This window comes from Euphorbia lathyris, chromosome 9, assembly GCF_963576675.1.
Source record: "Euphorbia lathyris chromosome 9, ddEupLath1.1, whole genome shotgun sequence".
In the NCBI taxonomy this organism is placed as follows: Eukaryota; Viridiplantae; Streptophyta; class Magnoliopsida; order Malpighiales; family Euphorbiaceae; genus Euphorbia; species Euphorbia lathyris.
In genome coordinates, this window is record NC_088918.1 from 80725585 (window position 1) to 80852423 (window position 126839).

General features: G+C 40.7%; 1 long non-coding RNA gene across 3 annotated transcripts; it reads left to right on the plus strand.

The window, feature by feature from the left end:
• Positions 1 to 29852: 29852 nt before the first annotated feature.
• On the plus strand, positions 29853 to 64388 carry LOC136206337 (uncharacterized). Of its 3 annotated transcripts, none has more exons than XR_010676251.1 (5): positions 29853 to 30086; positions 30298 to 30430; positions 30594 to 30641; positions 32715 to 32818; positions 64112 to 64388. It is a non-coding gene; the product is annotated as an uncharacterized lncRNA (long non-coding RNA). The 3 variants fall into 3 exon arrangements; XR_010676253.1 differs by lacking the exon at positions 64112 to 64388 and adding an exon at positions 54843 to 56038; XR_010676252.1 differs by lacking the exon at positions 32715 to 32818 and having other exon boundaries at positions 64112 to 64387.
• Positions 64389 to 126839: the final 62451 nt, after the last annotated feature.

Consider the following 126839-nt stretch of genomic DNA (forward strand, 5'->3'; position numbering starts at 1 on the left):
TGTAGAGTTCGACGAAACTAACCCTGCAGGTAGATACCAGCCGTTGACCGAAGATGATCCACACTCAGTAACCACCGCTGACCTAGAACCAGCTACTGAGTCATTCACGAAAAGGCTGACCAAGAGTAAGAGTGAACCTAAGATTACTTTTACTGATCCATCTACTTCTGCAGAGATTGTTGAAACGCAGACAGCACAAGACATAAATCTACCTAAAAAGATAAGGATTCCAAGAGGGCACTCAGAAAGTGCAATCCTTGATTCTGCTGGGAATACCCTGATGACGAGGAATCAACTCAGGAAGTACCTCAGCAATGTTGCTTTCGTCTCAGTTCAAGAACCGAAGAATTTCACTGAAGCTGAGTACGATGAATTCTGGATGAACGCAATGCAAGAGGAGCTCGATCAATTCAGAAGAAATGATGTATGGGAGCTAGTGCCTCATCCAAAGAGTCAAAAGCCCATCGGAACAAGATGGGTCTTCAGGAACAAGATGGATGAACAAGGGAATGTAGTCAGGAACAAAGCAAGGCTTGTAGCTCAGGGCTATAGTCAGCAAGAAGGTATTGACTATGGTGAGACCTTTGCCCCAGTGGCAAGGCTAGAGGCAATTAGAATTCTATGTGCATATGCATCTTACATGAACTTTAAATTATTCCAAATGGATGTCAAAAGTGCATTTCTTAATGGAGTTATAAACGAGGAGGTTTATGTTAATCAACCTCCAGGTTTTGAGGACCATAAGTTCCCTAACCACGTTTATAAACTCAAAAAGGCTCTATACGGCCTCAAACAAGCACCACGTGCTTGGTATGAGAGGCTGACCAGTTTCCTGCTGACTAGAAATTACGTCAGGGGCAAAGCTGATACAACCTTATTCATTAAGAGAAAGGGTAAAGATACCCTGTTGGCCCAAATTTATGTTGATGATATAATATTTGGTGCAACTAACGAATCAATGTGCAAGGAGTTTAGCAAACAAATGCAGACTGAGTTTGAAATGTCCATGATGGGAGAACTCAACTTCTTCTTCAGTCTTCAAATTAAACAAGGAACGAATGGCATCTTCATCAGTCAAGCCAAATATGCCAAGGAGATATTAAAGAAATATGACTTGGAGAATTGCAAGCCAATATCCACTCCTATGGGTACTGACACTGTCCTCTGCGCTGACGAGAATGGTAAGTCAGTAGACAGCAAATTGTATCGAGGTATGATAGGCTCTCTACTTTACTTAACAGCCAGTAGACCGGACATTCAGTTTTCAGTATGCTACTGTGCTAGATATCAATCTAACCCTAAGGAATCTCATTACATTGCTGTAAAAAGAATCCTTAGATATTTGCAAAGCTCAGTGAATGCAGGTTTATGGTATCCAAATACTCATGATTTTACACTCATCGGATACACTGACGCTGACTATGGACAGGATAAGCTAGAACGTAAAAGCACCTCTGGAGGATGTCATTTCCTAGGAAGCTGTCTTGTATCCTGGTTCAGCAAAAAGCAGGCGTCAGTAGCCTTGTCCACCACTGAAGCTGAGTACATTGATGCGGGTCATTGTGTTGCTCAAGTCATGTGGATTAAGCAACAGTTTGAAGACTATGGTGTTCAAACGAAGACAATTAAAGTCAAATGTGACAACAAGAGTGCAATTGATCTTTCTAAGAACCCAATTCAATGCAGCATAATGAAGCATGTCAGCATCAGACATCACTTCATTAGAGACCATGTACTCAAGGGTGAGATCAAGCTGACTTTTGTCCCAACGGATGAACAGCTTGCGGATATCTTCACGAAGCCACTGGCTCGTGAGCAGTTCAGCATACTGAGAGAAGCTATTGGTATGTTTAATCCTCTTCAGTAAATTCCTGAACTAAATGAATATGCATGCTGAGTGAATTACTATGCTGAATGATTGTTTTGCTGTGTACTCATTGAAATTAATTAAACAGCAAATACTGAGTAAACTTGCATACTGAATAAGTTAGTTTTTTAAACTTAGAAATCATCCGTTTAATGCAATACTGACCACTCAGAATATTAAACGCTTAGTATTCTAAACGTTGAGTGTTAGATCCGTTAGAATAAATGCAATAGCACGCGTATATCCCTAGGATGACGTATACGCCGTATGTGTCATAAATGCCAGGATCTTTGTCGGTTCAAAATCCCAAGGCAAAACTGACACATGGATTCGATTAAATCCACACCACACATCACCTCTATAAATAATGGGTATTTCTCCATTTTTATTCTTTACGCTTACTGAAATCTCAAGCAAAGAAATTCTTTCTCTCTAAAAATCCATCTAAGCTTTCCCATCCTAAAACTATGACTAAGGTTTCCTACAACATCTCCGGTGCTGGCCACTCTAAGCCCAGCTCCGATGACACTTCCAGGCAAACCTCTGTGCCGGAACCCACCAAAGTCACCTCGCCGAGCAAAGGAAAAGCTGGCCAAACCTCTGGTCAGGAAAAGCCTGTAAAAGTCAGGACCTACTCCAAGGTTTTTGAAAACGTCCGCGAATGGAAAGTTGAGCCCTCAAGATGGGTATCAGAAAACTTCGTACAAAACGAACAACCTTTCTGCGAATGGATTTCACAAAACGGCTGGACGGAGCTGTTTTCGGTTAGGGATGACACCTACCCTGACCTGGTAAGGGAATTTTACCACAACCTCCGAGTTGCAAATGACAATACTGACTACCTATGCACAGTGGTGAAAAAGAAAACCATCTTCATCAACCCTCTGTACTTAGGAAATCTGCTCAAGTTGAAAAATGAGGGAGCAAGGCTGAGAAGATCTGGAGATCAGGATGGCACTGGGTATGCACATAACTTTTGCAAACCTGAGGGTCACTCAGGAGAAGTCTCAGCTTCCTCTATGGGTCAGCACCAGAAGATGGCTCATTACTTGCTGACCTACTTCATCTACCCAAAGATCAACTGCACCACATCAACAACAAATTTCGAGCAGTGCTTTATATGGCATATGCTGACGTACACTCCAATCAACATGCCAGTTTTTTTCGTCACTGGCTTCCTACGCAGCTCTGGTACGCTGAGGCTAGGATCGCTCATCACTAGAATCCTACTTGACCACAAGATTGATCTCGAAGGTGAGGAGAAGACTCGAGGATCTGAGATCACAGCGGCCTCGCTGAGAGCTCTAAAATTCGAACAACCTTTGAAGAAAGGTAAAGTTGTTGCTACTGCTGAACAAGCTGAGGGAACTGCTGAGCCAAAGAAAGGGAGAAGGACTAAGGCCCCAGCTTCCCGCAAAAGAAAAACTGCTGAGACTCCTTCCAAAAATGTTGAGTCTCCAGCAAAAAGACAGAAGTCAGCTGGTAAGTCAGCTGAGAAACGAAGCAGGCAAGGTGAGCCGGGAACTGAGGAAACTGCTGAGCAACCTCAGAAAAAGTAGAAGACTTCTACGCTGACTCCCCTCAACGCCATACCAACTGATTTCGTTGTACCGGTGACTCTCACTTCACCCAGTGTTAAGGTACAGAAGCTGAGCATGACGAACATGAGGTACAACTGGATGATCATTTCATCTCACAAGTTGAGGAAGAACTTGATGGGGACAGTACAGAGGAAGAAGAAGAAGAGGCCAGCGGTCAGGATGACGCTGAGGACTCTGAGGAGACAGCTAGTGAGCATGAAACTGAGCAGGCCAATACTGGGTTGGATGCTGAAGAAGAGCAAGCACTTGACCAACACAATGTTGATCAAGTCCAAGTGCAAACTGACCAACATGCTGATGAGCAACACGAATCTTTTCCTTCTCACTCAGGAGATCCTACTCAGACTGTCACTCCACCTCCTAGAAGAAGAAAGTTAGTTAAGGCCAGTGAGAAGCTAGTCCGTGAAGATTTTGTGCCACCACCAACAATTCCTGATTTTGTTGTTTTAAAGACAACCAAGGAACCCTCATCAGTAAAGCTCAAAGTTTTCAAACGCCAATCAACTTCCACTACATCGGCGCAATTAGAAAAGCAAGCCTTTGTTTCTTCTCAACAGGAACATGCCAAACAAAATGCTTCTGCCACCTCAACCAGTCAGGTTGAGCTGCTTACTATTCATGCTACTTCTTCAAGCATGGTGCTGACTCCACACACTTCTGCCGTCAGCACAGACAGCATTCGGATTACCACTTCTCCAACTAAACCCTATGCCGATCAATCAACTATCCCAGAACCTCAAGTGCAGATTGGTACAACACTTCCAGTCACTGACCAAGTCACTCCTTTCACTCCTCTTCCTTCCGGTCACACTGATGTCCCTAAAGGCTCACAAAGCTATCTGAATGCCACTGAGTCCGGGAAAAAGATCATTGACTCAGTGCAAGCATTGATTAGAGACCTTCAACAGTCCACTCCTTCTGCTGCTGGGTCTTCATTGATTGAGACCACTCAGCTTTCCCAAGTCACTCAGCTTCTCAACGAAGTTAAGGGACTCAAGGACTTGCTGAATGTACTCATCACCTTTCAAGCACAACAGGCAAAGCAGGATTCGATTGCTAAGCTGGATGAGATCCAGCTGACAACTGTGCAACATTTGAACTCTTTACAACAACAGGTTCAGAAATTGTCAGCTGTGAACACTGATTACGCCACCTCTTCTGAAATCAAGATGCTCTTTGCTCAGCTTCACACCGAGCAACTCAAGACCAACGAGCAAATGGTTTCTTACAATCAGTGCTCAGTAGAGCAAATTGGTGAGGCTATTCGCTTACTTAATCTAAATAAGCAAGAGATGGATGTTGGTCCCTTGTAAGGTTGCAAATATAGTTCCAAGGGGGGGTTAGGAACTATTTTACCCTTTTTAAAAGATTAGGGCAGATTTCTTTTTCTTAAGAAAAGATTATATGACAGCGGCGCTGATCAATCGACAAGACTCTGGCTTAGTCAACTAGTGACTAGGTCAGTTTCTTTGCTTAGGTCAGGAAATAGCACTTAGAGTCTATTCCTGAACTAATTCGTTGGCAGCGGACAAATCAGCTTGACCACTTTTACTTGATCAGTTTTAGTTTGTTTCAAGCAAGCAATATAAATAAGGAGTTAAGGTTTAGAAATACTTCACTCAGCAGATTTATCCAGGTTCGGCTTCTTCTAAGCCTACGTCTTGTCCCCGGAACACTTCCGAGATTTCAAATCCTCTACTGAGCTCTTTAAAGGTAGAGCCTCAAACCTTTTACAATATCAGCAATTGAGTATGACAAGAGTACCTTCCTCTATACTTCTACTCAATCCTAATCTCTCCGCTGAGTACTTAAAACCGAGTACTCAGCCTCTCCTTTCTATCTCTAGAAATGATAAGTGTTTTTGTCCTAATACAAAGATGTGCTAAGACACTTTAGACGATTTACAATCACTCTAGACTTTTACACAGATATGAAAATGTAGTGTAAGAATTTTGCTTTGCTTCTTGCTTGCAGAACTTGTAGAGATTTGGACAGCGTAATAACTTGATCAAGTTCTGTGTTTTGTGAAGCTTGTGATGGCACTATTTATAGAGACGTCTGGTCATTCGGTCATTTCGAATTTCGAAATAACCGTTGGAGGAAAACGGCTATGTGTCGTTGTCATCCTGACTTGCACAGAGCTCTCGGCCAATCACAATCGTGTATCTTCTGTCCTCGGTCAGCACAGCAGATGGTCTCTCCTTTTATGGTAAAGTCAACTGGACAACATACTGTGTCGTCTGAACTTTGCCAAAAGAGGAAACACTTTGTCTGGAAGTTTTCCTTTGCCAGTCTGCTGTCTTGTACGCTTTGTCGAGACTACTCAGCAGCTTCATTGTGAAGTTGTTCCCGAAGGTCTTCTAGATCCTTCCGTTTGCTGAGTTGAGTTTTTGTCCAAAACGACAACGTCTTGACATACGCGGGCCGAGTGTACTGAGTTGTTTGACTTGGGCCTTGGCTTCCGTATTGGGCTTGGGCCTTCCAATCCTTATGACTTATAACATTTATACTCAACATTGAACAAACACATTAGTAGAATAAATCAAATCATTTAAACTTAGTGTGTTTAGAATATGTATTGTAATTTATACTTAAACAATTTTGTCAAATCAAAATTATGTGGAAAGGTGTTTCAACAAACTCCCCCATTTTGATGTTGGGAAAACTATTCAGCAAGGAACTCAGTATGAGCTCCCCCATGATAGTTGACCTTATATCATTTAGCAAACTCCCCCGTAAGGGTTGCACTACTGACTTAGTTTTAATTGCAACATTTAAGAATTTAAATGAGTGAGTCTAAGGTCAGTTTTTAGGTGAAGGTCAGCTATATTACATATTCTATTTACTCAGTGTTAAGCGGAAGTTTTAGATATACAGAGCGCGCTGAGCAAATTATTGTTCAATGAGTTCTTTATCAGAATGTTTCATAAGATCATAGTATGATGTCAAACATGTTATCAGCATATCATTTAGTCAATAAATATTATAAGTGTTAAGCATAGCTGATATAAACGAAGATACATAATAACTCAGTACTTAATAGCATATATCATAACTCAGTATTTGAATAAGAAAAAGAAGTATGATATATTGATAGAAGTCAGCAGTTACACAGCAAAAGAAATAAAATAGCACATATAGCACATATTACAAAAGTTAAGACCTAGCCTAACTATTTCTTTTTCTTGCCCTGTGACTGACTTCTCTCGTACTGACGTTGCTCATGCTGAGCTCTAGCAGCTTGCGCTTTCTCCCCCGTTTTGTCAACTTCAGGGAGCTTAAACGCATCGGTTAAGACAGCGCGAGTCAGTTCTTGTGAAAGCTCTTTGAGTTTGTCAGCACTTTCATTGACCCCATCAAAAATGGCAACGCCATCAGCTGATACTTTGACTGGTATATGAAGATCAGCAGCACTGAGCATATTTACACTGAAGGCTTGTGCTTTGGCTTGCCAAATGAGAGCTTCAGTGAGACCAGCAAAGACTTGGTGGAAGGTTTTCAAGAGTGCTGATTCATAATGATGACGCTGGATATTGTTATGACGGATGTGATTGAAGGATTGCTGTGCAAGAGATAGCAACTCATTTTGCTTCATCGCGTCAGTATCCATCTCTTGCTTGTTGAGATTAAGGAGCTGGATGGACTCACCAATTTGCTCGACTGAGCACTGACTATAGGATACCATTTGCTCATTTGTCTTAAGTTGCTCAGTATGAAGCTGAGCAAAGAGCATCTTGAGTTCTGAGGAAGTGGCGTAGTCAGTGTTCACAGCAGACAACTTCTGAACTTGCTGATGGAGTGAGTTCAGATGTTGAATTGTTGACAGCTGTATCTCTGCCAACTTGGCAATTGAATCCTGCTTAGCTTGCTGGGCTTGTAATGACAGGACGACAGTCAGCAGATCCTTGAGTCCCTTGACTTCGTTGAGAAGTAGAGTGACTTGAGAGAGTTGAGTTGCGTCAGGAATTGAAGATCCAGCAGCAGGCGAAATGGAATGTTGAAGATCGTGGATGAGTGCTTGCACTGAGTCAAGGAGCTTTTTACCGGACTTAGTGGTATCCCGATGTACGTCAGTATGACCAGAAGAAAGTGGGGTGAAAGGAGTACCCTGGTCAGTGACTGGATGACTTGGCTCAATCTGCACTTGAGTTGGAGGTAAGTTTGATTGATCAGCAGAGAGGTTGTTGATGATGGAAGTCATAACCCGAACACTTTCTGTGCTGACGGCAGAGGGATGAGGAGTCAGCATTATGCTTGAGGAAACAGCATAGGCAGTGCTTGGTTCAACCTGACTTGTAGAAGTGGTTGAAGTGTTATGCTCGGCATGTTCCTGTTGAGAAGAAACAGAGGCTTGTTTTTCCAACGACGTTGTAGTAGAGGAAGTTGAGGGCCGTTTGAAAAATTTTAATTGGACGGTAGAAGGATCCTTTGTTGTCTTGGAGAGGACAAGTTCAGGAATGGATGGTGGTTGCACAGGAGGGTCACTGACTATTACCTCACTGGCCTTAACCAGTTTTCGCCTTCTACGTGGTGGAGTGGTATGATGAGCAGGTTCTTTTGAGTGAGTAGGAGAAGGTTCCTTTTGCTCAGTCTGAATCTGGTCAGCTTGCTCTTCAACTTGTTCAACTCCCGCAGCCAACTCAGTGTCAGTCTGCACAGCTCCACCTGCTAACCCAGGGTCAGCGTCCTCAGCTTCAATTTCGCTGGCATATTCTTCAAACTCCTCAGCGTCATTCTGACCGCTAGTTTCATCATCTTCTTCTTCTTCCTCAGTATTATCTCCATCAAGTTCTTCCTCAACTTGGGAGATGAAGTGGCCATCTAACTGGACCTCAGTTCCCTCAGCATCAGTACCTTGGCATTGAGTGAAGTGAGAATCACCCGGTACAATAAAATCCGTCGGCATGACGTCGAGAGGGGCCAGTGTTGAAGACTTCTGCTTCTTCTGAGGGAGCTCAGCAGCTTCCTCAGTGTTAGGCTCATCTTGCCTGCTTCTCTTCTCAGCTAACTTTCCAGCTGACCTCTGCCTCTTTGCTGGAGACACAACATTAGGTGTCTCAGCAGATTTTCTCTTGTGAGAAGCTGGGGCCTTAGTTCTTTGCCCTTTCTTAGGCTCATCTATAGTCTCCTCAGTCTGATCAGCTTGGCCAGCAGCAGCAGCTTTTCCTTTCTTCAAAGGCTGCCCATATTTCAATGCCCTCAGCGAGGTAGCTATGATTTCGGTTCCTCTGAAAGATTCCTCACCTTCGAGGTCAATCTTGTGGTCGATGAGGATCCTGGTAATGATTGATCCCAACCTCATTGTACCCGTGCTGCGTAGGAACCCAGCAACTAAGAAGACCGGCATATTGATGGGGGTGTACGTTAGCATGTGCCATATGAAGCACTGTTCAAAGTTCGTTGCTGAGGTCGTGCAGTTTATCTTAGGGTAAATGAAGTAGCTCAGTAGGTAGTGAGCCATCTTTTGGTGCTGTCCCATTGAAGATGCTGAGATCTCACCTGAGTGACCCTCAGGTTTGCAGAAAGTATGGACGTAGTCGGTCTTATCCTGATCTCCAGACTTCCTCAGCCTTACTCCCTTAGTTTTAAGTTGGAGGAGATTTCCTATGTACAGAGGGTTGATGAAGATCATCTTTCCTCTTACTTTAGTGCTTAGATAGTCAGGGGAGTCACTTGCAACCATGAGATTGTGGTAAAACTCCCTTACCAGGTCAGGATACGTCTCATCTCTGACAAAGAACAACCCAGTCCATTCGTTCTTTGCAATCCATTCGGCAAACGGTTGTTCATGTTGGACGAAGTGCTCAGAAACCCATCTGGAGGGCTCAACTTTCCATTCGAGACGACCCTTCTCCGGTCTCTTCGGCACTATCCTCGTCATATGGTGCTCCACCATCCGATCCTTCTTCCATCGGTTCATCCTCATGTTCCTCACCCAGGAAGGACACATACAGACCATTTCCCACATTGCTTTTTTCGACGGAGTCCAACAACTCCTCTACATTCTCCTCGAAAGATTCCATCACCACAGTTTCTGTCAAACCAGCTCCAATCACGCTCACCCTATGATTAGGCAATGGATTACGCCTAACGGAAGGGTTTGCTGACGAAGGATCAGCTATCTTCTTCTCCTCAATCAAATCTTGGATTTCGTGTTTCAGTCTCTTGCAATTCTCAATCGTATGTCCATAACTGCTGTGGAACTCACAGTACCCTCTAGCCTGAATCTGCAGAGTAGTTTGAGCTTTGTTATACGGGGTAAGGGCTTTCAACAATCCTTTTTTCTGCAGACGCTCAAAAACTTTAGCATAGGTCTGATCGAACTTGGCGAACTGCCTCTTTTCAATAGCATTAAGATCAACCACTTTCACTGCTGCGGATTCCGTACTCGCGCTAGGCCCTCCGGCACTATATCCAGACTTCGTCCACTTAGTATAAGTTTTCTTCGGCTCTCCATCCCCTTCAATAGTCAAGGCACAACTATACATCTGATTGAAATCCGTGAACGGCATATACTGCAACTCATTCTTAATATACGGCAACGTGTTGCCAACCACCATTCGGATCTGATCCTGCTCGAGCGGCTTTTGTTTCATCACTGCGGCCTTAGCCCTCCATCTTTTCACAAAATCGAAAAAGGATTCCCCAGCCTGTTGCTTAGTGCTCTCTAACTCTTTCAAAGTGACCTCCAGCATGGTGTTAAAGCTATACTGAGCGATGAACGACTTTGCTAATTCCTTCCAATCCCTCTTTGTTACCATTGGCAATGCATGAAACCATGTGAGGGCAGCCCCCTCTAGGTAGGTGTTAAACAGCCCCAGTACTTGATCCTCAGTCAGGATCATGTGCTTCATCACGGCCACATACTGATTCATGTGAGCGGTGGGATCTCCAGTTCCATCGAACTTTTTCATGTCGGGGAGACGAAATTTCAGAGGCAAAGCTGTTGCCGACAAACAGTTCTTTAGGTTATAGAAATCCTGACTTCCGGAGCTTCCTCCGTGCAAGTCCTGCACTTCCTGTGTGATGTGTTGCTTCCACTCCTCTTCCTTAGCTTTCTCCTTCTCTAACTGTTTTCGGATATAATCCTGATAATCCTCCTCATTCCCAAAGCGAGGACCATCGTTCACCTCATTCTCAGCACGCTTACTACCACTCTTGTTGTCCTTCAGTGCTAACTCAGCTAGCTGGGCCAAGATTGCGGCCAGCTGATCGTTGATATTGTTCACAGAATTCTCCAATTCAGCTACTTTCTCGTCGGTCGCAGACATACTGACGGAAGACTTAGTATACCCAGACGAAGATGATTCAGAAGCCACAACTACTGATTCGGAACTGTCTACCCGTAGCTGATCAAACTGTCTGACAAGCCGATTACTCTCGCGAACCCACAACCGCTTAATGATGACGTCTGCGCGAACGGTATCCATTAGTATGTATTCATGATTCGTGGTGTGTGCGTTTATTTATTTACGATTATAAGATAAGAAGAACAAACATTAGTTCTATTTACATGTATCACAACATCTCTCTTCCACCCTTATTCCTCCACACACTCGTTGGTCCAGGTCTCTTTCCTAGGATTTTGGTTTTTGGCTCACATTGCGGTCCAGGGGACGCGTGATGCCGTCGATTATTACGGGAAATTAAATCATCCATCAGACAATACAGTTCGTTTTGACGTATCCACGTTCGGTGACTAAGAAATCGACCAAGTTGGATTGTCCTTTCGGGATAACTCATCTTTTGTCATATTGCGAGACGCATTAGTTTGGGTTTTAACTCCCTTTGAGTGCATCTCGGTTTTTCAGATGTGGTACGAGTTATCCTTTTAGTCCAATCGTTCGTTATTGACAATGACTCGTTCCCTTTTGTTCGCGCGGGTTCGTGTCTCGATTTTTGGATTACAACGGGATTTTTTGGATCCATCGAGAGGCGTAACCACATGTTTAATTAGTGATGGAATCACTTTTGGATTTTGTTTTAGGGAACGGACTCATCGCGTAACGCGTTTGTTCTTAGCGTCGAGGATCCGTTTGCTCATTTTAGCTACATGGAAAGACGGCGAGTCTTATTCGTGAGCGCACGATAATCTTTCGGCTAACAACAATCCTTTATTCTTCCCAATCCAAGGGATATATCATCTTAGTGTGGTTATAGAAAATCAACGTTTCGTTGAATCGCATGCTTATTCGAAGCGAGGATATCACCGTTCTCTTTCCTTTAGGCCCGAATTTAAGCAAAATACGTATATCGGGCCATATTTCTTGCAGTTTTGGTAACGGTCGAAATGATCGATTCGTTAGTCAAAACCCGCAGTCTCGTCCATATGGCGCAATTATATGGTTTGGCTTAATTCGGCTTCGAGATTTTAAACGGGGTATACTCTCGTTCGAGGCACGTATTCAACGGCATTGGTTTATTTTCTTTAACTACCCTTGGGATTGATATATATCGTAGACTCGGGATGATTTTTGGTCGTTTAGTTTATTTTTCTTTTCTTTTGTTTTCTTAGTCACCTTTGCGGACACATCCATTTCTCTTAAGAACAACTCGAGGCGTAATGCAAAAGCTCGTCTTTTATTTGGAAGGGACGGGCTACTTGTGCGAAACTTTTTACGTTACGACAAGGTCATTCAAGACAGAAATGTTATTTGTTTTCGTTTCGTCATGATTTCGTTTTATCCCAATTTATTTAAAGAATGTGAATAACGGCTACTGTTAATATAGTCTTTTGTATCGAAATGTAATTATCCTTAACACCGAACCGATTCATACTAATACGTGCTTACGTCATAACGCATTTCCTGAACACGTGCCTTCGTCGGGACACCGAACGGGACAAGGCGGGTCGCACATGTTCATTCATATGAGATGACTAAGTCGTCTTTAGTTCAAATCGTTTCGATGTTTTAGGGTAATTAGTATGTCGATTCATGAGTATATATTAACGCATCGTCTCATTTTCTTTACATAATTTAGTATTAGACACGTATCATGGCGGTTTGAAAACACGAACTGATTCATTTATCACATCAAAAATAGTAACGGGTAATCCTATGGAAACTTCTAAGGCTACTATATGCTGACACGGCTGACCGCGGGACCTCACAGGACCGCACAGATTCGCCCCTAACGAATGGATGGGGACCCTCTGGCGCCTTACTGTAAGGGGGAACTTACGCTAGCCTCTTTCGAGCGACGAATGGACTCTCGCTAGAGGTTTCGCGGAAATTACCCAAAGGGTTTGCAATAATGCACATGTATGCATACAAAAAGAAGTAAAACGATCCGTCCCCGTTAAGGGCTTAATACACGCCTTCCGGAATCAAATTTCTCGCTTCCCCAGCAGAGTCGCCACTTGTTAGACGAGGTGCCGCGGCCTAATCTCCCGGGCGGACCGGGGGGTGGACAACCTCATGGCGACGTAAGCGGTGATTGGCGCCGAAAGCAACCAATCGTGGAATCAAGCTGCTCGGCAGGACCAGAGCTCGGAGATATGGAAGAGTCGCCACCCACGAATGGGAAAATGAACACCGATCCCTTGCGGGAGACCGGTGTGGGTTCGGGAAACTTAAGTATGAGCCGAGAAGGCTAGCTCATTTCCGGAGAAAGGCTACTAGGCACCCCGACATCGCCCGGTTATGAACCACCGGCCTCCTACTCAGCATGTTAGGCGATAACAGACTAATCATATACTTCTTTAAGTTTAAAATTCATTTGAAACCCTTTTCTTTCTCTTTTTAGAAACCATTTTGAGCATATATTATTGAAAAGCCATATCAGTAAAGAATCACTCATTTATGTTTATACATACACAGAGAGGGGGAAGAAAGAAGTGATTTATTTACAACCGTATTAAATGTGATGTTGTGTGTTTATTCTACACTAGCTTATTTCCCCAAAAACGAGTTCATTTACATGGTTCGCACCTTAATCGCCGTTGGAACGATTTAGGTGCATTTTAAAATCCCGTTTGATGAAATTTACCCGAATCGCCATTGGAACGACTCGAGTATTCGAAAACGTTTTGAGATAAAAATCTTTTAACGAGAAAACGTGGTTAAACATACAAGTCAATTTCATTTTGTACAAATCCTTTAAGAAACTGATTCAAAAATTCTATTATTCGCAAAGAAAATGATTTTATTTACAATGTTCGCTTAATCCGTCGTTGGAGCAGACTAAGGTTTTAAAACGTGATATTTTGACAAACGATTTGAAATGTTAATAAAAATGACTCTATTTATTTACATTAGAAACCTCTTAAAAACTCAATAGTTTAAATAATTCAATTGAAAACTCTCTTTTTGTGATTTATTTTCCCCACTTATTTCAATGGACTCTTTACTAATTATAATTACCATAATCACCCATTTAAACCACCATCTATACTCAAATAAAGTTCACTTGAAGCATGGACCCATGACTAAGCCCAAAAGAATAAAAAAAAGTAATTCTAATATATATATATACATTTAAATCGAAAGTAGAATATAAAAATAAGAGTTAATGCAAAAAGCTATATGTATATATAATAGGTACAATATATCTATACTTTGAAAATGTGAAAATAATAAGTAAATCCTATAACTAAGAAAATAATTCTTATCCAAAAATAATTTCATTCAATAATCACTAAAATAATCCAAATGTTCCCAAAAAAATCATACATATATATAACTACTATAGTTTTAAATACCAAAAATACTATATGCTAATATATATTAATTATTTCTCAAAATACCAAATAACTAACATTTAAAACATAATCCAAATTAACAAGAAGGAATACATATATATACTTATACTTATATTGTAAAATGGAATAAATAATAATATACAAATATTCTAAAATAATCATATATGCTAAAATTCTAAAATAATTTGAAAAACATATGTTACATAATTATATATATATATACTAAGGATCAAAAGCTTAAAAGTTAAGAAAAATGGACTGAAATAGCATTTTTTACATTTTGGCAGATTTACAGACGGAAAATCCGTCGGTAAACAGCATTTAGTGACAGAAATGGCAAATTACAGCAGCACTCCAATATTTTCCAGATTTATTCAAAAGCTTTAAATTAAATCTAATTCAATCGTTTTGGATTTCCGAACTACCAAAAATGGATCATAGTCGAAAACGGAAGTTCCTAAGACGATGTTTTTGTTTTAAAACATTATTTGAAAATTTCTTTTTAAATTAAAAAAAACTTATAATTACAACGTTTTCGATGCCCGAACTACCTTTTTATCGGATCACGGTTCGTATTGGGATATCAAAACGAGGCTTTTTTATTTTAAAACAAAACCGATTTTTATTTAACACGAAACGAAAATTAAATAAATATGCTAATTAAATAGAATGTGACAAAATAAATAACTAGATGAATAAAAAACTATAGCATAAAAAAATAAATAGAAGAAGAGAATAAATTAAATAAAATAAAGAGTCTAGTCCTCGGATAATACCTTTAAATTCGGTATCTGACAGTCGAAGTCGATTGATTCCACGAACCGCGAGCTCCCGTTTTTAATGAAAATTTAGTAAAAATTGAACTTTAGGAAATTTGGAATTTTCGAGAAAAAAAATATTTTTCTCAAAAAAAATCACTCTCTCTCTCTAAAAATGTTTAGAGTGAGAAAGCTATCCAAAAATCCCCCCCTCCCTTTGCATGGGGATCCGTACCTTTTATAGGCAAACGGGTCCCCGGACCAATGGGCGACGCCCAAAGGAAATTGGGCGTCGCCCATTGGGGTTGGGCGGCCGCCCAACCTAGTGTTGGGCTACCGCCCAACCTTGTTGGGCGAGCGCCCAACGCTAGGTTGGGCGCCCGCACCCAATCTCCATCGGGCGTTCGCCCAACGTTCGTTGGGCGTTCGTCCGACGTGGTTGGGCGCCCGTCCGACGACCCTCGGGGCGTGCCTCGAGCCATCGAGCGTGCGCACCCCGCGGCCGCCGAGCGCGCGTTCCGCACCGTCGGACGCTCACACGTCGCGGCCGCCGAACGCGCGCTTCGCGCTACCGGGCACGTGCGCTCAGCGGCCCACGAGAGCGCGCCCCGTGCCGCCGGCCCGGGCATTGCTCGGACGTCGAGAGCGTGCCACTCGTGGTGCGTCCGACGGACGCCGAGCGCACGTCCCGCGCCGCTGAGCGGGCGTTCGACCATTGTCGCCCGCGCGCAGGATGCCGCGAGGTACCCGCGCCATGCCGCTAATTTTCCTTTGCTTATTATTCTTTATATATTTTTTAAAATTTCCGGAATCAATCGCTTCAACTGTCTTGTTTTCAGGTTTTCGTCACAGGTCCTCCGACTCGGTGTCTACACCTATGCTCATCCAGCATTGTCCTTGCTATTTCAACAAGAGTTCTGTTCTTCCTTTCAACAACCCCATTTTGCTGAGGCGTTCTAGGAGCAGAGAAATTGTGGTCAATGCCGCTGGCTTCACATAATTCAACAAACTTTTGGTTTTTGAATTCTCCACCGTTATCACTACGGATATGAGCTAATTTTAGGTCTTTCTCATTTTCAATTTTTCTAACCAAGTTTGAAAATGTCTCAAAGGTCTCATCCTTACTGGTCAGCAGGATAACCCATGTGTACCGTGAGAAATCATCTACAATCAGTATTCTAAAAGTCAGCCAAGTCGGCGACTAATCGGCCGACTAGTCGGTGAAATTCAGAACACTTGACCGATTTTTTATAACTGGGCGGGTTAAGTCGGGGGTCCGATATATTTCCGCCTAGGCGGTTCAAGTCGGGGTAAATCGGGCAAGTCGGGCTAGTCGGGCAAGTCGGGTTAGGCGGGCAAATCGGGTTAGGCGGCTAAAAATCGGGCCAGTCGGCTAAAAATCGGGTTAGGCGGCCAAAAATCGGGTCAAATCATAAAATTATAAAATTTTTGCTACAAAATAATTAATACAAATAATTAATGATCACAACAACAACTAAAAATAATAGAACTAATTTACATAGCACTAAATAAAATTAATTTTAATATATTAAATTACAAATATTAAATATTTTGAGGAAGAAAATAAAGAATTATTTGATGAATATGGAGAAGGTAGTAGACATATTTTTTATGAATATTTATGGATATTTTATTATTTATTTAAAGCAAATATTTATATATTATTAATATTATTTTTAGATGTGATAATTTATATTTTAAATGTGTTTATATAATATTTATTTAATTATAAATATAAAAAATAGAAAAATACATATCCGATTAATCCTCGATTAGTCCCCGATTAATCCCCGATTAATCTTTTGAGGTCTTGTCCGCCCGACTAGCGCCTTACGACTTTTATAACACTGTCTACAATAACCAAGGAAAACCTTCTTCCACCCAGACTCAGCGGATGGACTGGACCAAAGAGATCCAAGTGTAGCATTTCTAACGGACGCTTAGTTGAGACAATGTTTTTACTTTGAAAAGATTGCTTGGTTTGTTTTCTAGCTTGGCAGGCATGGCATAATTGATCTTTTTGAAATTTGAGTTTAGGCAGTCCCTCAACCAATTGCTTTCTTGCTAATTTGGCCAGGAGGTCCATGCTTACATGACCAAGTCTCATGTGCCATAGCCAGGAATTTTCTTCCTTTGTGACTAAGCATACAGTTTTTGAAAACTTCTTTTCTAGGTTTAGCATGAAGACATTGTCTATCCGAGGGGCAGTTAAGATTAACTCATTTGTTTTTCCCTCATATATTTTACATCCAGTATCGTCAAATATAACTTTTCTCCCATTATCACATAGCTGAGCTACGCTGAGTAAGTTATATTTGAGTCCGCTGACTAGAGAGACAGATTCAATAGTGGGATTACCTCCAACGGTGCCTGATCCTACTATTTTACCCTTTTTGTTGTCTCCAAAACTTACGCTTCCTCCTCGTTTACGTTCAAACGTGATGAATTGAGTTTCATCACCCATCATATGCCTTGAGCATGCGCTGTCAATATACCACATTTTTTACTTCTCGGCACATCTCAGGCTTACCTGCATTGTGATCAGTTTCCTTTAGGTACCCAATTCTTTTTGGGTCCTGACTTGTTAGGTTCAACAGGTAAAGCATCATATTTTATTTTGTGGCGGCATACATTGATAATATGGCCACTTTTTCCACAGAAGTCACAACTGACTTTCTGTTTAGGACTCTTTACTGACTTGTCAGCACCCCAGTGCTGAGCGTGCCAGCACACCTTAGTGGTGTGTCCTAACTTCCCACAAAAGTCACATTGGACTTTTCGCTGGGGATTTCGTCTCTGCTGAGTACCTTGATACTGAGTTCTCAGCGGAAAATTGTTTTTGTTTGGAACCTTTAATTGGTTCTGAATGGTTGTGACATCCTTCCTCAGTTTCTTTGAAACTGGCTGGACTTTAGAGACAGACTCATGAATGATTTTCATATTTTCATGCAAAACTGAGTTGTCTTGAAGAAGGTATCTGAGGTCACTCAGTTTGACCTCTTCCACCTCATCACAGTGCCGGCTGAGTGCTTTAATTTTCTTGTTACACTTTTTTACAAGTGTATACAGATCACTCAGGGCGTTACCCATTTCATTTCTGAGTTGAGAGAGAGAGATTACCTCATTAGATTGCTCTTCATTATCTGACTCATCAGATTGGTCAGCATGCTCAGAAATGCATGGCTCAGCAAGTTCGTCATCCATAAAGCATATCTTCGCTGACTCGGTGGTCTCAGTTTCTGTTGATGAAGATTCATCACTGTCACTCCAAGTAGCCACCATTGCCTTCTTCCCACTTTTCTTTTCTTTCCTCAGCGTGGGGCAGTTTGACTTAATATGGCCATCTTGGTGGCACTCAAAGCATGTAATGGGCTTTGAGCTGTCCTTTCTGTATTTGCTGTCGCTTGAGTCAGCCTTATACTTATCAAACTTTTTGTAAGGCTTTTTAGAATATTTGTCGTTCTTCCTGAACAGCCTCTTCATCTTTCTTGTGAACATAGCCATCTCCTCATCATCAGTTGAACTCCCGTCAGTGGAGTCAGCCTTCATGACAAGTGACTTCTGCTTCTTGTCATCAGATTTTTCTTTCACCTCAAAGTTTTTCATGGATATCTCATGGGTCAGCAATGAACCGATGAGTTCGTCATATTTGTAGGTGGTTAAATCCTGAGCTTCCTCAACTGCTGTCTTCTTTGCTTGCCAGTCTTTTGGAAGACTCTTGAGTATCTTTTTGACTTGTTCTTCCTCAGTGAAGATTTTCCCAAGTCTCTTGAGCTCATTAATGATGTTGGTGAACCTTGCGTTCATGTCTGAAATGTCCTCATCATTGTTCATCTCGAACAGCTCGTACAGTCTCATCTGCTGATTCACCTTGGATTCTTTTACTTTGTTTGTTCCCTCGTAGGTGACTTCCAGCTTCTTCCAGATCTCTTGTGCCGACTCACAACCTGAGATTTTGTTATATTCTGCAGCATCGAGCGCACAGTGAAGCATATTGATAGCCGAAGCATGGTTTTGAAGCTTCTTAAGATCATCCTCTGTCCATTCAACCTCAGCTTTAACAACTGACTGGCCAGCAACAACTTTCACAGGTACAAACGGGCCTTGGACTATAGATAGCCAGGCACTCATGTTTGTAGCTTGAATGAAGTTCTTCATCCTATTCTTCCAAAAGGTATAGTTTGACCCGAAGAATAGGGGAGGCCTGGTAATGGACAGCCCCTTAGGTAATATCTGAGTTGTCTGGTTTCCAGGGAGAAACCGAGTGCTGTTTTCGCCCATGGTATGGATCAACTCAAGGTTGTTAGACCTTTAGTAATGAGCATTTAAGCTCTGATACCACTTGTTGGTCCCTTGTAAGGTTGCAAATATAGTTCCAAGGGGGGGTTAGGAACTATTTTACCCTTTTTAAAAGATTAGGGCAGATTTCTTTTTCTTAAGAAAAGATTATATGACAGCGGCGCTGATCAATCGACAAGACTCTGGCTTAGTCAACTAGTGACTAGGTCAGTTTCGTTGCTTAGGTCAGGAAATAGCACTTAGAGTCTATTCCTGAACTAATTCGTTGGCAGCGGACAACTCAGCTTGACCACTTTTACTTGATCAGTTTTAGTTTGTTTTAAGCAAGCAATATAAATAAGGAGTTAAGGTTTAGAAATACTTCACTCAGCAGATTTATCCAGGTTCGGCTTCTTCTAAGCCTACGTCCTGTCCCCGAAACACTTCCGAGATTTCAAATCCTTTACTGAGCTCTTTAAAGGTAGAGCCTCAAACCTTTTACAATATCAGCAATTGAGTATGACAAGAGTACCTTCCTCTATACTTCTACTCAATCCTAATCTCTCCGCTGAGTACTTAAAACCGAGTACTCAGCCTCTCCTTTCTATCTCTAGAAATGATAAGTGTTTTTGTCCTAATACAAAGATGTGCTAAGACACTTTAGACGATTGACAATCACTCTAGACTTTTAAACAGATATGAAAATGTAGTGTAAGAATTTTGCTTTGCTTCTTGCTTGCAGAACTTGTAGAGATTTGGACAGCGTAATGACTTGATCAAGTTCTGTGTTTTGTGAAGCTTGTGATGGCACTATTTATAGAGACGTCTGGTCATTCGGTCATTTCGAATTTCGAAATAACCGTTGGAGGGAAACAGCTATGTGTCGTTGTCATCCTGACTTGCACAGAGCTCTCGGCCAATCACAATCGTGTATCTTCTGTCCTCGGTCAGCACAGCAGATGGTCTCTCCTTTTATGGTAAAGTCAACTGGACAGCATACTGTGTCGTCTGAACTTTGCCAAAAGAGGAAACACTTTGTCTGGAAGTTTTCCTTTGCCAGTCTGCTGTCTTGTACGCTTTGTCGAGACTACTCAGCAGCTTCATTATGAAGTTGTTCCCGAAGGTCTTCTAGATCCTTCCGTTTGCTGAGTTGCGTTTTTGTCCAAAACGACAACGTCTTGACATACGCGGGCCGAGTGTACTGAGTTGTTTGACTTGGGCATTGGCTTTCGTATTGGGCTTGGGCCTTCCAATCCTTATGACTTATAACATTTATACTCAACATTGAACAAACATATTAGTAGAATAAATCAAAGCATTTAAACTTAGTGTGTTTAGAATATGTATTCTAATTTATACTTAAACAATTTTGTCAAATCAAAATTATGTGGAAAGGTGTTTCAATAATGGATACTGACGCAATGAAGCAGAATGAGATGCAGTCTATCATACAACAAACCTTCAACCACATTCGTCATAACAATATTCAACGTCAGTATTACGACACAGCTGTTTTAAAGACCTTTCACCAAGTCTTTGCTGGCCTTACTGAAGCACTCATCTGGCAAGGCAAAGCTCAGGCGTTTAGCGTCAACATGCTCAGTGCTGCTGAACTCAACGTACCCGAAGAGGTATCAGCTGATGGAGTTGCAATCTTTGACGGCGTCAATGAAAGCGCTGAGAAACTTAAGGAGCTGTCCCAAGAACTGACTCGAGCTGCCTGATGGGTGTCGAATCCACCAAAAATAAATATAACTTTACTTGACCGAATTATGGATTTGTAACAAGGGTAAGCAAAGGTCGAACCCAAGGGAATATTACTGACTCAAAATAATAATGACTTGATAAATAAACAAAGTAAATAAACATGGGGTTTTGATTTGTGAGATTTAACCAATTGAGAATTTCAAATAAAATAAAATTAACAAGAGTAAATACGATTTGTAAACAACGTTTTGGAGAAATCCGATCAAGGGGGTTCACAGGTAGGTAATTCACTCAGTATCGATCACAGACAGATAAAATAGACTCTTATACACATACCGGATCGGTTTGGAGTATTCTTCCTTAATATTAAACTGGTCAAGCACGCGCGTATAACCAGTTCCTAATCAATAAATAATCATGCCTTAGCGGTCAAGATTTAATCTATTGACAGCCTGATGAATTAGAAAAACCCGACCTTAGCCAACCGACACTCAGCGTAGACGATTCAGAAACTAAATTACTTGTTCATTCGACTCAAATAAACCTAATTAATTTTGTATTAATGTCACATGAAAGACAATCTCAGGTTGTCAAATCTGAATCTATTCTTTCAAATACAAAACTAACTCAATTTATATTATCGATTGCTACTATGATTGGTTCATTTAGGTAAAACTCTAACTTTACCAATTCAGCCGTATGACAATCCAATTCAAAGAACGACCTGCAGTTATCATTCGAAGATTGAATAATCAATCGAGAATAAATCCCTAAATGCAATGAACAAATAAACGGTAGATTAATAAGAATAATTAAAGCACAACAATCTCATGATAATGAAGAAAAACCTCCTTTGGAAATTTGAGCAGCAGTAAATTTTCAAAACAGCCAGCCAGAAGCCCTTCAACAAATTAATCAGCCAATTAACCATGAAATCCAGCACTTCTATAGCAAAGATCCCTCCCCCACTTTTCTCCTTGCATTGTCCTCAATGCGGAATTCAAACAATCAGGGGAGAAGGGCAGCAGATAAGAGAAAAATGAAATTACAAAGAAAAGTGTGCTTACTGCCCTGTTTTGAGGAGGATTTCAGAGGAGGAGGCTGTCGACGTCAATGGTGGTGCTGCCTTGGTGAGATGTGTCTGAAACGGTTGAGAACTCACCAATAGTAGGTCTGACCATCGATTCCTAGGAATTTCAGCATCAAACAGGTTCCGCCTATGTCTGTGGTGGTTTTGACGGCAAAGCAATGAAGGTGGGAGTCGAAGTGTGAAAGAGATGGAGTTAGGGCTTCAGTTTTTTCCCCCTGTTTTTATTTCTCAGCACATCAGGCTTCCCTTAGGGTCCATTTGACCCCCTTATTTCACCATTTAAACCTAGTTTTCATTTCTTCAACACCTGAAAATTAGATTCATGACTCCATTGTAGAAGATGATGGTAGTTAATTTAGTTACTGGAAAAAAAATAAATAAATAAATAAACAAAATAAAAACAATACAAAAAATGAAGGATAACTTGGGTCTTGAGCAAGACCAACTGGGGCTGCCTCCCAATAGCGCCGCTAGTTAACGTCTTTGGCTAGACACTCTTGAACTCTAAAGCTAGTCTCCTGGGTCAAGATATTCAACTTCTCCAGAGACTCCAATTGGGATATTTTTGTAAAACGGCTTGAGTCTGTGGCCATTTACTTTTTGCACTTTCCCATTCTCCATGCTCTTAATTTCCACAGCACCTTGAGGGTAAATCTTCATGACCATGAAAGGTCCTATCCACTTGGACTTTAATTTTCTGGAAAACAATCTCAATCGATAATGGTGTAAAAATACCTTCTGTCCTATTCAAAATTGTTTCTGGATAATCATATCATCATGAAATTTCTTGGTTTTCAACTTATTGGTTCTCGGGCTTTCGCAAGCTTCATTCTTCAACTCTTCAAGCTCCTGTACTTGCAGCTTCCTAACACTTTCAATTTTGATGCTCTTTTCAACAACCACCTGTAATTCATATTCCCTATAAAACTCAGAATCATGTTGTGTTATTGGTTCGACAACATCTATACCACAAACGGAATGCACTTCGTTAGGAAATTTCATGGCATCATAAACATTAAATTGAACTATTTTACCATCGAATTCCATAATCAGTGTTCCTTTGTGAACATCTATCTTTGTCTGAGCAGTTGTTAGGAATGGTCTCCCTAACAAGATTTCTGATGCCTTTGAGGAATGATCATCATCTTCCATTTCGATAACAAAGAAGTCTGCTGGAAAAATTAATCCATCAACCTGCACCAAAACATCTTCCAACAACCCTTCAGGGTAAATAATAGATCGGTTAGCAAGTTGGATTACTACTCCTGTTTCCTCTAAAGGACCAGCATTTAAAGATGAATAAATTGATTTAGGCATGACATTTATGGACGCTCCTAAATCACACATTGCCCTCTTAATGCTAGTATTTCCAATTTGACAAGAAATAGCAAACATACCTCTGTCCTTGCACTTTTGGGGCATTTTTCCTTGTAGGACAGCAGATACATTCTCACACATTGTTATCTTTTCATATCCAACTTTCTTGGTTTTATTAGCACACAATTCTTTGAGAAATTTTGCATATCGGGGTATCTGTTTTATAGCATTAAGCAAAGGAATATTTACCTCCACCTTGCGGAATGTCTCAAAGATGTCTTTCTCCTCCTTTTCTTTCTTTGATTTGGCCAAACGACTAGGGAAAGGTGGTCTAATTACCAAAGGTGTGTCTTGATTTGTGGCTTTTTCTCCAGATGACTTACCAACTGAACCTTCTGTCTCATTTTCATATACCTGATCTTTACTTGCAGATTTCTCTGACACATGCTGTTCTGATTCGGAAATAGACTTAGTCTTGGGCAAGACTAATGCTTTTCCGCTGCAAAGCAAAATTGCACTCACATTCTGTCTCAGATCAGTTTGTGAAGGTAACTTCCCCTGGGACTGTATTGCACTCAGAGTGGTAGCTATCTGACTCATTTGCTTCTCTAAATTTTATAAGGTGGCTTGAAAATTGGCATTGACCTTGCCTTGTTCTTCCTGAAATTTCAGCAGATTAGACATTACAAACTGATCATTAGAATTTGACAACATACCTGAATTTGGATCTGTTTGAACATGTCTATATTGTTGAGGTCTTTGCTGATATTGTTGGGTTGCATTTGGTTGAAGCACATTATTTTGCTGCTTATAGCTGAGGTTCGGATGATCACGTAATCCGGGATTATATGAATTTGAGTATGGGTCATACTTATGTGGAGGTTGCCCCTGATATCCGAGGACGGCATTAATCTGTTCCGGTGTTCCTTCATGCAATGTGGGACATTCATTTGTGGCATGTCCAGTAACTGTACAAATCCCACATGCCTTAACTTGAACTACCTTTCCTACAACCAAATTTTGCACAAGAGATGTCAAAACATTTATTTTTTCTTCAATGGAAGAAGTACTTACCTCATAAGCTTTCCTTGAGCCATCTTGCTGCTTCCCAAATTGTTGGGAAGTTTCTGCCATACTTTTGATCAAATCTTTAGCCGCATTTGGTGTTTTATCAATAAGGCTTCCCCCACTAGCAGCATCTATCATCTTTCTTTCCATGCCTAACATTCCCTCATAAAAATATTGAATAAGAGAATGTTCAGTTATCCCATGTTGGGGACAGCTTGCACATAACCTTTTGAACCTCTCCCAATAGTCATGGAGTGTCTCAATATCTTTTTGCCTTATTCCACTAATCTCCCTTCGAATCATTACTGCTCGAGAAGCTGGAAAATAATTTTCCAGGAATGCTTGTGCCGTACCCATCCATGTTGTGATGGATCCAGATGGCAGGTTGAGAAACCAATCTTTAGCCGCATCCTGCAAAGAAAAGGGAAAAGCTCTTAATTTCACTTGTTCCTCAGTTATTCCTTGTGGACTCATACCTGAGCAGACCGCGTGAAATTCTTTGAGATGATTATGTGGATTTTCACTTTCCACTCCATGAAACTTAGACAAATAATGAATCAGTCCCGATTTAAGTTCAAAAGCCGCATTTAGGACTGGGTATGTGACGCATAAGGGCTGTTGATCAGCCTGGGGCGCATGAAGCTGTCTTAAGGTTCTGTCTGCCATCGTTTCTGCTTCAGATGACTCGCTTTCCTCGCTGGAAATTTCTTCTTCTTCAGATTGTTTTTCAGACCTGGTCATAAATTGCTTTAAATCAAGTTAGAATACTCCCCGGCAACGGCGCCAAAATTTGATGGGTGTCGAATCCACCAAAAATAAATATAACTTTACTTGACCGAATTATGGATTTGTAACAAGGGTAAGCAAAGGTCGAACCCAAGGGAATATTACTGACTCAAAATAATAATGACTTGATAAATAAACAAAGTAAATAAACAGAGGGTTTTGATTTGTGAGATTTAACCAATTGAGAATTTCAAATAAAATAAAATTAATAAGAGTAAATACGATTTGTAAATAACGTTTTGGAGAAATCCGATCAAGGGGGTTCACAGGTAGGTAATTCACTCAGTATCGATCACAGACAGATAAAATAGACTCTTATACACATACCGGATCGGTTTGGAGTATTCTTCCTTAATATTAAACTAGTCAAGCACGCGCGTATAACCAGTTCCTAATCAATAAATAATCCTGCCTTAGCGGTCAAGATTTAATCTATTGACAGCCTGATGAATTAGAAAAACCCGACCTTAGCCAACCGACACTCAGCGTAGACGATTCAGAAACTAAATTACTTGTTCATTCGACTCAAATAAACCTAATTAATTTTGTATTAATGTCACATGAAAGACAATCTCAGGTTGTCAAATCTGAATCTATTCTTTCAAATACAAAACTAACTCAATTTATATTATCGATTGCTACTATGATTGGTTCATTTAGGTAAAACTCTAACTTTACCAATTCAGCCGTATGACAATCCAATTCAAAGAACGACCTGCAGTTATCATTCGAAGATTGAATAATCAATCGAGAATAAATCCCTAAATGCAATGAACAAATAAACGGTAGATTAATAAGAATAATTAAAGCACAACAATCTCACGATAATGAAGAAAAACCTCCTTTGGATTAACCCTTAACCGAATATAGAAGTTTAGCTACGAATAGCCATGGAAGAACACATGTTTCTGTTTCAAAAAGAGAACAAAAATGATACTGAAAAAATAAAGCCTAAAAAGAACTTATTCTAAGAACGTAAATGAGGCTTTTTGTAGAGAAAAGCCTCTCCTAAAAATTAGCTAACAAAATAATCTTTTTCCTAATCACAAATCTTTTCTAATCTGTGATATCTCCTAATTTCGTGCATGCTTAGTCATTCCCAACTGTCCAGGTTCATTCTTGATAGAATAAGGGAGAGTCCTGATCAATTCTGGAATCTGCAATTCCCGAAATCCTTAGTCTTGGGCAAGACTAACTCCATTTTCGTTTCAGCTCCTCTAAATCAGCTCCAAATTCCCTTTTAGTCCAAATTTGCTTTAATTAAGTCCAATTCTGCTCCTTTTAATCATTTGAGTCATGTGGAGGCAAATCAAACCAAAACAAGCAATAATACCCAAAATAACACCAAATTAATTAAATAACCTAGCATTAAAGTGGACATTTGAACGTTGAATTGGACACTTATCACTGCCTTAACTGATGCTTTCAGACTTCCTCCTCCTGATGCTGACAAAACGGGGGAGAAAGAACAAGCAGCCAGAGCTCAGCATGAGCAAAGTCAGTCGCAACACAAGAAAAAGAAATAGATAGGCTAGCTCAGTATAGACTAAGTCAGATGTAATCTATGTGCCTTATCTATTAGTTTTGTTGTGTAAACACTGACTACTATCTATATATCATATCTGCATCTTTTATTCCTATTCTTGAGTTATGATATATGTTAATATATGTTACTGTGTACATATATAAGCTATGTTTAAAACTTATAAAACTTATTGACTAAATCAAATGCTGATAACATGTTTGACATTGACCTATGTGTTTATAAAACATTAACTGTTATATAAGCTATGTTTAAAACTTATATCAGCTATGTTTAAAACTTATAAAACTTATTGACTAAATCAAATGCTGATAACATGTTTGACATTGACCTATGTGTTTATAAAACATTAACTGTTAAGAACTTATTGAACAACAACTTACTTAGTGCACTCTATATGATTAAACCTTCCGCTTAATACTGAGTAAATAGAATATGCTGAATTAGCTGACCTATCTGAAAACTGACCTTAGACTTACTCGATTAAACCTTAAATGTTTAGAGTAAAACTAAGTCAGTAGCTCAACCCTTACGGGGGAGTTTGCCAAGTTATAAAAGGTCAACTATCATGGGGGAGCTCATATTGAGTTCCTCGCTGAATAGTTTTGCCAACATCAAAATGGGGGAGTTTGTTGAAACACCTTTCCACATAAATTTTGATTTGACAAAATTGTTTAAGTATAATTAAAATACATATTCTAAACACACTAAGTTTAAATGCTTTGATTTATTCTACTAATGTGTTTGTTCAATGTTGAGTTAAAATTATTTATAAGACACAAGAATTAAAAGGCCCAAGCCCAATACAGAAGTCAAGGCCCAAGTCAAACAACTCAGTACAACTCGGCCCACGTTTGTCAAGACGTTGCCGTTTTGAACAAAACGCAACTCAGCAAAAGAAGGATCTAGAATACCTTCGGGAATAACTTCAAGATGAAGATGCTGAATAGATTCGACAAACGTACAAGACAACAGCTGCCCAAGGAAAACTTCCAGACAAAGTATTTCCCCTTCGGGTAAAGTTCAGACGACACAGTATGTTGTCCAGTTGACTTTACCATAAAAGGAGAGACAGTCTGCTGAGCTGACCGAGGACAGAAGATACACAAATCTGATTGGTCGAGAGCTCTGAGCAAATCAGGATGACAATGACAGAAAGCCGTTTCCCTCCAACAGTTATTTCGAAATTCGAAATGACCGATGCCTCAAGACGTCTCTATAAATAGTGCCATCAGAAGCTTCACTCAACACAGAACTTGATCAAGCCATTACGCTGACCAAATTTCTATACAAGTTCTGCAAGCAAAGAAGCAAAGCAAATCTTACACTACAATTCATACATTTGTGTAAAAGTCTAGAGTGATTATTTCAATCGTCTAAAGTGTCTTAGCAAATCTTTGTATAGGACAAACACTTATCATTTCTAGAGATTAGAAAGGAGAGGCTGAGTACTCGGTTATAGTACTCAGCGTGAGATTAGGATTGAGTAGAGGTATAGAGGAAGGTACTCTTGTTATACTCAGTTGCTAAGATTGTAAAAGGTTTGAGGCTCTACCTTTAAAGAGCTCAGTAGAGGATTCGAAATCTCGGAACGTGTTCCGGGGACAGGACGTAGGCTTAGAAGAAGCCGAACCTGGATAAATCTGCTGAGTAAAGTATTTCTTACCTTTAACTCCTTATATATATTGCTTGCTTAAAATAACCAAAAACTGACCAAGTAAAGAGGTCAAGTTGAGTTGTGCGCGTTGAACATCTGAGCTCAGGAATAGACTCTAAGTACTATCTCCTGACTCAAGCTAAGAAACTGACCTAGTCACCAGTTGACTAAGCCAGTATCTTGCTGTTTACTCAGCACCGCTGTTAAAACCTTTTTCCTTAGAAAAAGAAGTCTGCCCTAATTGCGAAAAAGTTTAAATAGTTCCTAACCCCCCCTTGGAACTATACTTGCAACCTTACAAGGGACCAACACTCTCTCTCTTTGTATGTTTTTTCTTTTTCATTTTTAATAAAGCAGGTCCGAGGTTTCAGTGCTGCAGGGGGTGCTAACCTAGTTGGGATTCACTGTCCTGGTACCTTCACTCTTAATTCCAATTAAAAAAGATACAATTTTATTCGTAATGTTGATAATCAAAAGCAATTTAATTTATAACGTAGACATGTTAGATCAATTTCACACATCATTATAAAATACATATATTTTATATTTTATTCTACATCAGTTGCATATAAGTTGGTTCTAGAAAAAATATTTTACATTTTCTATGAATTAATAATAGGATTGGAGAAGCTTGTTTAATTTTTTTGTTTAATTTTAATTTTTTTCACTTCTATTTATATGTTTGTGACATGTTACTAATGAGCGATAGAATGACGCACACATGAAGTATAAATGATGAGAAGATAATTTGATGAATTATTTCTCAAATTGACTCTACTTGTCAATGTTAGGGATAAATTAGTATCTTGCTGCCGATGTTAGGGGTGAAATTGTATCAGTTTAAACGTTAAGGATAAAACTGCTCTTAATTATCAGTTCAAATCGACTACTAATATTAAGGGTAAAATTGCACCATTTTAGATGTTAGAAGTAAAAATACTCATGACCCAAAACGTTATGGGTATTTTTACACCTTAATCCGAGTTAGTATTATGATTTTGTATTTAGTTGTTACGAAATAAGCAAGTTTAGGGACCTGGTAAGACACTTGTAAAGTTCAAGGAGCTAATCAATTCTTATGGACACGTTTAGGGAGCTGGTGATACGAAATAAGCAAGTTTAGGAAGCTGGTGACATACTTGCAAAGTTCAGAGAACCAATCTACTATTATGGACAAGTTTAGGGAGTTGTTAATGTATTAAGCTAATATAATATCTTCTTATATTTTTAAAACTTATCATTAATATATATGTATAACCCAAAAACACGACATAGAATCGACACTGACCCAAATATGTTAACACGATTATGACACAAAAGTTTTTGAGTTGAGTTTAGGTTTACTCTTTTCAACAGGAACACGATTTGAACACGAAATTGTGAGATCTAATTTTACATGTTAATGATATATTTATACCTGTATGGATTAAAAAGGAGTTTAGTCCCCACTCATTCAAATAGCTCACTGCTTCTTCGTCTTTTCTTTTTGATCAGAGAGCCCATTGCTTCTTTGCTACACCCCATAATCAATGTCAGGTACCTAAAACCCCATTATCAGTAACAGCTCTCATTAATGGAGAAAAAGGCCTCCGATGGAACACCAGACTCCAATACAGTCTTCATAGACACCAGCATCGGAACTCACTTCATCAGCACCGTCTCCCCCTCTGAAACCGTTTCCGATCTTAACAGTAATTGTCTGTCTATCCTTATCTTAATCGGATTTTAGCTTTTTAAATTCAAATAGCATCATTGCCATTGATTATCTCATGAAAGCTTAATCAATTTTAATCGTTTATGGATTGAATGAACTGGATTCAATTTTTGTGGTTTTGTGTTGCAAGAACATTGGGGAAATTAAAATTCATGGTTTCAAGGTATGGGATTTGATTATTCGTGCAGTAACAGCTCTCGTTAATGGGGAAAAAGGCTTCCGATGGAACACCAGAGTCCAATACAGTCTTAATAGACACCAGCATCGGAACTCACTTCACCACCACGGTCTCCACCTCGGAAACCGTTTCCGATCTCAAGAGTAATCGTCTTTCCTTTTATCTTAATCGGATTTTAGCTTTTTAAACTGAAATTGCATCATTGCCATTGATTATCTCATGAAAGCTTCACTTCAATTACAATGCGCTAATCAATCTTAATCGATTGATTGAATCGGTTTCAATTTTTGTGGTTCTGTAATGCAGAGAAAGTGCTGCAAGAACATTGGGGAAATTAAAGTTCATTGTTTAAAGGTATGGTATTTGATTATTCCTGCACTAACAATTTGTTAAATGTGGTCGTGTGGGTTTATGAAAGGTTATTATAAATTTTGGTAGAGGAAAGTATTATTATACATCGGAATCCATGTTCTTATAAACTTGGTTTATTGCTGTTGATGCCTCTATTTTGGAACATGAACTTTTTTGATCGTTGTTCTGATAACTTTTTAGCTCCCGTGGGTATGATGAATGTTTCTTTGGATGAATGTTGCTTTGTTTGGTTCTTGTGATTGGGTTTAGATGTTGCTTAGAGGAATATCGAGTCAGGGTTTAACTTGTTGAGAAAAAAAAGGAAGAGGCAACATTGGGGTTAAATGCAGTGTTGGTGGCTCAACTTTCATTTGTCTCGATAAAGTCATCCAATTTTGATTTTTGTTTCAATAAAGTCACGCATGTGACTTCACATGAAAAGGATTACTGGAATGACTCTTATATTAACTGGTTTTCAATGTGTTTGATTATTTGTGTTCGGATTTGACTACTATGTTTATTTTAGTGTTAACTATTGTATTTGTTTTGCAAATTTCACTCACAAATTATTCCAATCAGTAACTTTTGTTGATCGTGGATTTTTTTTTTTTTTTTTGAATAAAAGAATGAAATTTATTGACTTAAATCTGAAAGAATAACATCGCTAAGGAACGGTGGTGGACATGCCCACTCACCCCAATCAGACCTAGAACTAACAGCTTTTGCTAAAGAATGGACTGCCAGATTCGCTGATCGTTTAATAAAAGAGATTGAAATGGAATTCAAATCTCGTAAAATAGAACAACAAGCTTGAATGATATCTGATAAGTAAGAAAAATTAAACTCTTGTTGTTGAATGGCTTTGACTACGTTGAGGCAATTAGACTGAACGGAAATATTGGTGAGGTTGAGGTGCTTGATCCAGCTTAGAGCTTCCCTTATTGCCATCGCCTCTGCCAACGTTGGATCGATAGTATCTGAAAGTCCTGCATTTCTAGCCCTGATGCAGTTCCCGTTGTGATCCCGAATTAGCATTCCGACCGAGCAGAACGCTGCTTCAGGGCGGACGCCCGCATCCACGTTACAAACCAGAAAGCCTTGTACTGGTTTTTTCCATTTTCCAGCATCAGTATTAGGTTCTGGAGGGGGATGCTCTATGTCGAATACGGGCCTCTTTCCAAACCTTTTCCTCAGTTGTTGCTGTGTGTAGACCGAACCAGGGAGGCTGTACTTCTTCTCCCAGACCACCTGATTACGGTATTTCCAAATGTGCCATGTAATGACTGCTATTGAAGAGATTAAAGGATGAGAGGAATTGAGCAGCCCCGCAAACCAAGTGCCGAAATCAGTTACCTGCTCCATTCTATTATCTGCAAAAAAGAGACCCCAAGTAATTGTATGTAATTAAATTTAATCACAATTTCGGTACTCCTTTTTTTTGTTCTGAAGTCACCGGAGTGATTTTATTGAAACAAAAACCAAAATTGGATGACTTGTTGAGACGAATTGAAGTTCAGTGACCATTTTGAGACAAGCCCCATTTAGTGTTGAATGGAAACTCTTCACTCGTGTTTCCGCATTTAGTGTTCATTTCCATTTCTTTTTCGTTTTCAATATCATTTCCTGACTATATTTTTTTTAAATAACATTTCCCCTTATGTTCGTTTCCATTTAAGTGTCAGGTTCTGCTTCCATTTGGTGCAACGGTAAAACGTTGTTGTCATGTGACCGAAGGTCACGGGTTCGAGTCTTAGGAGCGGCCTCTTGCCAAAAAAATTGGCAAGGGAAGGCTTGCCCCAGTACACCCTTGTGGTGGGACCCCTCTCCGGACCCTGGCTTAGTGGGGACGCGTAATGCACCGGGCCGCCCTTTATAGGTGGATTGTATTGAAATTTTTAAGGAATGTGCCGGCTGCTAATTCTAACTGCAATCGAAACTGGTCTAGGCTCTTTAAATGTTGAGAAATTGGTCATTCCTGCTGTATCTCATGTTAAACGAACTTGAATTTCTTTCTTTGGTTTGAAACTCAATCATCAATTTCCAAACTAAATTAATTTATTCCAATGGTTGTTTCAGGAAGTCAACATGATGGTTCTTCAAATGGAGATAATAATTCAATAGATGTTCCATTGTATTCTTATGGAGAAAGCAATGCAGATTACGACTCATCACAAAAAATGGTAAATTTTAAATATTTGTTGTGGAGGTTTTGCTTTTGCATTCTCACATATGGCTATGGTGTGTAAATTATGGCCGCCATTTAATTTTACTCATTTTCACTTTCAAAATGTGATATAAACTCTGTTAGAAACGAAGGCCGCCTAGGTCTCATCTAGACGCTCGAAATCGAGAATTCGTCCCGATTTGCTACGATTAGTCCCTCTAGGCGTTTTATTGACTCCTAGGCGATTTTCATCCGCTTGGGCTCCGCTTAGGCCGCCTTGGTACCGCCTAGACCGCCTTGGCACCGCCTAGACCGCCTAAGTGACAATGAAAAAAGCATTTTTAATTGTGAATTTATTTTTTTCCTTTATTATAATTCATTTTTAAGTTTGTTCCAATGATATTGTTGTTGAAATGTTGATATTTGCACAATTTTTAAAGATATATGTTACAAATATACGTATTTTTCTATATTAAATAATTTTATATTCTTTTTCGCCACGTCGTCAGATCTCCACTCTGACCCCATTTTGCAATCCTTCGATGAAAAGGTAGTAGGACTTGTCTTGTGGATAGTTCGACAGCTCCAAAAGAATATCCGAAAACTCTTTGATATAGTCTCAGATCGAACCTCGTTGCTTTAGGTGTCCGAGCCTCACTCTCTTCTCAAGCTCCCGAGATTTTGGGTAAAACTGGGTCTGTAGCTCCTTCTGAAACTCGTCCCAAGTGTCAATGGTGCAAGTCCCCCTCTAGACCTCTTGCTCTTTTCGGCGCCACCATACCATGGCCGTCTCGTTGAGGTAGAGCGGTACAACATTTATCCTCCGAGCATCCTCCGTGATGCCAAGTGCGCGAAAATATTTTTCCAAGCACCATAAGAAATTATCTATATCCTTGGCGCTTCTGGCTCCCCTGTAAGGCTTTGGCTTCGGAACATCTATTCTCTGTGTACCCAAAAACGACGAAGATGAAACACCATTGGCGATGACAAGTTTACATACCGGCAGTTCGTTCTTTGTGTCGCCAAGAGCGGTGTGGGTTGTGACTAATTCAGTAAGAATTCTGTCTACTTCTTGACGTAGGGAAACAACTTTGGCCTCCAACGTTTGGGTTAGTTCCTCGGTGTCTGCAGCGACCTTGTCCACGGCAGCAAGCACTTCTCCTTGGAACTCATATACATCGAGTTCGTCGAGTCGTTGCTCTGTCTCCTCGAACTTCTCCAGGCCTTCGGCTAAGGACAACTCCATTTTGTCCAACCTAATATTGACATCGGCAAGGATATCTCGGGACTGAGATCATCTCTCCTGGTCTTCTTTGCTCCATTGGGTTCGGCTTGAACCATAGTCATGTTTCCTTCTTCACTGGTTCCAGACATCTTCAGTTGGCTGGATGTATTTGATTCTGTTGCTAAATCTGTCGGTTCGTTAGTAAACTGGCTTTGATACCAACTATCATGGGCACAATTCTCTCGACAATTGAACCCCGTGCGACACTAACAATTCTATCTCTGATTGCTACTCAGCCTGACTCGAACCTTTCTAAATGTTATGACAAAGCAAGATTAAACTGCACAACGTAATGATTTTGGAACAAGGACATATTATAGCAGCGAAATGATTTTGGAACAAGGATAAATTATAGCAAATAAGCAAAGACAAGTGTAGACGAAGCCTACCTCGACAGGCTTTCACCCGCGGGAGGTCCGCCATGACTACTACGGTGCTGTTTGGACTCGAGGTCCACTAGAGAAAACGACTAGCTCGGTAGGGCCGGTGTCGGAGAAAGAGTCGCCACCCGGAATTTAGGTCCGAGAATGTTACTGAGATTCCTTGCGGGAAGCAAGTGGGTTCGGGAAGTTAGGTACGCTTGGGGAAGGTTAATATCTCATCGAAAGGAAATATTAAGCACCCCCAAAATCGCCCGGTGAACCCACCGGCCTTCTACTTAGCATTTCTAAATACAATCAGACTATTAATAACTATTTTAAGCTTTTTAAATTCGTTTTGAATGTGATTTGTTTGGAAAAAATCATTTTTGTTTCATGTCATATTGCACAATTGTATACAAAAGAAAATAAACAAAATATTACAACCCTAAAAGCAATGAAATATGTACAAAATTAAATACAATTACATCCGGGCATTCCCGGGTCTTCAATCCGCACCAAAATAATGTTTCTCCATACTCATATCAACCAAAATAAAAGATTAGAAGCAAATAACATAGTTGTACAATTAGTTATGGTGTAAAAATGGACAAAGGACTAAATTGAATAAACTTAAAAAGTTTATTTAAGGGTCTAATTGAAAGAAAGTGGAAAACTTTAAATTAAGGATCAAAGTGAATAAAATATAAAGTTCCAAAATAGAGACTAGAATGAATAAAAGTAAAAGTTCTAAATTAGGGACTAGAGTGAATAAAACGAAAAGTTCTAAATTAGGGATTAGAACGAATAAAACAAGAAGTTCTAAATTAGGGACTAAAATGAATAAATAAAAAATTATTAGGTTAGAAATCAAAGAAATAGAAAAGAAAGTTTTATTATAACTATTGGTGTCTGAACGATCGTGAGATAAAATTTATCTCGAGTTGATTCGTTTATCCCAAATCATTGTTATGAACAAAAAGAATTAATTAGATCAATAATATTAACTTGTAATGTTATTGATATCAGATTCAAAAATAAAAGTATTAGAAGAGTAGATTGATTGGAATAAATAAAAAAAGGCTCAAAACAAATGATTTAACTGGTAAATCATTGTTTTAGGGTTAAATTAAATCGATTTTAGGGATCAAATATATACAGAAAATATATTTGACAACCTATTGACAATAAAAATCAACAAAGAAAAATCAAATAAGAAAAGGGATGAATAATCAATATTTTACAGTACCAAATATTAAATAGTAGACATGATTTGTCAATCAGAAACCTTTACCTAGGTTGTGGGATGATTGGAAAAATCACAAATAATAGAACACGAAATTAATATCCAAATGGCTGGGTTTTAGTCGGATGGTAGAGACAGAGTTGCGGCTATTTTTAGTGCAATTTTTGTCCTTATTTTCGTCCCCTAAAAGCTGTGAAAGAGCTGCTATTTATAGAGAAATATTAGGGTTTAGGGTTAAATTTGGAAAAGGAAAATGAGGCAGGGTTTAAAGAGTAATTTATCAACCTTTTTAAAAGGTTCCGCCGAAAGCAAAAGGGCAAAGGAGCATGGTGCAGGGCTGACGTCATCCCTGACGCGCGCTGCCATGTGTCAGCGTGTGGTTGGCGTGAACCTTTCACGCGCCGACACGTGGCATTCTTCCTCCAATCCCTTTCACATACGTTTTACATTAAGAAAACGTCCTTTCCGACCTCCGATTTCGACGATTTTTGTGCCATTGGACTCGTTTCGACGAGACAGACATTTTTTCATCTAATAACCCAAGGCTAAAACTGACCCGAACTAAGGTTATTTTCTATTTTATCTCGAATTTCACCTAAAAATGTCAACAGATTCTTCGTTAGATCTCTGAATTGAGCCGGGGAAAGTGCGTTATGGCACTCTCGAGGGACATGACTCACTAAGATATCCAAAAATTCTATTTGGTGCTCTAAAGAAATTTGGTTTTGAATGGAAAATGGTTGACTTTGGCTTTCTAACGAGGGATTTTTCCGTGATCCATTTCTGATCATATTTCCAATCATCTTTAAAAGATTTTCATCACAGGGCTACGACTCCAGTGTCCACAACAAGCAAAGTGAGGAAGATAATTCTTATTAATATAAAGAATCACGTTACAGCAATATAGTACAATTCTATGTGTATGATACAATAAGCCTATCCCCCTGCTTATACAAAACATGGATGGTGATGTGGTTGAACCTCCACCAAGCAATAGTCAACTCTGAAGTCTTCTCATTCAATGCCCATAAGTTCTTTGTCCATGAAGTCTTCTTCTTGTCCCCCAAGTTTTCCCCGAAGGTCAAGATCTGTGTTCTAGAGACTTTGGTGGTGTTTAGACTGAGTGGGTAGCTTCTAGGAAGCTTTTTGGCTGAGTTGGCCACTCGTGGGCCCGCTGTCCCTGCTGGCCGAATCCTGCGGGGTCGTACACTTAGCTTCTCGCCAATTCTCCTTGCCAACTGAATTTCCTCCGTGTCATAAGAGGTTCATAGGCTCATATAGTCCCCTAGAGTGTCCCTAAACCATTGGCTTGTTCGTTGGATGGTCTAGGCGCGATTGGTGGCCTAGTGGTGAATGGAACATAATGGGGACACACTATAGAGGGGAGGCACTCTCTGCCCAGAGAGCCCCAACGTGCTACCGGCTTGCCACGGGCCCGTTGCCTTTCTAATGTTGCTTTGTGTTGGAATAATTAGGCCCGGTCATTACATTCTCCCCCACTCCAACGAGCAACGATCCCGTTGCTTCTCGGTGGTAAATGTCCAATTTGCCCTTGCTGTCCCACAAGCTAAGTTCCTGTTCCCAACTCACCTCACTGTACGGAAGTCCATTCCACTTGATGAAATATTCGGTATAGCTAGGGTGGCTGCCCCCCTAGCGTTGATTTTTTGATGTCCCAATATCTCGGCAACCTCGTGATCGTGTTGAGTCGTAATTGTTGTTGGTTGCCTGTGTGACTCGTTTCTTCTCGGGTCCTCCTCATCTTTATAGTAAGACTTCAAATAGCTCACGTGGAACACTAGGTGGAGTTCCAAGTGAGATGACAATTGGATTCTATAGGCCAACTTACCTACCCGTCGTTCCACCGGAAATGGCCCCTCATAGCGCCACTCTAATCCCTTGTGCAGCTTGGTGTCACGGGGCCAACTAATTGACATCGTGTGGCGCTTGCTTCTTCCTCGAAAGCTAAGCCAGCCAAGAGTCACACCTTACAATATCTGCAATAGGCACGCATACGGATTAGGGACAAGCCATATATCGATTAGATAAAAGGGACAAGCATCACAGTAACATCACACAGACAATCCACACCGGCCACATATAACAGTAAGCAACAACATACAGAAAGGAACACAGTGTATGAATAATGCGTGGAGACTTTTATCAAAAGACAAAATATTACACCCTCGACATCCTAACACTGGCAGTAGGGCGAGACAGGGGTATCTTACGCTAATCCTAGCGTCAAGTCCCGGGGAGGATAGTCCCTCCCCCCTATAGTGTTTCTTATGCCAAGTTTGAGCCTACTAGCAGTGAACATTACAACGTCTCATTCACCACTACCCCAAATGCCTTGGCACACTCCCCCATTGCCCCATTACATAGTGTCACGGGGTCAGAGTTTTCACGCAGAGGCAACTCCCGTGCGGCACCTCAAGTTGGGCCAAAGTCCTTGAGGTAAGCCTTGTCGTCTCCGTGCTCACTGGTTTTCGCCCTCCCATGGGCTCATCAGGGGAGCGGGATCAGCTCCCGAACCAGTTTAGTGCCTAGATGTACACCCTTCTGAAGATAGGATGCAATCTATATAGCACGTACTCATCCTTAATGCTAATCCCGCACCCGACATTTCAAGTTCAACCAGCAAGCATCCGCTTTGTCCGCGTGTCACGAATCCAGGTCGTGACATCCTCCCCCACTCAATTCGTGCAACGTCCTCGTGCACGACCTTTTGTACACCAGGATCAGTGTGCAGATTCCCTGCCTGCTCGTGTTTCGCGCTTAACTGCATGGCCGATAGTTGCTTGGCCTTGCCTAAGTTTTTGCGTGCTAGCGGCACCATGCACGTGTTTCCTTCCTCTAGGATGCACATTGCATCCGCAAAAGGAATCGGCATTGTTTGCACTCGATCAAAGAACTCAATGCCAAGCACTACCGGATAGTCATCCATAGGCACAACTGAAAAATCCACAAGGCCTGTCCATGTACCTAATTGAATTTGCACTCCCTTGGCTACACCGTGGATTGACTTGGCCTCCGAATTCACTGCCTTCAGCCATCCTCGCTCTTTGGTGTACTTCACACCCAACCTCTCAGCTTCTTTGACTTCGAGGAAGTTGTTCGTTACACCGGTGTCCACTAGTGCCTTGGTCACTCAGCCTCCGATCTTAGCTTCCACGAACAGTCGCCCTTTACGCTCCGTCTTGGGTGCTTCCTTGTGGCAATCAAGGAAGAGGGAAGTGGGGACGTCACGCAGGAGATGCCTAAGGAGATTGCTAGCGTCCTTAAAGAGTTCGAGGACGTTATGCCACCAGAATTGCTTAAGCGACTTCCGCCGGAGAGGGAAGTCGATCACAGAATTGAGCTGCTGCCAGGGTCGTCGCCACCAGCGGCAGTGCCTTATAGGATGGCACCTCCGGAGCTTGCAGAATTGCGGAGGCAGCTCAAAGAGATGTTGGACGTTGAGCTGCTGCCAGGGTCGTCGCCACCAGCGGCAGTGCCTTATAGGATGGCACCTCCGGAGCTTGCAGAATTGCGGAGGCAGCTCAAAGAGATGTTGGACGCGGGGCAGGTCCAACCGTCAAAGTCACCTTATGGCGCACCAGTTCTGTTCCAGAAAAAGCATGATGGGTCGTTGCGGCTGTGCATCGACTACAGGGCGCTCAACAAAATTACGGTAAAGAATAAATATCCAATCCCTCTTATTGCCGATCTGTTTGACCAGCTCGAAGGAGCACAGTGGTTCACGAAGCTCGACTTAAGATCGGGCTACTACCAAGTGAGGGTTGCTCCAGAAGACATTCCCAAGACGGCATGTGTGACGAGGTATGGCTCTTATGAATTCTTAGTGATGCCCTTCGGACTAACCAATGCACCTGCCACATTTTGCACGTTGATGAATCAAGTGCTACGTCCGTTCTTGGACAAGTTTATCGTAGTATATCTTGACGACATTGTGGTGTGTAGCGATACCCTAAAAGATCATGTACACCACCTACGACAAGTTTTCCAAGAGCTACGGAAGCACGAATTGTATGTGAAAAAAGAGAAATGTGCCTTTGCTCAAAAGGAAATTCCATTTCTGGGGCACATTGTTGGCGGGGGAAAGATTCGCATGGACAAAGCGAAAATTCAAGCAATTGTCGATTGGGAGCCACCTAAGAAGGTCACCGAGCTACGATCCTTCCTAGGCCTTGCCAATTGCTATAGAAGATTTGTGAAGGGTTATTTCGCAATGGCAGCCCCACTCACCGATTTATTGAAGAAGAGCCAACCGTGGAGCTGGAACGAGAAGTGCCAAGAAGCTTTTGAGAAGCTCAAGAAGGCAATGACGGAAGAACCAGTCTTGGCACTCCCCGATCACACCAAGGCATATGAAGTACACACTGATGCCTCAGATTTTGCGATTGGGGGTGTACTGATGCAAGAGGGACATCCAATTGCTTATGAGAGCCGAAAGCTCAACGAGACTGAGCGCCGCTATACCGTCCAAGAGAAGGAGATGACGATGGTAGTGCACTGTTTGCGCCTATGGCGACACTATTTGTTGGGCACGAAGTTCGTGGTCAAGACGGACAATGTGGCCATTAGCTACTTCCTTAACCAAAAGAAACTCACGCCGAAGCAGATTAGATGGCAAGCATTTTTGGCGGAGTTTGACTTTATAATGGAACACAGGCCCGGTAAAGTAAACCTTGTAGGGGACGCCCTAAGTCGCAAAGGAGAGTTGGCAGCAATCACTACGACAGATTTTCCTTTAGCGGCACATATCATTGAGGGCATGGAGCATGATCCGCAAGCCGAAAGTTTGAAGAAGTTGGCGAAGGAGGGCAAGACTCGCCGATTTTGGCTTGACGACGGATTGCTCATTACGAAGGGGAACCGGGTATATGTACCAAAGTGGCAAGGGCTAAGGAAAGCCATTATGAAAGAGTGCTATGATTCGAGATGGGCGGGACATCCAGGGGTTCATCGGACACTAGCACTCATTGAACGCACCTACTATTGGCCCCAAATGCGGGATGATGTGGAGCTATATGTGAAGACTTGCCTTGTTTGCCAGCAAGACAAGATCGAGCAGGACAAGCCCGCAGGACTTTTACAGCCCCTAGTGATCCCCGAGAAGCCATGGGAAAGCATCTCCATGGATTTCATCACTTGCCTACCAAAGTCCGACGGCTGCAGCAACATCATGGTGGTCGTGGACAGATTTAGCAAATACGGGGTCTTTATACCAGCACCGACAAAGTTTAATGCTGAAGACGCCGCAAGGCTATTTTTCAGGTACGTAGTAAAATATTGGGGCATTCCAAAAGCCATCGTGAGCGACAGGGACACCAGGTTCACGGGACGTTTTTGGATGGAGCTATTCAAGCTGTTGGGGTCAGATCTGAATTTCTCGACAAGCTTCCACCCGCAAACCGACGGGCAAACTGAGCGGGTGAATCACTTGTTGGAGATTTATTTGCGGCATTATGTGGGTGCTAACCAGAAAGATTGGGCAAAGTTGCTTGATATTGCCCAATTCTCTTATAACTTGCAGAAAAGCGAGTCGTTGGGGGCAAGTCCTTTTGAGATTGCCAATGGGCAACAGCCAACAACACCCCAAGACCTCGCAGTTGGCTACAAAAGTCCGAATCCCGCCGCTTTCAGATTTGCCAAGGGGTGGCACGAGAAGGCAGAGTTGGCCAAAGCATCCTTAGCCAAGGCGGCCAAGAAAGCTAAGAAGTGGGTCGACAAGAAGAGGCGTCACAGGGAGTTCGAGGAAGGAGAGATGGTGCTGGTCAAGCTCCTTCCCCACCAAAGCTGAAGAATTGCTAAGCTACATAAGGGCTTAGTGCGGCGGTATGAAGGCCCATTTCCGATTGAGAAACGTGTGGGCAAGATGGCTTACCGAGTGCAATTGCCGACACACTTAGAGATTCATCCGGTGTTCCACGTAAGCTATTTGAAGCCCTACTACGAGGACAAGGAGGACCCTAGCAGGAACGAGTCCCAGAGGCAACCCACGGCAATCACGACTCAACATGATCGTGAAGTTGAAGAAATTCTTACTCACCGAAGGGTCAAGGCACGTGGGGTCCATCCGGGATATACGGAGTACTTCGTGAAGTGGAAGGGTCTTCTCGATAATGAGGCAAGTTGGGAACGGGACATAACCTTGTGGGACAACCGGGACGCGGTGGAGCGGTACAACCGAGAAGCAACGGGGTCATTACTTGATAGAGTGGGGCAGGATGTAACAGACCGCTTAGTTTTCCCCACTCCGGGCCAATTTGGATAGCCAACGGGCCCGTGGCAGCTAGCCGAGCTGCCGATCCCTGACACACGCAGAGACACTACCCCCTTATAGTGTCTCTTATACCAACTCGGGTCCGTCTTCCGGCAGACACTACGAAGCCCCGTACACCACAACTTTTTACTTTGGGGAGTTAGGCTTATCCAATGGCCACCAAACATTGCACACATCAATTGTATATCCAGAGGAGTCCAGAAGATTCTCGAAGGCACGGGAGAAGTCTTCCAATTTCGAGAATTGGCTAAGAGGATATCTCTGCCCGCAGCTACCCGCACATTTAGCCTCGGTTTGTGCCTACGGGCCAGAAAGCTGCCAGACTGCCCAAGCAATGCCCAGAAGGTTCCAGAAACGGCCAGCATTGTCCAAGCAGCGCCCAACAGTATCTAGAATGGTCCACACTAGTCTAATTTAGTTCTCCCTAGAACTTTCTAGATAGAAAAGCCTTGTAATCTTCTAGAACATTCTTAAGAGGCTTGGAGGCCTATAAATAGAGGCGATGGGTCATTTGTAAATCACTCTTAGAAACTCCAAGCTCTCAAGCATACTTGTAAATCATTCTTTGTGTGCAATACATACTTGTTTATTTCCTCACACTCTTGTGCATTCTACACTTGTGACTTTAATTCGCTAAAGCAACGAAAGCTTGCTAAGGTGAATCGTGGGAGAGGCTGAACTAGCAACTCGGGGGAGAAATTTGCTAGCGCCGCACGGACGACAATTGACGAAGGAATTGTGCCCGTGACAAGTTTGTCACGGGGTCAGAGTTCTCACGCAGAGGCAACTCCCGTGCGGCACCTCAAGTTGCGACACAACTCCTTGAGGTTAGCCTTGCCATCTCCGTGCTCGCTGGTTTTCGCGAAGATGTACACCCTTCCGAAGATAGGATGCAATCTATATAGCACGTACTCAACCTTATTGCTAATCCCGCGTCTCACGTTTCACGTTCAACCAGCAAGCATCCGCTCTGTCTGCGCGTCACGAATTTCGGTCGTGACATACTCCCCCACTCAACTCGTGCAACGCCCTCGTGCACGAACTTCTCGCGTGCCCGGATCAGTGTGCAGATTCCCTGCCTGCTCGTGTCTCGCGCTGTCCGGTGAAACACCCACTTCCGACACCCCCTCGAGGTCGAGATGACTCGGAGGCGCTCCTCGCCACGTCCACGTCCTCGGAGTCTCACTCGAGGTTCCAGGGTGCGGGCGACACTCAGAGTGCTTGGCGAATCGTTCGCTGCGGTTTCCTGCCTACTCGTGCTCGCTTTCGAGCACACCACTTGCGGTCCACTTTTAGACTCGCCACCGCGGCCAACGGAGCGCTCGGCAAACTGCGCAGCTAGCACACTATGGGCTTTGATACCATTTGTCACGGGCACAATTCCTTCGTCAATTGTCGTCCGTGCGGCGCTAGCAAATTTCTCCCCCATGTTGCTAGTTCAGCCTCTCCCACGATTCACCTTAGCAAGCTTTCGTTGCTTTAGCGAATTAAAGTCACAAGTGTAGAATGCACAAGAGTGTGAGGAAATAAACAAGTATGTATTGCACACAAAGAATGCTTTACAAGTATGCTTGAGAGCTTGGAGTTTCTAAGAGTGATTTACAAATGACCCATCACCCCTATTTATAGGCCTCCAAGCCTCTTAAGAATGTTCTAGAAGATTACAAGGCTTTTCTATCTAGAAAGTTCTAGGGAGAACTAAATTAGACTAGTGTGGACCATTCTAGATACTGTTGGGCGCTGCTTGGACAATGCTGGCCGTTTCTGGAACCTTCTGGGCATTGCTTGGGCAGTCTGGCAGCTTCCTGGCCTGTAGGCACAAACCGAGGCTAAATCTGCGGGCAGCTGCGGGCAGAGATATCCTCTTAGCCAATTCTCGAAATTGGAAGACTTCTCCCGTGCCTTCTAGAATCTTCTGGACTCCTCTGGATATACAATTGATGTGTGCAATGTTTGGTGGCCATTGGATAAGCCTAACTCCCCAAAGTAAAAAGTTGTGGTGTACGGGGCTTCGTAGTGTCTGCCGGAAGACGGACCCGAGTTGGTATAGGAGACACTATAGGGGGGTAGTGTCTCTGCGTGTGTCAGGGATCGGCAGCTCGGCTAGCTGCCACGGGCCCGTTGGCTATCCAAATTGGCCCGGAGTGGGGAAAACTAAGCGGTCCGTTACATCCTGCCCCACTCCATCAAGCAACGACCCCGTTGCTTCTCGGTTGTACCCCTCCACCGCGTCCCGGCTGTCCCACAAGGTTATGTCCCATTCCCAACTTGCCTCATTATCGGGAAGACCCTTCCACTTCACGAAGTACTCCGTATATCCCAGATGGAACCCACGTGCCTTGACCCTTTGGTGAGTAAGAATTTCTTCAACTTCACGATCATGTTGAGTCGTGATTGCCGTGGGTTGCCTCTGGGACTCGTTCCTGCTAGGGTCCTCCTTGTCCTCGTAGTAGGGCTTCAAGTAGCTTACGTGGAACACCGGATGAATCTCTAAGTGTGTCTGCAATTGCACTCGGTAAGCCATCTTGCCCACACGTTTCTCAATCGGAAATGGGCCTTCATACCGCCGCACTAAGCCCTTATGTAGCTTAGCAATTCTTCGGCTTTGGTGGGGAAGGAGCTTGACCAGCACCATGTCTCCTTCCTCGAACTCCCTGTGACGCCTCTTATTGTCGGCCCACTTCTTAGCTTTCTTGACCGCCTTGGCTAAGGATGCTTTGGCCAACTCTGCCTTCTCGTGCCACCCATTGGCAAATCTGAAAGCGGCGGGATTCGGACTTTTGTAGCCAACTGCGAGGTCTTGGGGTGTTGTTGGCTGTTGCCCATTAGCAATCTCGAAAGGACTTGCCCCCAACGACTCGCTTTTCTGCAAGTTATAAGAGAATTGGGCAATATCAAGCAACTTTGCCCAATCTTTCTGGTTAGCACCCACATAATGCCGCAAATAAATCTCCAACAAGTGATTCACCCGCTCAGTTTGCCCGTCGGTTTGCGGGTGGAAGCTTGTCGAGAAATTCAGATCTGACCCCAACAGCTTGAATAGCTCCATCCAAAAACGTCCCGTGAACCTGGTGTCGCTATCGCTCACGATGGTTTTTGGAATGCCCCAATATTTTACTACGTACCTGAAAAATAGCCTTGCGGCGTCTTCAGCATTAAACTTCGTCGGTGCTGGTATAAAGACCCCGTATTTGCTAAATCTGTTCACGACCACCATAATGTTGCTGCAGCCGTCGGACTTTGGTAAGCAAGTGATGAAATCCATGGAGATTCTTTCCCATGGCTTCTCGGGGATCGGTAGGGGCTATAAAAGTCCTGCGGGCTTGTCCTGCTCGATCTTGTCTTGCTGGCAAACAAGGCAAGTCTTCACATATAGCTCCACATCATCCCGCATTTGGGGCCAATAGTAGGTGCGTTCAATGAGTGCTAGTGTCCGATGAACCCCTGGATGTCCCGCCCATCTCGAATTATGACACTCTTTCATAATGGCTTTCCTTAGCCCTTGCCACTTTGGTACATATACCCAGTTCCCCTTCGTAATGAGCAATCCGTCGTCAAGCCAAAATCGGCGAGTCTTGCCCTCCATCGCCAACTTCTTCAAACTTTCGGCTTACGGATCATGCTCCATGCCCTCAATGATCTGTGCCGCCAAAGGAAAATCTGTCGTAGTGATTGCTGCCAGCTCTCCTTTGCGACTTAGGGCGTCCGCTACAAGGTTTACTTTACCGGGCTTGTGTTCCATTATAAAGTCAAACTCCGCCAAAAATGCTTCCCATCTAATCTGCTTCGGCGTGAGTTTCTTTGGTTAAGGAAGTAGCTAATGGCCACATTGTCCGTCTTGACCATGAACTTCGTCCCCAACAAATAGTGTCGCCATAGGCGCAAACAGTGCACTACGGCCGTCATCTCCTTCTCTTGGACGGTAAAGCGACGCTCAGTCTCGTTGAGCTTTCGGCTCTCATAAGCAATTGGATGTCCCTCTTGCATCAGTACACCCCCAATCGCAAAATCCGAGGCATCAGTGTGTACTTCATATGCCTTGGTGTGATCGGGGAGTGCCAAGACTGGTTCTTCCGTCATTGCCTTCTTGAGCTTCTCAAAAGCTTCTTGGCACTTCTCGTTCCAGCTCCACGGTTGGCTCTTCTTCAATAAATCGGTGAGTGGGGCTGCCATTGTGGAATAACCCTTCACAAATCTTCTATAGTAATTGGCAAGGCCTAGGAAGGATCGTAGCTCGGTGACCTTCTTAGGCGGCTCCCAATCGACAATTGTTTGAATTTTCGCTTTGTCGATGCGAATCTTTCCCCCGCCAATAATGTGCCCCAGAAATGGAATTTCCTTTTGAGCAAAGGCACATTTCTCTTTCTTCACATACAATTCGTGCTTCCGTAGCTCTTGGAAAAATTGCCGTAGGTGGTGTACATGATCTTTTAGGGTATCGCTATACACCACAATGTCGTCAAGATATACTACGACAAACTTATCGAAGAACGGACGTAGCACTTGATTCATCAACGTGCAAAATGTGGCAGGTGCATTGGTTAGTCCGAAGGGCATCACTAAGAATTCATAAGAGCCATACCTCGTCACACATGCCGTCTTGGGAATGTCTTCTGGAGCAACCCTCACTTGGTAGTAGCCCGATCTTAAGTTGAGCTTCGTGAACCACTGTGCTCCTCCGAGCTGGTCAAACAGATCAGCAATAAGAGGGATTGGATATTTATTCTTTACCGTAATTTTGTTGAGCGCCCTGTAGTCGATGCACAACCACAACGACCCATCATGCTTTTTCTGGAACAGAACTGGTGCGCCATAAGGTGACTTTGACGGTTGGACCTGCCCCGTGTCCAACATCTCTTTGAGCTGCCTCCGCAATTCTGCAAGCTCCGGAGGTGCCATCCTATAAGGCACTGCCGCTGGTGGCGACGACCCTGGCAGCAGCTCAATTCTGTGATCGACTTCCCTCTCCGGCGAAAGTCGCTTAGGCAATTCTGGTGGCATAACGTCCTCGAACTCTTCAAGGACGCTGGCAATCTCCTTAGGCATCTCCTGCATGACGTCCCCACTTCCCTCTTCCTTGATTGCCACAAGGAATGTCGGCTCGTCGCGCTTCAGCCCCTTCGATAACTGCATGGCCGATAGTTGCTTGGCCTTGCCCAAGTTTTCGCGTGCTAGCGGCCCCATGCACGTGTTTCCTTCCTCTAGGATGCACATTGCATCCGCAAAAGGAATCGACATTGCTTGCACTCGATCAAAGAACTCAATGCCAAGCACTACCGGATAGTCATCCATAGGCACAACTGAAAAATCCACAAGGCCTGTCCACGTACCTAATTGAATTTGCACTCCCTTGGCTACACCGTGGATTGACTTGGCCTCCGAATTCACTGCCTTCAGCCATCCTCGCTCTTTGGTGTACTTCACACCCAACCTCTCAGCTTCTTTGACTTCGAGGAAGTTGTTCGTTGCACCGGTGTCCACTAGTGCCTTGGTCACTCGGCCTCCGATCTTAGCTTCCACAAACAGTCGCCCCTTACGCTCCGTCTTGGGTGCTTCCACCTTAGCCTTGATTGCGTTCAGAATTTGGAGGGAACCCATACGTACCTCTTGTTCCTTCTCCATCCGTTCACGCTCCTCAATCATGGCAGACAGCTTCGACTTCTTGGGACAGTCCCTTGCCTTGTGTGGTCCTTCGCAGAAGAAACACTTGATTGGCCTGTTGTCCCGTCTCTCGTCCCTCGGCTTGAATGGTATATGAGCGTGCTTGCTCTCATCTTTAGGCTTTGCGGCAGGGGTCTTGGACGAGCCTTCTCCTACACTCTTACCCTTGAAGTTCTTGTCGTGGCTCGCCTTGCCCTTATCCGATCGGTTGTATTCAACCAACGAATCGGCAATCGAAATGGCGGTGGGAAGATCTGTGGCGTTTCTTCGTTGAATCTCCAGTCTTCCCCAAGGTTGCAACCCCTTCAAAAACAAATAGTAGGCCTCGTCTTGGGGGTAATTCGACAACTCCAACAGAATTTCGGAAAATTCTTTAATGTAGTCCCGAATGCTACCCCTTTGCTTGAGATGCCTCAACTTGGCCCTTTTCTCTAATTCTCCAGCTTCGGGATAGAATTGTACCTTGAGAGCTTTCTTAAATTCTTCCCACGTGTTGATTGAGCATGTACCTCTCCGCATCTCTTGCTCTTTCATGCGCCACCAAACCATCGCAGAGTCTTGTAAATACAACGGCACCGCATCAAGCATTTTAGTGTCTTCTACGAACCCAAGTGCCTTAAAGTACTTCTCCAAACTCCACAAGAAGTTATCTATCTCCTTTGAATTCCTTGCGCCACCATATGCCTTAGGTTTAGGAACCTCTAGTCGCTGCGGGCTAGAGATTGACGAAGTTGACGCTCCACTCGCAAGCGCCCTCCTGCATAGCGTCAACTCTTCCCTCATTGTGACCATCTCGACAAGCGCTTTCTCTAGCTCCTGCCGAAGAGAAACAACCTGGGCTTCCAGTGTCCTGTCTCGTTCTTCCCCATCAGCGGCGAACCGGTTTACGAGCGTCATCACCTCTTCCCGGAGCTCATCTCCCTCGAGCTCGCTCAGGCGCTTCTCGACCTCCTCGTATTTTTCTTGGCCATCGACAATAGCAGACTCTACCTTTGCTAGTCTGCCGTTGATATCAACGATGACATCCCTCGACCTGGATCGGCCCCTCTTGCTCTTCCGATGCTGTTCCTCCTGCACCCCGGTCACTTCAGTTTCCTCACTCCTTCCTGTGATAGTGCAATTCGACAGTAAACCCTCAGTAATCTGTAGGTAAACTTGTGGCTCAACTTGTGGCTCTGATACCATTTGTCACGGGCACAATTCCTTCGTCAATTGTCGTCCGTGCGGCGCTAGCAAATTTCTCCCCCGAGTTGCTAGTTCAGCCTCTCCCACGATTCACCTTAGCAAGCTTTCGTTGCTTTAGCGAATTAAAGTCACAAGTGTAGAATGCACAAGAGTGTGAGGAAATAAACAAGTATGTATTGCACACAAAGAATGCTTTACAAGTATGCTTGAGAGCTTGGAGTTTCTAAGAGTGATTTACAAATGACCCATCACCCCTATTTATAGGCCTCAAAGCCTCTTAAGAATGTTCTAGAAGATTACAAGGCTTTTCTATCTAGAAAGTTCTAGGGAGAACTAAATTAGACTAGTGTGGACCATTCTAGATACTGTTGGGCGCTGCTTGGACAATGCTGGCCGTTTCTGGAACCTTCTGGGCATTGCTTGGGCAGTCTGGCAGCTTCCTGGCCCGTAGGCACAAACCGAGGCTAAATCTGCGGGCAGCTGCGGGCAGAGATATCCTCTTAGCCAATTCTCGAAATTGGAAGACTTCTCCCGTGCCTTCTAGAATCTTCTGGACTCCTCTGGATATACAATTGATGTGTGCAATGTTTGGTGGCCATTGGATAAGCCTAACTCCCCAAAGTAAAAAGTTGTGGTGTACGGGGCTTCGTAGTGTCTGCCGGAAGACGGACCCGAGTTGGTATAGGAGACACTATAGGGGGGTAGTGTCTCTGCGTGTGTCAGGGATCGACAGCTCGGCTAGCTGCCACGGGCCCGTTGGCTATCCAAATTGGCCCGAAGTGGGGAAAACTAAGCGGTCCGTTACAATAGTCACTCTCACTCTCCTCATTACAAAATTTATTATTACAACAATTCCCCCCATTACGCTCGCCCAACTCACCCCCTCCTAACACTCTCCTCCACTCAGAGGTTCGACATCCCCTTCGAATGAGCCTTGACGAAGTCTTTGATCTGCTGCTTGAAGGGTTGGAGGTCTGGTTCCTTCTTCCAGCTGATTTCTTCTTCGCCTTGTGCTTTCCATTTGACGAGGTATTCTTTGTACGAACGTCGGCTTGTGGAGGCGATCCTTTCTGCTAAGATCTCTTCGACTTCTCTGCTTGCCGGTGCTTTCTTCGTGATTGGGGGTCTAGTATTCTTGTTTCTGTTCTTGTCCGTCTTATCTGGATGGTATGGCTTCAAATTGCTGACATGGAAGACCAGGTGCACCGACATCCAACTGGGCAGGTCCAGCTTATAAGATACTGAACCTACTTTCTTTATGATTGGAACCGAACCGTCATACTTCCTCACAAATCTTCTCTCTCGATTGCGTAAGAAGCGGAGTTGTTTTGGAAGCAATTTGACCATCACTTGGACTCCCATTTGAAACTCTAACGGACGACGACTTGAATCCGCCCATTTCTTCATTCTTTCGATGCCTTCTCTAAATGAGCTTTAGCAATTTCTTCATTCTGCTTCCACTCCTTTGTGAAGAGGAAGGCCTTGGGGTTCTTCCCTTTGTATTGTATATTTACAGAATGAGGTACTAAGGGTTGTTGACCTGTTACAATTTCAAAAGGAGTTTTATTAGTAGCTGAGCTTTTTTGGCTACTAAAGCAAAATTGGGCTACATCTAATAGGGAGGTCCAATTTCGTTGGCTCGCGTTGACAAAATGCCGAAGGTACTCTTCCAACATGCTGTTGAATCTTTCGGTTTGACCGTCAATTTGGGGGTGGTAGCTAGTGGACATGTTCAAACTGGAGCCGAGCAATCTGAACAATTCTGACCAAAAGCTGCCTACAAATCTTTCATCTCGATCACTAACGATATTTTTAGGAATACCCCAATATTTAACATGTTTGAAAAAGGCCCTAACAGTTGCTTCAGCAGAGGAAGACTTAGCCATCAGAATAAAAGTCCCATATTTCGAAAATCTATCCACTACCACCAAGATAGAATCAAAATCTTCAACCCGCGACAATGAAGTGATGAAATCCAGGAACACACTGTCCCAAGGCCGGCTAGGTACAGGAAGAGGTTGCAAAAGCCCTGTTACTTTCCTTCTCTCCACCTTGTCTTGTTGGCAAATTAGGCAGGTTTTGGAATACTCCTGAACATCATCCTCCATTTTTGGCCAGTAATAATTCTGTTGTAACAGAGCCAACATTGTTGTCGGTTTCTCCTTCGCTTCATGAACTCTCCCCACACCCCAACTTGTGTCTTGCCCCCGGTGCTCATCCCCCGTAATGCTCGCCTCAATCTCCGACCGACATCGAACGGAATATCTCGACGAAGTTGATCAAACCAATCCTCCACAATGTCTTGGAAGCTCCTCCACACTCCCACGACATGTTGAACCGACTAACCTCGGACCTCCTTGATCTCCACCTCACGAACATGGACATTGGTCATAACTTTCCTTCGCTCATTGCCGATATCACATGGAATATCCCGACGACACTTGTCAACCCACTTCATAGTGATCCAAGAACACTTGTATTGACTCCTTCTTCGCCTTGGGTTAACAATCTTCCGACTTCTAGAGTTGCCGCTTCACTAACTTGGCCACTATCCCGCCATTCTCGAATTCCTCCCATCTTCTCTACATCACCCGGACGACCATTCTTGAAACTCAGCCTCTTCACCATAAAATCACTCCTCATGGACTCCTCATAGGGTTGATGTCCCCTCAACCAACACAACATATATCCCAACACATACATCTCAATCAAGAGCCCAATAACAAGTTCCGAATTTACCAAGTGGAAGGCTCGGTTCATTCCTAATGTGCATGTGCTAAGAATCTCATTTCTTACTAGAGGCGTCACCAAGTACTCTTTATCCGTTTCCTTGAAGCTCAAGCGACTATGAGGAAGACATAGCATACGACCTCTGGGATCCCATGCAATGTCACGTGGTATCTTTCCCAAAGGTAGAATGCCCCGTGGTTGTCCGTTGAAGGATGCATACTTCCCATCTTCGGATGTTGGTCCCACATCACCACTTTCCTCCATTCCCTTCCGGAACTCTCGCTCATAATAGTCAAGTTCATCTTCGTTAACTAGCTCAATTTTGAAGTTTCCTTCTCCATCAATCTCCTTTCGTAGCTCATCTTCTTCTTAACCATACGCCATTTTGCGTCCCTTTTTGTCCCCAATCTGTTTTCTCCCACGACCTATCGTTCCTCTTGGCTTCCCCCTATAGCTCAAGCCGACTAACTCACGTGCCAAGCCGCTTGACTCAAAAGACATGCAACCACCCAACATGGTTGAGCCACCAACATCTCTCCCATCTCCATAGTCATCAACCTCCACACAAAATGTGATTTCCTCATTCTCCTCAACCTCAAAATCAATGCCCTCAATTCCTTTAAGCATATCAATGAAGTTATGTTCAAGGGGCATTTTATCAAACACAAAAGGAGCTTTCCTTGCTACATGGGTTTTCTCATTTTTAGCACACACAAAGTCAACCTCCCCCATGTTCTCACATACAAGCATCCCTTCCTCCTCATCCACAAATGAATCTAAATCCTCCTCCACAATTTCATCATCAATAAATTCATAAGAAGAATCTAAATCCACTTCAACATCACAAACAACATCACAAACATCCAATTTCTTCCTAGCAATAGGACTATCCATAACTTCAACCTTAGAAATTGGAAGTTTAGGATTTACCTTTACAATGTGTGATGGAGAAAAGATTGGTGATGGATCTTTAGGAGGAACCTCCATGGTTGGTTGGGCAAGCTTTCAGATCTCTAGGCGAAGATCTTCGCAAGTGGCTAGAAGTCTCCTCAAAGACTCATCACTCTTCCGGCTACTTTCTCTAAACCTCTTTTCAAGCCCTTTGCTCCAAGATGTAAAACTCTCTCCCCTCTTGATGGCGGTTTCTTCGGATCCATGAGATGAACTTGGTTGAACCATAGTCGAAAGAAGTCTCCGTTCAAGGAAAACGATCGGCTCTGATACCAACTGATACAGATCGGTTTTATCTGAATTCGTGACGTGTTAGTTTTAATCGTAAACTAACAAAGATGTTCTTATCTAGCTAAACTAGAAGGAGTGAATCCCAATTTCATGGACTAAATCCATAGGAATAATAAAATCCCCATTGTTGAAGGTAGAACCTTAACAAAGCTTCTTGAAGAAGAATTATATTTGATTGATAAAAAGTTAAACATTACAAAGAGAAAGAGATGAATTTATATCATCTCAAAAACCTAATTGCCAAATTACATAAAGGGTAAATTACATAACTACTTAAAATACAAAGCTAAAGGGTAAATTGGGTTAATGGTAAAGGGGTGGCATGGATGGTAATTAGGGAGTGACATGGGTTGTAAATAAGGAGTGGCAGGATTGTAATTAAGGAGGAAGCTGGAGTAAAGAGCAAGTTCCTTAAGCTGAAGGCACGCGGGGCGTGCCTTGGCTGTTGAGCTCCTCTCTGGATCAGTACTCACTTTACGCGGGACGTGCCCAAGTCTACACGGGGCATGCCCAAATCTACGCGGAGCGTAGATTGGCTGCTGAACTTTCTCCAGATCAAACTTTCCTTCACGCGGAGCATGCTTTAACCCACGCGGAGCGTGCTCGAGTTGCTGGTGTGTTGTGTGGCACTGTTTTGGGCCTCTTTACTCGCTTGTTGCTCGTGCTTGGTTCTTCCTCCGACTTCCCTCGTACGGACCCGATCCTAGGGAAAGATGCCCCGCATCACCAGCGAGACGGAAACCGACCAGAGAAGGACAAGTCTAAGGGCGATAGAAGCAAGGGAAAGAGTGGGGGAGACAGACAGACGTCATACTCTTCCAAGACAAATGGGAACGGACAGTCGCAAGGGAAAGACGACAATTACTCCTCTAAGCAGTACATAGGTAAAGAGGGTAAGTACGTTCCCGGACCCCAATTGAATATTTTTTTTTGTCAAGGTCCTCACAAAGCCAGGGACTGCCTGACCAAGAAGATAGCTGCCATGGACAATTGCGATGAGCAGAGACGGACAGAGGACGAGCCAGAAACCCACATGGGGTCGATACAGATCCTGGGTACCATTCAAGCAAAAGTCGAAGTAGCCAAAGTAGTACGGTCGGGATGCCTGTTCGTGGAGGTCGGAATTGGGGGCAGTATAAACAGAGCTCTTATTGACACGGGGGCAACAAACAACTTCCTAGAGGTGAAGGAAGCAGAGCGCCTGGGTGTGCAGTACACTCGCGAGAAAGGATGGCTCTAGACCGTCAATTCAGGGCCAAAAGCGATTTTTGGCGTAGCAAGAGGGGTCGTTGTAAGGGTAAATTACATACGTGGTGTACAACCTTTACCTATTTTCACACTTTGGTGTACAACCTTCAATTTTGCACACTAAAATGTATAATCTTTTGGTGACCTCCCACTAAAGTATACCGCAGGTAATTGTGACCGGTCAACCCGAAGTCAACGCGCCACCTCAGCAATTTAACTTTTCTAAAAATAAAAAATTAACCCAATAAATATAATATTACTTTTATATCCTTTATAAAATCATCTTCTTCAACCTTCATCCTTATTTTCTTTCTACTCCATTTTCAAAAATTATTTCTCTCTCTTCAAACTTCATACTTGTTTTCTTTATACTCCATTTTCAAAAATTATTTCTCTCTAACTCTCATCTCTCTCATTCTCTCTCTAACTCTCATCTCTCTCTTATTTTGTCTTTCATCACTTCTCTCTCTAATTCTCCCTTTCTCTCTCTAGAATATCTTATAAGCTAGTTAGGAAATTAAACAGACATCCATATTAGCTCTTTTACTCAACAATAATTTGACCACGTCAACGTATCCTTCACAAGTTGTAATATGCAACGCAGTCCTTCCATCCAAATCAATACTATTAACATCAATTCCTCAAGTTTGAGTACCGTTTTTTATTGGCTTCTGATCTCTCTATTTCTTTCTCTTTCCACTGACCTTTTAGCAAAGTAGGAAACTGAAACAATATTGCTAATTGTAATTACGGGTTCTTATCAGGATCTTACTCTCCTGTTTCCATTGATAACAGATTCAAGGATTATATTCCTGCGAAGTATCATTTCATGTATGAGCATTACCTTGAAGCAAATAGATGAAGAAATTAATTACCAAAGTAAACTTCTTTACTACTTATTCTCCAATTTGGACTCAGTACTACATCTGCATTATTTTTCGTTTCCATTTTTACAAAGCAAAACATAAGTGATTGGAGGGATTGATATCATCATGGGAAGCGAAGAAGGTGATTGATGCAATTGCAGTGAGTAAACAATTTTGTTATTGGAACCTGTGGAGAATTGGCGAGAAATTCCTCCCTTCAGCTGCGACGTGATTCCGTCCATCTCTGTTACTGGCTGAGCTCTCGATTTCGAGCGATGGAAAGAGAGAAGGAGGGAAAGGAAAGGGAAAGAAAAGAGAAAACAGAGATACAAAAATAGAAAGAGGAAAATAAGAAGATGATGTCTGATTAATTTCCTAACTAGCTTATAAGATTAGAGAGAGATGGAAGAGTTAGAGAGAGAAGTGATGAGAGTGATGAGAGAGAAAATAAGAGAGAGATGAGAGTTAGAGAGAGAAATAATTTTTGAAAATGGAGTACAAAGAAAACAAGTATAAAGGTTGAAGAGAGAAATAATTTTTAAAAATGGAGTAGAAAGAAAATAAGGATGGAGGTCGAAGAAGATGATTTTATAAAGGGTATAAAAGTAATGTTATATTTATTGGGTTAATTTTTTATTTTTAGAAAAGTTAAATTGCTGAGGTGGCGTGTTGACTGCAGGTTGATCGGTCACAATTACATGCTGTACACTTTAGTGGGAGGTCACCAAAAGGTTGTATATTTTAGTGTGCAAAATTGAAGGTTGTACACCAAAGTGTGAAAATAGATAAAGGTTGTACACCACGTATGTAATTTACCCGTCGTTGTAAAGATCGATACGTGGACAGGCCGACTGGACTTCTCTGTGGTTCCCATGGACGATTATAAGGTTGTCTTTGGAATAGAATTCTTCGACAAAGCCCAAGCAGCAACATTCCCGTCTGCTGATGCGAAGTGTATCCTAGAGAGAGGTAACACATGCATGGTGCCATTGGCACGAGAAAATATTTCAAACACAAAACACTTGTCTGCGATGCAGGTAACTAAGGGGCTGAAGAAAGATGAGCCCATAAGTCAAGTCTCCCCCTTGTCCCCCAAGTCTTCTCCTTATCTTCCAAGTCTTCTCTAGGGTCAATGACTGTGTTCTACAATCTTTGGGAGTCTTTAGATTAAGTGGGCAGCTTCTAGGAAGCTTCTTGGCTGAGTTGGCCACTGGCGGGCCCGCTGTCCGAATCTTGCGGGCCCGCACACTTGGCATCTTGCCAATTCTCACAATCAGTTGAATATCTTCCGTGTCAAAAAAAGGTTCATAGGCTCATACAGTCCCCTAGAGTGTCCCTAAACCATTTGTTCGTTAGTTTGATGGTCTAGCGCGAGCTTGGTGGCGTAGGGGTGCAGAACATATGAACGTCTGTTGCCAGCAGCCACCAAGTCGGTATAAGACACACTATAGGGGGGAGGCACTCTCTGTCAAGAGTGTCATGTCGTGTTGCCTACCTGCTACGGGCCTGTTGCCTTGCGGATGTTGCCTAGTGTTGGAGTGACTTGTCCTAGACGTCACATTCTCCCCCACTCCAACGAGCAACGTTCCCGTTGCTTTCCGGTGGTAATTGTCCAAAATGCCCCTACTGTCCCATAAGCTGAGTTCGTGCTCCCAGCTCGCCTCACTATCTGGAAGTCCCTTCCACTTGATGAAATACTCGGTATAACTAGGATAACTGCCCCTAACACTGATTTTTCGATGCCTTAATATTTCAGCTACCCCGTGTTCATGCTGAGTCGTGATGGCCGTCGGCTGCCTGTGCGACTCATTCTTGCTTGGATCTTCCTGATATTTGTAGTAAGGCTTTAAGTAGCTCACGTGGAACACTGGATGGAGTTCCAAATAAGGTGGCAACTGGATTATGTAGGCTAGCTTGCCTACCTGTCTTTCCACTGGAAACGGTCCCTCGTAGCGCCGCACTAACCCCTTGTGCAGCTTGGGAATTCTTCGGCTTTGATAGGAAAGTAGGTTTACCATCACCATATGTCCTTCCTCAAATTCCAGATGCCGTCTCTTAGCATCTGCCCATTTCTTCATCTTCTTCGCTGCTTTGGCTAAAGAAGATCGAGCCAGCTCCCGGCTCTCTTGCCAACTCTTGGCAAACTTGAATGCAGATGGATTCGGACTTTTGACCCCAACCTCGATGTCTTGAGGCGTAGTCGGCTACTGCCCTGTTACAATCTCAAACGGCTTGGCCCCTGTTGATTCAGTCCTCTGCAAATTATACGAAAACTGGGCAATGTCAAGCAATTTCGCCCAATTTTTCTGATTGGCACTCACATAGTGCTGCAAGTATAACTCCAACAATACATTCACCCATTCTGTCAGGCCATCTGTCTGCGGATGAAAACTCGTTGATAAGTTCAACTCGGATCCCAACAACTTGAATAGTTCGGTCCAAAAACGACATGTGAATCTGATGTCTCGGTCACTCACAATCGTCCTTGGAATGCCCCAGTACTTCACTACGTACTTGAAGAACAACCTGGCTGCGTCTTCAGCGTTGAACTTCGTCGGCACAGGGATGAAAACCTCGTACTTGCTGAACTTGTCCACCACTACCATGATGTTACTAAATGCCTCTGATTTCGGCAGGCAAGTAATAAAATCCATTGAGATGCTCTCCCACGGCCTCTCCGGAATTGGCAATGGTTGCAACAGCCCAGCGAGCTTGTTTTGTTCAGTTTTGTCCTGTTGGAAAACAAGACAAGTTTTCCCATACAGTTCAGTGTCTTCCCGCATCTGCGGCCAGTAGAATGTGCGCTCAATGAGAGCTGCAGTTAAGTGTACTCCTGGATGTCCCGCCCATTGGGAGTCGTGACACTCTCTGATCACGGTCTTCCTCAGTCCCTGCCATCTTGGAATATAGACTCTGTTACCTTTGGTGAGAAGTAGCCTGTCTTCCACCCAGAACCTGCGAGTCTTACCATTCTCGGCCAATTCTATCAAACTTTTGGCATGTGGATCCTGTTCTAGGCCTTCTCGGACTGTCGACATCCACAGAAACTCTGGCTGGGTGAGCATTGCTAGCTCTCCCTTTCTGCTTAAAGCATCGGCCACGAGATTGGCCTTCCCTGGCTTATGCTCCAAAGTGAAATTGAATTCGGCCAGAAATGCCTGCCATCTGACCTGTTTCGGAGTGAGCTTCTTTTGATTTAGGAAGTAGCTCGTTGCCATATTGTCCGTTTTAAGCACGACCATGGAGCCCAATAAGTAGTGCCTCCAAACGCGCAAACAATGGACCACTGCTGTCATTTCCTTCTCGTGAACTATGTATCTCCGTTCTGCCTCATTCAACTTTCTGCTCTCAAAGGCAATTGGGTGGCTGTCTTGCATAATGACTCCCCCAATGGCAAAATCAGAAGCGTCTGTGTGCACCTCGTACGACTTCCTGTGATCGGGCAGTGCCAGGACATGCTCTTCCGTCATGGCCTGCTTAAGTTTCTCGAAAGCTGGTTGGCATTTTTCACTCCAGTTCCACAATCTGTCCTTCTTCAGCAAGTCGGTCAGTGGGGCGGCTACGGCTGAGTACCCCCTTATGAATCTCCGGTGGTAATTGGCTAGGCCCAGAAAAGACCGGACCTCCGTCACATTCTTTGGTGGCTGCCACTCAAGGATCGCCTGAACCTTCGCATGATCCATTCGAAGCTTGCCTCCTCCAACAATGTGCCCTAAGAATGGTACTTCTGGCTGGGCAAATGCACACTTCTCCTTCTTGACATACAGCTGGTGCTCCCCGAGCACCCTGAAAACTTGCCTCAAGTGTTCGATGTGTTTCTCCAAGGAACAGTTGTAAATCACAATGTCGTCGAGATAGACGACCACGAACTTGTCCAGGAATGGCCGTAGTACCTGGTTGATCAGTGTGCAAAAAGTGGCAGGGACATTTGTTAGGCCAAACGACATAACCAGAAATTCATACGAACCGTACCTCGTGACATATGCTGTCTTCGGCACGTCCTCTTCGGCTACCCGTACCTGGTAGTAGCCTGATCTTAAATCTAGTTTGGTGAACCACCACGCATCACCAAGTTGGTCGAACAAATCCGCTATCAAGGGAATAGGGTACTTGTTCTTTACAGTCACCTTATTGAGAGCCCTATAGTCAATGCACATCCTCAATGACCCATCGTGCTTCTTCTGAAACAGCACTGGTGCTCCATAAGGTGATTTCGATGGCTGAATCTGCCCAGCCCCCAGCATCTCATCCAACTGCTTCCGCAACTCTGCAAGCTCTAGCGGTGTATTCTGTATGGTACTGCCGCAATTGGTGCGCTCCCCGGCACCAGTTCAATCTTGTGATCCAGCGTTCTCTTCGGTGGCAGCTGCTTCAGAAGCTTTGGTGGCATGATGTCGCTGAATTCATCAAGAACATCAGTTATCACTGCGGGAATCTCCTGTTCTGGGAGCCCCTCTGTCTCTTCCTTGATCCCCACAAGGAAAGTTGGCTCATCTTTCTTCAGCCCCTTAGTTACCTGCATCGCAGACAACTTTTTTGTGTTTGAAATATTTTCTCGTGCCAATGGCACCATGCATGCGTTACCTCTCTCTAGGATACACATCGCATCAGCAGACGGGAATGTTGCTGCTTGGGCTTTGTCGAAGAATTCTATTCCAAGGACAACCTTATAATCGTCCATGGGAACCACATAGAAGTCCAGTCGGTCTGTCCACGTACCGATCTTTACAATGACCCCTCTTGCTATGCCAAAAATTGCTTTTGGCCCTGAATTGATGGCCTTTACCATCCTTTCTCGCGAGTGTACTGCACACCTAGGCGCTCTTCTTCCTTCACCTCTAAGAAGTTGTTCGTTGCCCCTGTGTCATCATTAGTTTTGCCAACATCAAAATGGGGGAGTTTGTTGAAACACCTTTCCACAAGATTTTGATTTGACAAAATTAATTAAGTGAAAGTAAATATTCTACAACACACTAAGTTTAAATGCTTTGATTTAGTGTTACTAATGTGTTTGTTCAATGTTGAGTTTATAATTTATCATAAGACATAAAGATCATAAGGCTCAAGCCCTATATGGAAATCAAGGCCCAAGTCAAACAAGCCAAAGACCACTCAGCCCGCGTATCTCCAAAACGTCGCCGTTGAAGTGATGAAACGCATGCTGAGTAAAGAAGGATCGAGAAGATCCACGTAGACAACTTTGGTATGAAGCTGCTGAGCTGTCTCGACAAAACGTGCAAGACAGCTGCTGACTATAAGACAGCTTCCAGACAAAGTATTTCCCCATTTAGTAAAGATCAGAAGACACAACAAGCTGCCTGGTTGACGTTACCCAAAATGGTGGAACATACTGACACACTGACCGAAGAACAGAAGACGCTGGAATCTGATTGGCTAAAGAGAACTGCTGGCAGACTCAGTGAAAGCGACTTGTAGCCGTTTCCCTCCAACGGTTATTTCGAAATTCGAAATAACCAGAAGCTCTCACAGCTCTCTATAAATAGTCCATTCAGAATCCACATTCCACAGAGAACTTCGAGCAAAAGCCGTTACGCTGACCAAACGTATATAAAAGTTCTCCATCAAAAGCAAAGCAAAATTCTTACACTACAAAGTCTATTCATTTGTGTAAAAGTCTAGAGTGATTGTTTTTCAATCATCTAAGGTGTTCTAGCAATTGTTGTTTAGGACAAAATCTTTATCATTTCTAGAAGTAGAAAGGAGAGGCTGAGTACTCGGTTTTAAGTACTCAGCGGAGAGATTAAGATTGAGTAGAAGTATAGAGGAAGGTACTTTTGTCATACTCAATTGCTGATATTGTAAAAGGTTTGAGACTCTACCTTTAAAGAGCTCAGTAGAGGATTTGAAATCTCGGAAGTGTTCCGGGGACAGGACGTAGGCTTAGAAGAAGCCGAACCTGGATAAATCTGCTGAGTGAAGTTTTCTTAAACCTTAACTCCTTATTTATATTGCTTGCTTAAAACAAACTAAAACTGACCAAGTAAAAGAGGTCAAGCTGAGTTGTGCGCTACCAACGAGCAGGTTCAGGAATAGACTCTAAGTGCTATTTCCTGACCTAAGCAACGAAGCTGTCCTAGTCACTAGTTGACTAAGCCAGTGTCTTGCTGAGTGTTAAGTGCCGCTGTTTTATAAACTTTTCTTAAAGAAAAGAAATCTGCCCAAATTATTTTAAAAAAGGTAAAATAGTTCCTAACCCCCCCTTGGAACTATATTTGCAACCTTACAAGGGACCAACAATTGTCACGACTCCCAATGGGCAAGACATCCAGGAGTACATCGAACTGCATCTCTCATCGATCGCACATTCTACTGGCCGCAAATGCGGGAAGACATTGAACTGTAAGTGAAAACTTTTACTTGTTTGCCAACAGGACAAAATTGAACAGAACAAGCCCGATGGGCTGTTGCAACCATTGCCAATTTCGGAGAGGCCGTGGGAGAGCATCTCAATGGATTTTATTACTTGCTTGCCGAAATCAGAGGCATTTAGTAACATCATGGTATTGGTGGACAGGTTCAGCAAGTACGGGGTTTTCATCATTGTGCCGACGAAGTTCAACGCTGAAGACGCTGCCAGGTTGTTCTTCAAGTACGTAGTGAAGTACTGGGGCATTCCGAGGACGATTGTGAGTGACCGACCGAGACACCAGATTCACATGTCGTTTTTGGACCAAACTATTCAAGTTGTTGGGATCCGAGTTGAACTTCTCAATGAGTTTTCATCCGCAGACAGATGGCCAGACAGAACGGGTGAATGCCCAATTTTTGTATAATTTGGAGAAGACTGAATCAACAGGGGCCAGCCCGTTTGAGATTGTAACAGGGCAGCAGCCGACTACGCCTCAAGACATCGGGATTGGGGTCAAAAGTCCGAATCCAGCAGCATTCCAGTTTGCCAAGAGTTGGCAAGAGAGCCGAGAGCTGGCTCGATCTTCTTTAGCCAAAGCAATGAAGAAGATGAATAAATGGGCAGATGCGAAGAAACGACATCTGGAATTTGAGGAAGGACAGATGGTGATGGTGAAGCTACTTCCCCATCAAAGCCGAAGAATTGCCAAGCCTGCACAATGGATTAGTGCGGCGCTACGAGGGGCCTTTTCCGATGGAAAGATGGGTAGGCGAGCTAGCCTACAGAATCCAATTGCCACCTCACTTGGAAGTCCACCCAGTGTTCCATGTGAGCTATCTAAAGCCTTATTACCAAGATCAGGAAGTTCCGAGCAGGCAGCCAACAACCATCACGACTCAGCATGAGCACGAGGTAGTTGAAATATTGTGTCATCGGAAAATTAGTGCTAGGGGCAGCCATCCTAGTTATACCGAGTATTTCATCAAGTGGAAGGGACTTCCGGATAGTGAGGCGAGCTGGGAGCACGAACTCAGCTTATGGGACAGTAGGGGCATTTTGGACAATTACCACCAGGAAGCAACAAGGTCGTTGCTCGTTGGAGTGGGGGAGAATGTGACGTCCGGGCCAAGTCACTCCAACACTAAGCAACTTCAGCAAGGCAACAGGCCCGTAGCAAGCAGGCAACGCGACATGGCACTCTGGACAGAGAGTGCCTCCACCCTATAGTGTGTCTTGTACCGACTTGGTGGCTGCTGGCAATAGACATTGGTATGTTCCATTCTCCCCTAGGCCACCAATCTCGCCTAGACCATCCAACTGACGAACAAATGGTTTAGGGACACTCAAGGGGACTGTATGAGCCTATGAACCTCTTTTGATACGGAAGATATTCAGCTGATTGTGAGAATTGGCAAGATGCCAAGTGTGCAGGCCCGCAGGATTTGGCCAGCAGGGACAGCGGGCCCGCCAGTGGCCAACTCAGCCAATAATCTTCCTAGAAGCTTCCCACTTAATCTAAACACTCCCAAAGATTGTAGAACACAGTCATTGGCCTTGGAGAAGACTTGGAAGACTTCAGAGTTGACTTATGGGCTTAGAGAAGACTTCAGACTTGGTGGAGGTTCTACCACATCACCAGCATATTTTAGTATAAATAGAGGGTAGGCTTCATTGTAAAAACAACACAGAAATTGTATATCATTGACAAGGATCCCCATGGGACGGGGATGGAGATAATTTTGTCCCTCGTGACGGGGATGAGGAAAGGTATCCCCGCCCCGTTAATCCTTGAAGGGGATCCTCGATTATTCCCCGTTATATTTGATTTTTTTGGATGATTTAAATGCATTTTAATTAAGTGATTGGTTGCTATCAGTTTTTAGTGTTTTGTTGGTATTATTAGCTACCTATAAACGGGGAATGGGGATCCTGCAGGACGGGGATGGGAATAAGTTTTTCTCCATTTAGCTCGCGGGAATGTGGACGGGGGTGGGGAACGGGAACGAGAATGGGAAATGCATTCCCTGTCCCGCCCTGCCTAGTTTACATCCCTACACGTGACAGAGTAATGAGAGATTTTTGGAAAAGTTGAAATGTATACATTTTAAGCAAGTTTAGCCGGCTAATAGATCGCTTCCGTTCAGAGAGTCAATTGGCCACTTTAAACAAATATAGGAGTCCGTAGAATCTTGAAAGATATATGAATTTCAAAGGATATTCTATTTACATGACATATCTACTGAATCTATGAAATTTTTTTTTTGGCTTAGGACTAATTATGTCGAAATATTGAATTTGTAAATGCCCGAATTTGTAAATTGTACAGTATAGAAATCAGCGGTGAGCATCGGGTTGGTTCAGTTACTAATCGAATTGAATTGAATTATGTTGTGTTCTTATGCTGTTGTATGTTGATTACATTTTTGTATGTTGACTTCCTGTATTGCCTATACATTTTGAATGGTACAGACCCTTAATTGATAGAAACTATGACACCGAAAATGTGGAAGGTACTTCATTATCATATTTTCTTACTTCCTTTATAACCTAAGAAATTCTAGTGCTGAGTTGCTTAGTATTTATGTTGCGCGGAAACTCTTCATTATTAGTGTTTCTGCGTTTCCGTTTCTTTTCCGTTTCCATTACCGTTTCCTAGCTAATTTTTCTTAGAAATAACGTTTTTCTATATCCCTTTCCCGTTTCCGTGCAATATAATTTAGTAGTTAGTGTCATGGAGAGTTTGAGAATATGTATTCTGTGATGTTTTTGGATTAACCATGATGAATAAAAAATTGTTTCTGATCATTTGATGCACCTCGACATGGAAGAACAAGGACGTTGATGGAAGGGATGGGAGTATGCCGTATGGAAATTGGAAAGTCGCGTTCTATTATGTTTTGATTTGTTAAATGATTATGATAATTTTATTTCTTATTGTTTAATTTAAATGGAGAGAATTTGTGTCGCTGACACGACTTGATTTCACGGTTTTATATGATGGTTCATGTTAGCCGATCCCGAATCATTTCGGGACTAACGCTTTGTTGTTGTATTGTTTAATTTAAATCTTATTGGTTCGTTTGCCATTAATTTCTCTCCTACTTTAATTAGAGTTCTAATATTCCTTAATAATAAAGTGCAATAAATATTTTAGTTTTTTATGCATATATTTTTGTATAGATTTTTTTTTTTAATTTCAAGTGAGCATGTTTCATAATTTTTTATTGGAAGGGAATATTTTCTTCTGGTTTAGGACTAATTATTATGTTGATATGTTGAATTTGTAAATGGGTCAATTTGTAATTGTATAGTATAGAAATTAGGAGTGAACATCGGTGCTGATTAGACTACCTGAACTGTTATCCATATATACTCTATTTTAGAAATGGAACCGAACCGAACTGAATAGAATTAGTAACTGAATATTGTTCTATTGACCTCTATACCTGTTTAAATGAATGGTTAACCCTCTAAAATCCACGTGACTAGGGATGTAAATGTGGTGGGGATTCCCCATCCCCATTGGTGACTCGTTCCAGCGGGGACGGAGAATCCTTGACAAGGATCCTCATGGGACGGGAATGGGAATAATTTTGACGCCGATGATGGGGATGAGGAAAGGTATCCCCGCCCTGTTAATCCCTGAAGGGGATCCTCGATTATTCCCGTGATAATTGAGTTTTTTAGATGATTCAAGTACATTTTAATTAGGTGATTGGTTGCTATCAATTTTAGTTGTGATTTGAAAAATTTGAAAATGATTGTTAATATTTGGCAGTATTGGCTACCTGTAGACGGGGAATGGGGATTCCCGCGGGACGGGATGGGGATAAGTTTTTACCCATTTAGCTCGCGGGGATGTGGAATCTCTCACCGACTAGTTGGGGCGGGGATGGAAAATGAATTTCTTGTCCTGTCCCACCTCGTTTACATCCCTAAATGTGACAGAGTAACGAGAGATTTTTAGAAAAGTTGAAATGTGTACACTTTAAGCAAATTCAGCCGGCTAATAGATCACTTTATGGAAGTTTAGGAAGCTAATAGGTACTTTTCAGAAAGTCAGTTGGTCACTTTAATCAAGTAAGCAAGTATAGGGGTCAGTAGAATATTTTTATAATTCAAATTCCAGTAGAATCTTAAAAATATTTTATTTATGTGACATATCTACTGAATTATGTTGATATGTTGAATTTGTAAATGTGTAAATTATACAGTATAGAAATTAGCGGTGAACATTGGGTTGGTTCGGTTACTAATCGAATTGAACTGTCTGTTAACTAAATAGAATTGATAATTAAATATTGTTAAACCGAAAAATTTCGATTCAGTTCGTTTTGGTTACTGACCGAATACTGAAATATTGATTTGGTTACTAATCGAATTGAACTGTCTGTTAACTAAATAGAATTGATAACCGAATATTGTTAAACCGAAAAATTTCGATTCAGTTCGTTTCGGTTACTGACCGAATACTAAAATATATAAAATTTTAATTTAAATGTTTAAAATTACGAATTTTTATACAATAAAAAAATATTTATTGAAAAAAGAATACTGTATTTTTTATAAATTTGAATTTCAATAAATTTGAATTTCAATAAATTTGAATTTCAACATTTGGTTAAATGGGATAAGGATCAATTTGATCCTAATATTTTTTTTGGTGAAGCGTATATTTGATCTTAATGTACGAAATGATTCAAATTTACCTTCATGTTTTTAAACAAGATCAATTTTAACCTTATATTACTAAAAATTTGAAAATGTTGATTACAATATTTTTTTGTTACTTCTTTTTTACCAAAATGTCCTTATTGAAATAAGACTTTAAATAGTTTTTGATTTAATAATTTCGTTAGGGATAAACTGTAAAAAATACTTATAACATAGACAGTCAAAAGCAATTTTATCCTTAATATTTAAAATTGTGCAATTTTAGTCGAATGCAATTTTACCTTTAAAATTGATAAGTTGGATCAATTTCAGATATCATTATAAAACACTGATGTTTTATAATAATGTTTGAAATTGACCCAACTTGTCAATATTATAGATAAAATTGCTCTAAGCTGCCAACATTTGAGGTAAAATGGTACAATTTTAGACGTTAAGGATAAAATTGTTCTTAGCTGCCAACATTTGAGGTAAAATGACACAATTTTAGACGTTAAGGATAAAATTTCTCGTGCTAGAGTATTTTTACAACTTATCCCATTACTCTTAATTATCAATATTAGAGTTATTTTTACACCTTATTTTACTTCGTCCAAGTGAAACCCTACCCGCGGGTACCTTTTGATATCTTAGGCTGAGAAAGCTGCCTAACAGACCGAAATCATATTGCCTTTTGATATTTGGTAATAGTAACGAGGCATTTCAAGGACTTTGAGTTGTGATGAGCTAACAAATGAGTAGCATAATTTTAATGGGCTTTGTAATTACTTAGTTAATCCATTTAGTTTGAAGTAAATAAATAGATATTTTTTAGTGACACTTTTTAAAAGTGCATTTAAAAATGCGTTGGCATAGGGCATTTTTTTTATAGTGTCATGGATAGTGCTAATCTCAAACCCTTACCCGTTTTTTTTTTTAATTACCCGAACGCTATATTTTTTGCATTTCATACTCATCCCATTTAATTCACGGTACTCTTACCCGTTAATAATCAATACATAAAACAAAAAATATTACAAATTTAATAAATCATTCATCTAAAAATTGAACAAATTGAATCTTAATCAATAAAAATAAAGTAGCTTAATGTATTACTCAATGGTTAAGGAACAAAAGGTTGGGTTTGAATCTCATGTCTTACATCTAAAAAACAGTAATATTTTTTAATATATAAAAGATTTATGACGGGTACCGGGTACCCTAGAGAGTATTCTCATACCCGTCATAGGTAATGGTTTTGATTCCATACCCGTTACCGTCCCTACTATTTAGAACATATTTAATCACTTAGGGGGTGTTTGGTTGCTCTTTTTCATGCTCCTCCTGCCTTTTCACTTCAAAAGGGAGAGTTTTTTAGTGTTTGGTTAGTGTTCTCCTGTTTGCCTTTTACATCTGAAAAGCAGCATTATGTGTTTGGTTAGTGATCTCATGTTTACCTTTTACACCTGAAAAGCAGCCTTTTACAAAAATAGTAGAGAATCTCTGCTTTTTGGAAAAACAGCTTTTTCCAATAGCAAACAACAAACCGTAACAGCAACGACAAATAGCAACAGCAAACCGTAACAGCAAACAGCAAACCGTAACAGCAAACAGCAAAAGCAAACAGTAGGTAAAACAAACGAGCCCTTAAACTGAAAGAATTAAAAAAAATAATTTAAATTTAAATAACTTTAAAAATTAAATCTGATATTATCTTCTAACAAATTAATTCTAATCTTCCTTGAGAAGTTGTTTAGAATCCTTTTCCTTATTAATAAGATCTTTTAACGTCTGTTGGAGTTTCATTAATTAAACTTCACAAAAATCATTCAAATAATAATAATAATAAATAACAGAAATTTTTGAAATTTTTCCTAATCCGAATATGAAATAATCAGAACAAAAAGATAAAACTTAAATAACTATATATAGGTTGCTTAATCAAAGATACGAAAAACATTAAACAATGGCGAAGAATTCTATTATAATAGAGTTGGATATTACTGAATATCTGAACTTTGATTTAGAAAAAGCCGTCTGCAATCATGGCTTTTTTATGATGGCACCGAATCAATGGTTTCCCGAAACAAAGACTCTTCAACGTCCAATACGTCTTCAACAGAATTCTTATGAATCTCTTGTGATTTCCATCTCTCAACCGTCCAATCTCATCCCGTTGCTTCTCATTCGCGTCCATGCTCAATCTATTACTTCTGCATATCGCCGCACTATTCTGGTTCGTTTTTTTTATTTATGATTTAGTATCTTATCGACAGATTTGAATCCTCTTAAATTGCTGGGTTATGATTACTAGCATCAAGTGAGACGAATGCTACGGCTGTCGGAGAAAGATGAGAAAGATGTTAGAGAATTTCATGATATACACGAAGAAGCTAAGGATAGAGGATTTGGTCGTCTATTTAGATCACCTTCTCTCTTCGAAGATCTTGTCAAGTCGATTCTCCTTTGCAATTGCACGTAAGTTCTCTTTATGATTATACGTCGTCAATATGCCAGATCACGTTATATTTCTTTTGTAGGGTTTATTTTTTAGAATTTAAAATTTATATTTTAGGATTTAGGATTTAGGATTTAAAGTTTGTATATGGCAAACTTAAAAATTGATCTTAACAGGTTGTTTGGAATGTCCGGTCCGATAGTTAAATAATGTGTCAAATAACAGTTAAAATTTATCTTGCTTGAAAATTGTAGAGCTAAAATTGTGCAATTTCATTCGTTATGACTAAATCTGCAATTTCCTAAAATGATAGGGACAAATTTAGATCTTATCCTAATACTTTATAAATACTAATATAATGTGCAAAAATATCCCTAAGTTTTGTTGCTGAGTGCAATTTTACCTCTAACGTCTAAAATGATGCAATTTTACCCCTAGCGTTAGCCATCAAAATCGGCCATGAATCTTTTGTCATATACACTTCATATCACAAACAAATGCTTACATGTGAAAAAAATATATTTATTATATTTTGTGAGCTTCACAAAAAAATTCAAATATTTCACAGAATTTAAAAATATTAAATTGAATCGTAACAAATATGAAATATTTTTTTATAACCAACGGATATGCAATTAATCCAGAATAAAGAACAAAATATCTCTATTTTATACATGTCTAAAATTGACCCAATTTGACAACGTTAGGGGTAAAATTAGTCTTGGCCGCCAACATTAAGGGTAAAATTGTACCATTTTGAACGTTAATGGTAAAATTGCTCCTAACTATAAATATTAGGAATATTTTTGCACTTTATCCCTAACTAAAAATATATAATTAACTAATTACATAATGTTCATGTTTTATTAGTTAACATGTTGCGTGACAATAAATTATTGATCTGACACACCACATCATCTGTGGATCGTACGTATATTAAATCTCACATAATCTTCTTTTACATTATATATTTGATTTCTTTTTTTCTATTACATTTTTTATACATATTTGGTTTCTTTTTGTGCACGAATAGGTGGAACATGACATTGAAAATGGCTGCTTCTCTCTGCGAGAATCAACCTTTACTAGCTAGTATGTTAGAAGATCGAATGGATAATTCGATAATAGTAGGAAAAAAGAGGAAGAAATCACATGTTAAGCAAATAAACCACGAGGTATCAAATTTCGATAGTCAATTTTATGAAATGAACTCAATATTATCATCACCACAAAATTTTCCTACCCCAAGAGAATTGAGTATGGTTGATGAAGAATATCTGAAGAAAAAATGCAATCTCGGTCATAGAGCCAGAACTATAGTTAATCTGGTAAGGCAGATCGAGAATGGAAAGTTAAAGCTTGATGAAATTGATAAGCAAATATCACACGAGGAAGTAAGCAAGAAAATTATGAAACTTAAAGGAATTGGTCCGTTCACTAATTCAAATATACTAATGTGTCTTGGATTCTATCATCAAGTTCCAATCGACAGTGAAACTGTTCGCCTGGTAAAAAAGGTAATTAATTACTAATTACTCTTCTAAACAATAAAATTGAAAATTATTACATAATTTCGTAACATTTTATTGTATTTTTTTTGCAATTAATAAGGTACATGGCAAGGAGGACTGCAATAGTAAGAATATAGAAAAATATACTAAAGAAATTTATGGTAAATATGAATCGTTCCAGAGCTTGGCGTATTGGTATGTATAATCTTTTAATCATATGTATTAGTTTAAAATATTTTTGAAAATATAAATTAAAAAATTTGCTTATAGGTTCGAGTTGTTGAAGGACTATGAGAGCAGATTTGGGAAATTAAGTGAACTACCTTCCTCTAGCTATTGTATCGTCAATGGAAGTAACCGTAAATTTGTAAAAGGAGACAATTAATTTACTTAGTTTCTGATTTTGTATGGAGATACTTTAAATTAAGGTAAATAATTTATTAGCTTTTATATTTTTATCTAACACTGTTTAGTATTCGCATTTTAATAATATACTGTTTAATTTTTAACTTTTGTTCTATTCAATTTTATTTATTTTCTTCCTAATTTTCCTCTTTTTCTAGTTTCGATTTTGAGTGTGATAACTTATTACCTGATTCGGCTTACGTGTTCAAGTTGTGATGATGATCTGATGTCGTAATAATCCTACAAAACAGTATGCAAGTCAGACAGGGGCCTAAGTCCAGCAAACCTGCTTCGATACCTAAGTCAGTTTATGATTATGACCAAATGGAAAAGTATGAACTAGTTTGAGGTAGTAGTTAACGTCCCAAACATTGTGTCTATACATGTCTATTTATAGTGTTTGATTAGGTTTAATGTTGTCAACTCTATAGGAATCATTATGGATGGTGGAATATGACACGATCGGGCTGCTGAAGTGGGTCACGGGGCGTCTTAGACGTGGTTTGGATCCTTACTACATTTGGTCTTAGACCATAATGAGGATGGTGATTATGTAATGTGTGTGACATCATTTAGCATGATATCAGAGTGTTGTTGCGCTTCACGTGTCCCTTCCGGTGTATGCTTTACTTATTATTTGTTATAAGTGTTGAAACACCTTTCTACATGATTTTGATTTGATAAAATTATTTAAGTTAATCCATGATTAAGACAATTAAATTTAAGTGCTTTGATTTAATTGTACTAATGTGGTTGTTCAATGTTGAGTGTAATTATAAACGAGAACAGAAATAAAAAGTAAGATAGAATGAAGTCAGCATGAGCCACAGAAGCTGAGTAGAACACAGCTCAGCATCATAGAAGAAAAGTCTTCTTCAGAACAAACGCTCGAAGACGAAGCTGACCGAAGAAGCTGAGTAGAACGTGACTCAGCCTTGCCAGAAACAAAGATCGAAGGCAACGTCTATTAAAGTCAAGCTGAGTATTCATCAGGACAGCGCCAATGATCCATTTAGTAAAAGACAAGATCCGACAGTGATCTGCGCCAATTCAGAAGCTTTGGAATTACGCAAGGAGACAGTTTCGAGACGCATGGGTCATCTGGCCCTTGGCTAAAAGATGAAACTGGCACTAGAAGACGAACCTGTCGGAAGAAGACAAGCCTGACGCCTGCGAAATTCAGACGATAGGATTGGCCTGCAAAACTGTATGCTGACCAGTGAATGACGCAAGCAGACCGTTTGAATTCAACGGATACATCCGAATTCAAATGATTGCAGCCTCAGAATTCACTATAAAAGGACAAGTTCTTCACTTGGATCCTTGGCTGAAATACAAAAGAGAAAAGCATACATACAAGCACATACAAACAAGAAAAAACAAATACTTACACCCAATTCCTATTTTTATGTAAAAGTCTAGATTGAATTTGTATTCATCTAAGGTGTTCTTCATCTAGTAAGAACAAATTTGTATCATTTGTAAAGATTGAGAGAGTGGTGCTGAGTACTCGGTTTTAGTACTCAGCGGTAGAGAAAAATCTGAGTGTTTGGTTATAGCGCTCAATAGGGGTTGAGTAGACGAATAGAGGACGGTACTCTTGCATACTCAATTGCTTGTAAACGGTTTGTGCTCTACCTTTAAAGAGCTCAGTATTGGATTGAAAAAGCCCGGAAGGATTTTGGGGACTGGACGTAGACGGTGAGGCTGAACCAGGATAAGTCTGCTGAGTAATTTCTAACTCCTTCTCTCAATATATATATGTATGTGTTGCTTGCTTAAATTACTCAGGATATAAATTGTATAAGCTAACACTGAGTAATAAGAGTGCTGAGTTGGAAACTGACCTTGAGTGTTAATTCCCAACTCACAAGTAAAACGGTTCTAGTCAGCCTCTGACTAAAGCTGTCTTACATATCTCTCTCGGCCGTGCTGACCAAAACTGAGTAAAGTAATTTAAAGAATTGATTAAGTCAGCATAATTAAGCGAAAAAGTTACATTAGTTCCTAACCCCCCCTTGGAACTAATTACACGAGACCAACAATAAGTAACTGCCAGTCATTGTAGCCGATCAGCTACCGACGTGTAAATGGGGCAGATTTAACCTTTACACAAAACGGCAATATTTTTTGAAAAAAGCAAGTGGCCGATCAACCATTGGTTGTAGATGATTGGCCACAACCTGCAACCGATCGATTACACCCTTGAAGAAAAGTTGATTTTCATTAGTAAAGTGGCTCGGATTCTAGTTCGTGATCCCGTACGATGTGAAGTCCACCTACAATATACTGTGCATAGGTATCATAACCTCACCATAAGGGTCGAAAAATTCCAAGATCACACACGTGTTAGCTTCTGGTTGGTTGTTATTTGAATTAAGGGAATATGTGATAATACAGACAAATATAAGAGCATATATGTGTAGTAACCCAATAAAAATATTACAAATTTAATAAAAAATAAATAAATTTAATAAACCATGAATAAATAATTCATTTACAAATTACGAATATTTCAAATTCTAAATTCCAAATCACTTCGATTATCAAGAAATTAAAATAAACTAAAAATAAATAGGTAAATATATGGCGGATATCGGATAACAGGTACTTTATAGGGCATTTCTATACTCGTCTCATACCATTACGGGTAATTTTATTGATGTCATACATGTTTCATACTTTTTTTTATAGAGTCGGATAGTGTTGGGTACAGTATAAGTTGGATTTTACCCCAAAATGGAGCCCCTATGAGAAACCAAAGCGATAATCGAACCAAAATTTTAGTTTAGTTCAGTTATTTTAATATTCTGGTTCGGTTCAATTTTAATTTTGGCTTAATTTAGTAATCAGTTATTGGTTCGGTTATTGAAGAAAATATCTGTATAACCGATAATCGAGCCAAATTTAATATATAAATATAAAAAAATATAATTTTATTTTTATATATGTAAATAACTTATAAGATATAAAATTCAACCCCTAAAAAATATACTTTTACCTTTATATATATAAATTTTGGTTTACTAGCCTTTAATTTCTTCAATTATAACTTTTATACAAGGGCATTATTTGAAAACCAATGAAACAAAAAATTAAATTTTATAAGTTTTCGGTTATTCGATCGGTAACCGAACCGAATTTTTTTTTTTTAATAATATTCGGTTACTAAACTTATCCGGCTCGGTTCGGTTATAAAAATAGAAGAAACTTCGATTCAGTTAACCGATAGTCGGTTCGATTAGTAACCTAACCAAACCAGTTAGAAATTGGAATAAGACTTTAGTTGATTTTTGGTTTAGTAATTTCGTCCAAATGAAATCGTAACCCTCCAAATACTCCAAAGTGGAGGGCAAAATTGCATCCATGGCCGCTGAATTTTACACGTTTTTACGGAATGATCACTAAACTTTAAAACGTAAAATAAAGATCACTCAACTTTACATTTTCTAACATTATGACTAGTACACTTTAACTAACGCCTCAAAATGACGGTTAATGACCTCAAAGTAGAAATGTTAAAAAACTAAAGTTGTTTGGAATGACTTTTACCACGAAACGACATTTTTTATTTTTAAAAATCACCATTTTTGTGAAATTTGCTCTCTTAACCAAACACCACCTAAATGATCTCAAAACGAAAATTTTGAAGAATTAAAGTTGTTTATAATATCATAAATTCTTGGAATTTTTTATTCCGAGGTCGTCAAACGATCATTTTGAGGTTTTGATTGAAGTTTAGTGGCCATAACATTAGAAAATGTAAAATTGAGTGATTTTTATGTAGACATGTATACATAGATCGATGTAGATATTCTTAATCAATGGAGAATAACTCTATTATAATAGACTTGGATGTTACTGAATATCCGAACTTTGATTTCGAAAAAGCCGTCTGCAACCATGGCTTTTTTATGATGGCACCGAATCAATGGCTACCCGAAACAAAGACTCTTCAACGTCCAATACGTCTTCAACAGAATTGTCACGTCCGTGACTAAATTTCTAGAATTTATATTAATATATATTATAATTATTGGGTGTGTGAAGTTAATTTGGTAGTATAGGAAAAGTTTGGAGTTAATTTGAGGGTTTTATATGTAAATTAAAAGTTATGATAATTTTTAAAAGATTATATAAAGATGGAGGATCAAAAGAGATATTTTCCGAATTTGGAATATAAATCCCAGACATTCGAGCATCTTCCTTATTCTTCTTTTATTACTTTTCTGTTTCATTTGCTTTCATTTTTATCAAATCGTTCTTCGACCGTTTCTTCACCGTTTCTTCGATTTACGGAGATTCGACCGTCCGAATCACTCGAAATTGGAACTATAGCATCCTTATGCATAGATCTAAGTCCTAGCCGAAGAGTTTTTGAGTTTCGACAGTGTTTGAAGGGAAATGTCTTAGACAGAGTTTAAAGACAAATTGAACAGGTTTGTGGTCTTTAATTAGTAGCCAAGGTAAGTAACTATCAACTATATTTTGAGTTTTATGTATACAGATATATATATATAATCAAAGAATTTTCAGAAAGTGATATTTTAAGGTTATACAGGAATTTTGTAAAATTGGGGTTTTTCACGATTTTGCTTTTGATTGTGAAATTATGGTTCAAATGAAGCTATTGACTATGCTTCTATGTGAATTTCAGATTTTACTTGATGATGTTGATTTAAGGCTTAATTTGGTTGATTTTCATATATACATATATGTTTTTGGTTTCAATGTATATATATATTGAATAAAATGAATTTGATGATTTCTTACGAATTGGTTTTGGATTGAGAAAGTTGTTGCGGTTATTGTTGTTATTATTTTGGATTGAAATCCATATATGATTTTTATGAGTTGTGATATTTCGAAAGATTTAAATGGTTTTGTCCATCTAGGATTGCCCGGGGTAGGAGTTGTATTTGTAAGACCATATCTAATGGCGATATGGCCAGAGTGCACGGCTGGTAGTCCTAACTGTTAGGCAAGGAACGAGATATAAATGAGATATCTCGATATTGTTATGATCTACACGGGTGGAATTCGAGGATGGATACAATATCATATATTTTATATGTTTTTGGTTTACTACTTTGACTATATTATGAACTTAAGTTTTGAGTATATTTTTATAAGGTTTTGATTAAATCCCATTATAAATGTATATATATATATATAGCTATGTTAAGTAAAGTTGGTTTTTATGGCTGATAGTTTCTTACTGAGATTTTTGTCTCACCTTTTTAAATGTTTTAATGTTTTTAGGTGAGAAAGTACATGATAGAGAGAAGGTTACCGACCGATTAGGCGAGGTTTCGAAGTTGTTGCTTATTGTTAGAATTATGGTTAGAACTTTGGTATTGCAATTGTAATATAATGATATTTGGATAAATTGGAGACTTTTAAGTATTGATTATGATCTTTCTATTTCATGCCCGATGCCGATTGAGGTCGTTTAGGGTCGGGTGTGACAAGAATTCTTATGAATCTCTTGTTATTTCTCTCTCTCAACCGTCCAATCTTATCCCGTTGCTTCTCATTCGCGTCCATGCTGAATCTATTACTTCTGCATATCGCCGCACTATTTTGGTTCGTTTTTTTATTTATGATTTAGTATCTTATCGATAGATTTGAATCCTCTTAAATTGTTGGGTTATGATTACTAGCATCAAGTGAGACGAATGCTACGGCTGTCGGAGAAAGATGAGAAAGATGTTAGAGAATTTCAGGATATACACGAAGAAGCTAGGGATAGAGGATTTGGTCGTCTATTTAGATCACCTTCTATCTTTGAAGATATTGTCAAGTCAATTCTCCTTTGCAATTGCACATAAGTTCTATTTATGATTATACATCGTCAATATGCCAGATCAATAATTTCATGTCACGTTATATTTTCGTAGGGTTTATAATTTAGTATCTAGGGTTTATTTTTTAGAATTTAAAGTTTATATTTTAGGATTTAGAATTTAAAGTTTATATACGGCAACTTAAAAATTGATGTTTTAACATGTTGTTTGGAATATGAATGTCCAGTCTGATAGTTAAATAGTGTGTCAAATAACAGTTAAAATTCATCTTGCTTGAAAATGGTAGAGCTAAAATTGTACAATTCCGTATGTTATGGCTAAATCTGTAATTTCCTAAAACAACACGGACAAATTTAGACCTTATCCTAATATTTTATAAATAATTAACTAAAAGGGATAAGGTGTAAAAATATTTCTAACATTTGTAGCTTGGAGCAATTTTATCCCTATCGTTGGCAGTAAAAAACAATTTTACCCCTAACATTGACAAGTTAGGTTAATTTGAGAAATAATTTATCAAACTGTCTTATCATCCATGAATCTTTTGTCATATACACTTCATATCACAAACAAATGTTTACACGTGAAAAAAAATATATTGTATTTTGTATGAGTTTGACAAAAAATTTCAAATATTTCACCGAATTTAAAAATACTAATCTTCAATTCTATTATTGAATCGTAAAAAATATGAAAACTTTTTTATAACAAACGGATATACAATTAGCACAGAATAATGAACAAAATATCTGTATTTTATAATGATATTTGAAATTGACCCAATTTGACAACGTTAAAGGTAAAATTGGTGTTGGCTTCCAACATTAAGGGTAAAATTGTACCATTTTGAATGTTAAGAGTAAAATTTCTCCTAACTGTAAATATTAGGAGTGTTTTTGTACTTTATCCCTAACTAAAAATATATAATTAACTAATTACATAATGTTCATGTTTTATTAGTTAACATGTTGCGTGACAATAAATTATTGATCTAAACGTGCCACATCATCTGTGAATCGGATGTATAGTAAAATCTCTCGTAATCTTTTTTTAGATTATATATTTGATTTCTTTTTGTGCACGAATAGGTGGAACATGACATTAAAAATGGCCGCTTCTCTCTGTGAGAATCACTAGCTAGTATGTTAGAAGATCAAATGGATAATTCGATAATAGTTGGAAGAAAGAGGAAGAAATCACATGTTAAGCAAATAAACCACGAGGTATCAAATTTCGATAGTCAACTTTATGAAATGAACTCAATGTTATTATCATCACCACAAAATTTTCCTACCCCAAAAGAATTGAGTATGGTTGATGAAGAATATCTGAAGAAAAAATGCAATCTCGGTCATAGAGCCAGAACTATACTTAATCTGGTAAGACAGATCGAGCATGGAAAGTTAAAGCTTGATGAAATTGATAAGAAAATATCACACAAGGAAGTAAGCAAGAAAATTATGAAACTTAAAGGAATCGGTCCGTTCACTAATTCAAATATACTAATGTGTCTTGGATTCTATCATCAAGTTCCGATCGACAGTGAAACTGTTCGCTTGGTAAAAAAGGTAATTAATTGCTAATTACTCTTTTAAACAATACAATTAAAAATTATTACATAATTTTCATAACATTTTATTGTATTTTTTGAAATTAATAAGGTACATGGCAAGGAGGACTGCAATAGTAAAAATATAGAAAAATATACTAAAGAAATTTATGGTAAATACGAATCGTTCCAGAGCTTGGCGTACTGGTATGTATAATCTTTTAGTCATGTATTAGTTTAAAATATTTTTGAAAATATAAATTAAAAAATTTGCTTACAGGTTCGAGTTGTTGAAGGACTATGAGAGCAGATTTGGGAAATTAAGTGAACTACCTTCCTCTAGCTATTGTATCGTCAATGGAAGTAACCGTAAATTTGTAAAAGGAGACAATTAATTTACTTAGTTTCTAATTTTGTACGGCGATACTTTAAATTAAGGTAAATAATTTATTAGCTTCTATATTTTTATCTAATACTGTTTAGTATTCGTATTTTAATAATATCCTGTTTAATTTTTAACTTTTGTTCTATTCAATTTTATTTATTTTCTTACTAATTTTCCTCTTTTTCTAGTTTCGATTTTGAGTGTGATAACTTATGATAACTAGTGGTGAATTTCCGATCAGCTTCCTTCCCTATAGGGGCGTCGTTGGATTCGACGGGGGGAAGCTCCGATGCCAAAGTCAGTATGGAAATGGAGAATAAACTATATTGACAAGGTAGGGTTTGAGAGAGAGAATGAGTGTACCTCAATAGCTTGGGTTGTAAGCTATTTATAGTCATGAAGTCGTAACTCCTAGTAACTTGAAAGTCTCCATTAATACCTCATTAATGGTGGTTACGGATCTCCTTTAAGCTTGGCCGTTAGCTCATTAAAGGACCATTAACTGCCTTTATTGGGAATGGGCTTAACCGTTTAGTGGGCGGATCGAGGCATGATGGCGGGTCTCCCATAGGTTTGACTACGGACCTCGCGTGGCGGAGTCCAAGTGATACGCCATTCGGATGACTTGCTTGATACGCCATCGCTTCTCAGACCGCCCTAATACGCGGCCATTTTGGCAAAGATCCTTTTTCATCCTTTGGATAATATCTCGATGTTATCAGAAGCCTCCCCGAAGTTCCACCAAAGTCCTTTAGGGCTTTGGCGCTTCCTTGCACGCCGCCATGATGAATCACATTTATGATCACTCTGTTCCAGGCCATTCATCGAGCGACAGGTGTCCTAGGTGCGCTGCTCGAGGTAGGAGGTGATATCTTCTTCAACCTCTTTCTTCTCTTTCCGATTTACTCGCTATTTTCCTCTCATTTCGTTCGAGTTTCCTTAGAACATTTCCCGACATCAAGAATCTTCAAAGCTTCCGATTCTTATGTAAGTTAATCTTCCCGTCTTTGTTTTTTGGGTTTTTTATGAGTTCTTCTTCTGGGTCTACTACTGAACTTTTTAACTTGACCACCACTTCCCCCGAAATTAGCTGGACCACTTCTTCCGAGAGATTTAGTTCTTCTGAAAGTACACCTAGCTGTGATTTTACCGAGTTGTGTAATACGGTGAGGGAGAGTAGGAATCGTCGAACTCGTTCGTTTAGGACTCGAAATTTTCCTGCCGCCGTGACTCATATTATTCCGGCGATAGATTCTAAGAGATTTTCCGGAATGGAGGCTTCGTCTTCAATTCCGATTAGGAAAAAAGCACCTCGGGCAGAGTCTACTCCGTCTCGTATGAGCGCCACGGATCTAGCTGATTTGGCAAATCGTTATCCGTGGATCAAGGATTACGAGACTGAGTTGGCGACTGCTCACCAGCGACCCGCCTGTCCGCCCGTCGGATATCTATTTGTGTATAGTTGCCATGTAGAGAGAGGATTCCGTCTTCCTCTTCCTAAGATGATAGCGGATATCCTGGAGTATTTTGGGATCACTGTCTGCCAGCTGCATCCAAATGGCTGGTTAGATTTGGCTTTAGACTGTTATCTAGCTTCAAACCTGGGGGTAATCTGTAATCCTCGAGTCTTCCAGTCTTTTCACAAACCTACGAAGTGTAAATCCGAGTCTTTCTATACCTTCGCCAAATTCAAAACTTACTCACCCTTCTGTGGTAAGATGTCGAACGTCCATCTCTGGGACGAAAGATTTTTTTTGTTAAAGTGAAAGAAGGTGAACCCCTGGGATTCTCGTCGGTTTGGAATGCCAAACCTCTGCATATGGCTGGAGATCTATGTATACTGACGGACAACGATAAGAAGGTGGCGGATCTCATGAAAAGCATCAAGTCAGATGCTTGGACGTACGCCGATGCTTTGGAATTCATGATGAATGATATTTCTCTGATCCACCATGAAGAGGACAGAATTACTTACGTGAAGTTTACCCAACTAGATAAAGGTAATTTTGTTTCTTCCTTGAACTTTGATTACTTCGTTGTTCCCTTGTCAGGGGTTTGTCTGAGGCAAGTCGCGCCCTTGTAGAGATGCGTAGAAAACAGAAGGAGCTAGAGGCCCAAAAAGATACGAAGGTGGCGGATTCCCATAAGAGCTATGGCAAGCATCCTGCTGATGACGTTGCAGATCCCCCTCTGCAGAAGAAGAAGAGATCTGTTGCTTCCGATGGCATTACAAACTCCATTGAAGGTGTTCGGCTTTTGTAAATTCTGACCAGCGATTGCAATGGGGTTTGAAGCTCTCGTTCCAGCAGAATTGCTAGAACAATGTTAAGCCCAAAATATACCTAAAATATCATTAATATTTACATCATTTTCATTACGAATTTGTGTTATTTATATCTGTTTAGATTACTTTTACTCTCAAATATCTTTCTTTCTTGCAAGGTACCTAAATATTTGGTAAAATCCAAATAGGAACGAAAAAGGATCAAAAACAGAAGAAAAACCCTTCAAAAGGAGTCAAAGACGACGTAAATCGAAAGCACCAAATCGAGGACACGAACGAAAGCAAAGAAGTGAGAAAACTCACCGTGCCGCGACAGTGAATCCCCAACCCGCGGCCGCGACACGCGTGGTTTAGCCATTTCTCCCCTTCGCCCAAAGCTCAACTTAATGCTACGTCATTCACGGCCGAGGATTCCTATCCTCGGTAAGTGCAGAAAATTCTGCCAAAGTACAATGAACACATGCTGAAATCCAAGAAACGCGTTCGTTCAAGTAGACAAACACAATCCTTCACAATGGATACGACTCTTCACAAAGAACACATCACTTCAGTCACAACCCTTCAACATCTATAAATTAAGAGTTGATATGGAGAGAAAAGTTGTTGTTAGAGGATAATATGTTATGTTATGTTACGTAATGTAATGTAATATTGAGAGAGTTAGATTAGTGCAGAGTTTATGCAGAAACTCTGACTCAGAAAAGAGTCAGAGTTTAGATTTTATTTCTGTTCAAAGCAATATGCTGTACACACATTGTTTACTCAATAATAACAAGTTTAGTAGCGTTTAGACATTGTTCCAGTTTAGTTTACATTTTGGTGGCTGATGAGATTATTCTCCATTCCAAAGATTCGGCGAGAAGAATTAGTAAAAGGATCCGCCCCTGAGCCTGACAACCTCTAAGGAAACCCAAGGAAGGGACTGATCAATCCGTTCACTTGCACGCCCTCGAAGGGTCCATGCGATTTCACTCTGTAAACTTGTATCAATTTATATTTCATCTAATAAAGTCCGTTCTATTCGACAAATCGTTATGCAGCACTTATGGTAACCAATCCAATATAAGTGAGGCTGGTGTTTTCATTAATACGCAGTTGAATTCAAAATCATTACAAGGAAACTTTGTTGAACACTTAGGCAAATTATCATCTCGAAAGAGTTTTAATTTGAGTAAGGGCAACTATCCCGAAAGGGTTTTGTCGCGTTCCAAGCCAATTAATTAGAGGTTCCGTCATTTATTTCATCGTTATAATTTGTACAAAGTTTAAAGTTGTTTTCTTTGCTTAATGCAAACGAATACATTTATTTGTTTTTCTAAAAGTTCTAAACGTTCCTGTCTTGCGAATTAACTTTTAAATCATAAATAATTTCTAACATCTAAATACTTTAATCTAATTCTATTTCTAGCAATTTCAAAACCAAATCCAATTTCAAAATAACGTTTATCTATTTAATAAACCTTAAGTCGTATTTAAACTAAATTAATATAAGTTTTCGTTAAAAAGCGTTCTCTGTGGGATCGATATTTTTATTACTACAAGCGAAACCGTGCACTTGCGGAAATCGCTCAACAAGTTTTTGGCGCCGTTGCCGGGGAACGCCAAATTTTTAACAAAAAATTATATTATTCGTGTTTTATTTCGAACTTTGGTTTATACATCTATTTATTTATTTATAGTTTTTATTTATTTATTGAGGATGGTCACTATGATTAAATCCTCGTTGTTATTTAACGTTTGCAATTAGATGTTTGCAGATATAAAAATCCAAGTCTTTTCAACAATAAACTGGAGATTTGATAATCAATGAAATTTACAGAAGGAGTCTACCGAAAAGAAATTCAGCATGCAAATACATCAGGAGGAGAAGAAGAATTTTTGAAACAGGATGTCAGACGTGACATATGACTTTTCCAGAAAATTTACCTTTTCCCAAACACCTTTATCTCTTTTCTATAAACTTAACCCTTCACCAAAATATCATATCTCTTTGTTAAGAAATTTATTCAATTCCTACACTAAACCCAAATAATTTCCTTTTTATCACTTCCTTAAACACCTACATTTATCTCTCTAAGAAACAGCCGATCAACTCTTTTCAGACAGATATATCTGAAGTAGGAAGAAATTACCTTATCCTCCAGGAAGGAATTGTATACTTTTAATATAGTTTTGAAAGTTTCAGTTAATGTACGTAGTTTTTGTTCACGTACGGAACCAAAAGTTCGGGCATTCAACCGAAATCATTAGATCCTTAATTTGAGAAAACGCTAAACAAAAAAAAAGGCCTAAAAAAAAAGAAAATACCAAAAAAATAAAAAACCCAAAAGAAAGAAAAAATATATATTATAATAATTTCAAAGATTTGGGATGCAATTCTAATTTTTGATTCCAAATTGAAATTATCTCCAAGTAAGTTTTCAAACCTTTTGTTGTTTATCTTTAGTCTTGTTTGTTGTTTTATTTTCATCTTTACTTGTTTTAAATTTAATTTACATTTGTTTATAATTTATAATTTTTAGTTTTTAAATATGCGTATGTCGAGTTTTAAATCAATAAAAATTTATTTAAGTCATGTTCTAAGTTTGTCCAAGCAAAAGGAACAAAAAAAATATATTTCTGAACTTACAGAGAATCTGAATTCTCAGTTGAGAATTCAGAATTTCAAAATTTCAAGGAAAATGAAGAGAAAATAAAAATTTCTGAACTTACCGAGGATTGAAATCCTCGGCCGCGAATCAGAATTCTCTGTAACTTCAGCGGAAAAAAAAATTTTAAATTAGCGTGCCGCGACCGCGGCTCAGTATCCTCGGTCGCGACACGGTGAATTCCTGCAGAATCAGACCTGTATTCTTCTTTTCCTGCAGACACAACTTTTCAGAAATGAAAAATTGAGTTTCTTCATCTTTAGGAGGTTTGATTAACACCTTTTCATATCAAAACAACACCTCCTTTCATCCTATGATTTTATAAATAAGTTATTGAGGATCAAAGTTCTGTTACATTCTTTTCATCTCTGCCATAAATCTCTGATTTTCTTATATATTTATTAACCAGAAACAAAGTTCAGAGAACTTTGCTTCCTTACCTATTTTCAAACACCATGATTTCTGTTTCAGACAATAAACGTCCTGACTTATCAGCACGCTATGGTTGTTTCTTTCCGGTGTATAATCATGATGAGGGACGCCGTTATTATCAATTTCGATATACAATGCCCGTCGGGATGTTATATATGGACGAGTTCTTGAATGATGAACTCGGAATAAGCGACGATATGAATCGCTATTTGGAGAAATTGGGGTGGACTAAGTTTGCTCATATGAAATTTCCAATAATTAGAGATTGGATTCTGGAATTTCTCTGTTCTGTACGTTTTGTTAACAAACGTCGGATGCGTCTTAGTTTTCGCCACGACGGCAAAACTTACACATTTGGCTACCCAGAGTTACATGCCTGGTTTGGTTTTCCCCTACGGGATACATCCACACATCGTCCTGGCAGAAATATGACGTCTAGAGAAATCTGGCGAATGCTAACTGGTTTTTGGCGTTTCAATCCCAGCCTCGCCTACAATAAGAGTATCAAATCCAATTCTATGGTTTATTTACATAAATTCTTGTGTCACAATTTGTTTGGACGCACTTCTAGTAGTATGGTCCAAGACACAGACCTGTATGTCTTAGGCGACATCTTCCGAGGCAATACCGTGAATTCATCGAAGATTTTGATGGACGGTCTGGTTGCCGCTTCTAGGTTGAAAGGGAGAAAGTCAATGGGATATGGGAATATAATCTGTGGCATTATACTCGGAGCGAAAGGATTAGTCGATGTTCCATGGACCGATCCAGAACCCTTTCCATTTATGGATTATGAATACATGGAAAAGAGGGCCTGGTTAAAACTGTTTTTAGGATTGGCCCACAATTTCTTTCTGCAGAAGAAAGACAGATCTTCGTGCAGGCGAAGATTGATCGTTATCGGGCCTGGTTAAAAATGTTTTCAGGATTGGCCCACAATTCAACGGGATGACGTTCTAATTTGCCTTTGTGTTGTTTAGTATTTTTGTTTTCACATAGTATGTAAATAGGTTTGTTTGTTTATAATTAAATTCATATTTATTTCATGCAATAATAATAAATCCATTCTTTTTATTATTTCGTCTGAGTACTAGTTTTATGTCTGTTTAAATTTTCTCAGAGATAATTAATCGATGACAATAATTCTCAGTTTATATTTAACATCTTATGAATCTATTAAATAAGACATTAATAAGTACATAACTCAATTAAATGTAAATAACTAAATATAGATTCATTTAACTTCTTAATTTTTTTTTCATAACCTTTGCTATTCTTATCTTCATTGAATTAATTATATCATTTGTTTTTTCCATTAATAAGGACAAACCTTTGGTTTTCCTTATCATTTAATGTTTTACATTTATGTTTTTAAGTACAGATTACATTTTCAAGGAGTTCAGGATTTAATTTCTCAAGAAATTACACAAAACAGAGTTCAAATGCCAAATATGGATGATCAGGGGCTGATCCGCGGCCGAGAATGTCAAATTCTCGGTAACTTCAGCGAGCAACACAAGAAAATTCAGAGAAAATTTCTCTGAATACCGCGTGCCGCGGCCGCGGATGGGTATCCTCGGTCGCGACCCGCGGCCTGTAGAGCCACCAGTTCCGGATTTTTTTACTTCAATTGAGCCAATTCCTATTCCTTCCATAACTCCTAAAACACCTATATTTTACCCCTATATGTACCTATCCCTTACACAAACCAACATCACTTTCCATTTTACCCAACTTACACAATCCAAACTCTTCCCCGTACGATTAAATCCACACCATATCACCTTTACTTTTACCAAATTTTTACCTACCCAATATACTTCTTTCCCAACCACACCTTTACAAGTTTTCCACACCATGCCTAAACATAAGACGGTTACTAATAAGGTTTCCTCTACATCCATTAAGCATCAATTCAGATTAGGACGGGCAGCGGTACAAGAACTTTTATGAACATAACTCAATTATAGACTTTTTGGTTAATCTTTCCTATGCTCAAGAGAATGAGAGGATTACATTTAGGGATTTAGGTTACGTTTATGAAGTTGGGATGACGAGATGAGTATTTTTGTTTGGATATCATACAAGACATTTTATTGTTAAGCCATAAATTTTTCCAACCAAACAAGTTTGGACAAATTTTCCAGTACACTTTTAGCAAGCTCTTTCAGGATAATAGTAATTTCTATTTCAATAAAAATTTTTCTTTTGGGGCTTGTTAAAAAGGTAAATGATTTGAAGTCATGATTTACTTGTTCACTTTGGATTACCTCATTACGGATTTCGTGGAAGATTAAATTGGATTACATTTTGACAATTGAGTCCATGTTTCCATTTTTCAACCATTAAGCTAGTTGCTTTGGTCATTTGATTACGGTGTTGGCTAGTTTTACAAGTTCGATGTTGCTACTACAAGTTCACAGGGCAATGGTATTAAAGAGGATGGTAATGAGCAGACCCATTTTTGGTAAGGATGACGATGCGCCGTATGACGATGAAGCGGATGCACAAGGGCATGTTGATACCCAAACACAAGCACGAGAGCATGTTGGTAATGAGCATAATGTTCGTGATCACGTTAATAAGCCATCAATTTTCAACCACACCGTCTCCACCGGATTCACGATCACGTAATCAGGTTATATCTAATCTTTTCTTTACTCATTTATTTTGATTTGTTCCAATACTCCTATTTTATATTATGTTTGGTACACTTTTAATATCTTAATTTGGATACTTTAATTTCATACTTTTTCTTTCTTCATTCGTATGATTTCTTTTCGTACCATTTTTCGTGTTTTATCAATTTTGCACCAATGAGGACATGGTCCAATTTAAGTGTGGGAGGAGATATTGCATATATCATTTTTAATACGAATAAATGCAACGAATAAGAATAATTTTTAAAGCAACATTTATAAATGCAGCACTTGTTTTATGTAAATGCAACATATATTGCAAAACAATTTATTTAACATTATTTTAACATATATTTAACTTATGATTATTTTTAGGTTATCATTAATATTTCTATACGGGTAATATTTTCAAAGTTTTCACAAATCTTCGACACGATTTTAAGTAAAATTGTCTCGAGTAGATGTATTTAAGTAAAAATTCTTTATTTTTAATCTCTATTTCATATCATGAAATTCATGATACAATAAATCTTATTTTAAATTTTTAATTAGGTTTATAGGCATTAAATTGAACTAACAAATTTTTAGCTCGGTTTTGATTTTGTCTTACATTAACACCAATTGAAATTTTTAAGGAAACTTTAGCCATAATACATGTTGAATTTCAAGTCAATATAGGATGAATGTGCTAATTTTCTTTTTCCCAAGTTATAATCAATAAATCGTATTCTTAACTTTTGGCCACGATTGAGACCACCCTTATCACAATCGAGGTATGAAAGGGAAGAAATATATAAGTGAAGCGTACTTTTGGCCACGGTTGCGACCACCCTTATCACAATCGAGGTATAGAAGGAACGTTTAAATAAGAAAAAATTAAGCGTGTTTAAAGTTTAAAGTAACGATTGCGTCCACCCATGGCATGGTCGGTACCTCTTAAGCGAACACAAATAAAATGCATATAAAGTTACGATCGAGACCACCCTTATCACGGACGTAACTAAGCAAATAAATTAAACTTAATAAATCATATATAATAATTCAAGTTTGGGAAAGGAAATTTGGTGCTTTGAAATGCCTTGAGATGAAAGACTCAATAACATGCGTGCTTACATCGTCCCAAATACTTCAATTTAAACATTGAAATACAAGACGAATGATATATCGTATTTATACTAAGTTAGTTTGATATTTTGCGTATAAATTTGCCATGCGAAGTTAGTATTTTCGGCTTAACTAATTTAAAAGGTAAACACAAAGATATATGTTTTATTTTCATAAAGAGATTAGTTAAAAAATAAGTTCAGTGAAATTTTGCTCGGGACTAGCAAAAGATTAAGTGTGGAGATTTGTTAAGCCCAAAATATACCTAAAATATCATTAATATTTACATCATTTTCATTACGAATTTGTGTTATTTATATCTGTTTAGATTACTTTTACTCTCAAATATCTTTCTTTCTTGCAAGGTACCTAAATATTTGGTAAAATCCAAATAGGAACGAAAAAGGATCAAAAACAGAAGAAAAACCCTTCAAAAGGAGTCAAAGACGACGTAAATCGAAAGCACCAAATCGAGGACACGAACGAAAGCAAAGAAGTGAGAAAACTCACCGTGCCGCGACAGTGAATCCCCAACCCGCGGCCGCGACACGCGTGGTTTAGCCATTTCTCCCCTTCGTCCAAAGCTCAACTTAATGCTACGTCATTCACGGCCGAGGATTCCTATCCTCGGTAAGTGCAGAAAATTCTGCCAAAGTACAATGAACACATGCTGAAATCCAAGAAACGCGTTCGTTCAAGTAGACAAACACAATCCTTCACAACGGATACGACTCTTCACAAAGGACACATCACTTCAGTCACAACCCTTCAACATCTATAAATAAAGAGTTGATATGGAGAGAAAAGTTGTTGTTAGAGGATAATATGTTATGTTATGTTACGTAATGTAATGTAATATTGAGAGAGTTAGATTAGTGCAGAGTTTATGCAGAAACTCTGACTCAGAAAAGAGTCAGAGTTTAGATTTTATTTCTGTTCAAAGCAATATGCTGTACACACATTGTTTACTCAATAATAACAAGTTTAGTAGCGTTTAGACATTGTTCCAGTTTAGTTTACATTTTGGTGGCTGATGAGATTATTCTCCATTCCAAAGATTCGGCGAGAAGAATTAGTAAAAGGATCCGCCCCTGAGCCTGACAACCTCTAAGGAAACCCAAGGAAGGGACTGATCAATCCGTTCACTTGCACGCCCTCGAAGGGTCCATGCGATTTCACTCTGTAAACTTGTATCAATTTATATTTCATCTAATAAAGTCCGTTCTATTCGACAAATCGTTATGCAGCACTTATGGTAACCAATCCAATATAAGTGAGGCTGGTGTTTTCATTAATACGCAGTTGAATTCAAAATCATTACAAGGAAACTTTGTTGAACACTTAGGCAAATTATCATCTCGAAAGAGTTTTAATTTGAGTAAGGGCAACTATCCCGAAAGGGTTTTGTCGCGTTCAAAGCCAATTAATTAGAGGTTCCGTCATTTATTTCATCGTTATAATTTGTACAAAGTTTAAAGTTGTTTTCTTTGCTTAATGCAAACGAATACATTTATTTGTTTTTCTAAAAGTTCTAAACGTTCCTATCTTGCGAATTAACTTTTAAATCATAAATAATTTCTAACATCTAAATACTTTAATCTAATTCTATTTCTAGCAATTTCAAAACCAAATCCAATTTCAAAATAACGTTTATCTATTTAATAAACCTTAAGTCGTATTTAAACTAAATTAATATAAGTTTTCGTTAAAAAGCGTTCTCTGTGGGATCGATATTTTTATTACTACAAGCGAAACCGTGCACTTGCGGAAATCGCTCAACAAACACCGGTGATTCCTCAATTGCTGTTGGAGGAATTCAAAGTCAGCTCGGGTGTTGGTGAGTTCCTTGGCAAGCTTAGCTTGAAGAGAATCGATACGGTTAGTAAGTAACGCACGAAGTTTTTCGTACATACCTTTGGCAGCTTGGGAAATGGCGTCGTTGTTCTCCGCCATGTTGTCCACTTGGTTGGATAGCTCCCCCAATGACCCTTTGAGATCCTCGACATGAGATTCGAGCCCAACAATGCAAGGTTCCAACGCTTTGGTTTGCGAGTCTTTTCCTCATTTCGCCCACGATTCTGCTCATCGTGAACTTCGGATGCAGCAACGTTCTTATCTGCCTCTTTAGCCATCTTGACTCTTCCTTCTTTCACCCACGAAATTGCCTAGGATAGAGAACTTTAGGCTCTTGTACCACCTATCACAGACCAATGGAGACTTTTAGACATCCAGAATATGTGAACGTATGTGAACACAATCTATATAATCTGTCAATTGTATTATTTATTATTATTTACATGATGTAGTAGGTGGTGCCTCTTGTATAAATAGGCATGGCATCCTCATTTGTAAAATCAGCTATAAGCATTGCAATACAAGCTCTAAGCACACTTGTTCTTTAGCATTTCTTTCTGCATTTCGTTTGTGCCTAACCTCTCTAAGTTCGCACACTCAAATACATCTCTAAACACGCAAACTAGGCTTACTCGACGCAGTTTGACAGCGGGTCGTTTGAGTGCTGCACGGGTTAGAAAATTAACTCCGTGATACTACGCTCTGTATACATTAGCATGGGATAACATCATAGGATTTTGGTCCTATTCTGTTGGCCTTCGGGATCAGAGTAATGATTAATAGGGACAGTCGGTGTAACGTCTAAAAATTCCTCAGGAAATTTCTGTGCCTATGATATGTGCATTACGGTTAAGCAGTAAATTGCCATGGTAAAGACTCGCCATAAATCTGCCTTGCTTTGGTAAATTCCTGCACAGCTCAAGGGAAGCTTCCAACAGTCAACCAAGTCAATGCATATGCAGTCTATTGTGACGTCCAGGCCAAGTCACTCCAACACGAGGCAACAATCATAAGGCAACATGCCCGTAGCGGGCAGGCAACGCGGCACAGCACTCTGGACAGAGAGTGCCTCCCCCCTATAGTGTGTCTTATACCGACTCGGGGCCCTCTGGCGACAAACATTGATATGCTCCACACACCACAGGGTCACCGATCTCGCCTAGACCATCCAACCGACGAACCAATGGTCTAGGGACACTCAAGGGGACTGTATGAGCCTATGAACCTCTTTTGACACGGAAGAAATATAGCTGATTGTGAGAATTGGCAAGGTGCCACGTGTACGGGCCCACGGGATTCAACCAGCAAAGACAGCGGCCCCCCCAGTGGAAAACTCAGCCAAGAAGCTTCCTCGAAGTTGTCCACTTAGTCTAAACACTCCTAAGGATTGTAGAACACAGTCATTGACCAGGAGAAGACTTTGAAGATAAGGAGAAGACTTAGGGGCCAAGGGGGAGACTTGACTTATGGGCTTAGAGGAGACTTCAGAGTTGACTTTGACTTGGATGAGGTTGTGCCACATCACCAGCTTATTTTCCTATAAATAGAGGCTAGGCTTCATTTGTACAAAACACACATAAATTGTATCTTATTGATGTAAAGCTATTCTTTGTATCAATAAGAATCTCTCTTCCTCACTTTGCTTGTCTTTGCTATAATCTGTTCTTCTTACTAAAATTATTTCGCTGTGCATTTAATTTTGCTTTGCCACAAATACTTAGCAAGGTTTTGGGTAGGCTGACTAGCAATCAAAGATAGCATTGTTAGTGTCGCACGGGGTTTAATTGCCGAGAGAAATTGTGCCCGTGACAGTTGGTATCAGAGAGTGTCATGATTCCCAGTGGGCAGGACATCCGGAAGTCCCTTCCACTTGACAAAATACTCGGTATAGCTAGGATGGCTGCTCCTAGCTTTGATTTCCTGATGTCCCAATATTTCGGCCACCTCGTGGTCGTGCTGAGTCGTGATGGCTGTCGGCTGCTTGTGCGACTCGTTTCTGCTCGGATCTTCCTGATCTCTGTAGTAAGGCTTGAGATAGCGCACGTAGAACACTGGGTGGAGTTCCAAGTGAGATGGTAATTGAAACTGTAGGTTAGCTTGCCTACCCGTCTTTCCACCGGAAACGACCATTCGTAGCGCCGCACTAACCTTTTGTGCAGCTTGGCAATCCTTCGGCTTTGATGGGGAAGTAACTTCACCATCACCATGTCTGATTCCTCAAACTCACGATGATGTCTCTTAGCATCTGCCCATTTCTTCATCTTCTTTGCTGCTTTGGCCAAAGAAGATCGAGCCAGCTCTCGGCTCTCTTACCAACTCTTGGCAAACTTGAATGCTACTAGATTCAGACTTTTGACTCTAACAGCAATGTCCTGAGGCGTAGTCGGTTGCTACCCTGTTACTATCTCGAACGGGCTGGCCCCTGTTGATTCAGTCCTATGCAAATTATACGAAAACTAGGCAATGTCGAGCAACTTTGCCCAATTCTTCTGATTGGCACTGACATAGTTCCGCAATAACTCCAGCAATGCATTCACCCGTTCTGTCTGGCCATCTGTTTGTGGGTGAAAACTTGTTGAGAAATTCAACTCCGATCCCAACAACTTGAACAGTTCCGTCCAAAAATGACCTATGAATCTGGTGTCTCGATCACTCACAATCGTCCTCGGAAGGCCCCAATATTTCACAACATACTTGAAGAACAACCTGGCTGCGTCTTCAGCGTTGAATTTCATCGGTACCGAAATAAAAACCCCATACTTGCTGAACCTGTCTACGACTACCATGATGTTACTACATGCCTCTAACTTCGGTAGGCAAGTAATAAAATCCATTAAGATGCTCTCTCACGGCCTCTCCGGTATCGGTAACGGTTGCAACAATCCGGCGGGCTTATTCTGTTCAATTTGTCCTGCTGGCATACAAGACAAGTTTTCACATACAATTCAATGTCTTCCCGCATTTGCGGCCAGTAGAATGTGCGCTCGATGAGAGCTGTTGTTCGATGTACTCCTGGATGTCCTGCCCATTGGGAATCGTGACACTCTCTGATCACCGTCTTCCTTAGTCCCTGCCATCTTGGAACATAGACTCTATTGCCTTTGGCAAGAAGTAACCCATCTTCCAACCAGAACCTACGAGTCTTTCCATTCTCGGCCAATTCTCTCAAACTTTTGGCCTGTGGATCCTGTTCTAGGCCTTCACAGATTGTCGACATCCACGGAAACTCTGGTTGGGAGAGCGCTGCAAGCTCCCCCTTTCTGCTCAACGCATCGGCCACCAGATTGGCCTTCCCTGGTTTGTGCTCCAAAGTGAAATCGAATTCGGCCAGAAACGTTTTCCATCTGACCTGTTTCGGAGTGAGCTTCTTCTGATTGAGGAAGTAGCTCGTTGCCATGTTGTCCGTTTTCACCACAAACTTAGAGCCCAATAAGTAGTGCCTCCAAAGGCGCAAACAATGGACCACTACTGTCATTTCCTTATCGTGAACTGTGTACCTCCGTTCTGCCTCATTCAACTTTCCGCTCTCAAAGGCAATTGGGTGGCCATCCTGCATGATAACTCCCCCAATGGCAAAATTGGAAGCGTCTGTGTGCACTTCATACGACTTCCTATGATCGGGTAGTGCCAGGACCGGTCTCACCAACCACCAAAGAAAGTGACGGAGATCTGGTTTTTCCTGGGCCTAGCCAATTATTATCGGAGATTCGTAAAGGGGTACTCAACAGTAGCCGCCCCACTGACCGACTTGCTGAAGAAGGACAGATCATGGAACTGGAGTGAGAAATGCCAATCAGCTTTCGAGAGACTTAAGCAGGCCATAATGGAGGAACCGGTCCTGGCGCTGCCCGATCACAGGAAGCCGTACGAAGTGCAAATAGACGCTTCCGATTTTGCCATTGGGGGAGTTATCATGCAGGATGGCCACCTAATTACCTTTGAGAGTAGAAAGTTGAATGAGGCAGAACAGAGGCACACAGTTCACGAGAAGGAAATGACAACAGTGGTCCATTGTTTGCGCCTTTGGAGGCACTACTTATTGGGTTCCAAGTTCGTGGTGAAAACGGACAACATGGCAATGAGCTACTTCCTCAATCAGAAGAAGCTCACTCCGAAACAGGCCAGATGGCAAACGTTTCTGGCCGAATTCGATTTCACTTTGGAGCACGAACCAGGGAAGGCCAATCTGGTGGCCGATGCATTGAGCAGAAAGGGGGAGCTTGCAGCGCTCTCCCAACCAGAGTTTCCGTGGATGTCGACAATCCGTGAAGGCCTAGAATAGGATCCACAGGCCAAAAGTTTGAGAGAATTGGCCAAGAATGGAAAGACTCGCAGGTTCTGGTTGGAAGATGGGTTACTTTTCGCCAAAGGCAACAGAGTCTATGTTCAAAGATGGAAGGGACTAAGGAAGACGGTGATAAGAGAGTGTCACGATTCCCAGTGGGCAGGACATTCGGGAGTACACTGAACAACAGCTCTCATCGAGCGCACATTCTACTGGCCGCAGATGCGGGAAGACATTGAATTGTATGTGAAAACTTGTCTTGTATGCCAGCAGGACAAAATTGAACAGAATAAGCCCGCCGGATTGTTGCAACCGATACCGATACCAGAGAGGCCGTGAGAGAGCATCTCAATGGATTTTATTACTTGCCTACCGAAGTTAGAGGCATGTAGTAACATCATGGTAGTCGTGGATAGGTTCAGCAAGTACGGGGTTTTATTCCGGTACCGATGAAAATCAATGCTGAAGACACAGCCAGGTTGTTCTTCAAGTACGTTGTGAAATATTGGGAAATTCCGAGGATGATTGTGAGTGATCGAGACACCAGATTCATAGGTCGTTTTTGGACGGAACTGTTCAAGTTGTTGGGATCGGAGTTGAATTTCTCAACAAGTTTTCACCCGCAAACAGATGGCCAGACAGAACGGGTGAATGCATTGCTGGAGTTATTGCGGAACTATATCAGTGCCAATCAGAAGAATTGGGCAAAGTTGCTCGACATTGCCTAGTTTTCGTATAATTTGCAGAGGACTGAATCAACAGGGGCCAGCCCATTCAAGATAGTAACAGGGCAGCAGCCGACTACGCCTCAGGACATCGGTGTTAGGGTCAAAAGTCTGAATCCAGTAGCATTCAAGTTTGCCAAGAGTTGGAAAGAGAGCCGAGAGTTGGCTCGATCTTCTTTGGCCAAAGCAGCAAAGAAGATGAAGAAATGGGCAGATGCCAAAAGACAGCATCGTGAGTTTGAGGAATGAGACATGGATATAGTGCCGGAGGGCCAAGTGCGAGTGCAGAATCTGCAGCAGTGAAAGTGCTTGATCTTAATGCTATCGAAAAGAGGCGGTTCGCTAAATTTGATCAGACCTACGCAAAAGTTTTCGAACGATTGCAGAAAAAGGGGTTGTTGAAAGCTCTTACTCCTTATAACAAAGCTCCGCCTACTCAGCAAATACAGGCAAGGGGATACTGCGAGTTCCACAGTAATTACGGGCATACTATTGAAAACTGTGAGAGGTTGAAGCGGAGGAGAGGATCCCGATGTGCACTTGCACGAATATATGCATGATATGTTTGTTGAATCCTTCGGGGTGGACGAGATTGCTCAGTGGTTCCACCATTCGCTGATAGGCGAGCCTTTGGGGTGGTTCCACTCATTACCCGACTCTTGCAAGCATGATTGGGAACAATTGTCCGATCTATTCCTTGAAAAGTACAAGAACACTAAGAACAGGATGTCAGAGCACTTCGCGTTGCAGATTGGGCCTATCAAACGCTCGTTGCCGATGGTCAATAAGTATAATGGCAACAAGGATCCAATGGAACACCTTCACTTCTACTTATCGGTCATGGGGCCTTTGGGTTTTAAGGAAGAAGAGATCACCAGTCTGTTTTGCAATTCACTGATGGGGGAGCCGCTGATGTGGTATATGTCTCTCCCGATGCGTATTAAGTGTGATTGGGCCGCGATGACTAAGAGGTTCATTAAGGAATATACAGTATGGATGCTTGCAGAGCAAACCCCGGACTCACCCTCTTATGAAACACCCGAAGCGGTGTTGGCAATGCCCCGGTATGGTGGATACTAGGATCCTGTCGAGCACGCAAGGTTGTTCCGCAACCATATGTATGACGCTGGGTTCCCTCAATGTGAATTATATGAACATTTCCCGGAAACCCTCGTGGGAGAAGCCTTGTTGTGGCACCAAGGCCTATCAGAGGAGGAAATGGGTCATTGGATACCGCTTAGGGATGCTTTTGTGGCGAGATATGAGATGTATGTTCCATGGACGGGATCCCTGGAAGATCTAGATAGGATCAGGCAATTCCCTGAGGAACCATTTGTGGATTACGCTAGGAGGTGGAGGCACCGCTACGAGCAGTGTCGTGAAATGATGAGTGATAAGGTGCAGCTCATGTGCATACAGAGAGGCGCAATTCCGTTGGCGGCAAGGAGGATGAGCAGAGTATCCCTCAGGGATTATGATGATTTGATAGGCTGGGCTTTGTATGGATCAGCGGATCCCTTTTATTTGAATTCAAACGTTCCTCACGTAATGGATCTGATGATTGTGGACATTTGGGAAAGTTCCTCGGATGAGGAGGATACTGATCGGAGGATTCCTATCAATATTTGGGATGAATCTGATGATGAGCCGGAAATCGCCGTCATGACAAGATCAGGTCGAGTGGCCGAGGGAGGGCACCCGTGGGTGAGACTGAGATAGGGGAAGGATCGGCTCCCAAGCCAGATGACCAACTCCTCGAGCAGTTGAAGAAAACACAAGCTAAGTCTACGGTATGGGAAGTCCTATGCCATTCCAAGTACCACCGTGAAAATCTGATGAAAGAGCTGCAGAATTTGGTTATTTCTACCGATACTGAGCCAGCAGCGTTAGTAGGGGCAATTATGGCCCGGAAGAAGACCGAAATCACGTTCACTGACGAAGATCTCCCAGAAGAGGGGAAGGCTCACAACAAGCCTTTGTACATCCAAGCTGAAATTAACGGGAAAAAGACTAGCTGTGTGATGGTCGATGATGGATCGGCCATTAATGTTTGCCCACTGAAACTTTTGTCCAAGTTGGGAGTAGAAAGAGGAGATTTGACTGCCTCGGAAACCGTGATTAAGGCCTATGATGATAGCCGTAGGCACATTGAATCTGAGAGTGGGGCCGCATGAGGAAGAAACTGAATTCACGGTGCTGGATATACCGGTGATGTTTGCCTTGTTGTTGGGACGTCCATGGTTCCACAAGTTGGGAGGTGTGCCCTCCACGCTCCACCAAATGATCAAATTTCCCTTCGGGGAGGAGATAGTAACGATCAGAGCTGAGAAATTGAGTTCAGTGGCGACATTGGGAATTGAGCCTCAGCTTTTCTCCGGATTCCAAGTTTCTGGGATCTAAGAGTCTAGCATGACCACCGATTTGGTGAAGATGATGAAAGGGGGTTTCATCCCCGGCATGGGCTTGGGAGCACACCATCGAGGGTTGCCAGAATTTCCGGATTTCAAGAGTCAAAAAAAACCCGCAGGGGCTTGGGGTATGAACTGGGAGGTCCGTCCAACACAGGTGGTGAAGGAAAGGTGGGCCTAAAGAAGTATTTTGTGAATGAGGATCACAAGAAGGTTTATTCGGGGGCTCCTGAGTCATGGACTAGCACCGAAGGAAAGATTCTGCCAGGTTTCGAGATCTTCAATGATGTTACCGACTGGGGCAAAGGAAAGACAAGCTGCTTCGTCGAGGAGATCATGATGTTAGATTTGAATGCCGAGGAGCAGGTCATCACTGTTGAAGCAACTGCGGGAGCGGTGGATGAGCCCAGTAGCTCCAAGGCTTATGAGAAACCCGAGAACCCCGATGATGAAAATTGTATTACTGCTTTGTTTGAATCCGATGATGTACTCACCAACACTATCAATGAAATGAATTCTGATTTTGCTTACTTGCTTGATGTTGATCGTGATCATTCCATGCATTCTCATTCATATAACATGCCTACATTTGAAATCAATACAATAGAAATGTCAACTTTCAATCTTGGCACGGATGAAAATCCTAAACTTATACAAATTGCTCAAGAATTAACTATTGAAGAGAGGAAAGAATTTGAGAGAATAATTAAAAAATATGAAATAGTGTTTGCTTGGACATACGAAGACATGCCAGGAATTGATCAATCAATCGTAACTCACCATATTCCAACATACCCCGATGCTAAGACCGTGAAACAGAAACTCCGACGCATGAGACCGAAATGGGCAGATAAGATCAGAGAAGAAGTGAAGAAGTAGTTAGAAGCAGGATTCATCGAAGTAATCGACTATCCCCCTTGGGTCGCAAATGTAGTGCCCATCGCGAAGAAGGACGGCAAAGTAAGAATGTACGTCGATTATAGAGATCTTAACAAGGCGTGCCCCAAAGATGAATTCGTGCTGCCTCATATCGACGTGTTAATCGACAGTGCAGCATCGAGCGTCTTACACATGAATGTGGACGGTTTCATGGGCTACATGCAAGTTCAAATGGCAGAAAATCACAAGGCAAAGACCTCGTTCACAACTGAGTGGGGAACCTACTGCTATAGAGTAATGCCGTTTGGTTTGAAAAATGCCGGGGCAACTTATCAACGGATGGCTACGGCACTGTTCCACAATTTGATACACAAAGAGGTAGAGGTTTATGTGGATGACATGATGGTCAAGTCAGAGACGAGATAGGGGCATTTTGCTGCACTCGAGAAGTTTTTGGCCCGAATTGCAGAATTCAAACTAAGGTTGAACCCGAAGAAGTGCTTCTTCGGCGTTTCATCGGGGAAAATCTTAGGCTATATAATCGGAAATAAGGGAATTGAAGTAGATCCCGAAAAAGTAAAGGCCATACGGGAAATGCCGACACCAAAGAATGAGAAAGAGGTGAGAGGGTTTCTGGGACAGGTTCAGTATATCAGTCGGTTCATAGCAAGACTCACTGCAATCTGCGAGCCGATCTTTAAGCTGCTACGGAAAGATCAACCCACGATGTGGAATGATAAGTGTCAGCAAGCCTTAGAGAATGTCCGGAACTACTTGTCTAATTCGCCGGTTCTGAGACTGCCTAAACTTGGAAAACCGCTTCTCCTCTATGTAGCAATCGAAGAGCGATCTATTGGGGCAATGCTGGCCCAGGAAGGGGACACCGGTGTGGAGCACGCGGTGTATTATCTGAGTAAGAAGTTCCTGGAATACGAGATTAAGTATAACATGATCGAAAAGACGTGCGTGGCAGTAGTATGGCTAACAAAGAAACTACGGCACTATTTATCTTACAAAGTAATCATTATTTCTCGGATGGATCCCGTAAAGTATCTGTACCGAACTCTGTCTCTAACAGGGAAGCTAGCCCGATGGTTGTTGCTCTTGTCCGAATTTGATATCAAATATGTAACAAAGAAGGTTATTAAGGGGAGAGCCGTAGCAGAATTTCTGGCCAACCAACCTCTGAACGCAGAAGAGGAAGAGATAAACTATGATTTCCCCGATGAGCACTTGAACGCAATAGAAGTCATACCGTGGAAAATGTTCTTCGATGGAGCAGTTAATTCGAATGGAGCCGGAGTAGGAGTGCTACTTATCTCACCAGAAGGAGAAAGGATTCCAATGGCAAAAAAGTTATCCTTCCCTCTCACCAATAATATGGCCGAATATGAAGCGTGCATCTATGGGTTGGAGTCGTTAGCAGCACTGGGAGCATCATATGTTGAGATTTGGGGTGACTCAAAACTGATTATCCAACAAGCACAGGGAAACTAGGAAGTAAGGGAAGAAAGGTTGCGTCCATACCTAGACCAGTTGGAGGGATTAGCGCAGAAGTTTAGCGAATGTTGTTTTTATCACATTCCTCGAGCACAGAACCAGGCAGCGGATGCTTTGGCCACTTTGGTGTCAGTATGGGATAACCCTCGGAACCTCGCCTCAAAGCCGTTGGTGTTGAGGAGGTCTCACAAACCGTGCTATGAAGATGTGATGCTATTGGGAGCAGATGAAAAGCCTTGGTATTTCGATATCGTAAACTTCATGAAGAGTGGGGCGTACCCGGCTGAATCAGAACTTAGGGATCAGGCTGTGATTAGAAGGTTAGCTCAGCAGTTCGTCATCCACAATGACTTGCTTTACAAAAGGCACGCCGATGGTTTACAACTGAGATGCTTGGACGAGGGAGAAGCCCGTGAGGCAATGGAGTCAGTACACTCGGGAATCTGTGGGGCCCATATGGGAGGAGCGGTGTTGGCAAAGAAAATCATAAGGCAAGACTTCTATTGGCTCACCATGGAAAGAGATTGTAACGAATATGCGAAGAAATGCCATGATTGTCAAATCCACGGAGATTACAATCATTTACCAGCTATGGAACTACACGTGTTAGCACCCATTTGGCCGTTTGCGGCTTGGGGCATTGATATCATCGGAGAGGTGAGGCCTAATGCTTCGAACGGGCACAAATTCATTGCAGTCGCTATTGATTACTTCACCAAGTGGGTAGAGGCAGAATCATTTAGCAAGTTGGGGTCTAAGCAGATGAGGAAGTTCATTGAAAAGAACTTGATCACCAGGTTCGGAGTGCCTCATCACATGATCACGGATAATGAGGTCCAGTTTCAGGGAGAGGTGAGAAGTCTCTTCCAAGAGTACGGTATTGAACATCATAGGTCTTTTCCGTATCGTCCGCAAGCTAATGGCGTAGTAGAGGCGGCTAATAAGAACCTTAAAAGGATTCTCGTAAAGACAGTAGAATCGCACCGGAACTGGCACGAACAGCTTCCACTCGCTTTATGGGCTTATCGCACGACAGTTAGAACATCAACTGGGGCAACGCCGTTCTCCTTGGTATACGGTGCGGAAGTCATTCTCCCAATCGAGGTTGAAAAGCGATCGTTGAGAATCGCAGTAGAAGCAGAGATTCCCGAGATGGAATGGGTGAAGAAGCGATATGAACAGTTAGCATTGGTAGACGAGAAAAGAATGGAGGCCCTTTACCATGTGCAGTTATATCAGAGAAGGATGGCCCGAGCCTTCAATAAAAAGGTCAAGGCCAGCCCTATCAAAGAAGGGGACCTGGTGCTGAAACAGATCCGAGTGACGCACACCGACCCTAGGGGCAAGTTCAGGCCAAACTGGGAAGGGCCATTCCTCGTGAAGAAAATCCTAAGCAAAGGGGCGGTTAAGCTTACTACTATGGACGGCATGGAGTTCTCCGAACCTACCAATCTGGATAGGCTTAAGAAATACTTTTCGTAAAAAAAAAAGAAAAAAAAAAGAAATGAAAATTCCCGATAGGTTGAAAACCCGCAAAGGGCGACCTATGCAACAATAAGGGACATCCCAATGGGTGAAAACCCGAAAGGGCACTCATTTGAAAATTCCGGGGTAGTAAAAGGAGAGATGAAAAATCGCTGGGATCTGAAAACCGAAAAAAGGCAGGTCCTGGTAATAGTAGTTGTATCTTGAGCAATTATAAAAATAATGTATAAGCGGCTAAGTATTTCTATTGTTTGTAAATAAATAAAGGCATGAATATATTTGAAAAGGATGATTGGAATCATTACAATCTACTGAATGCATGGTAATATGAATCATGAGTTATACATTTCTTACCTCTCTTTTCACATAAAAAGCCTACGTACTATCCACCCCTCTCCCTATACACAAGCTATACATCGGGGTAATAAAAAGCTACAAAGCCATAAATAATGAGCCTAATAAGGAGGAAGATCCTAGTAATCCTCAAAGTCCCTCAGATGGGAAGCCCGCTCCGCAGATAAGGCCTCCTCGGCAACTCGAAGTCTCTCCTCGGTGGCAAGGCGCCCCACGGTCTCCACTCACGCCCTCTCCTCTACAGCAAGACGTCCCTCGGTCTCCGCTTGCATCACCCCGGACCAATGATCGTTTCTCTCCCGATAGACCTGGCCGACCCTAGCATCGGCCTCCCGCTGTGACTCACTCCTCCTCTGCTCGTTTGCATGGAGATCGCTCTGTAAAAAAAAAGAACATTGAAACAAGGCAACAACAGAAGTCATACATACATATGTGCATACATTTCACTACACTAAAGTAAAATAAGAATACTCACCAGGTGACTGGTACATCGCAGGTGGAGCCGCTCTCTGAGATAACCGGACAACCCCACGTAGTCAGTGCACGTCTCCCTCGAAGTCTGGAGGGCATCTGGGGGATCAAACGGTATCCTCGATGTGAAAGCAGGAGGAGCTATCTCAATGCCGGCATAGGCCACTCCGGACTCGTCATAATGAACTGTCGAGAAGTCCCTCCCAAAGTCGGGGATAGGTACGCCTAAAGGGGGCCACTCCGGCCGGGCAACGCCCGCATAATAGGAGGGCTCGCTCGCAGGCGTTCGAGCCTGAGCACCATCAAAGAAGTCGGACATCCGAGCACTCCTCAAAGAACCCTCCTTCATATGAAGACACAATGAGTATCCCTAACCACCTCGCAAATAAAGAATGAAAAAGGGTCAAGCACTCACCGTGAGCTCCTCCCTACCAAAAACCGCTGCGACAGCCTCGGTCGAAAACACGTCCATCCTAGGATCCACCTCCATCGTAACCTCGGGGGCATCCGCCGGAGTCAACAAGGTCGATAAATAGTGAGCACGACCCCCTGCGTGGTCCCACACGTCTCGAGGGGCAAACTGGCGGGTCAGGTCGCGACGAATGTCCGACAGAGGCATGGTCCTCATGGCAAACATGGACACGGGAATCTCGCCAGGTGTCCAGTGCGAGGCGCTAACCCCGGTAATGCCCCGATCGCCCAAGTACCAGGCCCGCACGCAGGGGCCTGTGAGTACGCACCGCTGCCCCTGGATGCGGGTAACGTACATGTAGTCAGGACCAAAGTCGAGGTCATCCCATCCGAATCGAATCTGAAAACAAAAAAGAAAAGTCAAGTCCGATCAAACGAAAATCTAGCGTAGTTAGAAGATGTTCACCTGCCCCAAAGTCCACGAGTCGATCCACGCTAGGAATTGCGCCACTATCCGCCTCTCCTCGGCGCCTCGATCAAACTCACTCCACCGAGCCATAAGTGGAGGCCTAACCACCCGCGGTCTGCGCCGGCGCTCGCATGGAAGGATCCGCCTCTCATAGGCCCAAACCTGCTCGCAGAAACAAGGGTTACTAACAGAAATTGCGAAAAGAATAAAGAAACAAGTTAAGGATGAAAGACATACCATGAGAGCAAAGGTGTAACCACCGAAGTCCTTGCGCTTCTGGCAAGTCAGATCCAAAAACTTATACAGAAAAGCCAAGCCGGCTCCTGCCCAATCATAAGACGACACTGCGTCCAAATCACGAAAGGCCTGGATAAGACCCGCGTGTATCGTCCCGCTCTTAGTGCGGAAGATCGTCTCGCCCAAGGCGTATAGAAGAAAGCTGCGAACAGCCAGATCAATGTCGTCTAGCCCGCAGGAGTCCCTGCGACTCAATAGTCCGAAGGTGGTAATAAACTTCGCCGGGGTGGACTTAACCCCCGTGTAGACTCCAGGTCCAATCAAAGCAGCTAACTCATCGCGGTTGACCCGGGGACGCACCATGTCGAAGAAGAGGGGAACCGAGATACCACTCCCCCGTAATCCGGTCAGTAGGGAGAAGTCACGGGGCGAGATCGTCATCTCCCCAAACGAAAAGTGGAAGGTGTGGGTTGAGTCTACCCATCTCTCACATAAGGCGCGAAGGCCGAATCGATCACACACTCTGTTGGCGTGAGGCAACGCCAGGATAAAGGGCTCAAAGCCCAACTCTCGAACCCGGGCTTTAGCCGCCGGGCTCAACATGGCATACCAGACATGGATCTCCTCAGTGGTCCCGGAAATACCAATGACCTGGGAGGAACAGAACGGGTTAGTTTAAATCCCGCTCCTAGGCTAGTGTCTAATAAAGGTTTGTTAACCTAGTTGTCCTTTCGGTCATGCTTAAAGTCTAACCTAGAGACTCTTTGTCAATTAGGACCGTCATTTGGTGAAATTTTGTTCTTAGGGTCGTTTGTATAAGATTTGACTAGTTCATTATTTTTGGTGTTCCACTCTCCAGCGTGTGGGCAAAGAAATGGATCCAATTTTAGCATTTAATTTGGTCATTAAGGCTTTTTCTACTATTCACGTGCACTTTTCATGTTTTTACTATTCATGTGTACTATTCACGTGCACTATTTACGTTTTTACTATTCACGTGTTACTATTCGCGTGTTACTATTCACGTGCACTATTCACGTTTTCACTATTCATGTGCTATTCATGTTTCTACTGTTGACATGCATTGTTCGTGTTTTTACTATTCACATGCATATAATTCACATTCTTTCAAAAGATAAATAAGGTGTTGCTTGCGGACGAAGAAATTCGTGTTTTCTAGCTAAAGTCTTCTAAAGCGACTTAGATGTTAGCATGCAAATCATGTTCAAAGTAGGGCTACTAAAGCCTAGAAGTATAGTCAAAGGATAACAGAGTAGAAGGGTACTTACCTAGTTAGAGTGGGTCCGGCTAAGATGTGAAGCAGGATCCTGAAAATGGGCCACTGTAGTCAGGTTCTCAAAACCCGCATCCATGCCTTTCGTGCCATCGTATTTATCCAAATCCATCACGAGAATGATCCAAATTAGAAGTTAGAGAGAGAGAGAAGAGAGAGAAGGTGTGGGGTTGAAATGAAACCCCACCACCTTATATAAGAAAAGGGAATGACATTCCCGTAAATAGCGAAAAAGGTACGATGTGACATAAATGTAAAAAGTAAATAATTAATTACCAGGTGCACAAACCTCCGATCTGCAGTCCGTTTCAGCCTGTGTTTCTGCCAGGCGGTGACCGATAACATCAAGATATGACTCCAGACAACAGCCAAATTTTACAGAACAGTGGTGCCAGTCAAAATACAGACAACAGTCAATAGAAAAATATTTGTTAGTCTAAATCGTTCCAGACGAAAAGATAAGGACGCTCTTATCAAGCAACTCAAATACCCGAGACGATAGCTCCAGTAAAGATACCGACGACAGCGCTTAGAATTCAGAATTGTTAGAGAGAACCTTTTCCTTTTGAGCCATTTTACCCGCGGTCGTGGACCAGGGTTGCTTTTGAGCCATTTTACCCGCGGTCGTGGACCAGGGTTGCTTTTGAGCCATTTTACCCGCGGTCGTGGACCAGGGTTGCTTTTGAGCCATTTTACCCGCGGTTGTGGACCAGGGTTGCTTTTGAGCCATCTTACCCGCGGTCGTGGACCAGGGTTGCTTTTGAGCCATTTTACCCGCGGTCGTGGACCAGGGTTGCTTTTGAGCCATCTTACCCGCGGTCGTGGACCAGGGTTGCTTTTGAGCCATTTTACCCGCGGTCGTGGACCAGGGTTGCTTTTGAGCCATCTTACCCGCGGTCGTGGACCAGGGTTGCTTTTGAGCCATTTTACCCGCGGTCGTGGACCAGGGTTTCTTTTGAGCCATTTTACCCGCGGTCGTGGACCAGGGTTGCTTCTGAGCCATTTTACCCGCGGTCGTGGACCAGGGTTGCTTAAGAAGAACATCCGCCAGCAGCCGATTCGAAGGCAAGGACGGAGAGGATCGAAGACGATGCTGGAGCGCGTATCGTAGAGATCAGGTATTCTTCCTCCTACTCTTTACGTGTCTTTTACTTCAATATATTTACATTGCATGTGTTGCGTTAGCAAAAAAAACGTTTTCAAAACACACACATCACTATCAAAATAGAAAAGTAGGGGCAACTGTAAACACCGAGTCGGAGGACCTGTGACGAAAACCTGTAACAAGACGGTCGAAGCGGTTGGTTCCGGAAGTTTTAAAACAAAAATATATAATAAAAAAAGAAGTTAGTGGGAGTCGCGATTGTCGAGTGGACGGCTCGCGAGTGCTCAGCGACGTGGTGTGAACGCCTAGCGGTAGCCGACGCGCGTCCGACGATAGTCGGACGCGCGCCCGGCAGCACGGGGCGCACGCTTGACGTCCGCTGGGCGCGCGCCCCCGACGGTCGTTGGGCGAGCGCCCTACGACGTGGGGCAAACGCCCAGCATAGGTGGGGGGAGCGCCCGACGTCTGTTGGGCGGACGCCCAACATCCGTTGGGCGAACGCCCAACCTGCGTTGGGTGAACGCCCAACACCCGTTGGGCGTGCGCCCAACGAGAGTTGGGCGTTCGCCCAACCAGGTTGGGCGTTCGCCCAACACATGTTGGGCGTTCGCCCAACCTGCTTTGGACGACGCCCAAAGTTTCCGGGATCCGTGCCTATATAAGGCACGGATCCCCATGCATTTGAAGGGAGGGATCTTTTGGAGTTTTCTCACTCTTAAAATTTTTAGAGAGAGAAAGTTAATTTTTTGGAGAAAATATTTTTTTTCCCAAAAAAAATCCAAATTTTCCAAAGTTGAATATTTTATCGAAAACACAAAAAATGCCAGAAAATCATAACTCGTGGAATCAAACGACTTCGACTGTCAGATACCGATCCTAAGGTATTATCCGAGGACTAGACTCATTTTATTTTATTTAAATTATTTTTCTTTATTTATTTTTATGTTATAGTTTTTTATTTATTTCGTCATTTATTTATCACGTCTTATTTAAATTCCCGTATTTATTTATTTCCATCTCGTGTTAAAATAAAGATTCGATTTTTGTTTTGAAATAAAAAACCTCGTCTTTTAATATCCCAATACGAACCGTGATCCGATTTAGAGGTAGTTCGGGAATTAAAAACGTTGTAAATATAAGTTTTGAAAATATTTCTAAATAATGTTTTAAAATAAAACATCGTTTTAGGATTCTCCGTTATAGACTATGATCCAATTTTGGTAGTTCGGGGATCCGAAATGATAGAATAGATCTAATCTAAGGCTTTTGAATAAATCTGGAAAGTTGTGGACTGTTTCTGTAAATCTGTATTTTCTGTCACTAATAGCTGTTTACCGACGGATTTTCCGTCGGTAAATCTGCTGGAACCTTAAATATCCATTTTTGAACCTTTTTCTTACATTTTTGACATTTCTTCTTAAATATATCTCTATTTAATTATGTAAAATATTTGATAAATATATTTTTGGTTTATATAATTATTATCTACATATTATATATCTACTTATGCTATGTTAAAAATTTAATTCATATTGATTTGGTTTTGAAAATTATATATAAGTATATATGTGTAGTTTTTGTGACTTTTTGGAGATTAATTGGTTTTTGGGTTATGATGTAAATATTATTTTTGAACTAAAGGTTATTTTCTATATTTATGAATCATGTCCATCGTTTTACATGTTTTAATTAAAATAAAAGTATATTATATCCAATATTATTTTTTATTACTACTTCTACTTCTTAATACGTGTTATTTTCTAAATTTTGTATTATTACTACCCTTTTTGTATATATGTATATCTATGTATATTTACTCTATTTTCATACTTACATATATATTCTTTCAAATGTATTTGGTTGGGTGAATCGAGATTAGATTGTTAATTGTTGTGATTATGTTCAAGTAAGGTTCAATCGAGTAAAAAAGGGGAAAATAAACCACAAAAAGAGATTTCAATTTGGTTATTCAAACTAAAGTTTTTCTAGACATGCTTAAAGTGTAAATAAAAGGTTTTTCATCATTTCAAACGATTTCCTAAAACATCACGTTTTAAAACCTTAATTCGTTCCAACGACGGATTAAGCGAACCTTGTAATTAAAATCATTTCTTAGATTGTGAATAATGGAGTTTTGAATCGTTTTCGTAATGGTTTTGTACAAAAATAAATGGAATTGTATGCCTAATCACGTTTTTGGAGTTAAAGTTTTTATTCCACATTTTCAAACACTCGAGTCGTTCCAACGGCGATTCGAGTCGATGTCATGTAAATTGACGGGGTTTTGAAACGTACCTAAATCGTTCCAACGGCGATTAAGGTACGAACCATGTAAATAAACTCGTTTCGGGGAGTGAGATTAGCTTAGAGTTAGTGTATAGTCTGAAGCATTAAACCACACTGTGAATAAATCAATTCTTCCTTCTCCCCTTTTCTCTCCTATGTATTTTTAATTCATGTAAATGGGTGATTCTTTACTAAAGTGGCTTTCAATAATATATGCTCAAAACGGTTTTCAAAACGAGAAAGAAAAGGTTTCAAATGAATTTTAAACTTGAAGAAATATGCGATTAGTCCGTTATCGCCTAACACGATGAGTAGGAGGCCGGTGGTTCATTATCGGGCGATGTCGGGGTGCCTAGTAGCCTTTCTCCGGAAAGGAGCTAGCCTTCTCGGCTCGTACCTAAGTTTCCCGAACCCTCATCGGTCTCCCGTAAGGGATCGGTGTTCATTTTTCCATTCGTGGGTGGCGACTCTTCCATACTCCGAGCTCCGGTCCTGCCGAGCAGCTTGATTCCACGATTGGTTGCTTTCGGCGCCAATCACCGCTTACGTCGCCATGAGGTGTCCACCCCCCGGTCCGCCCGGGCGAGGCCGTTCGGCACCTTGTCTAACAATTGTGCTGGGTTTATCTTTCTTTTACAAGTCACATGCGTTTCCAGTTCCGAAAACTAGCTCGCTTGTGATAATCAATGAACCGAAGATCCATGTGATCCCGCTACGACGTGGGAGAAAGCTTGTCCAACGCTTTCTGCCTTGTAATTTAAACAGGGCCTCAAGGATGCCGAATGCTATCTCGCTAGTGTAAGGGAGCTTGTTGATGAAGATGACCAAGCCAAACCCATCGAAATGCTTCCCACTACATAAAAACTGTTTTTGATCAATACAAAGATGTCATGCCTGCTGCGTTGCCAAACAAACTCCCGCCAAGGCGAGAGATTGACCATGAAATTAAGCTTGAACCGGGTGCCAAAGCTCCTTCCATGGCTCCTTACCGCATGGCTCCACCCGAGCTTGAAGAACTCCGAAAGCAATTGAAACACTTAGCAATTCTTCGGCTTTAGTGGGGAAAGAGCTTGACTAACACCATGTCTCCTTCCTCGAACTCTCGGTGACGCCTCTTTTTATCGGCCCATTTCTTCGCCCTCTTGGCCGCCTTGGCTAAGGATGTTTTTGCCATCTCTGTCTTCTCGTGCCATCCCTTGGCATATCGGAATGTGGCGGGATTTGGTCTCTTGTAGCCAACAACGAGGTCTTGGGGTGTTGTTGGCTAATGCCCATTGGCAATCTCGAGCGGGCTTGCCCCCAACGACTTAATTTTCTGCAAGTTATACGAGAATTGGGCAATATCAAGTAACGTTGCCCAATCCTTCTAATTAACACCCACATAATGCCGCAAATAAATCTCCAATAAGTGATTCACCTGTTCAGTTTGTCCATCGGTTTGCGGGTGAGAGCTTGTCGAGAAATTAAGTTCTAACCCCAATAGCTTGAAAAGCTCCATCCAAAAACATCCCATGAACCTTTTGTCTCTATCACACACGATGGTTTTTGGAATGCCCCAATACTTGACCACGTACCAGAAAATTAATCTTATCGCGTCTTCCTCTTTAAACTTCGTCGGTACTGGAATAAATACCTCGTACTTGTTGAATCTGTCCACGACCACCATTATCTTGATGCAACCATCGGACTTCGGTAAGCAAGTGATGAAATCCATTGAGATGCTTTCCAATGGCTTCTCGGGGATCGGTAGGGGCTGTAAAAGTCCAACAGGCTTGTCTTACTCGATCTTGTCTTGTTGGCAAACAAGGCAAGTCTTCACCTCCCCCACTTGAAGGTCTAACCCACTTGCCTGGTCTCGACTCTGAGTCAGAGTTTGCGCTCCGTCTTGGGTGTTTCCACCTTGGCCTTGATCGCGTTTAGAATTTGAAGGGATCCCATACGAACCTCTTGGTCCTTCTCCATCTGTTCCCGCTCTTTGATCATGGCAGACAGCTTCGATTTCTTCGGGCAGTCCCTCGCCTTGTGTGGTCCCTCGCAGAAGAAACACTTGATCGGCCTGTTGTCGCGTTTCTCATCCCTTGGCTTGAATGACCTATGAGCGTGCTTGCTGTCATCTTTGGGCTTTGCGGCAGCGGTCTTGAACGAGCCTTCTCCCCCACTTTTACCCTTGAAACTCTTGTCGTGGCTCGTCTTGCTCTTCTCCGATCGGTTGAATTCAATCAACGAATCGACGATCGAGATTGCGGTGGGAAGATCTGTGGCATTTCTGCGATGAATCTCCAGCCTTACCCAAGGTTGCATCCCCTCCAAGAACAAGTAATAGGCCTCGTCTTGAGGATAATCCAGAATGCCACCCCTTTGTTTGAGGTGTCTCAACTTAGCCCGTTTTTCTAACTCTCCGGCTTCGGGATAGAATTGAACTTTGAGCGCTTTCTTGAATTCTTCCCACGAGTTGATCAAGCATGTACCCCTCCGCATTTCTTGCACTTTCATCCGCCACCAAACCATCCCTGAATCTTGCAAATACAACGACACTGCATCAAACATCTTAGTGTCTTCCACGAACCCAAGTGCCTTGAAGTATTTCTCCAAACTCCATAGAAAGTGATCTATCTCTTTCGAGTTCTTTGCGCCACCGTATGCCTTCGGTTTAGGAACCTCTAGTCTCTGTGGGCTAGAGATTGCTGAAGTTGACGCTCCACTCGCGAGCGCCCTCTTGCACAACGTCAACTCTTCCTTCATCGTGACCATCTCGGCAAGCGCTTTCTCTAGTTCTTGCCGAAGAGAAACAACTTAGGCTTCCAGCGTCTTGTCTCGTTCTTCACTATCCACGACGACCCGGTTTACGGCAGTCAACACCTCCTCCCAGAGCTTTTCCCCTTGAAGCCCGCTAAAGCGCTTCTCGACCTCCTCGTACTTCTCCTGGCCATCGACTATAGCAAACTCTACCTTTTGTCACGGACCGCATAGTTTCCCCCACTCCGAGCCAATTTGGATAGCCAATGGGGCCGTGGCAGCTAGGCAGGCTGTCGATCCCTGGCAGGCGTAGAGACACTCCCCCCTATAGTGTGTCCTACGCCGACTCGGGTCCTTCTTCTAGTGGACATTACTATGCTCCACACACCACAACTCATACTTTTAGAAGTTCGGCTTATCCAATGGCCACCAAACTTTGCACACCTTAATTACATATCTAAAGGAGTCCATAAGCATCTAGAAGGCACGGGAGAAGTCTTCTGATTTCGAGAATTGGCTAAAAGGTTCTCACTGCCCGCAGCTGCCCGCAGAGTTACCCTCGGTTTGTGCCTACAGGCCAGGAAGCTGCCAGGCTACCCAAGCAATGCCCAAAAGTTTCTAGAAACGCCCAGTAGTGTCTAGAATGGTCCAAATTAGTCTAATTTAGTCTTCCCTATAACTTTTTAGATTCTTTTGCCTTGTAATTTTCTAGAACATTCTAAGGAGACTTGAAGGCCTATAAATAGGGGTGAGGGGTCATTTGTAACTTCAACTTCAAACACTCCAAGCTCTCAAGTGTACTTGTAAAGCATTCTTTGTGTGCATAATACAATACTTGTTTATTTCCTCACACTTGTGCATTTCTTATACTTATGACTTTAATTCGCTAAGACAACAAAAGCTTGCTAAGGTGAATCGTGGGAGGCTGAACTAGCAACTTGGGGGAGAAATTGCTAGTGCCACACGTACGACAATTGACGAAGGAATTGTGCCCGTGACAAATGGTATCAGAGACACAAGTTTACCTACGAAATTATGGAGGGATTACTGACGAATTGCACTATGTCGGGAAGAAGTGAGCAAACAGAAGTGACCGAGGTGCAGGAGGAACAACAGCGGAAGAGCAAGAGGGGTCGATCCAGGTCGAGGGATGTCATCATCGATATCAGCGGCAAGCTAGCAAAGGTAGAGTTTGCAATAGTCGATGGCCAGGAGAAGTACGATGAGGTCGAGAAGAGCCTTAGTGGGCTCGAACGGGATGAGCTCCGGGAGGAGGTGTTGACTGCTGTAAACCGGGTCATCGCGGATAGTGAAGAACGAGACAAGACACTGGAAGCCCAAGTTGTTTCTCTTCGGCAAGAACTAGAGAAAGCGCTTGCCGAGATGGTCACGATGAAGGAAAAGTTAACACTGTGCAAGAGGGCGCTCGCGAGTGGAGCGTCAACTTCAGCAATCTCTAGCCCGCAATGACTAGAGGTTCCTAAACCGAAGGCATACGGTGGCACAAGGAACTCGAAGGAGATAGATAACTTTTTGTGGAGTTTGGAGAAATACTTCAAGGCACTTGGGTTCATGGAAGACACTAAGATGCTTGATGCGGTGTCGTTGTATTTGCAAGATTCAGCGATGGTTTGGTGGCGGATGAAAGAGCAAGAAATGCGAAAGGGTACATGCTCGATCAACTCGTGGGAAGAATTCAAGAAAGCGCTCAAGGTTCAATTCTATCCCAAAGCCGGAGAGTTAGAAAAACGGGCTAAGTTGAGACACCTCAAACAAAGGGGTAGCATTCGGGACTACATTAAGGAATTTTTCGAAATTCTGTTGGAGCTGCCGGATTATCCTTAAGACGAGGCCTACTACTTATTCTTGGAAAGGTTGCAACCTTGGGTAAGGCTGGAGATTCAACGCAGAAATGCCACAGATCTTCCCACCGCAATCTCGATCGCCGATTCGTTGATTGAATTCAATCGATCAGAGGAGAGCAAGACGAGCCACGACAAGAGTTTCAAGGGTAAAAGTGGGGGAGAAGGCTCGTCCAAGACCGCTGCTGCAAAGCCCAAAGACGACAGCAAGCACGCTCACATGCCATTCAAGCCAAAGGACGAGAAACACGACAACAGGCCGATCAAGTGTTTCTTCTGCGAGGAACCACACAAGGCGAGGGACTGCCCGAAGAAATCGAAGCTGTCTGCCATGATCGAAGAGCGAGAACATATAGAGAAGGACCAAGAGGCTCGTATGGGATTCCTTCAAATTCTGAACGCGATCAAGGCCAAGGTGGAAACACCCAAGACCGAGCGCAAGGGACGACTGTTCGTGGAGGCCAAAATCGGAGACCGTGTGACCAAGGCACTCGTGGACACCAGTGCGACGAACAACTTCCTCGAAGTCAAAGGAGCCGATAGGTTGGGTGTGAAGTACACCAAGGAGCGGGGATGGCTGAAGGCAGTAAATTCAGAGGGAAAGTCAATCCACGGTGTAGCCAAGGGGGTGCGCATACAGTTAGGTACGTGGACATGCCTTGTGGATTTTTCGATTGTGCCTATGGATGATTATCTGATAGTTCTTGGCATTAAATTCTTTGATCGAGTGCAACCGATGCCGATTCCTTTTGCGGATGCGATGTGCATCTTAGAAAAGGGGAACATGTGCATGGTGCCGCTAGCACGCGAAAATTTGGTCAAGGCCAAGCAACTATCGGCCATGCAACTGTCGAAGGGGCTGAAGCGTCATGAGCCGACGTTCCTTGTCGCAATCAAGGAAGAAGGAAGCGGGGACGTCACGCAGGATATGCCCAAGGAGATTGCCACTGTCCTTGAGGAGTTTGAGGACGTTATGCCACCAGAATTGTGGAGGCAGCTCAAAGAAATGTTGGACACAGGACAGATTCGTGTTGAAAAGAGTAAATCCAAATCCGATCCAAAAACTTTCGTGTCACAATCGTGTTAACCTATTCAGGTTAGTGTCGATTTCGTATCGTGTTTTCAGATTACATGTAATTTTGTTATACATATATATTAATGATAACTTTTAAAAATATAAAAAGATATGATACTACTTTTAAATAATTTATGTCATTTTTAGATTAGTATGTTAACACTAACTTTTTAGAGATAAAATACTAAACCCAAACACTAAAATTGAGTGTCGATTTCGTGTCGTGTGTACTTTTGCCACCTTTATAATTTTCCATTTCGTTAAAATTTAGCTCTTATTAGTATTTAATATGTAAATTTACTTTAAATTCTCATCGGAGTCTGTGTTTGTCTTGAGTTGGGAGTGGGTAAGTCTACCCTTGCCTAAATTCTATATCGCACATCATCTTCCATCTTTGGCCAGTAACAATTCTGCTGTAACAAGGCCAACATTCGATCTCTCCCTGGGTGGCCGACCTATAGCGTATCATGACACTCCTTCATAACTAACATCCTCAGATTTACTGTCTTGGGTACATAATAGATCCTCACTGACCTAGAATTGCCTAGTCTTTCCATATTTCACCAGATTAACCATTGCAATTGCTTGAGGGTTTTTTTTTTGTAGATTGTCTCTAATATGTTGCCGGTTCAAAGTGGAGAGTTAGCTACATGAAAGGCGAGCTATATTTTCCAACTCTGCTACTTCGGGCTTCCTACTTAGAGCATCTACAATGTTATTAGACTTCCATATGCGACACTCTAGAATGAAATTGAATTCTGCCAAAAATTCTTGCCAACGAGCCTATTTTGGAGTCAATGTGTGTTGAATGAGCAAATGACTCATTGTCGTGTTGTCTATTTTTACCACAAGTCTGATATGCTCTCGATGTTCCTCTAATGTTAAGGTGCAAAAATACCCCCAACGTTTTAGGTCATGAGCAATTTTACCCCTAATGTCTAAAATGGTGCAACTTTACCCTTAACGTTGGAAGCCAATAGCAATTTTACCCCTAACATTGATAAATTGGGTCAATGTAAGAGATAATTCATCAAACTGTCTTCTCGGTCATGAATCTTATTATCTACACTTCACATATGTGTCATTTTTTCAATAACAAATCTCAAACATATGTTAGGATATGGAAAAAAAATGATGTCTTTTGTACGAATTGGACAAAAAATTTATCGAATTTATAAATATTAATCTCCAATTCTATTATTAAATTATAAAAAACATGAAATCCTTTTTTTAGAACGAATTGATATGCAATTGGTGCAGAATAAGGAACAAAAATATATGTACTTTATAATATTGTCTGAAATGGACCTAAATTATTAACGTCAGTGGTAAAATTGCTCTTGGCTACCAACATTAGGGGTAAAATTGCACCATTTTACACATTAGGGGTAAAATTGCTCTTGACCCAAAACGTTAGGGGTATTTTTACACTTTATCCCTTTTATCATTAACATGTAAAATAGTGTAGTTTACCCTTAAAATTATCAATCAAAAGCAATTTTATCCCTAAAGTTGTCAAGTTTGATCAATTCCATCTTTAAGGTGTAAAATGGTGTAATTTGCCCTTAAAATTATCAATCAAAAGCAATTTTATCCTTAAAGTTGTCAAGTTGAATCAATTTCAAACAAGGTTAAAAAGAACAGAAATACTTAATTCATGTATTTTACTGTCACATCACTTACATATTAGTTAGTTATAAGAGATTGATATTTTAAAATTGGCTTAAAGCATTCTTTGACCCTTGATCTATCCAAAATTTTATCATTTGGTCCCTGACCTATTGTTTGGTCACATTTGGCCCCCTGACCTATCCCATTTGATGAAATTTCACCCAATTTGTGTTACTTATCAATGAGATAACGATTCGACGAAGTTTGAATACAAATTGGGTGAAATTTCACCAATTGGGATAGATCAGGGGCCAAATGTGACTAGATAATAGGTCAGGAGCCAAATGTGACTAGATAATAGGTCAGGAGCCAAATGATAAAATTTTAGATAGATCAAGGGCTAAATAGTGTTTTAAGCCTTTAAAATTTCAATAAAATATTTGATTTTTTTTTCAATTTGTACACAAAATAATATAATTTTTCATTTTTTTCGAAAAAAGTTCACGTGTATACATATTGTGTGTCTGCTACTGATGAGTGATAAAATGACATACATATGTGGTGGATATGACAAGATTTATGAATGAGTAGACATAGTTGGTGAATTATTTTTCAAATTGATCCAACTTGCGAATGTTAAGAGTTAAATTGCATCATTTTAGATGTTAGTAGTAAATTCGTTTTTTTAGGAAAAAAGTAATTCATTATTAAAAAAATAGAATTGTACATAAAGTGGTCAACTAGGAATAACAAAAGTAACAACACTGTTAGCATTAGAAAGAGAATGTCGAACAATGACATGAGCTGCCGTATTCGCTAAGCAGAAAATATACGACACACAAATGTCATGTCTAAGGTAAATAAGACCCCTACACTCTTGGATAACCTCGTCAAACTCCGTCAAATCTAGTTTCTTGGATTGGAAGCTAAACAATTATTTTAGTATCACGTTCAAAATAGATATTATGAAGATTCATTGAGAGAAAACCAGCCAATCGCATCATAAAGGGTAAGAGCTTCGGCCAAACCAGTCTCGATTAAGCCCCTATAAACAGTGCTCTGGCATGCGATGAGCTCACCTTCTGCGTTCCTGATAACAGCTCCCGATCCATAGCTCACTTCATGATAAACAAAGTTGCATTGAAGATATTTTTACACTTATCCATCTTATTCTTTTTATATATGTATTTGTTTTATTTTTAATTTAATTTCATGTGTTTATGTTTTACTTAACAAAATTTCATATTAATTTTGTGTTATTTGATTTTAATTTGATTTAATTGTTTTTAATTATTTTTTAATTATTATTTTTTAAATATCATATAAAATAAAAATGATTTTATTTATCTTGATTACCGTTATTTTTATTTATTTATGTATCATTTTTGTTTTTTTCTAAAAATTATTTGTAATAAACCCATTTCTAATTGATTGGTTGGTTCAATTTATTATTATTGTTTTGCTCGGAGAATAGAATGACTGAGAAGGGCAGTCTGTTTTCATAAGGATAAATTACACTCATGACCACTGAATTTTAACTATTTTAATATTGTAGCTACTGAATTTCAAATTTTAATATTAAGGTCATTGAACTTTATATTTTTAATATCGGTGGCCACTAATTTAACTCACTCCTCAAAATGACCGTTAACGACATCAAAATAAAAATATTCAAGAATTAAAGTTGTTTAGAACGACATGTACAATGAAACCACATTTTTTTTTCCAAAATCACATTTATTGGAATTTTCTCTCTTTAAAATCCACTATCTCTTCTAACCAAACAACTAAATGATCTCAAAACAAAAAATTTCAAGAATTAAAGTTCTTTAGAATATTATTAACTCTTCCAATTTTATTATTTTGAGGTCGTCAATAGTCGTTTTGAGGTGTTGAGTGACCATCGATATTAAAAAAAATATAAAATTTAGTGATCATACCGTTAAAAATTGAAGTTTGGTGGGTATAATGTTAAATAAGTAAAGTTCAGTAGCCATGGGTGTAATTTACCCTCAAATATAACTATAAATATTAAAATAGGTTGAACTAAGGTGGAGAAGATTGTGTTCAACGAAAAGGTGGTCTGGATCTAGAGATTGCGGATAGAGATGTTTATTTTTTTAATTATCCGTCCATTATAATGGGTATATTTTTTGCATTCCATTTTCCGTCCTATTTAATTTGCAGGTACCCGCGAATACCCTTACCCGTTAAGAATCAATACATAACACAAAAAAATATTACAAATTTAACAAAGTATAAATTTAATAAATCATTCATCTAAAAATTGAATAAATTGAACTTTAATCAATAAGAATAAAGTAGTTTAATGGTATCACTCAATGGTTGAATAACAAAAGATTGTGATTTAAATCTCACATCTAAAAAATAATCATATTTATTAATAAATAAAATATTTATGATGAGTACCTGAGGGTATTTTCATACACGTTACGGATAATGGTTTTGATCTCATACTCGTATTATATACTCTTTTATACAGGGTACAGATAGTACTATTAGGGCCAGGTAGTGTTGAGTACCCGTGAATACAATACTTGTTGTCATCTCTATCTGCGGGTATTCGGTACTATCCGATCCTAATAGTACTACACGTATTCTATATAAAAGAGTATGAGACGGGTATGAGATCAAAAACATTACCGTAACGAGTATTAGAATACCCCACAGGATACCGGGTACTTATTACCCTTCATAACTCTTTTATATATTAAAAAAATATTTATTGTTCTTTAAATGTAAGATGTGAGATTTAAACCCAGAAATTTTTGTTCTTCAAGCATTGAGTTGTACCACAAAGTTGTATAAATGTAACACTAACGTTTTTAAGCAATATCAATTTTAGTTCTATATTACCGAAAATTTGAAAAAACTGATTTGAATGTTATTTAACTCTCACTTCAGACATTCCAAATATCAATTAGGTCTAAAATGTTTAATGTGTTACTAACACAATTTCAAAAAAACTTGTTATAATGCTAACAACTAAGGGTGTCATGACTAGGGAGGTCATGGGTTCGAATCACATCCGGATCTGGTGGAGATTTTTCTTTTTTCTTTAATGTAAGCGCATTGTGCGCAAATTTTTTTTTTTTAAATGTTTAAAATATATACTTTGTTACTAATATATTTACAAATAATCATCTAAAATTGTAGAAGACTATTTCAGTTTTTGACATACTTGTTTGCTATGTTTGATGTGACAGTTAAATAACAGTTAAACTAATTTTTTCAAATTTTCGGTAATATAAGACTAAAGTTAAACTTGTTTCGAAATGTTAGGGTTAAATTTATATAATTTCGTACCTTAGAGCTAAATATGTATTTTCCTTAAAATGTTAAAGCTAAATTTGAAAATTATCGCTATTTAAATATATTAGTCTAAATATATCTTATAGAGCTAAAATTGTAAAAAACGTTAATAGCTAGTTTAATAAACATTGTCTTCGAATATTAATCATAAATAAACTAATTGAATTTATATGATTAAAAAAAAACTAATTGAATTTATATTTTTATATTTTTTATTTGTAAATTATAAAATTATTATATAAAGGGATAAGGTACTAAAATAGGTCTAAGGATTTTGGGGAAGTATTAATTTAGGCTCAACGTTCAAAAGAGCACCAATATAAGCTTAACATTTACAATATATGATGAGGGCATCCGTCCTCCGAAGGCGGACCCGGAACCTAAAGACGAGACCCGGAGAGAATTGACCGAGGGAGACAAGATCAAGCGCGAGAAGCCGAATACGCGGGGCGCATGTAACGGGGCGCGGGGCGTGAAGAGTCTGATATCAGGGAAACAACTTAGCGGGTCATGTACGCGAGGTGTACCCTCCGAGGCGCGGAGCGTGGAACATGATTTCGAGGAGAGTTCCACCCAGGAGGTAAAGTACGCGGGGTGTACTGCCGGGGATGCCACGCGTATGAATGCCCAACAAGAGCCACCTAGCCCAGAGACACAACCACGCGGGGCGTGAGTAAAGCTACGCGGGGCGTACCTGGGTTAAGGAATACTTCCTCCCCAAGTTCTTCTTGTTAGGGACAATATCTGCCACCTTCTATTTACTGTTTTTCCACTCAACCATTTACCACTTTGCCATTTACCCTAATTACCCTATTATCTATCTTTATGTAATACCTACCTTACCCCTATGGTTCCTTAGTTGTTGGTAATGTTGGGGTTTAGTGTCCTATAGACAATTGTTGCAGGATACAAACTTATTGTAAATGAATTGTTCTTTATATCATTTGTTTTAATAAGATATATGTTTTATAACTATATAAAGACAATCCCTTTTAAAGCACTAAATAAAGTCTAATAAAAGGAAATCTGTAAGTTTGTTTAAAGTGATTATAAAGTGTTCATACAAGCATGAAGTGAGACAAAACTTTATAATAAACTAATAAACTTAAAACCACCCCAAGTCAAGTGATATGTTTAGGATTGATATATCACTGTTGAGACTTGTATGTAACAATGTCTTCTGTCCGACAGAAAGCTGATCTCACAAGCTTCATATATATAGATATCTGGACAGTTACATAGATCCGATGAAACGTCGTTCATCAGGATTGGGGATCCGATTTGAGATAACAGGATGGGTAGATTCGTCCTTGTCACCTGTTCATCTCATTGGTATTAATAGGTATAAATAATCCTCAGACTCAAAGGAATGTTAATTGGTCATCCTGAATTACTGAATGTGAGACTTTGATCGCGTGGTCCCACGATCCTTAACAGAGATGACTCTGGGGTGTGAACTGCAAAGGTTGGGTGTCACAGGAGGTAATGTCAGGGTAGTTATACATTGGATTGAGCATTTATCACTCCCGACGAATGGGAGATACATCCAAGGATCGCTTGTGGAAGACTCGACTCTAAATCCTTGCAAGGTGATAGCTTAAGAGTAGAAATACAGATTTCACTTAACCTATCTATTTGAGTTGACTCGGCCTGTACAAGTAAAACGAACGTCTCGCTATATGTGACTTGACATCATCCATAGTCATAAGATTCAGTTCAAGGATGTAGTTGATAAAGGATCGAATTATACTGTAACTAATACGGAAGGGTTAACGGCAGAATCAACCTGTCTTCTTAACGGACTCTGGGGGAATGATTACGGACATGCCGATAACATGCTCTGTTCATCATTCCGTTATGCAAGGATTAAATATAATTCTTGAAGAAATTAATTTAATAGTTGCATACGGCCAGACGTAGTAAGGACCTAATGGATCACACATAAGACTTGGAAACAAAAAAGAGATGGATATGATTAATAGATGGAAGCCCAATTGAGCCCGATAAGGCCCACATATAGGAGGGGGTCGAAATTTATGTATATTAGGGAAGGAATTAATTTATTCCACTCTTCCTAATTTGATTAGGATTGTGAAATTAAATTAATTAAGAGATAATCAAGTTAGGAGTTTTAATTAGATTAATATACTCCTATTATTATCTAACTAGGTTATTTATTATTATCCTAATTATATTGGATATATAGTAAGATAATAATTAGAAATCCTATTCCGAATTGGATTCCTATTAAGTAACATATTCCTATCTAACTAGGGTTTAGAGACAAGCTAATATATATACCCCCTTCCCTTTGGAATTTCGATACAAGCCTCTACCCTCCCCTAAAGTGATTTTCGAAATTGCTTAGTTAGAGAGAGAAAAGAATTCTCATCCCCAAGTTCGTGGACAAGAATTCATTCGGCATTCCATCGATTGATTAATCTAATTCATCCCTCTTTCTCCTTGATATTGTGTTGGTTAATTAGAGGTAATCTATTTTGGTTACATCTCATAAGGGTTGATTCTAATTTAACCCCACCGTGTTCACGAAAGAAGAAAAACAATCAAAAGGGAGAAATTCGTTTTTCTTCGCCTACATCAGGTCAGTTCACTATTTCGAGGATTCCTGGAGATTGAACCGTCAGATCGTCGCGATTTTTGGACAGTAGCTTCTAGACATATTATTACACGTTTCCACCGAAGGGATTGTCGTTCGGAGGTCTGGAAGGTCTGTTTCGAATAGGGGCAGATTGGTAAACAGTTTACCTCTCCTTTGAAGTTGTGGGCACTTCGTTTGCAACGGTAGATTGATCAACGAAAGGTATTTCTTCTTATTCCTCTTTATATGAAATAACGATTAACGGATCCTATGGTTAAAAGGAAGTAGGCTAAAATTTTTATATTTCCGCTGCTATACCTTAGCCCTATTTCCAACAGTGGTATCAGAGCCATCGTTAAATCCTTTATTTCATATATGAAAATATAGAAGTTTTCAATAGGATTGAATAAATATTTATGGTTAGGATTAATTGACAAATAGTATTGATTGATTAATTCTAAAGATAAATAAAGTTTGATTAATTGTTAATTAAAACTGATTATGCTTATGTTCCTAATTATTTCGGTTGATAATCATTATAACAAAATCTATTAGTTTTATGGTTAGATTAATAAAATTAGTTTTATTGATTCTAAAGATAAAACGGAAATCTATTGTAGTTTTTCCTATTTCTGAAAATCGCTTTTCAACCGTTTTGAAAATCTGATATATATATGTACTTTAAAATTAGTTTTGAATATAAAATATATATATATATATATATATATATATATACATGTTTCGGAAATTAATAGTTTTCTGTTTTGATTATCGAATGAAAATTCGTTTAAAAGTTTGTTTTACCAAGTTGTAAATCAAAGCGTTAAATGAATTGAAATCAAAATAATTGGGACATGCATAATCAACGTTTTATATGGTTATATTAATCTAAGAATTAATATAAAGATACAAAACGATTAGAAGTAAAATTAGATGAAATTAATTTGATAAGTTAATGTGATTAACATAAATATTACATAAATCAGTTATGTAATCAACCAATTAAATTTATTTAATTGAGTCTTTGCATGTTTGGAGTTATGGACATATTTGGACCCTCTTTTATTCTTTTGGTATTTTTGAAATAGGGCCTGCGCGTCCTGCCTTTCTACTATCTATTGTAATTTCTCTTCTCATCCGATTCCCTTCAATTCAATTGAAGTTTTCTTTTAGTAGTATAGAAAATTAATATGTAATTTTCAAGGCGCCATGGAGAAGACGGAGGATCTAAAGAGAAATATGTAATAGTTAGTATTTCCTTAGGTTTGCCCTTTTATTCCGTCTCTGGCTCGACGGAATAATTTAGATGATATGTCCATAACGCCAATGTATGTGTGAATGTGTGTCTGATGTATGCTAAAGCAAATCAAGACTAAGTTAGATTATGAGACTTAAATAAAAATCCCTCATTAAAAAGTTAAGTAAATAAGTAAGTTATTAAAATCGGTTGCCCCTCCCTAATATTATAATTCTGCCGGCAGTACTGGGGGCCTTTGGGTTGTTGACCAAAGTCAAGCTCGGGGTCTTATGGTAACACCTGGATTATCGAAAATAGTTCTTTCATGAATATGGGGTAGTACTTAAATTAGAGTATGATAATTGGATGGGCAAACTCATGTTGTCATACACTAATGGGCAAAATGGTTGGGACTAATATGAATGACATATTAGTTACTAATGTGGTTAGTAACCCAATAACCTAGGAATCACATTCGAGATGTGATTGATTGAATGAATCTACCTAACGAATGAGACTAGTTTGTTGGCTAAAGTTAAGGTGAAATCTCAGGAGTTAGGATCCTAGCTCACTAAAGGATTTGTGAAATTCTTCGAATTAATATGGAGGGTTATTAATTTGGCAAAATAGTGGGAGCAATCTGAAATAAATTAAAAGGCCTATAATTTTAGATTGATATACTTTAAAGCAAATGAATAACATACGTCTACTCTTTCTCACTCTCAAGTTTAATTAAACACTCTTAAAATCATGAGTAACACCAATCTGCAAAATATACTTACTGATAACAAGTTGAATGGTTCAAACTTCACCGACTGGTTTCGTAACCTCAAAATTGTTTTGAAGTTCGAGAAAATTGGGTATGTACTTGATACACCGATACCCCCTATCCCGGAAGATGATGCTCCCATCGAGGAAATTGATGCTTACCAGAAGCACAAGGCTGATGATGATCATGCCGGTTGCATCATACTTGCATCGATGACGTCGGAATTACAAAGGCAACATGAGGAGATGGATGCCTATTCCGTCATCATGCACCTAAAGGAACTGTTTGGGAAACAGACCAGGTGCGAACGCTACGAGATATCCAAATTGCTATATCATTGCCGGATGCAAGAGGGCACATCAGTCATGACACATTGTGTCAAGATGATTGGCTACATTACCAAACTTTCTAGTATTGGATTTGTGATGGACAACGAATTAAGTATAGACTTGATTCTTCAATCCCTCCCAGAGAGTTATTCACAGTTCATCATGAACTATCAGATGAATGACTTGCAAACCTCTCTTGAAGAGCTTGCAAATATGCTCAAGTCAGTTGAGCCCAATATTCAGAAAGACAAGGCAATACCGGCTATTGTCATAGAGGGATCATAGAAAAGGAAATGGAATTTTCCCAATCCTAAACATCCCAAGAAAGGTAAGAAAGATGTGTCCAAGGGAAAGGAAGTTAAGAAGCCCAAAGGAGAGTGCCACTATTATGGTGACATGGGGCATTGGAAGAGAAATTGTTCTTTGTACCGAGCTACCCTCCAGAAGGGAAAAGCCGGTACTCCAAACATCTGGTATGTTCTATATTTCGATAAAGAACAATAGTTGCAATTTTTATAAAGATTTGATCTTTTATTTCTCAGGAATATCACAAAATGGGATTTATGTGTTAGATGATAAAACTCCTGTTTTTTGCAATTGATACCAAAAGACATAAGCTAGATAATTCAACTTACTTGTGGCATTGTTGTTTAGGCCATATAAACAAGAGACGTATGCTAAAGCTACATTCAGATGGGCTTATAGATCCAATCGATTCTGAATCATTGGAAACATGTGAATCATGTTTAAAAGGTAAAATGACAAAGACACCCTTTAGTAATAAAGGTGAGCGTGTATCAGACACTCTAGGACTCATTCATTCAGATGTATGTGGTCCTATGTCAGTCCAAGCAAGAGGAGGATTCAGATACTTCATTAGCTTCATAGATGACCATACTCGCTATGGTTATATCTACTTGATGAGGCACAAATCAGAAGCTTTTGACAAGTTCAAATGCTTCAAGAATGAAGTAGAAAATCAATTAGAAAAGAAAATAAAGACACTTCGATCCGATCGAGGTGGCGAATATCTTTCAGATGATTTTCTGAATTATCTAACTAAATGTTGGATATGCTCACAATGGATACCTCCCTATACACCACAACACAATGGTGTATCCGAGAGGAGAAACCGTACCCTATTAGATATGGTACGATCCATGATGAGCATGGCCTTACTTCCAAAGACGTTCTGGGGCTATGCCTTAGAAACTGCCCTCTTCACCCTAAATCGAGTATCAACTAAATCCGCTAGTTCCACGCCATATGAATTGTTCGTTGGTAGGAAACCCGTGTTCTCTTTCATGAGAGTATGGGGTTGTTCAGCATATGTCAAACGCGTTGCGTCCGACAAATTAGATTCTAAATCTGATAAATGTTTCTTCATTGGATACCCTAAGGAAACTATGGGATATTACTTCTATTATCTAGATGATCAGAAAGTGATCGTATCCAAACACGCAACCTTCTTAGAGAAAGAGTTTCTCGAAGAAACACAAAAGGGAAGCGTGATTGAACTCGACGAAGTTCAAGAGGAAGAAACAACGACTGAAACAACGGAGGCGGTCGAGGTACCCGAAGAAGTCCCATTAGATGAGACTCCAGTGGCACCTATTCGTAGATCACGAAGAGTTCGTGAACTCCCAGTTAGATATGGTTTTCTAGTGGGAGATGATGACGAGGTTCCCGTGTTAGACGACGAACCTGAAAACTACGAAGAGGCTCTTACTAGTCCAGATTCTAAAGCATGGCTTGAAGCCATGGATTCTGAAATGGATTCCATGTATACTAACCAAGTTTAGACTTTGGTTGATCCACCCGAAGGGATGAAACCCATTGGGTGCAGGTGGATTTTCAAAAAGAAGACTGACATGGATGGAAAGGTTAGCACCTACAAGGCTAGGTTGGTAGCGAAAGGATATCGTAAAAAACAAGGCGTTGATTATGACGAAACCTTCTCTCCCGTTGCTATGTCCAAATCAATCAGAATCATGCTTGCAATTGCCGCTCATTTTGATTATGAGATTTGGCAAATGGATGTGAAAACAGCTTTCCTAAACGGAAACCTGCTTGAGGATGTATACATGATGCAACCTGAAGGTTTCATATCAAAGGATGCAAATAAAGTTTGCAAACTTCAGAGATCCATTTATGGACTCAAGCAAGCATCTAGAAGCTGGAATAAGCGTTTTGACGAAACCATAAAACAATTTGGTTTCGAACAAAATTGCGAAGAAGCTTGCATTTACAAGAAAGCAAGTGGGAGCTCTATAGCATTTCTCATACTATATGTGGACGATATACTATTAATGGGAAATGACATTGCTCTATTACAATCGGTGAAAGTATGGTTATCCGGTAACTTCTCAATGAAAGACCTTGGTGAAGCAGCCTATATACTTGGTATAAAGATCTATAGAGATAGATCGCGTAGACTGCTTGGTCTTTCACAGGCTACATACATTGAAAAGGTGCTAAATCGGTTTAGCATGCTTGAATCGAAACGAGGTAACTTACACATGGTACATGGAGTAAAGTTAAACAATCATCAATGTCCTAAAACTGATGATGACAAACGACGCATGGCTGTTGTCCCGTACGCCAGCGCGATCGGTTCGATTATGTATGCTATGCTATGCACTAGACCTGACGTAGCGTTCGCGTTATCTGTAACGAGTCGCTACCAAGGGAATCCGGGAGACGAGCATTGGATTGCCGTCAAGAACATTCTTAAGTACTTGAGAAGGACTAAAGATATGTTCCTAGTGTACAGAAAAGGAGATCTGAAAATTGAAGGATTTTCAGACGCTAGTCATCTCACATATGAGAATGATTTTAAATCCCAATCAGGATACCTGTTTATCTTGAATGGGGGCGTGGTCGGTTGGAAAAGTTCCAAGCAGGGAAGCGTAGCTTTCTCTACGACCGAGTCAGAGTACATCGCTGCTGCGGAAGCAGCAAAGGAAGCAGTTTGGATTAGAAAGTTCATTACAGAACTAGGAGTGGTACCTGACATTGTCAATCCCATTACTCTGTACTGTGATAACAATGGAGCCATTGCGCAAGCAAAGGAACCACGGTCTCATAATGCATCCAAGCACTACCTAAAGCGATACCACATCATTAGAGAGATTGTGGCTAGAGGAGATGTGAGAATAGAAAGAGTACCTACCGAGGACAACGTTGCAGATCCGTTGACAAAGCCATTTGCCCAGAAAGTACATGATCGTCATTTAACTTCTACTGGGATAAGTTTTAGAAACAATTGGCTTTAGTCCAAGTGGGAGTATGTTGGGGTTTAGTGTCCTATAGACAATTGTTGCAGGATACAAACTTATTGTAAATGAATTGTTCTTTATATCATTTGTTTTAATAAGATATATGTTTTATAACTATATAAAGGCAATCCCTTTTAAAGCACTAAATAAAGTCTAATAAAAGGAAATCCGTAAGTTTGTTTAAAGTGATTATAAAGTGTTCATACAAGCATGAAGTGAGACAAAACTTTATAATAAACTAATAAACTTAAAACCACCCCAAGTCAAGTGATATGTTTAGGATTGATATATCACTGTTGAGACTTGTATGTAACAATGTCTTCTGTCCGACAGAAAGTTGATCTCACAAGCTTCATATATATAGATATCTGGACAGTTACATAGATCCGATGAAACGTCGTTCATCAGGATTGGGGATGCGATTTGAGATAACAGGATGGGTAGATTCGTCCTTGTCACATGTTCATCTCATTGGTATTAATAGGTATAAATAATCCTCAGACTCAAAGGAATGTTAATTGGTCATCCTGAATTACTGAATGTGAGACTTTGATCGCGTGGTCCCACGATCCTTAACAGAGATGACTCCGGGGTATGAACTGCAAAGGTTGGGTGTCACAGGAGGTAATGTCAGGGTAGTTATACATTGGATTGAGCATTTATCACTCCCGACGAATGGGAGATACGTCCAAGGATCGCTTGTGGAAGACTCGACTCTAAATCCTTGCAAGGTGATAGCTTAAGAGTAGAAATACAGATTTCACTTAACCTATCTATTTGAGTTGACTCGGCCTGTACAAGTAAAACGAACGTCTCGCTATATGTGACTTGACATCATCCATAGTCATAAGATTCAGTTCAAGGATGTAGTTGATAAAGGATCGAATTATACTGTAACTAATACGGAAGGGTTAACGGCAGAATCAACCTGTCTTCTTAACAGACTCTGGGGGAATGATTACGGACATGCCGATAACATGCTCTGTTCATCATTCCGTTATGCAAGGATTAAATATAATTCTTGAAGAAATTAATTTAATAGTTGCATACGGCCAGAAGTAGTAAGGACCTAATGGATCACACATAAGA